This window comes from Lepidochelys olivacea (genome assembly GCF_965140295.1).
Source record: "Lepidochelys olivacea isolate rLepOli2 genome assembly, chromosome: 7".
NCBI lineage: Eukaryota > Metazoa > Chordata > Testudines > Cheloniidae > Lepidochelys > Lepidochelys olivacea.
This window is the reverse complement of record NC_140417.1, coordinates 57,677,513-57,820,885: the sequence shown is the minus strand read 5'-3', so window position 1 is coordinate 57,820,885 and position 143,373 is coordinate 57,677,513. Positions and strand designations below refer to the sequence as shown.

The 143,373-nt window shown below is 45.2% G+C and overlaps 2 protein-coding genes across 8 annotated transcripts; both read left to right on the top strand.

Annotated features, from left to right (window-relative positions):
• Window positions 1-39,213: 39,213 nt before the first annotated feature.
• WASHC2C (WASH complex subunit 2C) lies at window positions 39,214-92,976 on the top strand. Of its 3 annotated transcripts, none has more exons than XM_084635581.1 (30): window positions 39,215-39,373; window positions 41,059-41,223; window positions 44,979-45,044; window positions 46,669-46,842; window positions 47,572-47,665; window positions 48,084-48,142; window positions 49,119-49,166; window positions 49,942-50,043; window positions 50,883-50,970; window positions 52,300-52,368; window positions 52,845-52,960; window positions 56,175-56,247; window positions 57,125-57,181; window positions 58,782-58,946; window positions 59,525-59,649; window positions 60,700-60,792; window positions 61,797-61,904; window positions 64,314-64,430; window positions 66,356-66,522; window positions 69,228-69,339; window positions 70,128-70,307; window positions 72,503-72,691; window positions 75,760-75,888; window positions 76,092-76,187; window positions 78,268-78,393; window positions 81,713-81,775; window positions 82,387-82,599; window positions 85,914-86,519; window positions 87,100-87,268; window positions 92,473-92,976. In XM_084635581.1, the coding sequence occupies exons 1-30, from the start codon at window positions 39,281-39,283 to the stop codon at window positions 92,610-92,612; spliced, it is 4,002 nt and encodes a 1,333-aa protein (XP_084491707.1). In that variant the 5' UTR covers window positions 39,215-39,280; the 3' UTR covers window positions 92,613-92,976. The 3 variants fall into 3 exon arrangements, with proteins under 3 accessions (XP_084491708.1, XP_084491707.1, XP_084491706.1); XM_084635580.1 differs by having other exon boundaries at window positions 49,119-49,172; XM_084635582.1 differs by lacking the exon at window positions 81,713-81,775 and having other exon boundaries at window positions 39,214-39,373; window positions 49,119-49,172.
• A 7,608-nt stretch (window positions 92,977-100,584) lies between these two features.
• On the top strand, window positions 100,585-142,563 carry ZFAND4 (zinc finger AN1-type containing 4). 5 transcript variants are annotated; one of them, XM_084634082.1, is made up of 10 exons: window positions 100,585-100,775; window positions 101,401-101,700; window positions 110,846-110,921; window positions 111,025-111,092; window positions 116,069-116,255; window positions 127,055-127,202; window positions 127,992-129,173; window positions 129,806-129,860; window positions 135,470-135,587; window positions 139,925-142,563. In XM_084634082.1, the coding sequence occupies exons 2-10, from the start codon at window positions 101,517-101,519 to the stop codon at window positions 140,058-140,060; spliced, it is 2,154 nt and encodes a 717-aa protein (XP_084490208.1). In that variant the 5' UTR covers window positions 100,585-100,775; window positions 101,401-101,516; the 3' UTR covers window positions 140,061-142,563. The 5 variants fall into 5 exon arrangements, with proteins under 5 accessions (XP_084490208.1, XP_084490209.1, XP_084490207.1 ...); XM_084634083.1 differs by lacking the exon at window positions 100,585-100,775 and having other exon boundaries at window positions 100,901-101,700; window positions 135,473-135,587; XM_084634081.1 differs by lacking the exon at window positions 100,585-100,775 and having other exon boundaries at window positions 100,901-101,700.
• The last annotated feature ends 810 nt before the right edge of the window (window positions 142,564-143,373 follow it).

Genomic DNA, 143,373 nt, shown 5'->3' with positions numbered 1-143,373 from the left:
TGTGATGGTGTCCCCTGAATAAATATGTGGGCACAGTTGGCAACGGGCTTTGTTGCAAGGATAAGTTCCTGGGTTAGTGGTTCTGTTGTGTGGTATGTGGTTGCTGGTGAGAATTTGCATCAGGTTGGGGGGCTGTCTGTAGGCAAGGACTGGCCTGTCTCCCAAGATTTGTGAGAGTGTTGGGTCGTCTTTCAGGATAGGTTGTAGATCCTTAATAATGCGTTGGAGAGGTTTTAGTTGGGGGCTGCATGTGATGGCTAGTGGCGTTCTGTTATTTTCTTTGTTAGGCCTGTCCTGTAGTAGGAGACTTCTGGGAACTCTTCTGGCTCTATCAATCTGTTTCTTCACTTCCGCAGGTGGGTATTGTAGTTGTAAGAATGCTTGATAGAGATCTTGTAAGTGTTTGTCTCTGTCTGAGGGGTTGAAGCAAATGCAGTTGTATCGCAGAGCTTGGCTGTAGACGATGGATCGTGTGGTGTGGTCAGGTGAAAGCTGGAGGCATGTAGGTAGGAATAGCGGTCAGTAGGTTTCCGGTATAGGGTGGTGTTTATGTGACCATCGTTTATTAGCACTGTAGTGTCCAGGAAGTGGATCTCTTGTGTGGACTGGACCAGGCTGAGGTTGATGGTGGGATGGAAATTGTTGAAATCATGGTGGAATTCCTCAAGGGCTTCTTTGCCATGGGTCCAGATGATGAAGATGTCATCAATATAGTGCAAGTAGAGTGGGGGCGTTAGGGGATGAGAGCTGAGGAAGCGTTGTTTTAAGTCAGCCATAAAAATGTTGGCATACTGTGGGGCCATGCAGGTACCCATAGTAGTGCCGCTGATCTGAAGGTATACATCATCCCCAAATGTAAAATAGTTATGGGTAAGGACAAAGTCACAAAGTTCAGCCACCAGGTTTGCCATGACATTATCGGGGATAGTGTTCTTGACGGCTTGTAGTCCATCTTTGTGTGGAATGTTGTGTAGAGGGCTTCTACATCCATAGTGGCCAGGATGGTGTTATCAGGAAGATCACCGATGGATTGTAGTTTCCTCAGGAAGTCAGTGGTGTCTCGAAGATAGCTAGGAGTGCTGGTAGCGTAGGGCCTGAGGAGGGAGTCTACATAGCCAGACAATCCTGTTGTCAGGGTGCCAATGCCTGAGATGATGGGGCGCCCAGGATTTCCAGGTTTATGGATCTTGGGTAGTAGATATCCCAGGTCGGGATTCCAGGGGTGTGTCTATGCAGATTTGATCTTGTGCTTTTTCAGGGAGTTTCTTGAGCAAATGCTGTAGTTTCTTTTGGTAACTCTCAGTGGGATCAGAGGGTAATGGCTTGTAGAAAGTGGTGTTGGAGAGCTGCCGAGCAGCCTCTTGTTCATATTCCGACCTATTCATGATGACAACAGCACCTCCTTTGTCAGCCTTTTTGATTATGATGTCAGAATTGTTTCTGAGGCTGTGGATGGCATTGTGTTCTGCACGGCTGAGGTTATGGGGCAAGTGATGCTGCTTTTCCACAATTTCAGCCCGTGCACATCGGCGGAAGCACTCTATGTAGAAGTCCAGTCTGCTGTTTCAACCTTCAGGAGGAGTCCACCTAGAATCCTTCTTTTTGTAGTGTTGGTAGGGAGGTCTCTGTGGATTAGTATGTTATTCAGAGGTATGTTGGAAATATTCCTTGAGTCGGAGATGTCGAAAATAGGATTCTAGGTCACCACAGAACTGTATCATGTTTGTGGGGGTGGAGGGGCAGAAGGAGAGGCCCCGAGATAGACAGCTGCTTCTATTTCCTATTTCCCCTTGTTTTTTCCTACCCCCCCCCCCTCGATGTTCTTGTTAAACCCTGGATTTGTGCTGGAAATGGCCCAACTTGATTATCATACACATTGTAAGGAGAGTGGTCGCTTTAGGTAAGCTATTACCAGCAGGAGAGCGGGTTTGTGTGTGTGGTGTGGGGGGGGTGAGAAAATCTGGACTTGTGCTGGAAATGGCCCAACTTGCAGTCAATCAGGTGGTAGCTGTGTGTGAGAGAAGCATGGCCGCACTGGAAACTGAGATGGATGGATCCTTCATTAACATCTATGAACCTGGACAAAGGGCACAGAGGTGGTTCAGGAAATACAGGCTGGTTCTTACTGTTTTCCTGAACTGATTCACCCATTGCTATTAGAAAAACTGCCAAAATCAGTGCACTCTCCTCAAAGGAAGGAGAGGGACCCCATCGTTACTTAGCTCTAATTAAGAAGACACTCAGGGACTTCTGATGCTTCATCTAAGTTTATTTTACTCAGATGATCAAAGCTCAGTTATGTCAATGCAGGGAATAACAGAAACAATATAGAATCAGGTACAGTGCATTCTCAGGTTTCAGAGTAGCAGCCGTGTTAGTCTGTATTCGCAAAAAGAAAAGGAGGATTTGTGGCACCTTAGAGACCAACCAATTTATCTGAGCATAAGCTTTCGTGAGCTACAGCTTACTTCATCGGATGCATTCAGTGGAAAATACAATGGGGAGATTTTCCACTGTATTTTCCACTGAATGCATCCAATGAAGTGAGCTGTAGCTCACAAAAGCTTATACTCATATAAATTTGTTAGTCTCTAAGGTGCCACAAGTACTCCTTTTCTTAGTGCATTCTCACACACTGAACTGCTACTCAACAAGGAGAAGAAAAACCAGCTGTTAGTAGCGATGCTTCAGAGACCATCATGTATCTCTGAAGAAAGACTGATTCCATTGTTTATCATTGGTAGAAGGGGAAGGAGAGGCACTATGCAGAGAAATTCTAAGTGGATTTGTAATTAACCCACCCAACTATGGACGTTGCAGGCTTTCGAGGGGTCAGCCTTCTCCACCACACTGTAGCTGCAAGTGTCCTTGTTGAAAATGCTTTCACATTTTTCTCTGTCATAACCATGAGGTGAATGATAGCTGTCATTGGGAGAGAAAAAAGCAAATATCAGGCTGTGAGAATGGGAAGCAAACAATCTCCAGGGATGACAGCATCCACACTTCCAGCAGGAAGAGACTGTGTTGGAACGCATTAGAGCTGGCTGAGCTGTTTTCTAGCTAATAGTTTGATTAGTTGAGCCCCTTTTGCTGCTCATGAACAAAGTCTGACTTTTGCAGGTTGTTTCATTCTTTGTCGTTCAACAAACAGTCTGCAAACTAATTTCACCTGATGGCTTATTCTCAAAACATGTATGTTTTGTTTGTTTGTTTTTCAGTTTTCATTATCCCATTGTCTGATTGGTCACTTTAGTCACATGGCATTCTTTCTGTTCTCTGACTGGATGAATGTAATGGTAGAAGATGGGAAAACAACAGTCAAGGCACTGGGCCCTTGTTTCTCTCTTGGAGAAAAGGGGAGAGTTAGGAGAACTTAGAACAGCAGCCTTAGGGAGTTTAAGACATTACTTCCAGAGGCAGATTACACATTTGTGGGGCCCTGGGCCAGAGCAAGTGGGGGTCCCTCCCCACCCCTTCCGCCTGCAGTTCCCCCTGGCCCTCACCCCACGCTCCTGCCAGGGAGCAGAGTCAGGGTGCAGGGTCTTCCCCTGCTCCGCAGCAGGGCAAGTCCCCACACCCTGACCCCACTCCCTGGCAGAAGCACTGGGTGGGCGGGCATAGCAGGTCAGGGCACAGGGGTGCCCATTTTTCCAGGGTCCCCCAATTGGCCCAGTGGCTAATCCGCCACTGATTACATTTTCTCCTTTCTAGCCAGTTGAGTCAGGCCTGGCCTGAGACATCACTGCTAGAAAAATGGAAATCGAACTCCAGAAATCTGAGCTGCTCTCCTAAACCTGGAGGCCATATTTTTTAACATGAGCTAAATTTGCAAAGGAAATTTTCCCATTCCTGGTAATATCTCAGGTAGAAGCTTCATATGCTGCTTTCTCTCTCGTGTGGGGAACAGCTTGGAGTATGTAAACAACAAGGTGCAGGACTTCTTAGGGTATTTATCCTCATCATGCTTCTGTGAGGTAGAGCAGTGCCATTATCCCCATTTTACAGATAGGAGACTGAGGCAGAGAGAAATGAAGTGACTTGCCTGAGATTACACATGAAATCTGTGGTAGAGCAGTGAATTTAATGTAGTTCTCCATGTCCCAGCTAAAACCCTAACCACTGGACTATCCTTCCTCTCTGATCATCAGAAATCTTGTGGCATTTTTCATAAAGCTAGGGGTGTTAGTCTCAGTGACCAGACCAAATTTCAGTGAACTTCATTCCCCATACAATTACAGCTGGATTAAGTATTCCTGTCCAGTTCTGTGTGGTGACAGACACTTGTGGCCATATTCTACCACAAGATATAGGCACACTTTCTAAAACACTTGAAGATCCTCTAACTAACGTGGAAAGGGACTGTATTAACGTTTGTTGTATAGCACCAAGTTCAGTATCAGCGCTAAACAAGGGATTTGTGAGTGTCACAAGCAGCTCTAAAGAAAGACGTACAGCCAGGCAACTTGCTATGTTTCCATCAAGGCTGCCTCTAATACTAGTGGGTAGAATGTAAGCTAAGGAGAACGCAGCCATTGACCCAGTGGGTGGAAAAGATCTTTTGGTGGAGCTGTGACTTTAGGAGTGGGTTTATTCAAAGTGTGGCTGGTGAGAGCATCATGTGGTTTTCACGCTGGAAAGATGCTACAGGTTCTGTTGAACTTACATGGAGCAACAACGCATTCCATTCAGGCTGCAGTGACATCTGTTGCAATTTGCAGTCCAAGAGGTACCAAATACATGCAGCTTTCCATCTTGAATACAACCTACAATAGAAAAAAACCCAAACCCTTCCCTTAAACATTGACAGATGACTAACAACTTAAATATCTCTCTGCATCTTGTAAATGAGTGAAGGGCATGTGTTGGTAGGGTTCAGCTGAAATGTAGTTCCCTCCACTCTTGTGTTCACCTGTGTTACATTTCAGCCTCGTTTACTACTTTGAGAGCACGATCTGATTTTCTCTTCATTTTCTGCACTCGTGGGACAAACCTTTTGTGACACTGAGCAGTAAATAACTGGGGCCATATCCTGCCAGAATAACGCATTTAAACCTGCCATCAACTCCAGTGGGAGTCTGCTTAAAAAAAAATGATGATCTCCAAACCCACTAGAAAACCTACACATATGGAATTGCTGTACTGGGGCTTCTCTGTCAGTCGCTTACATAGAGAAAATCTTGGGTCCCTTATTTAGAGTTTGGATTCATGTTATTCTTTGATTCTTTGGAATAGAACAGAAAGGGAAGGAGATCCAGCTAGAATGGACACTGTTGCTACACAGCATCAGAACACACAAGCTACTTGCTTGAATCAAATCCATTGGATGTCTGCCGTCTGTGATGCTTTCTGTGCACGCCTCTTGCCCTCTGCCTCCCACTCTAAATATGTAATTTTGGGGGTCTCCTACATTCCCCTCTTGCTGCCTCTTTCATACCTTTCCTGGCTATTCTCAATGGCGATCAGCTAACATAGACCAATAGAACAACATAGAGTGAGTGTTTGTGGTTCTTACCTTTGGTAGATTTCAATAGGTCATTTTGTTCAAAAAGACAGAACGCATTGCATAGTGTCTCCAAGATGCCAAAGGCAAGAAGGATACCCAGAAAGCACTTCTGAAAGCGGGAGACATGGCAAGAATGAGGTGGCTTTTCAATGGTTATGAGCTGTCAAGGTTCCTTCCCCACTCTGAACTCTAGGGTACAGATGTGGGGATCTGCATGAAAACCTCCTAAGTTTATTTTTACCAGCTTAGGTTAAAACTTCCCCAAGGTACAAACTATTTTCCTTTTTCCCTTGGACTTTATTGCTGCCACCACCAAGCGTCTAACAGATATATAACTGGGAAAGAGCCCGCTTGGAAACATCTTTCCCCCCAAAATCCTCCCCAAACCCTACATCCCCTTTCCTGAGGAAGGTTGGATAAAAATCCTCACCAATTTGCATAGGTGAACACAGACTCAAACCCTTGGACCTTAAGAAAAATGAAAAAGCAATCAGGTTCTTAAAAGAAGAATTTTAATAGAAGAAAAAGTAAAAGAATCACCTCTGTAAAATCAGGATGGTAAATACCTTACAGGGTAATTAGATTCAAAACATAGAGAATCCCTCTAGGCAAAACCTTAAGTTACAAAAAGACACAAAAACAGGAATATACATTCCATTCAGCACAGCTATTTTATCAGCCATTTAAACAAAACAGAATCTAACGCATATCTAGCTAGATTACTTACTAAGTTCTAAGAGTCCATTCCTGTTCTGGTCCCGGCAAAAGCATCACACAGACAGACAGAGCCTTTGTTTCTCCCACCCTCCAGCTTTGGAAGTATCTTGTCTCCTCATTGGTCATTTTGGTCAGGTGCCAGCAAGGTTATCCTAGCTTCTTAACCCTTTACAGGGGAAAGGGTTTTTTCTCCGGCCAGGAGGGATTTTAAATGTGTTTACCCTTCCCTTTATATTTATGACACGAGCTAAAAAACATTCATTTGTACAGAGTCAGACAGAAGAAATCTTGGTATGCATAAAAACAAAAATCAAGAAGAAATAATTCAAAAGAACAACACAAATTTTTCTTAGTCTACGTGACTTATTTCTGAGTAGGAAAACCAAAACAAGAAAAGAAACAACCAGTATAGACCTGTGTGAGGAAGTGCATAGAGTGTTACTATTAGTAGACTGCAGCCATGACCTCTACTTTCCAGCACATATGCAGCAAGACTCATGATGTTTAAAGGTACAATATGAAGAAAACTGATTCATAACATCTCCTCTTCATTTACAAATCTACATACACCACGGAAATGACTACCTATTCTGCAAATCCTGCACTCATCAAAAGACTGTCAAATTTTGCCTTTGGTTACACCTGTAACTATCATGGGGTTGCATGGGTGTAAACCAGAGCAGAGTTTGGTTTCTGTTCTCTTCCCCTCTTTTGAGGGATGCCTAAATGGGGGAATGGCACTATATGTGAAAGAAAATGTAGAATCAAATGAAGTAAAAATCTTAAATTAATCCACATGTTCCATAGAATCTCTATGGATAGTAATTCCATGCTCTAATAAGAATATAACAGTATGGATCTATTATCGACCACCTGACCAGGACAGTGATAGTGACAATGAAATGCTAAGCCCTGGTCTACACTAGGAGTTGAGGTCGAATTTAGCAGTGTTAAATCGATTTAACCCTGCACCCATCCACACGATGAAGCCCTTTTTTTTTTTTACTTAAAGGGCTCTTAAAATTGATTTCCTTAGTCCACCCCGACAAGGGGATTAGCACTGAAATCAGCCTTGCCTGGTTGAATTTGGGGTACCATGGACGCAATTAGACGGTATTGGCTTCCAGGAGCTATCCCAGAGTGCTCTATTGTGACCGTTCTGGACAGCACTCTCAACTCAGATGCACTGGCCAGGAAGACAGGAAAAGGCCCGCAAACTTTTGAATTTCAATTTCCTGTTTGCATGGTCACCTGCAGCTTGCCACACTGGCCAGAGCTCATCAGCAGAGGTGACCATGATGGAGTCTCAGAATCGCAAAAGAGCTCCAGCATGGACTGAACGGGAGATACGGGATCTGATCGCTGTATGGGGAGAGGAATCCGTGCTATCAGAACTCCGTTCCAGTTTTCGAAATGCAAAAACATTTGTCAAAATCTCCCAGGGCATGAAGGGCAGAGGCCATAACAGAGACCCGAAGCAATGCTGCGTGAAACTTAAGGAGCTGAGGCAAGCCTACCAGAAAACCAGAGAGGCGAATGGCCGCTCCGGGTCAGAGCCCCAAACATGCCACTTCTATGATGAGCTGCATGCCATTTTAGGGGGTTCAGCCACCACTACCCCAGCCGTGTTGTTTGACTCCTTCAATGGAGATGGAGGCAACACGGAAGCAGGTTTTGGGGACAAGGAAGATAATGATGATGAAGTTGTAGATAGCTCACAGCAAGCAAGCAGAGAAACCGGTTTTCCCGACAGCCAGGAACTGTTTCTCACCCTGGACCTGGAACCAGTACCCCCCGAACCAACCCAAGGCTGCCTCCCGGACCCGCCAGGTGGAGAAGGGACCTCCGGTGAGTGTACCTTTTAAAATACTATACATGGTTTAAAAGCAAGCATGTTTAATGATTAATTTGCCCTGGCATTTGCGGCTCTCCTGGATGTACTCCCAAAGCCTTTGCAAAAGGTTTCTGGGGAGGGCAGCCTTATTCTGTCCACCAAATGATGGCTTCTGCCAATCATTTAGGGGGAGGGATAGCTCAGTGGTTTGAGCATTGGCCTGCTAAACCCAGGGTTGTGAGTTCAATCCTTGAGGGGGCCATTTAGGGATCTGGGGCAAAAATTGGTCCTGCTTTGAGCAGGGGGTTGGACTAGATGACCTCCTGAGGTCCCTTCCAACCCAAATATTCTATGATTCTAGCATGATTCTAAGTGCAGATGCAGCGTTTCTCAAATGCAGCACTGTGGCCACATGAAGCCACCAATGGATTTTTTTGGTGGGGGGAGAGGGGTAGCTCAGTGGTTTGAGCATTGGCCTGCTAAACTCAGGATTGTGAGATCAATCCTTGAGGGGGCCATTTAGGGATCTGGGGCAAAAATTGGGGATTGGTCCTGCTTTCAGCAGGGGGTTGGACTAGATGACCTCCTGAGATCCCTTCCAACCCTGATATTCTATGATTCTATGACTATGGCAGGACACTTTACCACACCAGGCCAGTAGCACGTACTTGGGAATCATTGTAGAACAAAGCATTGCAGTGTATGTTTGCTGGCATTCAAACAACATCCGTTCTTTATCTCTCTGTGTTATCCTCAGGAGAGTGATATCATTCATGGTCACCTGGTTGAAATAGGGTGCTTTTCTTAAGGGGACATTCAGAGGTGCCTGTTCCTGCTGAGCTGTTTGCTTGTAGCTGAACAGAAATATTTCCCGCTGTTAGCCACGGGGAGAGGGGAGGGATGAGGGGCTAGCCACGCCGAGTGGGGAGGCAAAATGCGACCTTGGAACAAAAGCACACATGCTATGTATGTAATGTTAACAGCAAGATTTACCGTGAAAGAGTGTACCCATTGTTCTATAAAATGTGTAAATACCAGTGTCCCTTTTTTTCTCCACCAGCTGCATGTGTTTCAGGGGTCACAGGATCTTCTCCTTCCCAGAGGCTAGTGAAGATTAGAAGGTACAAAAAACACACTCGCGATGAAATGTTCTCTGAGCTCATGCTGTCCTCCCACACTGACAGAGCACAGACAAATGCGTGGAGGCAGACAATGTCAGAGTGCAGGAAAGCACAAAATGACCGGGAGGAGAGGTGGCGGGCTGAAGAGAGTAAGTGGCGGGCTGAAGAGAAGGCTGAAGCTGAAAGGTGGTGGCAGCATGATGAGAGGAGGCAGGATTCAATGCTGAGGTGGCTGGAGGATCAAACTAATGCACACCAGGGTATGGTTGAGCTGCAGGAAAGGCAGCAGGAGCACAGACCACTGCTACAGCCCCTGTGTAACCAACCACCCTCCTCCCGAAGTTCCATAGCCTCCTCACCCAGACACTCAAGAATGCGGTGGGGGGGCCTCCGGCCAACCAGCCATTCCACCCCGGAGGATTGCCCAAGCAACAAAAGACTGGCATTCAATAAGTTTTAAAGTTTTAAACTTTTAAAGTGCTGTGTGTCCTTGTCCTTCCCTCCTCCACCACCCTTCCCAGTGTTTCTCTCCTCCACCACCCCTCCTGGGCTACCTTGGCAGTTATCCCCTTATTTGTGTGATGAATGAATAAAGAATGCATGAATGTGAAGCAACAATGACTTTATTGCCTCTGCAAGTGGTGATCGAAGGGAGGAGGAGAGGGTGCTTAGCTTACAGGGAAGTAGAGTGAACCAAGGGGTGGGAGGTTTCATCAAGGAGAAACAAACAGAACTTTCACACCGTAGCCTGTCGAGTCATGAAACTGGTCTTCAAAGCTTCCCTGATGCGCACTGCGCCTTCCTGTGCTCTTCTAACCGCCCTGGTGTCTGGCTGTGCGTAACCAGCAGCCAGGCGATTTGCCTTAACCTCCCACCCCGCCATAAACGTCTCCCCCTTCCTCTCACAGATATTGTGGAGCGCACAGCAAGCAGTAATAACCGTGGGAATATTGGTTTCGCTGAGATCTAACCGAGTCAGTAAACTGCGCCAGCGAGCCTTTAAACATCCAAATGCACATTCTACCACCATTCTGCACTTGCTCAGCCTGTAGTTGAACAGCTCCTGACTACTGTTCAGGCTGCCTGTGTATGGCTTCATGAGCCATGGCATTAAGGGGTAGGTTGGGTCCCCAAGGATAACTATAGGCATTTCAACATCCCCAACAGTTATTTTCTGGTCTGGGAATAAAGTCCCTTCCTGCAGCTTTTGAAACAGACCAGAGTTCCTGAAGATGCGAGCATCATGTACCTTTCCCGGCCATCCCATGTTGATGTTGGTGAAACGTCCCTTGTGATCCACCAGTGCTTGCAGCACTATTGAAAAGTACCCCTTGCAGTTTATGTACTCGCCGGCTTGGTGCTCCGGTGCCAAGATAGGGATATGGATTCCGTCTATGGCCCCACCACAGTTAGGGAATCCCATTGCAGCAAAACCATCCACTATGACTTGCACATTTCTGTCATCTGCTACCACTGAGAACAGTCTAGATCCATCTTCTTTGGAAACCCCTTTCAGGTAGTTGAAAACATCTATCAAATCCCCCCTCATTCTTCTCTTCCACAGACTAAACAAGCCCAGTTCCCTCAGCCTCTCCTCATAAGTCATGTGTTCCAGTCCCCTAATCATTTTTGTTGCCCTCCCCTGGATGTTTTCCAATTTTTCCACATCCTTCTTGGAGTGTGGGGCCCAAAACTGGACACAGTACTCCAGATGAGGCCTCACCAATGTCAAATAGAGGGGAACGATCACGTCCCTCGATCTGCTGGCAATGCCCCTACTTATACATCCCAAAATGCCATTGGCCTTCTTGGCAACAAGGGCATACTGTTGACTCATATCCAGCTTCTCGTACACTGTAACCCTAGGTCCTTTTCTGCAGAACTGCTGCCTAGCTATTCGGTCCCTAGTCTGTAGCGGTGCATGGGATTCTTCCGTCCTAAGTGCAGGACTCTGACTTGTCCTTGTTGAACCTCATCAGATTTCTTTTGGCCTAATCCTCTAATTTGTCTAGGGCCCTCTGTATCCTATCCCTACCCTCCAGCATATCTACCTCTCCTCCCCATTTAGTGTCACCTGCAAACTTGCTGAGGGTGCAATCCACACCATCCTCCAGATCATCTGTGAAGATATTGAACAAAACCGGCCCGAGGACCAACCCTTGGGGCACTCTGCTAGATACCGGCTGCCAACTAGACATGGAGCCATTGATCACTACCTTTTGAGCCCGACAATCTAGCCAGCTTTTTACCCACCTTATAGTCCATTAATTCAGCCCATACTTCTTTAACTTGCTGGCAAGAATACTGTGGGAGACTGTGTCAAAAGCTTTGCTAAAGTCAAGGAATAACACATCCACTGCTTTCCCCTCATCCACAGAACCAGTTATCTCGTCATAGAAGGCAATTAGATTAGTCAGGCATGACTTGCCCTTGGTGAATCCATGCTGACTGTTCCTGATCACTTTCCTCTCCTCTGAGTGCTTTAGAATTGATTCCTTGAGGACCTGCTCCATAATTTTTCCAGGGACTTGAGGTGAGGCTGACTGGCCCGTAGTTCCCAGGATCCTCCTTCTTCCCTTTTTTAAAGAATAGGCACTACATTAGCCTTTTCCCGTCGTCCGGGACCTCCCCTGATTGCCATGAGTTTTCCAAGACAATGGCCAATGGCTCTGCAATCACATACGCCAAGTCCTTTAGCAATCTCGGATGCAGCGCATCTGGCCATATGGAGTTGTGTTCGTCCAGCTTCTCTAAATAGTCCTGAACCACTTCTTTCTCCACAGAGGGCTGGTCACATCCTCCCCATGCTGTGCTGCCCAGTGCAGCAGTCTGGGAGCTGACCTTGTTCGTGAAGACAGAGGCAAAAAAAGCATTGAGTACATTAGCTTTTTCCACATCCTCTGTCACTAGGTTGTCTCCCTCATTCAGTAAGGGGCCTACACTTTCCTTGACTTTCTTCGTGTTGCTAACATACCTGAAGAAACCCTTCTTGTTACTCTTAACATCTCTTGCTAGCTGCACCTCCAGGTGTGATTTGGCCTTCCTGATTTCCCTCCTGCATGCCGGAGCAATATTTTTGTACTCTTCCCTGGTTATTTGTCCAATCTTCCACTTCTTGTAAGCTTCTTTTTTGTGTTCAAGATCAGCAAGGATTTCACTGTTAAGCCAAGCTGGTCGCCTGCCATATTTGCTATTCCTTCTACACATCAGGATGGTTTGTCCCTGTAACCTGAATAAGGATTCTTTAAAATACAGCCAGCTCTCCTGGACTCCTTTCCCCCTCATGTTATTCTCCCAGGGGATCCTGCCCATCAGTTCCCTGAGGGAGTCAAAGTCTGTTTTTCTGAAGTCCAGGGTCCATATTCTGCTGCTCTCCTTTCTTGTGTCAGTATCCTGAATTCGACCATCTCAAGGTCACTGCCTCCCAGGTTCCCATCCACTTTTGCTTCCTCTACTAATTCTTCCCGGTTTGTGAGCAGCAGGTCAAGAAGAGCTCTGCCCCTAGTTGGTTCCTCCAGCACTTGCACCAGGGCTATTTAGTTTAGAGGAGAGAAAATGGGATGTGATAGTTATGTAAAATGAGAAATGGTGTAGGGAACTGAAATAAAGTGCTCCTCTTTGCCCTTTCATAATGCAAGAGCTAGGGATCACACGATTAATTAGAAAAGCAACAAATGTAAAACTGATTAAAGAGAATATATTTACACAATGAATAATTACAGGTTTCAGAGTAGCAGCCATGTTAGTCTGTGTCCACAAAAAGAAAAGGAGGACTTGTGGCACCTTAGAGACTAACAAATTTATTTGACCATAAGCTTTCGTGAGCTACAGCTCACTTCATTGGATGCATGCAGTGGAAAATACAGTGGGGAGATTTTATATACACAGAGAACATGAAACAATGGGTGTTATCATACACACTGTAACAAGAGTGATCAGGTAAGGTGAGCTATTACCAGCAGGAGAGAGAAAAAAAAAGACAAAAAACCCCTACCTTTTGTAGTGATAATCAAGGTGGGCCATTTCCAGCAGTTGACAAGAATGTGTGAGGAACAGTAGGCGGGGGGAAATAAACAGGGGGAAATAGTTTTACTTTGTGTAATGACACATCCACTCCCAGTCTAAGTTAATGGTGTCCAGTTTGCAAATTAATCCAATTCAGCAGTCTCTCGTTGGAGTCTGTTTTCAAAGTTTTTTTGTTGAAGGATAGTCACTTTGAGATCAGAAATTGAATGACCAGAGAGATTGAAGTGTTCTCCGACTGGTTTTTGAGTGTTATAATTCTTGACATCTGATTTGTGTCCCTTTATTCTTTTACGTAAAGACTGTCCAGTTTGCCCAATGTACATGGCAGAGGGGCATTGCTGGCACATGATGGCATATATCACATTGGTAGATGTGCAGGTGAACGAGCCTCTGATAGTGTGGCTGATGTTATTAGGCCCTGTGACAGTGTCCCCTGAATAGATATGTGGACACAGTTGGCAATGGGCTTTGTTGCAAGGATAGGTTCCTGGGTTAGTGGTTCTGTTGTGTGGTGTGTGGTTGCTGGTGAGTATTTGCTTCAGGTTGGGGGGCTGTCTGTAAGCAAGGACTGGCTGGTCTCCCAAGATCTGTGAGAGTGATTGGTCACCATTAAGCATAGGCTGTAGATCCTTGATGATGCACTGGAGAGGTTTTAGTTGGGTATTTCCCCATGTTTATTCCCCCCCACACTGTTCCTCACACGTTCTTGTCAACTGCTGGAAATGGCCCACCTTGATTATCACTACAAAAGGTGGGGGGGGTTTTCTTGTTTTTTTTTTTTATCTCCTGCTGGTAATAGCTCGCCTTACCTGATCACTCTCTTTACAGTGTGTATGGTAACACCCATTGTTTCATGTTCTCGGTGTATATAAAATCTCCCCACTGTATTTTGCACAGCATGCATCCGATGAAGTGAACAGTAGCTCACGAAAGCTTATGGTCAAATAAATTTGTTAGTCTCTAAGGTGCCACTTGAATAATTACAGTAGACTTCACTGCCACAAGACCTTGAGGCAAAACATTTAGTCAGATTCTATAAAGGATTAGACCAGGGGTCGGCAACCTATGGCACACGTGCCGAAGGCGGCACACGAGCTGATTTTCAGTGGCACTCACACTGTCCTGGTCCTGGCCACTGGTCCCGGGGGCTCCGCTGCTGGCCTCGGGTACCAGCCGCCGGCCCCGCTTAGCCTGCTGCCAGCCCTGGGTCCCGGCCACTGGTCCCGGGGGCTCCGCTGCCAGCCTGGGGTACCGGCCGCCGGCCCCCTGCCAGCCGGGGTTCTGCCACATGGAACAGCGCATTGCGTTTGACGTTGAGATTAGAATGTACATCCAAGAACTGGAATCAGAATTTTCTAACAGATTTCAAGATTTCCTGCGATTTGGCCCAATGCTTTCTTTTCTAATTAAACCTGAAAAGTTCAATGAAAGTGACTTGGATTTGTCTGTATTTCAGTAGATGGGTGTTGAAGATTTCAAAATGCAGCTCATTCAGTTAAAAAGCTCAGAATTGTGGGCAGTTAAAAAGCTCAGAATTGGAGATCTGCGGAGTGCACTTGAAGCTACAGGGAGAGATCATGGGGCCTCTATTCTGACCTGCTGGATGTCCCTGCCAGTGAAATTTAACTGTTTGAAGAAAATTGCATTTGCAATGCTTTCAGCATTTGAATCCACATACCTGTGTGAACAGGTATTTTCACACATGAAATCTGTCCTCTGTCCCTCCTCCTCAGTTAACAACTGATCACTCAGAAGCCTGTGTGCAGTTTAAAGTATGCAAATATGTGCCAGACATTGGAAACTCAGCAAGCAAAAGCAAGGGCAAGGATCACACTAAATTGATAAGATTTGCATTTTAATTTAATTTTAAATGAAGCTTCTTAAACATTTTAAAAACCTTATTTCCCGTACATACAACAATGGTTTAGTTCTATATTATAGACTTATAGAAAGAGACCTTCTAAAAACATTAAAATGTATTACTGGCACGCGAAACCTTAAATTAGAGTGAATAAATGAAGACTTGGCACACCACTGCTGAAAGGTTGCCAACCCCTGGATTAGACACTCACACAAATAATAAAAATATTCGGAGTTACACTAACGAAGTTAGACATGGATATAGGATATAAGCCATCACGATGTAGGGCATAAGTCAGCCACTAATTAATGAGGTTAAGAAGATGTTTCCCCTATGCGCAGGTTATTCCATAATTATCCATATCTGGGTTTCTTGCACCTTCCTCTGAAGCAGCTAGTACTGGTCACTGTCGGAGACAGGATGTTGGAGTAGATGATCCATTGATCTGATCCAGTCTGGCTATTCCTATGTGCCAGAGTAAAATATGCTCCATTTTGCAATGGACTAAACTCCCAGGAGGCAACTTGAAATCAGCCCTTTTATGTCAATTAGAACAGTGCAATTCTGAATGGCTTTAGAGTCAGAGGTGCTTTTACAATTACCATTTCTCCCACCACCGAAAGAAGAGTTTCAGCCCTGTGAGTAACATATACAAGCACCACCTAGCAAATGTTCATTGGTTTTCTTTCAGTCCCTTTAGGGACCCCTCCAGGTATTCTTTAAAATTTATGTAAATCAGATACATGCATAGTTGGGCAGCTGTCACTAGCCCAAAGAGGAACTAAAATAAAGTAAATAGGAATTGTAACAAAAAGTTCCTCCTCTACCTTGGTGGGTCCTGCACTTATTGGCAGATTTTGCTCACCTCAAAGATTCATGGCAGCCCTCAGTTTGGCCACTTTCATGGCTCAAATCTGCCATTCACTCAGATAACCTCATCACTGGCCAGCATGGGGAAAAAAGAGTAAGAACAATCCCTGCAGTTTCTGTTGATCCACCATGTGGGTCGGGGACCAGCTCAGAGACCTTCACCTCTGGTAGAAGCTCCTGTGTTGGGTCAGGAGTTGGGAGGTTTGGGGGGAAACTGGGCCCACCCTCTACCCCGGGTTTCAGCCCAGGGCCCTGTGGACTGCAGCTGTCTAGAGTGCCTTCTGGAACAGCTGTGCAACAGCTACAATTCCCTGGGCTACTTCCCCTTAGCATCCTCCCAACACCTTCTTTGTCCTCACTACAGGACCTTCCTCTTGATGTCTGTTAATGCTTGTACTCCTCAGTTCTCCAGCAGCTTATCCTCTCACTCCCAGCTCCTTACACAAACACCTCACTAACTAGACTGAGAGCCTTTTAAACCAGGTGTCCTGATTAGCCTTAATTAATTCTAGCAGCTTCCCAATTGGCTACAGGTGTCCTAATTAGCCTGCCTGCCTTAATTAGTTCTAGAAAGTTCCTGAGTGTTCTGGAATAGTCCATGTTATCGTACCCAGGGAAAAGGGATCTGCTAACCCTGGAACTAATGTATCTACCTTCAACCACTCTCTTGTAGCGAGCGGTGGGCGCTGTCCGGGGTTCTCTGCTCGGTGTCCCCGTCCGGTTCCCTTCGTTTGACCCTTTGACCGCACTCCCGTCCCTGTTTTTCATTAGTTGTCCCCCGTAATTAGTTGGTTCTCCAGGCCCTGTGGATCTCCCCCTTAGGCTGGGGGGGGCTCCTTTTGTAGTGGACGAGCTCTGCCCGCCCACGTCCTGGATTCCCAATAGGACCACTCTCTTGTAGCCATCTGGCCTGGCCTGTCACAGAAAACAGACTGCATCCTTTTAAGGTGAGAGATACACACTTGGACTTACCATTGTGAAAGCTTTCCCTCCTGGAAATCACACAGCCTGTGGGCACTTGCGTTTTGGGCAGATTTATAAACCAGAAAAGAACAAGTCTTTTGCAATGCTTAATGCTGAGAACTTTGAATGTATGTAAATAACTCAGAGATTTGCTCAGAAATCACATCAGGGGGTATGATTGAAGTCTAGGTCAGTTGGCAGGGGAAACGTTGACTCTGGTAGATAAGTGAGCCGATCCAAAGTCCATTGAAATCAATGGAAAGATTCCCAGGGACTTCAGCAGTTTTTGGATCAGCCTCTAGGGCAGAGGTGAGCAAATATTTTGCCTGAGGGCCACATCTGGGTGGGGAAATTGCATGCAGGACCATGAATGTAGGGCTGGGGCAGGGGGTTGGGGTGCAGGAGGGAGTGTGGGGTGTGGGAGGGGGTGTGGTGTGCAGGAAGGGGCTCAGGGCAAGGGGGTTGGGTGCAGGAGGGGTTTGGGGTATATGAGGGGGCTCAGGGCAAGGGGTTGAGGTGCAGGAGAGGTGCGGCAGGGGACTCAGGACGGGGGTTGCGGTGCAGGAGGGGTGCGGGGTGCAGCAGGATGTTCAGGGCAGGGGTTTGGGGTATGGGGCACAGGAGGAGTGCAGGCTCCTGCCCTAGGGCCCTGATCCAGTGAAGCTAGGGTGACCAGATAGCAACTGTGAAAAAACGGGACAGGGGGTGGGGAATAATAGGCGCCTATATAAGAAAAAGTCCCCCAAAAAGGTACTGTCCCTTTAAAAATGGGACATCTGGTCACCATAAGTAAAGCCCTGAAGTACAAATTTAGCTTTAAGTATATGAGTAGTTCCGTTGTCTCCATGGAAACTACACCATGTGCTTAAAGTGAAGCACATACTGGAGTGCTTTGCTGGATTAAGGCGTAAATCAATTTAAAACATGAACTGGCAGCCATCTTGGCCCAGTATCTTCCCATGATAAGCATATATCACATGCTTTTTGGCAGGGCTGGCCCACAACATTTTGGCACGTGAGGCCGGGAGCTCAAATGACGCCCCCATACCCCCTCCCTTGGGCAAAAACTTTGAAAGGTCTCAATTCTGCCTTCTTCCTGTTCTACTCCTCTCATGGTACTGCTCTGCTAACTACCCCAATAAAGGAGAGCTAACAACTTAAAATGCCTTGTTCAAAAATTTTAAGTAACACTTAACTTTCAAACGCCTGAACAGCAAATGTAACTTTTCTTGTCTGCATAGGAAACACTGGCATTTTTATCTGTTTGAATAATCAAAGTGTTGTTTTCCGTGCCTTCTTGGTCGCAAGATATGAACTGCTTCCTGAAGGTCCACAGTCTGGGCCAGCTCATGCTCTATTGAGATGATTGCAAGGCCGACCAGCCTCTCCTGTGTCATTGTGGAGCATAAATGTGTTTTTATTAACTTCAGCTTGGAGAAGCTGCGTTCTCCACTGGCAACTGTTACAAAGGAAGTGTTAGAAGTATGCGCAAAGCAACAAAAGCATTTGGAAAGAGGGTGATCATCTGACTGTGTTGCACAATCTAGCACCTGGTTAAAGAATTCAACTTTGAATTGTTTTTTGGGGTCTCTTATGGGATAATAGTGTGCCTTGTAATCAAAATGTCTTCTTCTTCGGTGACTCTTGAATGGGTGGGAAAATAGCTTCAGTGTGAAGTTCCTCTGCCAACTTCTGTACACTCTTCAGAACCTTTTGAAATCCCTCATCTGACCGGTAAGACTGTAGGTATGACTTTGCTTCGTCCAGTTGTTCCATTGCTCCAGATATATCGAGGTCAACGCCTTGGAGTCTCTTGCTTACAACATTTATTTTAAACAGTATGTCATGCCACAACACTAAGCCACACAGAAATTTGAAGTTATGTAGGTTTCTGGTGATTCCATTTCCCTCTGCCACTGTTCTCCCATGAACAGTTTCTGTCATAGCATTATCCTCCATAATGGCAGCTATGGCATCAACTATCTTCCCAATTTGGTGTTTGATAGGCTTTATTGCCTCCACTCGACTTTCCCATCGTGTGGCACTCAGTGGTTTTAGTGTCAGAAGGATGTTCCCAGATGTTGCTTCAAAATTTGCCATCAATGAGTTGATGCAGAGAAAAATACACAGATGCTTTGAATTACATTAAAAAATTCAGCAGCCTCGCTAGAAGCTGATGCTGCATCACTGACCACTGTGACGGGGAAAGGCCAGATGGCTATAGAAAAGTAGTGGGAGACAGATATATTAGCCCCAGGCTAAACAAATCCCTGTTACCAGGATAAGTAAATGGCAGCTGCTCCAGGTCAATTAAGACACCTGGGGTCAATTAAGATCTTTCCAGGAGGCAGGGAAGATAGCTAGGTTGATTGGGACACCTGAAGCCAATTAGGGGCTGGATGAAACTAGTTAAAAGCCTCCCAGTTTAGTCAGCTGGGTGTGTGTGTCAGGAGCTGTAGGAGGAAGCTGTGCTGTTGGAGGAACTAAGCAGTACAAACCATATCAGTGCAAGGAAGGAGGCCCTGAGGCAATGGTGAAGTAGATATTAAGGAAGTGGGGGCTGCTGTGGGGCAGTGGCCCAAGGAATTGTACACATCCTATTTCCAAAAAGTCAGCTACCATAGCTGCTACTATTAGGGTCCCTGGGCTGGAGCCTGGAGTAGAGGGCGGGCCTGGGCTCCCCTTACTCCCCTCCCCAGTCAATCAGTAAGAATGGGAGACAACAGAAACTGTGCGAGGGAAGGTTGCTTCTCCTCACCTCCCTTGATGGCTTATGATGAAAATGGCTCAGTAGGCTGTGACCCTTGCCTCTAGAGAGAGAAGGGCTACGTGGAGGGTCACAGTGAGCCTCTGAGGCTAGCAAAATCCACCAGGAAACGTGGGACCCACTGAGACAAGGACAGAGCTTTGTCACACCACCAAATTCAATGAATGAGAACTGCATGGGACAAAAAAAGCTCGAGGGTTTAACTCTTGGATCCATGTCTGCACTCCTCTGTTCTTTCCTCTCATGTTGGCACCATTATCGTAGCCCTGACCTCTCATGTCAGCTATCGCAATTCCCGTATCTTCCAGCTTTTTAAGAATCACATTTGTCATACCAGCTCCTGCAGTATCATCAATGTCAATAAATTCTAGAAAATGCTCTCTGACAGTCACAATTGCAGGGACATTTTCACTAGTTCTGTTGTTGTTACAAAACACACCATTAAAGTCATTTGTTCCGTATGGCTGATGTCAGGTGTGCAGTCCAGAATAACAGAGTAATATCTTGCTGACTTCAGATCTGCCACAATCTTCTGTTTGACTTTTGTTGCCAGTAACTGTATGATCTCATTTTGAATGTTTTTTTCAAGGTAGTGGTGTGTGTACATTTCTTGGGTGGTGACTCTTCTTAGATGCTCCTTGAGTACAGGATCAAACTCAGCCATCAGCTCCACAATTTTAAGGAAGTTTCCATTGTTTGGCACATACAGCTGGTCTGAAGTGCCACACATTCTCACAATGGCAATGAGCCTTTTCAGAACATTTTGCCAATAAAGAAAAGGAGGACTTGTGGCACCTTAGAGACTAACCAATTTATTTGAGCATGAGCTTTCGTGAGCTACAGCTCACTTCATCGGATGCATGCCGTGGAAACTGCAGCAGACTTTATTTATACACAGAGAATATGAAAAAAATACCTCCTCCCACCACACTGTCCTGCTGGTAATAGCTTATCTAAAGTGATCATCAGGTGGGCCATTTCCAGCACAAATCCAGGTTTTCTCACCCTCCACCCCCCCACACAAATTCACTCTCCTGCTGGTGATAGCCCATCCAAAGTGACAACTCTTTACACAATGTGCGTGATAATAAAGTTGGGCCATTTCCTGCACAAATCCAGGTTCTCTCACCCCCCTCCCAAAATCCACACACACAAACTCACTATCCTGCTGGTAATAGCTCATCCAAAGTGACCATTCTCCCTACAATGGGCATAATTAAGGTGGGTCATTTCCAGCACAAATCCAGGTTTTCTCACATCCCCCCACCCCCATACACACACAAACTCACTCTCCTGCTGGTAATAGCTCATCCAAACTGACCACTCTCCAAGTTTAAATCCAAGTTAAACCAGAACATCTCGGGGGGGGGGGGTAGGAAAAAACAAGAGGAAATAGGCTACCTTGCATAATGACTTAGCCACTCCCAGTCTCTATTTAAGCCTAAATTAATAGTATCCAATTTGCAAATGAATTCCAATTCAGCAGTTTCTCGTTGAAGTCTGGATTTGAAGTTTTTTTGTTGTCAAATAGCGACTTTTATGTCTGTAATCGCGTGACCAGAGAGAGTGAAGTGTTCTCCGACTGGTTTATGAATGTTATAATTCTTGACATCTGATTTGTGTCCATTTATTCTTTTACGTAGAGACTGTCCAGTTTGACCAATGTACATGGCAGAGGGGCATTGCTGGCACATGATGGCATATATCACATTGGTGGATGTGCAGGTATACGAGCCTCTGATAGTGTGGCTGATGTTATTAGGCCCTGTGATGGTGTCCCCTGAATAGATATGTGGGCACAATTGGCAACGGGCTTTGTTGCAAGGATAAGTTCCTGGGTTAGTGGTTCTGTTGTGTGGTATGTGGTTGTTGGTGAGTATTTGCTTCAGGTTGCGGGGCTGTCTGTAGGCAAGGACTGGCCTGTCTCCCAAGATTTGTGAGAGTGTTGGGTCATCCTTTAGGATAGGTTGTAGATCCTTAATAATGCGTTGGAGGGGTTTTAGTTGGGGGCTGAAGGAGACGGCTAGTGGCGTTCTGTTATTTTCTTTGTTAGGCCTGTCCTGTAGTAGGTAACTTCTGGGAACTCTTCTGGCTCTATCAATCTGTTTCTTTACTTCAGGAGGTGGGTATTGTAGTTGTAAGAATGCTTGACAGAGATCTTGTAGGTGTTTGTCTCTGTCTGAGGGGTTGGAGCAAATGCGGTTGTATCGCAGAGCTTGGCTGTAGATGATGGATCGTGTGGTGTGGTCAGGGTGAAAGCTGGAGGCATGCAGGTAGGAATAGCGGTCAGTAGGTTTCCGGTATAGGGTGGTGTTTATGTGACCATTGTTTATTAGCACTGTAGTGTCCAGGAAGTGGATCTCTTGTGTGGACTGGACCAGGCTGAGGTTGGTGGTGGGATGGAAATTGTTGAAATCATGGTGGAATTCCTCAAGGGCTTCTTTTCCATGGGTCCAGATGATGAAGATGTCATCAATATAGCGCAAGTAGAGTAGGGGCTTTAGGGGACGAGAGCTGAGGAAGCGTTGTTCTAAATCAGCCATAAAAATGTTGGCATACTGTGGGGCCATGCGGGTACCCATAGCAGTGCCGCTGATCTGAAGGTATACATTGTCCCCAAATGTGAAGTAGTTATGGGTAAGGACAAAGTCACAAAGTTCAGCCACCAGGTTAGCCGTGACATTATCGGGGATAGTGTTCTTGACGGCTTGTAGTCCATCTTTGTGTGGAATGTTGGTGTAGAGGGCTTCTACATCCATAGTGGCCAGGATGGTGTTATCAGGAAGATCACCGACGGATTGAAGTTTCCTCAGGAAGTCAGTGGTGCCTCGAAGGTAGCTGGGAGTGCTGGTAGCGTAGGGCCTGAGGAGGGAGTCTACATAGCCAGACAATCCTGCTGTCAGGGTGCCAATGCCTGAGATGATGGGGCGCCCAGGATTTCCAGGTTTATGGATCTTGGGTAGTAGATAGAATATCCCAGGTCGGGGTTCCAGGGGTGTGTCTGTGCGGATTTGATCTTGTGCTTTTTCAGGAAGTTTCTTGAGCAAATGCTGTAGTTGCTTTTGGTAACTCTCAGTGGGATCAGAGGGTAATGGCTTGTAGAAACTCGTGTTAGAGAGCTGCCGAGCAGCCTCTTGTTCATATTCCGACCTATTCATGATGACAACAGCACCTCCTTTGTCAACCTTTTTGATTATGATGTCAGAGTTGTTTCTGAGGCTGTGGATGGCATTGTGTTCTGCACGGCTGAGGTTATGGGGCAAGTGATGCTGCTTTTCCACAATTTCAGCCTGTGCACGTCGGCGGGAGCACTCTATGTAGAAGTCCAGTCTGCTGTTTCGACCTTCAGGAGGAGTCCACCTAGAATCCCTCTTTCTGTAGTGTTGGTAGGGAGGTCTCTGTGGATTAGTATGTTGTTCAGAGGTATTTTGGAAATATTCCTTGAGTCGGAGACGTCAAAAATAGGATTCTAGGTCACCACAGAACTGTATCATGTTCGTGGGGGTGGAGGGGCAGAAGGAAAGGCCCGAGATAGAACAGCTGCTTCTGCTGGGCTGAGATTATAGTTGGATAGGTTAACAATATTGCTAGGTGGGTTGAGGGAACCATTGCTGTGGCCCCTTGTAGCATGTAGTAGTTTAGAAAGTTTAGTGTCCTTTTTCTTTTGTAGAGAAGCAAAGTGTGCGTTGTAAATGGCTTGTCTAGTTTTAGTAAAATCCAGCCACGAGGAAGTTTGTGTGGAAGGTTGGTTTTTTATGAGAGTATCCATTTTTGAGAGCTCATTCTTAATCTTTCCCTATTACCAGCAAGATAGTGAGTTTGTGTGTGTGGATTTTGGGAGGGGGGTGAGAGAACCTGGATTTGTGCAGGAAATGGCCCAACTTTATTATCACGCACATTGTGTAAAGAGTTGTCACTTTGGATGGGCTATCACCAGCAGGAGAGTGAATTTGTGTGGGGGGGTGGAGGGTGAGAAAACCTGGATTTGTGCTGGAAATGGCCCACCTGATGATCACTTTAGATAAGCTATTACCAGCAGGACAGTGTGGTGGGAGGAGGTATTTTTTTCATATTCTCTGTGTATAAATAAAGTCTGCTGCAGTTTCCACGGCATGCATCCGATGAAGTGAGCTGTAGCTCACGAAAGCTCATGCTCAAATAAATTGGTTAGTCTCTAAGGTGCCACAAGTCCTCCTTTTCTTTTTGCGAATACAGACTAACACGGCTGTTACTCTGAAACCTGCCAATAAAGAGACTCTGATGCAATCTTCTCTTGATGCTGATCATCTATGGTGGCCTTTAACCTTAGTCTCATCTCAAGCTCTTTCCACCTATGGAATGCTCTCTGGTGATTTGCTGCCTTCTCATGGCATGCCAGATTTCTAGCCAGATTTTTCCAGTCCTTTGTTCCTGTAGAACCCAGTGTGGCTGGAACATTAGACTGGAAGAGTTTGCAACAAAAACAGTATGCAGCATTCTGGGTTTTTGAGTACAAAAGCCATGGCCTCTCCACTTTGTCACCATTGGGGATTTCACGCCAGTAATGTGTTTGATGGAAACTTCTATTTTCATTGTTTTTGGGTGTTGCCGGCACAGAGTGCCCAAGGCAAGCAGCAGCAGGGTTCGTTGCCCGGTGTGCGTCGCCCAATAATTACAACGGGATGGAGAAGCAGAAAAGTTTATTTGAAGCTTTAAGTGGTACAGGGAGACATTAATTTTAAATTTTGCACACTAAGCAGGAAGTTATACAGCCTTCTATAAATTTTTTTTTAGCATAGTTATTTAATAGCAAGCTGCCCTAAGTATTTATATAGCCAGCCAATCCGGTATACCAGCTACTGCCCTTTTTTTTTTTTTGTATTATTTGTTAAACTATATATAGAGTTGTTTTGTTTAGCATTGTTTTGCCTTATCTGCCCTGTCTGGCCTTGTTCAGTTTTAGACAGTTTGCGCTTGCAGCATGTTGTTGCAAAATCCTCAGCATGACTGTTGCGAGTGCCTTTGGGTGTGGGGGCCAAGGTCACTTGGGCCTAGTGCAAGGGGGTTTCATCGACACTTGTGGTCTTCCATCCCCTCGAGTTACCTAGTGGCCATGCCCAGTGTTCCCAACAACTTCCTCCTTTGAGAACACTCAACAGCCTTGGCTCTGAGTTTTCTCAATTAGGCTATTTATTTTTTTATAATAGGACTTTGCATAAGCACTTTATGATAGCCTTGAAGAGAATGACTTATTAAATTTTGCAAAAGAGTTTTAACATATGATACTGCATAGCATAATACTATTAATACAAGCAATATAGGAAAGAGAAATTTTAATAACAGGCTAAATAAATTACCAAGAAAAGACGACAAACACCAGCCTGAAAACAAGGTTTGCAACTAATCACTTTTGGGGGCAGTATAGGCAACCTGTGCTTCGGCTTGGGCATGGGCCTTAGTCTGTACCATTTTTTTGTAGATTTTATAACTGCTATTATTTATATATACATAACATTGGGGCCCGACGAGGGCACAATCCCCCGCCCCCTTGGGATGCCAAGAACTAGTCCAAAGCCAGCCTGTTTTGGAGGGAAAACGTCCTGAGCTGCTGTACCTTTTTATTTAATGTTTTTATTGCTGACCTTAAATTACTAATTGAGTTTTTTAATTTTAAGGTAATTTGTTTAAGTACCATTTGCAGCCTTAAAGTATAGCGGCCTATGCATGCCATGGCTGGCCCGGTAAACAGTGGTGCTATTCCCAGTATAGAGCACCCTACAAGCTTTTCGGTTGTGAGGGGATTCTTTATATTGTTTTTTAATGCCGCAGTTAGTCGCCGCAGGGTCTCTTCTCGTGACTCAACAGAGGTATTTCGGGCATTTCTAATTTTTCCTTTGGGCAGTGTGGTAGTTATTGACAGATGAGGAACTTCATGTGCTATATAACAGCTACCTGTCCAGTTGGCTGGCAGCACCTTGTAAGCCTTTTGGCCACATACGAAATAGTGACCCTGTAGGGCCCAGTAAGGACTGTTTCTTAAGGGGATTTCTGGGATATTTAAGGCTGCTTTTTTAAACAGTTTATATGCCCCTAAGGGGGCTTTCCATCCTCCTGATTGGTTACAAGTGGGGGTGTTTCTAGTTGTGCCATTCAAATTACACTCGCCATAGGGACCACTGCAAACGCACCATTGGCCTGCTGTATCGGAAATATTAACTGAACGGCAATTTATATTTTTAAATTCTTTTTTTGTGGTAAGATTATTCGTAAGAGTTTTTTCAAAAGGGGAGGAACCATTACACCCATACTGCTGACCTCCCCTTTTGGTTTTTATTTAATACCCATTAGCTCACTGTGTAATAACACAGGAGCTCTTTTTTACAGGATGCTCATAGTGAGCAGATTGGTTTTGGGTAAAACAAAAGACTCCCTCAGTGAGTACTGCAATTGAATACTCCTGATCCTGGTAGGTGGCTTGCTGTAAAGAGGTCTTGTTTCAGAATGGCGAGTCCATTCTTTTTTGCTTTTTGGTGGCGGCTAATTCTGCTAGGGTCAAAGGCAGCATGACAAGGGCATTCCTGTTTTGGGTGACAGTGGAGTCGGAGCACACACCCAGCAATCAGTCTGGTTTATTAAAGTAGCAACATGGTGCGCAAGTAAAACAAAGAAGTTATGCTCCCGATATGCACAGTTCGGAAATAACAATACAGAGAATAACAACATTACCCAACTAGTTATTACCGGAGTTTTTTTAGCCCAGGGTCTCCAGTACCTGGGTGGGCCCATTTTGGCATTAAGGTGCCTGCTATTTGTGTCTTTTAAACAGTAGCTTTAGCCCGAGATCATCACTAGATGAGGAGTCAGCAGGTTGGACAGTCCACTGTTCTGCTGACGAGAGGGCGGGTACTGCCTTCAGACGAGAGTGATGGATCCAGTTTTTGTGTCCCTCGACCTTTGCCGCCGTATGGGAGATCAGCAGGACGGTATAGGGTCCTCTCCACTTTTTTTGGAGAGGCTCGTCTTTCCAGGTACGAACAAGCATGGAGTCGCCGGGCTGTAAGGAGTGGACAGGAGAGTCCAAGGGGAGAGGCTGGGAATCCTTAGTATACCTGTGAAGAGACAAGAGAACAGCAGACAGGGAACACATATACTGAGACAAAAAACCATTACCCAACTCCCATTCCCCTGACAGAACCAGTGTGCCATTCATAGGCCATGCCCTTCCAAACGTAATTTCAAAGGGACTAAGCCCTAATTTACCCTTTGGGAGAACGTGGACATGGAGCAGGACGAGGGGCAAAGCATCAGGCCACCGCAGTGAGGCCTCTTGGCACACTTTTGAGAGATGTCGCTTAAGGGTCATAGAATAATAGAATATCAGGGTTGGAAGGGACCTCAGGAGGTCATCTAGTCCAACACCCTGTTCAAACCAGGACCAATCCCCAATTAAATCATCCCAGCCAGGGCTTTGTCAAGCCTGACCTTAAAAACTTCTAAGGAAGGAGATTCTACCACCTCCCAAAGTAACGCATTCCAGTGTTTCACCACCCTCCTAGTGAAAAAGTTTTTCCTAATATCCAACCTAAACCTCCCCCACTGCAACTTGAGACCATTACTCCTTGTCCTGTCCTTTTCTACCACTGAGAATAGTCTAGAACCATCCTCTCTGGAACCACTTCTCAGGTAGTTGAAAGCAGCTATCAAATCCTCCCTCATTCTTCTCTTCTGCAGACTAAACAATCCCAGTTCCCTCAGCCTCTCCTCATAAGTCATGTGTTCCAGACCCCTAATCATTTTTGTTGCCCTTCGCTGGACTCTCTCCAATTTATCCACATCCTTTTTGTAGTGTGGGGCCCAAAACTGGACACAATACTCCAGATGAGGCCTCACCAATGTCGAATAGAGGGGAACGATCACGTCCCTCGATCTGCTCGCTATGCCCCTACTTATACATCCCAAAATGCCATTGGCCTTCTTGGCAACAAGGGCACACTGCGGACTCATATCCAGCTTCTCGTCCACTGTCACCCCTAGGTCCTTTTCCGCAGAACTGCTGCCAAGCCATTCGGTCCCTAGCCTGTAGCTGTGCATTGGGTTCTTCCTTCCTAAGTGCAGGACCTGCACTTATCCTTATTGAACCTCCTCAGATTTCTTTTGGCCCAATCCTCCAATTTGTCTAGGTCCCTCTGTATCCTATCCCTGCCCTCCAGCATATCTACCACTCCTCCTAGTTTAGTATCATCCACAAATTTGCTGAGGGTGCAATTCACACCATCCTCCAGATCATTTATGAAGATATTGAACAAAACCGGCCCCAGGACCGACCCTTGGGGCACTCCACTTGACACCGGCTGCCAACTAGACATGGAGCCATTGATCACTACCCGTTGAGCCCGACAATCTAGCCAACTTTCTACCCACCTTATAGTGCATTCATCCAGCCCATACTTCTTTAACTTGCTGACAAGAATACTGTGGGAGACCATGTCAAAAGCTTGGTAAAGTCAAGAAACAATACATCCACTGCTTTCCCTTCATCCACAGAACCAGTAATCTCATCATAGAAGGCGATTAGATTAGTCAGGCATGACCTTCCCTTGGTGAAGCACTTTCCTCTCATGTAAGTGCTTCAGGATTGATTCTTTGAGGACCTGCTCCATGATTTTTCCGGGGACTGAGGTGAGGCTGACTGGCCTGTAGTTCCTAGGATCCTCCTTCTTCCCTTTTTTAAAGATGGGCACTACATTAGCCTTTTTCCAGTCATCCGGGTCCTCCTCCGATCGCCATGAGTTTTCAAAGATAATGGCCAATGGCTCTGCAATTACATCCGCCAACTCCTTTAGCACTCTCGGATGCAACGCATCCGGCCCCATGGAGTTGTGCACGTCCAGCTTTTCTAAATAGTCCCTAACCACCTCTTTCTCCACAGAGGGCTGGCCATCTACTCCCCATGTTGTGATGCCCAGCGCAGCAGTCTGGGAGCTGACCTTGTTAGTGAAGACAGAGGCAAAAAAAGCATTGAGTACATTAGCTTTTTCCACATCCTCTGTCACTAGGTTGCCTCCCTCATTCAGTAAGGGGCCCACACTTTCCTTGGCTTTCTTCTTGTTGCCAATACACCTGAAGAAACCCTTCTTGTTACTCTTGACATCTCTTGCTAGCTGCAGCTCCAGGTGCGATTTGGCCCTCCTGATTTCATTCCTACATGCCCGAGCAATATTTTTATACTCTTTTCTGGTCATATGTCCAACCTTCCACTTCTTGTAAGCTTCTTTTTTATGTTTTAGATCCGCTAGGATTTCACCGTTAAGCCAAGCTGGTCGCCTGCCATATTTACTATTCTTTCGACTCATCGGGATGGTTTGTCCCTGTAACCTCAACAGGGATTCCTTGAAATACAGCCAGCTGTCCTGGACTCCTTTCCCTGTCATGTTAGTCCCCCAGGGGATCCTACCGATCCATTCCCTGAGGGAGTCGAAGTCTGCTTTCCTGAAGTTCAGGGTCCGTATCCTGCTGCTTACCTTTCTTCCCTGCGTCAGGATCCTGAACTCAACCAACTCATGGTCACTGCCTCCCACATTCCCATCCACTTTTGCTTCCCCCACTAATTCTTCCTGGTTTGTGAGCAGCAGGTCTGATTAGTACGCTCTACTACACCACTGGCTTGCGGTCTTCAGGGCGTATGGAGTTTCCAGGGGATCTGTAAGGCATTTGAGATGCTTTGGATGATTTTTGATGTGAAGTATGTCCTGTTGTCAGATTCCATCCACAGTGGGAGTCCAAAGCGAGGAATGATCTCCTTAACAAACTTGAGGGCCACTGTTCTGGCAGTGCAATTACGGCATGGGAAGGCTTCTGGCCATCCGCTGAACCGATCCACTAAGATGAGGAGATATTTGAACCCTTGGGTCCGGGGAAACTCAATAAAATCTATTTGCCACACCCGTCCGGGGCCCGGAGTGGGTTCTAGGGCAGCTGGTGGCACGGGATGTCCCGGTTGGGGATTATTCTTTTGGCAGACTAAGCAGTCCGCTTGTACCTGGGCAGCCAGGGGTCAGAGTCCGGAAGTGATAAAGTATTTTCCCATTAGTTGGATAAGTGCTTTCCTGCCAGCATGAGTGGTTTGATGTAGTTTCTGCAGCACCGGCCGGATCAGGCCCTTCGGTAGGAGGACCTTCCCTTCCAGGGAATGGAGCCATCCCTCCTTTTCCCGGAGACCGAGTTTGTCGGTTAGCTGTCTCTCCTCCCCAGAGTACTGAGGGGTCGGAAGCTCCCCCACTGATGGGATAAGGGCATGCATATGGGCGTTCTCAGCCTGAGGGGATGTCAGGGTGGCAGCATGCTTAGCCTCTTTATTTCCCCGGGCGTTACCCCTGGCTACATCTTGATCTTCCCTTTGATGGGCTTTACAGTATACCACCGCCACTTCCGAGGGGAGTTGTACGGCTTCTAGGAGCCGGAGGATCTGGGGCCCGTACTTGACTGGGGAGCCTTGGGCTGTCAGCATTCCCCTTTGCTTCCATAGGCCAGCATGAGCATGTAGCACCCCAAAAGCATATTTTGAATTGGTAAAAATGTTGACCCACTTTTCTTCTGACAGTTCGAGTGCACGGTTCAGGGCTACTAGTTCGGCCAGCTGGGCAGAGGTCCCTGCGGACAAACCTTCGGCTTCCACAGTGTCATGGAGGGTCACAACAGCATAACCCACCCTCCTTTGCCCATCTATTACAGTACTGCTACCATCAGTGTACCACTCATAATCTGCATTTGGGAGGGATACATCCTTTAAGTCCGGACGGCTGGAGTACTGGGCATCTACGATCTTTACACAATCATGTTCCTGTTCCTCAGTCTCTGGTAAGAGGGTGGTGGGGTTAAGGGAGGGGCAAGACGGTAAGGTGACTTCAGAGTTCTCTAGAAGTTTGGCCTGATATCTAGCCGTCCGAGCCTGGGTGAGCCAAAGGCCTTCCTTTGCATTCAATGAGGCTCAGGCCATATGAGGGGTATATATTTGTACTTTTTTTTTAAGGTTAGTTTCTCAGCTTCTGCAAGCATCAGGGCTGTGGCTGCAACTGCCCGTAGGCATGCTGGCCATCCCTTTGCCATTTGGTCCAGCTGCTTAGACAAATAGGCCACGGGACGTCTCCATGCTCCTAACAGCTGTGTGAGCAGTCCTCGGGCCACCCCCTTTCGTTCATGTACATACAACTGAAACGGCTTAGAGAGATCCGGCAGGCCCAGAGCCGGGGCTTTTATTAACTTCCTTTTTAAGATTTTAAATGCCCTGTCGGCCTCTGGGGTCCAATAGAAGGGGTCATGATCTGCTCCTTTTACACAGTCGTACAGGGGTTTAGCTCTGGGATTCATATCCTGAAAAAGCCTGCCATACCCAGAAATGCCCTGAGCCATTTATGATTACTTGGGGTAGGAACTTGGCATATAGCTTCCTTCCTTTTGTTTGAAAGCTGGCGCTCCCCTTGCCGTATGTGGAACCTGAGGTACCGTACCTCTGGGAGGGCGATTTGAGCCTTACTCCATGCTACCCGATATCCCCGGAGTCCAACAAAATTCAAGAGGCTCACGCTGGCTTTAAGGCAGGGGGTTAGGCCAACAGTGGCAATTAACAAATCATTTACATACTTTTCCTTGCTCTTACATTGACTTTCTGTGTGACCTTGGGCAAATCCCTCACTTACAATTACAAATCCCTCACTTACAATTACATACCTTTCAGGGGTGTTGTGTGGTTGAATTAAAGATTGAGCTGTGGTAGAAGTGCAATGTATTATTTCCCGAACATACAGTGTTAGTTTCTGTGACAAAGTATTAATCTGATATTCACCTTTACAGATTCTTTTAAAATGTATAACTCTTATTTTACTCTAGATTCAACAGATTCCAGGCCAGGTTTTGTTCCATAAGGCTATGGTTTTACACTGAAGTGGGTACTTTTGATCTAGAGCAGACAGAGCCAACACAGTTTGAAAGTTCAGGAGGCAATGGTGATTCAACAAAGTTGGCATCAGCTGGGTAAGAGTCTTGGTGGTGATGATCGTTTTAAAATCTTCCACTAGAAAGCAGGGCAAGCGGAAGATGTACTCTAGATTTTAGATTCTTTGAGGTCCTTAATAGCCTGGAATGTGTATTAAACATACATAAAAGGAAATAGACTGGTCTGTCAGTTGCCACTGTAAGCTATTTTTCCTGCAATCATCTGGGCATATAAGGAACAGTGATGTGTTTAATGAGTCCTGATACATGGGGACATTTTTAATTGATATTGTCTAATCAAAATCTGCCTGTCTATGACACCTAGGTCAAACTAAAAAAAAACAATTTACCTAATTTTGAATTCCTCTCTGATAAGTATGCTATTAGACCAACAGGTGATAGTTCGTGTTATTGCTTCTTTTTGCATGATGCAACAGACAGCTGTAAAAGAAAACACAGGCTGAAATCAAACAGAAAGAGTCCTTTGTGTTGACTTTCTGAAAGTTCTGTCCACAAATAGGGCAATGGCAGGTAGTGGAAATGTTTCAAAGGCTCTGCTTTTCCCTTCAGAGGGCATGAAGTTGGCCTACTGTGTTAGCAAATTTTTACACTTTGTGCCTTCAGAGTGAACCAGATTGCACAGGGGCAGCAAGTTATATACCCTCATGGTGCCTGGGCTCCAGCAATATTCAGGGCCTGGGGACCTGGCTCCACCAATGTTTGGGGCGGGTCTCTCCCTGGGCCCCGGAGCCGGCAGCTCAGGCTGACTCTGCTCTGCCGGCTCCCCACATCAACTGCTGCCATAGGGTCCTAGTTCCCCCCATTCACTAATGGCAGGGCAGGCTGCCCTTACCCTGCCATTCCACCCCAGCCCTAAGCCTCTCCCACATCCCAAACCCCTCATCCCCAGCCCCAGCCAGAGCCCTCATCCCTCTGCACCCTAATCCTCTGCCCCAGCCCTGAGCCCCCTCCCACACCCCAAACCTCTCATCCTCAGCCCTCACCCCTGCACCCCAACCTATCCCCAAACTCCCTCCCAGAGCCTGCACCCCTCACCCCTTCCTGCATTCCCACGCCCTGCCCCAGCCCGGAGTCTGCACCCAGCACCCAAATTCCATCTACAAACCTGCCACCCCTGAGCGTCAGGTATTTTAAAAAGCATATCCAGGGGAGGGCAGGGCTGATTTCTTCTCCACTGGAAAACAACCAGCAAGGCCCTCAAATCTGAAGCTACTTGGCAAAGGGATGACACTATTGTTCAGGAACAAAGTACATAAATATAGGCCCCAATCCTATACTGAAGTCATAGAGGCTCTTTGCAGGTGCAGCGGTTTACTGACATCGAGCTTATTGGCTCAAGGGCATACTGAATGAGATTGAAGATTAACTGAACTTACCAGAGACAGCCTGCTCCATTACTTAATGTTGGAGAGCATGGAGAGCACTGAAAGCCCATGAAAATTATCTTAAATCAAACACAGCCTGACTAATCTAATTGCCTTCTATGATGAGATACCTGGCTCTGTGGATGAGGGGAAAGCAGTGGACGTGTTGTTCCTTGACTTTAGCAAAGCTTTTGACACAGTCTCTCACAGTTTTCTTGTCAGTAAGTTAGAGAAGTATGGGCTGGATGAATGGACGATAAGGTGGATAGAAAGCTGGCTAGATTGTCAGGCTCAACGGGTAGTGATCAATGGCTCCATGTCTAGTTGGCAGCCGGTATCAAGTGGAGTGCCCCAAGGGTCGTTCCTCAGGCTGGTTTTGTTCAATATCTTCATTAATGATCTGGAGGATGGTGTGGATTGCACCCTCAGCAAGTTTGCAGATGACACTAAACTGGGAGGAGAGGTAGATACGCTGGAGGGGAGGGATAGGATACAGAGGGACCTAGACAAACTAGAGGAATGGGCCAAAAGAAATCTGATGAGGTTCAACAGGGACAAGTGCAGAGCCTGCATTTAGGACAGAAGAATCCCATGCACTGCTACAGACTAGGGACCGAATGGCTAGGCAGCAGTTCTGCAGAAAAGGACCTAGGGGTTACAGTGGACGAGAAGCTGGATATGAGTCCACAGTGTGCCCTTGCTGCCAAGAAGGCCAATGGCATTTTGGGATGTATAAGTAGGGGCATTGCCAGCAGATCGAGGGACGTGATCGTTCCCCTCTATGCGACATTGGTGAGGCCTCATCTGGAGAACTGTGTCCAGTTTTGGGTCCCACACTACAAGAAGGATGTGGAAAAATTGGAAAACATCCAGCGGAGGGCAACAAAAATTGTTATGGACATGGATTATGGAACACATGACTTATGAGGAGAGGCTGAGGGAACTGGGCTTGTTTAGTCTGCAGAAGAGAAGAATGAGGGGGGATTTGATAGCTGCTTTCAACTACCTGAAAGGGGGTTCCAAAGAGGATGGATCTAGACTGTTCTCAGTGGTAGCGGATGACAGAGTGAGGAATAATGGTCTCAAGTTGCAGTGGGGGAGATTTAGGTTGGATATTAGGAAAAACTTTTTCACTAGGAGGGTGCTGAAACACTGGAATGTGTTACCTAGGGAGGTGGTGGAATCTCCTCCCTTAGAAGTTTTTAAGGTCAGGCTTGACAAAGCCCTGGCTGGGATGATTTAGTTGGGGATTGGTCCTGGTTGGAGTAGATGACCTCCTGAGGTCCCTTCCAACCCTGATATTCTATGATTCTATCATTCTGTGATGTGTCTAGCTTTACATTCTTGTTTGCACAAAGCATTATTGTGAAATCAATGGGAGTTTTCCCCGATTAAAGGACTGTGTAAAAGCTGAGCAAGGACTTGAGGATTTGGGCCATTTAATGTATTAGTAATAATATTTATATGGCACTGAACGTCTTCATATCTAGGCACCATGTTCCATTGATGCACAGTGTTGTGCAGCATACCCACCACCATAACTAGCTCATGGACCTTCTCCTGCTGCACTGGAATCTTGTCTCTTGTATGGCATAGGATTTCAAACATGCATTTCAAGGGCCCTGAGTGTTTCCTTGATCATTCTCCCTAGTTATTCAAATGCTTGCTGTCCAGGAACTGCAGGATTGGGTTAATCAAATAGAGGTACAGCACACAGGCTAAGCAGCAAGGCATGTTAAGGAAAAGAGTCAACATCTCTGGAAAAAGATATAGGGTTGCCAGGTGTCCAATTTTTGACTGGAACACCCAGTTAAAAAGGGACCCTGTCTGCTCCGGTCAGCACTGCTGACCGGGCCATTAAAAATCCGGTCAGCGGCGTAGCAGGGCTAAGACAGGCTCCCTGCCAGTGGGAGCTGTGGGGGTGGCGCATACTGACGGGGCAGTGTGCAGAGCTGCCTGGCCGCGCCTCCACATAAGAACCAGAGTGGGGACATGACACTGCTTCTGGGAACCACCTGAGGAAAGCACCGCCCGGAGCCTGCCCCCCTCCCAAACCCCTGCCCCAACCCTGATCTCCCTCTCACCTCTGAACCCCTCAGTCCCAGCCTGGAGCCCCCTGGCCCCATCCTAGAGCCTGCACCCCAAACTGGAGCCCTCACCCCCTCCTGCATCCCAATCCACTGCCTCAATCTGAATCCTTCTCTTGCACCCTGAACTCCTCATTTTTGGCCACACCCTGGAGCCTACACCCCCAGCCGGAGCCCTCACCCCTTCCGCACCCCAACCCCCTGAGCCAGGGTGGGGAGAGTGAGTGACAGAGGGAGGGGGGATGGAGTAAAGGGGGGGCGCTTTGGAGATGGGGTGGGGCCTAAGGGAAGGGGCGGGGTGGCGGAGGAGAGGCGGGACAGAGGGCATTCAGTTTTCTGTGTGTAGAAACTAGGCAACCTTAAACAGACGTGCACCTGTGCAAGGGAGAGTGTGGACACTGCCACTTAGCCAAGTGTGTTTTTTCTCTCCGAGTGCTTGGTCCTGGGGAGGGTTTGTTCTGGGTTGGGAGGGCCATGCTGTGGTAATTGGGCCTACAAATTTACCTTTGTTGTAAGCTCAACTGTAAAAAGTGATTGAAAGTTCATAAGTTGTCACACTGACCAGTTATATAAAATCATTTAAGAAAAGCTGTATGAAGGAGTCAGAAAGACTGAATTAATTTAAACAGAAAGGGTTTTACTGGTATAATTCAAGGACTGTGTTAAGATCATGCCTAGCAAACAAGAATAGCGTGAGACCAGAAGTCAATGAACCAAAATTGGCGTATCAGAAATTAGGCCTAACCGATGGACAAAGTAATCAGGGGATGGCCTAATCTACCTGTCACTCCCTTTGGGGTCTTACAAGAAAGGCTCTGGGGGGCAGGCTGGCTACCATGAGCCTGGCTGACTGAAAGACAAAAGGGGAGGAACTGAGCATCACTTTATGGTTGCCACCCCCACTGTCTCGTGGGACCCTGGACTGTCTTCATCCTGATCGTGAGAGATGTCCTGACCACACTGGGCCAGAGAGAGGGACCCAGGTGACACCATCACCTCCACTAAATCCTGGCTAAATCCTGAACACCAGCAGGGATGTGAGACATTATCTATACACGCATGCTTCCTCCAGTGTGTCCTTTTCCCTTCTGTCTAGTAAGAGTCTGGCTTAGCTGGCCAAGACTGTACACATTGCAACACTGCTGTGAGCCTGTGACCAGAAAGAGGCAACTAAAAGCTATGCCCTAAACAGCCTGCTGCTGGTACAAGTTTGCCAGGTCTTGGAGCGGTGATAAGACGGTGTGCTGTGTCCCACGTTTCTCCAGCAGTGAGAGTCAACACCAGAGTCAGAAGCTGCATTTCTGTCTTTGCTGTTCTTTCCTCTCCCCTTTTGTGTGGGTTCATCTTAAAGGAAGCAGGATCAGACATTAACAACAGCAGCTCCAGTCCCTCTCAACTAACTTCTTCTCAATTCCCATGAAGGACAGTTTTTACCACCTAAAAGACTATCAAATAAGGAAATTTTCTGTATAAAATTTTTCTCCAGCTAAATGGAAAGGGAACAAGGGATGTCGTTAAAACGAAAGCCTTTATGTAGTACTTTATATTCCAAATGCTTTAACTGTTTATCCTTCTTTTCTGTATCTGTAAGAAAAGGTTAAAAAAATTTTTCAAAGTGCATTTGCCATGTATACCAAACCCTGAAACTTGTTTATTTAATGGTGGACAGTTTTGGGTAATGTAAAGACCTTTGATGCTTTGGGCCCCTTTATTCCATCTAAATTAATACAACAGCCAGCACACCTAAGCCAGATTTTCAAAGGAGTTCAGTATGCTGAGCTACTTTACAGATCTGAAAAAGAAAAGGAGTACTTGTGGCACCTTAGAGACTAACCAATTTATTTGAGCATAAGCTTTCGTGAGCTACAGCTCACTTCATCGGATGCATACTGTGGAAAGTGTAGCAGATCTTTTTATATACACACAAAGCATGAAAAAATACCTCCCCCCACCCCACTCTCCTGCTGGTAATAGCTTATCTAAAGTGACCACTCTCCTTACAATGTGTATGATAATCAAGTTGGGCCATTTCCAGCACAAATCCAGGGTTTAACAAGAACGTTGGGGGGGGGGGTGGGTAGGAAAAAACAAGGGGAAATAGGTTACCTTGCATAATGACTTAGCCACTCCCAGTCTCTATTCAAGCCTAAGTTAATTGTATCCAATTTGCAAATGAATTCCAATTCAACAGTTTCTCGCTGGAGTCTGGATTTGAAGTTTTTTTTTTAACCTGTCATTTTACAGATCGGCCATTAATTTTGGTGCCTAAATGGGAGCTGAGTGTTTAGGAACCTCTGGCCCTAATTCTAGTTTAGGTACTGAGCACTTCTACTAGTTGTTTTCTAAATACTTGCAATTCTGTGGCAGGCAAAACAGCCAAGAATCTCCATGCTGAGTCCGCTCAGTCTCTCAGAGCTCAAAGCTGTAAGGAAGCCCAGTAGATTACTAAGTGGCGGGACATGGGTATACTGTTGGCTAATGTAGAAGTGTTGCCAGGCTTGGAGTCCTGGAATGAAATGGGATCACCTTGTTCAATGTGTGTTAAAGATCCCAACCCACTGGCTGGATCATACAGGACATGAGTCTAGTGCAGCTGTCAGCTATTGACTGATGCGAAGGCCATGAGGATCAATGGGAGTCTTTCTTTCCTGTGACTTCAGGGGGTTTGGGGATAGGCCATGCATACTGTATGCTGTAGAGGACCATCCTGGCCTGGGGGTAAGGTGGGGACGACGGACTGCAGGACACCAAACAGACCTGACCTCTAGGATTTTGTGTATTTCCCTGCTAAACAGGGCTCTGGCTCCCCCTGCCATTAACAAACCTCTAGCTGCTGAATCCGCCTGAACACCCACCTGGTGCCTGGCCTCCCTGCGGTCCTTGTGTCCCTCTAGCGGGATGAGAGAGCCCTGGAGGGGCTGTAGGGTGACCAGGTGTCCGGTTTTCAACCGGAAAACCTGGTCGAAAAGGGACCCTAGCGGCTTCGGTCAGCACCGCTGACAGGGCCGTTAAAAGTCCAGTCTGCAGTGCTGCGGCACTAAGGCAGGCTAGTCCCTACCCGTACTGGCTGGCACTGCACTGCACTGCGCCCCAGAAAAGGCCAGCAGGTCGGCTCCTGCGGGGGGGAGGACAGGGCTCTGCACCCTGCCCCTGCCCTGAGCACTGGCTCTGCACGCCTGTTGGCTGGGAACCAGCCAATGGGAGCTGGGGGGCGGGGCCTGCAGGCAACAGTGGCACATGGAGCCTCCTGGCCCCCCTGCCTAGGACCCAGACCTGATGGCTGGTTCTGGGGCACAAGCAGTGCGGTGCTAGGACAGGCAGACAACTTGCCTTAGCCCCCTTGCTGCGCCGCTGACCGGGAGCCACCTGATGTAAGCCCACGCCCCAACGCTGAGCCCCTGCCCCAGACCTGAGCCCCCCCAAACCCAGAGCACCCTCCTGCACCAAACCCCTCATCCCCAGCCCCACCCTAGAGCCTGCACCCGCAGCTGAAGCCCTCATCCCCTCCCGCACCCCAAATGCCTGCCCCAGCCTGGAGCCCCCTCCCACACCCTGAACCTGACATTTCTAGACCCACCCCGGTTAGAGCCCTCACCCCTCCTGCACCCCAACCCCCTGCCCCAGCCCAGTGAAAGGGAGGGAGGGAGAATGCAGTAAGTGGGGGGGTGGAGCCTCAGGGAAGGGGCGGGGCTAGGGTGCTCGGTTTTGTGTGACTAGAAAGTTGGCAACCCTAAGGGGCTGGGATGTGCCAGGTGAAAGAGCCCAGGTGAGTGATCCCAGGTGGGAGGTGAATGCAGGGGGTGGATCAAGCCCGGTAGTCTGCAAGGTGTCAGTAATCCCCGATGTGGGGGGGGAGATGATCCCTTGGCGGGGGAGGGGGAGAATCAGTCCTAGCTGGAGGGTCTGGGGTGGATAAGCCCCTGTGGGAGGGGACGGCAGGATGGCTGCAGTGAGCCCGGCGGGGGCGGGGCCAGTGACGAGGGAGGCGGATCAGTGAGCCCGGCGGGGGAAGGGGCGGGATTAGTGACCCTGGGGGCGGGGCTGAGTTGAAGCGCTTCCGTCCAGTATCCGGACGCAGCGGGGTCCCGTGGCGGGCGGGTCACGTGATCGGGCTCAGCTGACGGCCAGCCGGACGGGCTGACAGGGGCAGGGCGCAGGCGCTGCCCGGGCTCCACCATGGAGCGCGCGGACCCGGTCTGGGAGCGGGCCTGGGCCCTGGACGAGATCCGCAAGGGCAGCCAGAGCTGGTCGCTGGCCGCGGACGCCGGGGTGAGCGTTGGGCGGCGGCGGCGGCGGCTCGGGGCCATGGGCGCGGCTCCCGGGGGGCTGGCGGCGGGGGTTAAGGGAGGTGACTGGTGAGGGGAGGCGGGGGGCTGGTAGGTTGAGGTGAAGCGGGTGGCTGATGAAGGGGGCTATAGGGGAGGTGGGGGCGAAGGGGGTGGCTGGCTAGCGAGAGGTGAAGGGAGCTATGGGAGAAGGTGGGGGGCTGGCAGGGGGTGGCTGGTGAGGGAGAGGTGAAGGGAGCTATGGGAGAAAGTGGGGGGCTGGCAGGGGGTGGCTGGTGAGGGAGAGGTGAAGGGAGCTATGGGGACTGGTGGGGGTCTGGCAGGGGTGGTGAAGGGAGCTATGGGAGGCTGGGAGTGAAGGGATGGCTGGTGAGGGAGAGGGGAAGGGAGCTATGGGAGAGATGGAGGAGATGGTGGGATGGCTGGTGAAGGGGCTGGCAGGGGGAGGTGAAGGGAGCTGGGGGGGTAATGAGAGGTTGTGGGGGAGGTGATTCCCCAGGTGGACTTGCTTTCAGCCTCTGGACCCTCCTTAGCCTCTCCAGGCACCCACTTCCCTCTCCCCATGCTGCAGCTGCACCAGGGGGGCGTTCCCCAGGTGTTTCTCATTGCTCACCGATGGGGGCCAAGCCTGCTTCTTACTGGCCCCCTGTGGGGGCCAGGGTCCTCAGGCAGCCTGTATCCCCCTTTAGCGGGTGCAGTCAAGAGGGTCTTGGCAGTTGGGAGCAGTGGGGTGCTTGTGGTGGGGGCAGGGCCCAAGGGCTGAGCCAGCTGTGTTCCCCAAAGCTAGCTGCAAAAGTAGGGGTAGGCTCATGGATCGGGGGGAAGGGGAGGTCATATGCAAGCTGGCAGTGGGGCTCTTTGGGCAGCTGCCTCTAATGAGGGGTGTGTTTCTCCTGTGCTGTGCGGATTCTTGAATATATGGACCCCCCTCTGCAGTCTGGAAACCCAAACATGGCACTCGGGTGCTAGTTCCCAAGAGCTGGTGAATCCCTCCCCTTTCCAGAAGTACAAACAGAAAATGAAACTGATCTTGCTCTCCACACTGAGGGCCACTTTCCCTGTGAATGGGGGATGGGCAACCCACAGATGTCCTGAGAGCTCTAGAATTTCCCATTTCCCCTCTTTCCTAATCCCCTCTGTGACTTTCTCTCCCTCCTATCTGTTCAGTGCATGTACGAGTAGTAACAGGTTCAGCGTTAATTACCTTCAGAAATTTCTCAGGTTGGCAGCACACCTAGGATGGTGCTGTGGAAAGCTGCCATCCTGGGGTTTGCCCTCACTTTCCCATGTCACATCGAGTCCTCATGGAATCATAGTGTGACTAGGGCCTGGTGGGGATGCTATGGTGAAAAGAGAGGGATGTGATGCCACTTTAAATCCAACCCCTCAGCAAATCAGTGGTGGTTTCTGCTATTTTAATACTCTTATTTTATGAGCTGACCCTGTGTGAACTGCAAAAAATAAACCACAAAAATAATGGGGTGGGGCGGGGGGAAGTCACAAGAACAATTAGAGTATTAGTGACTTGAGTCAGGAGTTCTCCAGTCTAAAATATTTTTTTTGTCACTTTCCTGTTTTTAATTCACTTGAATGAATTGCTGTGGCCTTTTTATTGTGACTAAAGTTATCTGAAATTCAACACCACTCTCTTATGTGTTTTGTAAATAGCTTCTTCATTTTCTGCAAGAGTTTTCCCAGCAGACCATCTCCAGGACGCATGAAATTAAAAAACAAGTAGACGGACTGATTCATGAAACCAAAGCCACAGACTGTCGCCTACATAATGTCTTCAGTGACTTTCTTATGTTGTCCAACACGCAGTTCATTGAAAATGTGAGTGCACCAGGATCTAACAGGCTTAGAAGCAAGTGATATAGTTTGGAGTATGTTAAAATAGAGAGCATTTCTCCTAGATCTCTATTGTTTGATCATTTTTGTTTGGCAACCCTGTAACTATTGGTGGGGTGATGTATTGTTTCTGATGATTTTGTCTGTTCAGAAGTCACTTCTCTAAATTATGCCAGAAATATTAGGCAAGTTTGTGGTTCTGGTTTCTTTACACTGTATTTTCTGTTACGGAATGACACTATTGGTGATCGCAGATGTGAACATCAGTGTTTCAGTACAGTAAGAAGTTGGATGTGAAAAATGTTGGCGTTACACACTTAACTACTAAGTGAGTAATGCTATAACAATGAATCGCTTTAATTTCTTTAGGCATTCTGAAGTGCTCTGCACGCTGGCAGATATTTTGCCTTGATCAACATTGTACTCAGATTGTGCTTGGCTTACATAAAGCAGAAATACTTTTTTACTGTAAGGGCCTTTGTACAGGGACAAAGCAGTGGAGAATCAGGCCCTGGGCATCTTTAGATACTGTGATACCTAGCTGTGTTGTGCTGCATCATAATGCTGCTGTGTAAGACATTTAAAAGATGATATTGTGGGTGCTCAGTGTATTTGAAAATGTGGTCCAAATTGTCTCAAGTTGGTTGCCCAAAAATTGAAGTACTCTGAATCGGGGGCTGCTTCTAAGACCTTTGGCCTAACCTTTTCTGTGCTTCAGTTACTAATCTGCGAACCAGTTTAACGTCTTACCAGATGTTCGTAGCTAGGTTTGGCAAGCTGGTCAATTGACCGTCCCTTATTTGATCATGGTCATGTATTCCAGCAAGTGTCCTGATGTAGGCAGCAGCCTACCTTTTTGATTGCATCATCAGTGCACATGGTGGTTTACAACGCACATTAAATAAGTTAAGACAGTCTTTGCCTGAAGAATTTACAGTCTAAAATGACTACACAAATGTGCAAAAATTAATTCAGAAGAGAGTGGGGGAGGGAGAGGAGGGTTCATAGAATCATAGAATATCGGGGTTGGAAGGGACCCCTAAAGGTCATCTAGTCCAACCCCCTGCTCGAAGCAGGACCAATTCCCAGTTAAATCATCCCAGCCAGGGCTTTGTCAAGCCTGACCTTAAAAACCTCTAAGGAAGGAGATTCTACCACCTCCATAGGTAACGCATTCCAGTGTTTCACCACCCTCTTAGTGAAAAAGTTTTTCCTAATATCCAATCTAAACCTCCCCCACTGCAACTTGAGACCATTACTCCTCGTTCTGTCATCTGCTACCATTGAGAACAGTCTAGATCCATCCTCTTTGGAACCCCCTTTCAGGTAGTTGAAAGCAGCTATCAAATCCCCCCTCATTCTTCTCTTCTGCAGGCTAAACAATCCCAGCTCCCTCAGCCTCTCCTCATAAGTCATATGTTCCAGACCCCTAATCATTTTTGTTGCCCTTCGCTGGACTCTCTCCAATTTATCCACATCCTTCTTGTAGTGTGGGGCCCAAAACTGGACACAGTACTCCAGATGAGGCCTCACCAATGTCGAATAGAGGGGGACGGTCACGTCCCTTGATCTGCTCGCTATGCCCCTGCTTATACATCCCAAAATGCCATTGACCTTCTTGGCAACCAGGGCACGCTGCTGACTCATATCCAGCTTCTTGTCCACTGTCACCCCTAGGTCCTTTTCTGCAGAACTACTGCCTAGCCATTCGGTCCCTAGTCTGTAGCGGTGTATTGGATTCTTCCATCCTAAGTGCAGGACCCTGCACTTATCCTTATTGAACCTCATCAGATTCCTTTTGGCCCAATCCTCCAATTTGTGTAGGTCCTTCTGTATCCTATCCCTCCCCTCCAGCGTATCTACCACTCCTCCCAGTTTAGTATCATCTGCAAATTTGCTGAGAGTGCAATCCACACCATCCTCCAGATCATTTATGAAGATATTGAACAAAACCGGCCCCAGGACCGACCCTTGGGGCACTCCACTTGATACCGGCTGCCAACTAGACATGGAGCCATTGATCGCTACCCGTTGAGCCCGACAATCTAGCCAGCTTTCTACCCACCTTATAGTGCATTCATCCAGCCCATACTTCCTTAACTTGCTGACAAGAATACTGTGGGAGACCGTGTCAAAAGCTTTGCTAAAGTCAAGAAACAATACATCCACTGCTTTCCCTTCATCCACAGAACCAGTAATCTCATCATAAAAGGCGATTAGATTAGTCAGGCATGACCTTCCCTTGGTGAATCCATGCTGGCTGTTCCTGATCACTTTCCTTTCATGCAAGTGCTTCAGGATTGATTCTTTGAGGACCTGCTCCATGATTTTTCCAGGGACTGAAGTGAGGCTGACTGGCCTGTAGTTCCCAGGATCCTCCTTCTTCCCTTTTTTAAAGATTGGCACTACATTAGCCTTTTTCCAGTCATCCGGGACTTCCCCGGTTCGCCACGAGTTTTCAAAGATAATGGCCAATGGCTCTGCAATCACAGCCGCCAATTCCTTCAGCACTCTCGGATGCAACTCGTCCGGCCCCATGGACTTGTGCACGTCCAGCTTTTCTAAATAGTCCCTAACCACCTCTATCTCCACAGAGGGCTGGCCATCTCTTCCCCATGTTGTGATGCCCAGCGCAGCAGTCTGGGAGCTGACCTTGTTAGTGAAGACAGAGGCAAAAAAAGCATTGAGTACATTAGCTTTTTCCACATCCTCTGTCACTAGGTTGCCTCCCTCATTCAGTAAGGGGCCCACACTTTCCTTGGCTTTCTTCTTGTTGCCAACATACCTGAAAAAACCCTTCTTGTTACTCTTGACATCTCTCGCTAGCTGCAGCTCCAGGTGCGATTTGGCCCTCCTGATTTCATTCCTACATGCCCGAGCAATATTTTTATACTCTTCCCTGGTCATATGTCCAACCTTCCACTTCTTGTAAGCTTCTTTTTTATGTTTAAGATCCGCTAGGATTTCACCGTTAAGCCAAGCTGGTCGCCTGCCATATTTACTATTCTTTCGACTCATCGGGATGAGTTCATTAAAATTTCATTAAAATTCCTTTCCTAACACAGAGAGAAGATTTAACTTAATTTTTCTTTTCTTTTTTTGTAATGTTTAGTCTTGAATCAGTTCACATTTAAACGCTAAGCTGACATTGCTTAAAAAAAGGTAATAATGATCATTCCTGTTTTTAGAACTTCACCTTATTGTGTGTTACATTTTTCTGAGTTAAAGTAAATCAGTTAAGTAACTTGTTTTTTTGTAATTAGGCATAAGGCTAAGCCTATTGGAGACCATAAAGTCTTACTCTTTTGTTACTGTTCTAATAAATTAGTGCTTTAAAATATTTGACCATTTGTGATGTTTGATCTGTCAATTTACCAGTTATTTTTGGAACAGCCAAATGCCCAACCCTATTCATAAAATGGTTTTGGAATTCACCTATGAAAGGTGCTACAGGAGTACAAAATATTTTCAACTAAACTGTAGAAAAAATGCCCAGTCTTCTAATCATGCTAAATTAATACATGTGTTTTTTAAATAAATGCATTAGACAGTTCTAAAATAGCATCATGCTGAATCTCTCAGATGTAAATGATCGTGTTTGTCTATTTCCTGGAAAAGTAGTGGGAATAGAGTCTCAATATGTTAATGAATTTTTCTATACCTTGTGGACAGTATCTGATTTTTTCATCATCTGCAGCAGAACGTTATATTAATTTGAATCAATTCTCTTGGATCCATAGAGAGTATATGATGATGAAGTGGAAGAACCTATTCACAAAGCTGAAGTAGGAGACAAAGCAGAACAGGTTAGATGACTTATATTATTACGAGTGATGACACTGTGTTTGGAGCTGTGGAAAACATAGAAGAAGACACAAGTTTGTTTTTTTTTTTTTTTTTTTTTTACTCCCAGGCACTTGCAACTTAGAGGCTGAATCTTGTTTACGTTACTCTTGCCAGTCCACCTGTTGGATGACTTGAGTCTCACAACCCTAAAAACTCAGGAGCACTATTGAGGACTACTGGTGTATCGTGACTTCAAGCCCAGAGTCTTGTGTCCAGTAGCCAAGCTTAAATTCTAGTTTTCTAAGTGCAACACATAATTGTAGCAAAAGAGGCAGGGGGCTAAACACTCTTCACAAATCCTGGAGTTGTGACTAGACACAGGATTGTGTCTGGAATCCTGTAATGGTGCAAAGCCAGGAAGTCCTTTCTTCATTTGGTAATTAAATGCACTTGGAAGCTAAAAGATCTCTTGTATTTTGGGGTTGGTAAAATGGAATTTAATCTGCGATAGAATCGAATACATCTTTTCATCAGTTTTAAGCTTACCAAAGTAGTTTGTCATTTTAACTACAGTGAAACAGCTCTGTTGAGAGACCGCAATTTTCAGTCTCACTGCTATGACATATTTCAGAGTAACAGCCGTGTTAGTCTGTATTCGCAAAAAGAAAAGGAGGACTTGTGGCACCTTAGAGACTAACCAATTTATTAGAGCATAAGCTTTCGTGAGCTACAGCTCACTTCATCAGATGCATATCGTGGAAACTGCAGCAGACTTTATATATACACAGAGAATATGAACCAATACCTCCTCCCACCCCACTGTCCTGCTGGTAATAGCTTATCTAAAGTGATCATCAGGCGGGCCATTTCCAGCACAAATCCAGGTTTTCTCACCCTCCACCCCCCCACACAAATTCACTCTCCTGCTGGTGATAGCCCATCCAAAGTGACAACTCTTTACACAATGTGCATGACAATCAAGTTGGGCTATTTCCTGCACAAATCCAGGTTTTCCTCACATCCCCCCCACCCCCATACACACTGGCTATTACCAGCAGGAGAGTGAGTTTGTGTGTGTATGGGGGTGGGGGGGATGTGAGGAAAACCTGGATTTGTGCAGGAAATAGCCCAACTTGATTGTCATGCACATTGTGTAAAGAGTTGTCACTTTGGATGGGCTATCACCAGCAGGAGAGTGAATTTGTGTGGGGGGGTGGAGGGTGAGAAAACCTGGATTTGTGCTGGAAATGGCCCGCCTGATGATCACTTTAGATAAGCTATTACCAGCAGGACAGTGGGGTGGGAGGAGGTATTGGTTCATATTCTCTGTGTATATATAAAGTCTGCTGCAGTTTCCACGATATGCATCTGATGAAGTGAGCTGTAGCTCACGAAAGCTTATGCTCTAATAAATTGGTTAGTCTCTAAGGTGCCACAAGTCCTCCTTTTCTTTTTGCTATGACATAGTTGAACCCACCATCAGAGGTGGAAACCATACCTCTATGCCACCAAGGGATCTTGAAGGTAGCTGTATTGAGAGTGGGCTCAATGCTGATTTGGAGCTAACCTCCTGCAGTTATGTTTGACAGTGAAAATGACTTTGGCTAAAACTAAACAGAAATACGGTGTTTCTGTTATTTAAAGGAGAAAACCCGGGAGCAAAAAGAAGCAGATTTGATTCCTAAAATCCAGGAAGCCGTGAACTATGGGTTGCAAGTGCTGGACAGTGCTTTTGAGCAGCTGGACATCAAAGCAGGCAATTCAGACTCTGAAGAGGAAGAAACTAATGAAAGGGTAGAACTAATACTGGAGCCAAAGGTAAAGAAACCTGCCTTTGGGGAGCACTGGGCTTGAATCTTATCTCATGTACACCAGTGCAAGCTGGGAGCAATACCAGCCACGTTGGTTATGCTGGTGTAAAACTGATACAAGTTGCATCAGAATTGGGCCCATTGTTTGGGGCTGAAGTGGCGGGCAGCAGCGCCCCTTGCTGAGCTATCTCTGGAATTGTGTAACTAGCTCTTATGTCTTAGAGCCAACCAGATAGTAGTTGTATGTACTTGCAAAGAGTACATAGAAAAAGGCCCTGTGCCCTTTTCTGTGGGTTTTCTGGTGCATGTTGAAATACAAGGGGTAGTTCGTATTGATGGGTTTGGGAGGGGGGCACATTCAGTTTTGTGTGGGGAGGCGGTCTTAATGAATGTGAACTCTCTCTCTTTTTTTTTTATTGAGTCCCTTTATGGGGTTCAAAGACAGTTTAATTGATAGAGACACGATCTCCATTGGACCAGCGAATAACAGCCCTAACCATCAATTCTAGACCCAGGACTCCAACCTAATACTTGTATTCTTCCAGTCTTCACAAGCATTATTCAGCACCTGATTTGGAACTGAAAACTGTTTTGGGACTAATGGTCTGCGTAGTGTTGGGGTCTTTAGAGGGGGGAAAAAAAAAAGTGCGGTATTGTTTTGAAATAGGAACTGTAAAGTGTCTTCTCCATGGCATAGAGATATAAACAAAACCCAACCCTCTTTGTCTCTTTACAGGATCTCTATATTGATAGGCCTTTACCTTATTTAATTGGCTCCCAGCTGTTCATGGAACGTGATGATGTTGGGCTGGGGGATTTCTCTAGCGAAGGTTTGTGCGGGCATTGGCCTTATTTATGTTGGTAACTAGTTCCTGGCTTATTGCTTTGGCTCATGTTGAAGTGAATGGCACGGATTATGTTGTGTGTTGGTGATTTTGGTGACTGATGTACTAAGGGGGGGCGTGCATGCACCATATCAGCTACCTGCTAAGAGCTTAATGTTACAGCGAACTGGCCAAGCTTAATGTGACTGAGTGCTCAGTGCTTACAAGATCTGAGGTTTGTGGGCATGGAATGGAGGGATTATCATAACCTGTGCTTTTCAAACCAATCTCTCCTTTACACAGTGTTTAATTCTCCATTTACGATGCTGTAGGGTAGATGTCTGTGTTCTGAAGGCTGGAAAGCTGCATGTGTCACTGTGCTGTCTGAACTGAGCTCTCTTTTCTGTTTGTCATTTTTGAATAGAAGGGTCAGTAGACAGTGATCGTGGGAGTGTAATTGACAGTGAAGAAAATGATGAAGAGGTAAGAGGGGAAGATAACTGTCTAAGCTCGTTGGGGCAGGGGCTATCTTTGTTCTGTTTGTACAACACCTAGCATAGTGGGGTTCTGGTCCATGACTGGAGCTCCTGGGTGCTATGATGATACAAATAATTTTTTGCATAAACACTTGGGCTTCTTGATTATGTGATTGTATGATGGCCTCATTATTTAGAATGACGTTTTCCACTCCAACATCACTAAAGGGTCAAATCTTTTTTTTTTAAATTGTATGTTTTATCTGTGATGCAAGTATTTTACATTGCTGTTCTTGTGCGATAATTTTTCCTGAAACAAAATCTTTTCAATAGAGCAATAAAGAGACAGTAGTTCTAATTTTGCTGCCTATATTGAGCCATGCATATTTGGCTGAAGTATTTTCAGTCTAATCACTTATTGTTGAAAGGACAGAAAGTTAGATCTTCCCATGGCTTCCCACGAGCTGCAGGTATATGCAATGACCCAGTATGGTGACAAGATGAACAGAAACCCCATTCATTGCTTACTCTGTCAACCTGCTTGTCTCTACTGATTATGGTGAACCATAACTTGTGGTTTTATACATTTACTGTATCACATCTTTTGCATCTGACAAGCTATGTCTGTAATGTGTACATTACAGGCACCAGCTGTGTGCTAATTAGTGGAAGCATACTCTCTGCTCCTGAAAAAGTTTTGCTTTCTGCATTTTATAAGACTGGAGCTTTCCTTCTGAGCCAGACTAAAACTCCTATTAAAATATGTTGAACATTTTTCTGAAACAAAGCCTTAAAAACTCTTGTGCATCAGTCATGGTCTGTAGTGCCTAGTTATTAGACTGCTGGAAAGCAAGCCGAATAGGTGCAATAGGCTGTTTTCGTGGTCAGAACTGCTGCAGGCATGGAATTTTAAAGCGTTCTACCTTAGGCACATAGCATGACTGTGTGCATTGTCTGTTTATCAAATTGCTTTTGCATTCTAGGAATCAGATGATGAATTTGGAAACCCAAGTGAGGACGATCAAAAGCCAGTAAGGGCAAGTACTGTGGAATGGAACAAAAGGCTGTCTGATGTTTAAATCAAGATTGGGTGCTTTTCTGAAAGACCTGCTCTAGGAATTACTTTGGAGAAGTTCTTTGGCCTGCGTTAGAGGCCAGACTAGATAATCACAGTAGTCCCTTCTGGCCTGGGAATCGATGTATCTATGTGCTGTACGCAATGGAGATGCAAGGGAGAGGAGATAGATAGGATTTTGTAGGGACAGCTGGTCAAAGTCTAGGTTAAAACACGAATCGTGTCATCTTTCAGATATCTTGTTTGTGTGCTCAGCATGTTTGGACCCAATGACCCTTGGTTTGGAGGTGGGGTGGGGTGTGGGTGAATGCTTTAAAAATGAAGTAAAGCCCACTTGCAGTTCAAGTCTAAACCTTCAGAAATGCACAATGTCACAGATAAAACAGAAAAGGCAAAGTAGATAGGGGATGAAGCAGAAGGGAAGCTGGAAGGTAGAAACAGAGGTAGGAGGGGTATGTGTAATGGTGAGGATACTGTCCTTATGATCAGATTTTTTTTGTCATCTCTCTTCCCTTTAGTTAATTGGAGGACCTGTCTGTTCGTGCTGGGCCCAGGGATAATATGCAGCATTACTTGGGGCTTAGAACACTTCCTTCCCTGTCATCCCTACCCCCCAAAAATCATACCCTGAAAACTAGTTAAATGTTCTTGTAAGCAAATTCAGTTCAGTCCGCTGGCCCTTCTTTTTCTGGCTGTAACAGATAACAATGACTTGTGTTGTTGCTTTTCAGAGAAGGACATTTGTGAGTGATGAGGAGGATGGGTGTGACCTCTTTGGTGACTCTGAAAAAGAGGAAGAGGAGGAAGAGGACTTAGAAGAAAACACAAGGCCGGTAAGGAATGAGGCATAATTCCCTCTTGCGGGTGTGAAGGAATTGAAATACTATCAGTAATGTGAGTAAATGAGCAAGCACAGTGATGGCTAGGAGGTCTCTGGCACGGGGTGTAGCAGAGACTGTTGAGGCTCCCTTCTAGCATTATTGCCTGTTCATGATACCTCTTGGGATGCCAGAGGCCCAGGTTGGCTCCAGAGCCACCTCTGTAGCTGTGCAAAGTAGCTTATTGTGCTCCTACATGCAAATGTTGTCTGTCTCACTCTGGGGACTGCCCAAAAGCAAGGTGGCGGCTTTAAGAGTTTTGAAGAAAAGTAGGAAATGGCTTGTGTTCTTGCCTCATGACCCATTAAATTACCTGATATTTTAAACTTGCATAATACTTTCTGTCCTGCAGGATTCCAAAGTGCTTCGCAAACCATTGGCATACAGCCCTATTGAAGCAGTGCTGCCTCTGGTGTGGATCATGGCATCCAATAGGGGAAGGGAAGTGATTAGCTCAGAATATTGGGACAAAACCCTTCCTCTTACACACAGTGCTAGGACGTGAGCTCCCTTCCCTAAGGATCTGATCTGAACCCCCTTCCTATCCCATGCGCTAGTGGGGTTGAAACTCTGTGGATTAGCCTCAGATGAAGGAAGGGCTGATTGATTCTGCTGGCATCTGTACCTGTGTGTTTACAGGTATCAAACCTGTTGCTTGCGCTGCTAAACTGTCCCCTTGGGTAATGTTCTTATCTCTGCCAGTAAGGGGTGAGCCAAACACTCATTGAGACATAAAATAGGACTTCACTGAAAGGAATACAATGTTTTCTTCCTTCTCCTTGTTGTACCCTCAGAAAAAGAAAAGACCAACGTCATTTGCAGATGAGCTGGCAGCGCGGATCAAAGGGGATGTGCCTAGCAAACAAGATGAAGAGCAGTCCTGTAAGCTACTCTTTTTAGTACATGTCTGTGGGGAAGTGCTAGGGTCTTGAGGTTGTTTGAGGAGTTCTTTGTAATAGTACAATAGTATTTTCATGTGTGAGTGCGTTTTTCATGAAAGCAAATAGCATGCGTCTGTCCTCTTGCAATCAAGGACAAGTAAATGATACAGACAATGACATTCTAATAACACAGCATTTGACAATGGGGTTCTAAAGGGGTTCTGGCCAGGAGTAGGTATGAATGTCATGTTGGAATTTGTATGGAGAACCAGTAGAGTCCTCCAGTCAGGAATAGGTTAATCCAGCGGTCCCCATCTTTCTTGTGGGAATAGCATAGCCAGAAGACTCTGGCAAGCGCCGGACACCCTGCCGCCGAAATGCCGCTGCTGAAAACCGGCAGCGGGAAGAAGCATTGCCACCAAGAAAACGGCAACGCTTCTCGGCAGCATTTTGGCGGCGGGGTGTCCTGTGGGTGCGCAAAAATGCCCTGGCGGGTGCCATGCCACAGGCCCTGCACTGTGGACCCCTGGGCTAATCACTTCTCCACTTCCCTGCAGATTAGGTCAGGAAGGGGATTCTTGCCTTGTCTGCTCCCCACATGGTGAAAAATTGTGCATTGGTGTATGCGCATTGTTTGACTGTTTCATCTGACTTAGGGGGAGACGCTGGCCACTAGCCTCTTCCCCTTCTGGCTGTTCTAAGAGTGAGAGAAACAAAATATTCTAGTGCTTTAGTATGTTCAGGCTTTTAAATAAGACCTAACCTGTCAATATCACTTGTACTCAGAGAAATCTTCCTTACTGCTGGTGTGTGTTAGTCCCACCATAGACTAAGATTGTGAAAGATTTTTGCATTTTTACTCTCGACCATTTAGACCACCGGTTGTTGTTTTTCTACTTTGCTCAGCTTGAATAGTCAAACTAGATTGGTCCTTTTCATGCTTAATTTGAAAAATGTTCTTGTTTATGAAAATAAATAGAGGCATCTTCCAGATATACCCCCATCAAATACTTTTAAATTAAAATCTTTAATCTGTAAAGTGCCTGACATGTTGGGGCCCTGATATATAAAGTTTAAGTGCTACTGTAATAAAAAATGACAAATTTCTATTCACCTCAAGCTCTGAAAATGTTCACTCAATTGAACAATTGGCATAAAACTAATTTGCAGGGTTGCTTCAGGAAGCTGTGCAATGTAGAAAAATATACAAATGGGCTCTTGTTCTGACTCATGTTTTAAGATGCATTTATAGCAAACTGGCCTCCAGTAATAAATCACAAGAGTAAAGATGAACTCTTTTTAATGACCTCTTCATCTTTTCTTCTTCAAGCTCTGTCAGCAGAAATCAAAACGAAGAAGACTGTGAAAGAAAAGAAGGAAGTTAGAGTTCCATCAGACGGTAGGGCTTCCTCCTCTGCTCTGTAGCTTCTGCTTCTAAATTTGTGGGGGGCGGGGAGGGTCAGATCTTCTGGATAAAGTGATATATTCCAGAAACCCCACTTCTGCACTGTATCAATTAGCATCCTTCAGTTTATACGACTGGCAGTAAAGTAGCCTGTGTTCATGTCTGCACCAAGCAAGAGTAGAAATGGATATAGAGGAAGTTCCTTGCTCACACATGATCTTACTTGGCTTGGTCCAATTGCTACAGATCTCATGCTTAGTTGCTACAGTGATACGTGTAATGTCAGAACTTCTATAGAATAGACAAAGCTGATTTTTTTTCTTGTGCATGTATGTCTGTAAAATCAAAACAGGATTGTTACCATGGAGCATGTAGGTTATTTGGCCCCTTCTCTGTGATGCTTCCTGAGAATGCAGAGGAGTAGGCCCAATTAACAGCTCTCCTGCAGTATGCATGTGCTTTGTTTCTAGATGACGAGGATGACATCTTCAAACCTCCCGAGCTGACTGATGAAGACTTCTCGCCATTTGGTTCGAAGGGTGGCCTTTTCAGTGGTGGGATGGGACTCTTTGACAATGAGGAGGAGGTTAGTTACTGGTGGGGTAGAGGGGCACATGGATTCTTTCACAGATGTCCCCCTGAAAAAGGGATTGATGCTGTTGGAAGGTGAGGAGAGAGGAACTCTCAAACTTACCACAACATAATGCTCGAGTGAGGTTCTGCATTTTGTTCCTCTGTGCATGATGCCCTTTCTCCAATAGTTGATCTTTAAATATTCATGGTAAATAGGCCCGATGAGATGTTAGATGGGGTGGGATCTGAGTTACTACAGAAAATTCTTTCCTGGGTATCTGGCTGGTGAATCTTGCCCATATGCTCAGGGTTTAGCTGATTGCCATATTTGGGGTCAGGAAGGAATTTTCCTCCAGGGCAAATTGGAAGAGGCCCTGGAGGTTTTTCACCTTCTTCTGTAGCATGGGGCGCGGGTCATTTGCTGGAGGATTCTCTGCACCGTGAAGTCTTTAAACCACAATTTGAGAACTTCAATAGCTCAGACATAGGTGAGAGGTTTTTCGCAGGAGTGGGTGGGTGAGATTCTATGGCCTGCATTGTGCAGTAGGTTGGACTAGATGATCATAATGGTCCCTTCTGACCTTAGTATCTATGAATCTATAGTATTAAAAGCAATGAGGGGATGGCTTGGCATTCTGAAAATCACATTGGAAATAGATTCCTTGGATTCACAGGTTCAGCTCACAGCTGGGTTGACTCAGCCCTTCTTTTTGAGGTAGATAAATCAAGGAAAGTGCAGTTAACTGAAAAGACCTGTGCGGAGTAAAGACTTTTAAAGACAGCTCCAAATGGATGCTGAAAATCATGTGCCTCTCTTCAGAAAAGAGCAGATTTGACCCTGGGGTCTTTGGGCAGAATATCCCTCCCACTCCCTCTGCACCATTAGCATTTATGGATTTTGTCAATAACTGCTCTGCCACCACTACCCCAGAGGTGGCCATATTGCAACAGTGCAGTATATACATAACTTGTGGAGTGCTGTGTGATCCTTTGGAATGGAAGGCCAGCTGTATAGACCTAAAACTAATGTTTAATAGCCTCCCTGACCCATCTTAGACTCTTGGTTCACCCCTTGGTCCTGTTAACCTGCGATTGTACAACTCCTGGGTACCTGCACTGCCCAGAAAACTTAATGCGTACATTTGTTTGTGTATGTAAAATTGATTTACAGAGAGATGCAACTAAACTGTCTCTTTTCTCTCTTCTCTCCCGCCCCCACATTTATACATATTTCAGTTCTATGCAGAAAAATGTTGGTATTGTGAAAAGAAACGCTTGTATTTCTAATAAGATTTAAGAGTCAGCAGGTAAACAAGAAAAATAACTACTTGTGTGTTACGAGCTAGAGTCAGCTGATTGACTTAGAGCAGCAACTGTTGGCTTTTGTGGCTACACCCGCACAGCTCCTTAAACAGGCTGTTGAGCTACTAGTCATGACCAATGAGACATAGGATAGAAGCATGACATTAACAGTGCACCCACTGATTCATATGTTCCCTGAGGTCAAAGCTTTGCTATCTAGCGACTTGTAGAGCAGACTTACCCTGGAGTGGGTGTCAGAGATCACAAAGATTGTGACATTTATTGGATACTTTCCAACAGAACGGGGAGCCTCTTTATTACAGATATCTGTCCACCCACTCCAACTCTTCCTTCATCTGTTTTAAAGTACTCAAAATATATTTCCACTCTAAGCAGCAGTAATTGATTTTTCTTTTAATTATAGGATTGTAAGTTTGGTTTTTGACATCAATGCATATTTGGGTAAAATAACTAGGCTCTCATTTATTATTGTAAAAGTTTCCGTCATCATCTTAATTTTTATTAAATGTTTCCTTTTTCAGTATAGACACATCTTCCATAACGCTTAGTAGAAGAATGAGTCTGCGGCAGGATTCCTCAAGAAGCCTGTTTTCAAACAGCTGTACCCAAATCCCTTTTATACACTAGGGCTGGGATATTTTTGGGGGTGCCAGAGACAGTTGGATGCTTAACATCCTCTGAGTTTCAGTGATGCCCAGCTCTTAGGATCCTTGAGTGGTACCTAGGGTGACATTTTCAAAGTGCTCGTTTGAGTGATCAGCATAGGGCAATTGGAACCTGTGTTTACCATTTGAGGAGCACAATTTCAAGTTCTCTTCAGCTTCTGGTAATCTATCTGGAGCTATGTGGATTTGGCATGTCTCTAGCCAAGGGAGCAATGTGTCTATGCAGATGCGGAAGAGATTCCATAGTAGTCAGCTGTTCTTTTGAGTTGTAACATGTACTTTTGGGGAACAGGGGGACTTTAAATGCCAATCTAAATCTGTCACACTGCATACTATGACCAGTGATGTTAACCCTTTCTTTTGTCCTGGTCTGAAACTCGAGAGATTCATGCTATGCCCCTATCCCTCTTATGCCCTGTCTACATGAAAAAGTTGCATTGGGATAACCTAAAGGATTAATTTAAATCAATATACAGTAGAACCGCAGAGTTACAAAGATGAGAGTTACGAACTGACTGGTCAACCACACATCTCATTTGGAACCAGAAGTATGTAATCAGGCAGCAGCAGAGACCACCCCCCCCACCCCAAAAGGCAAATACAGTACTGTTAAACATAAACTACTAATAAAAAGGGAAATTAAAAAAAAAAAGACTTGACAAGGTGAACTGTTTCTGTGCTTGTTTCATTTAAATTAAGATGGTTACATGCAGCATTTTTCTTCTGCAGGGTAAAGTTTCAAAGCTGTATGAAGTCAAAGTTGGGTTGTAAAGTTTTGAAAGAACCGCAACATTTTGTTCAAAATTACAAACACTTCAGATTCACAAACAACCTCCATTCCCAAGGTGTTTGTAATTCTGAGGTTCTACTGTTGTTAAAACCATTGCAAGGCCATGTGGATGCTTACATTGGTGTAGGAGTGGCTCTTTGGTTTAGCATAAATTGGTTGGGACCAGGTTTAATTTAAACTGAATAAAGCTACTCTTTTATACCAAAATAGGTGTCCATAAAAGTTTACACTAGCTTAACTAAATTGATGCAAGTTTGGGTGGCCAAGCCCTTAAACATGAAGTGAAGCAAAGGGGAAGAATGTTTTCTAACCCAGAACAAAAATGGAAATGTGTAGAAATGCACAGATTTCAACTTCTTCTCCACTGGCTGTTGCCCCAAGTCTGTATCTTTGCAGTCAGTTGATCAAGTTCTCACACTCTTCTGTTGTGCGTCTTTGTCTTCAATCAGAGCGATCTTTTTGCTGAAGCACCAAGAGGGGAAGATTTGAAAGAAAAAGAGCTGCGAGCCCCAATAAATGATGGTAAGAACTGATTTGTGCAAGTAGCACACATCTCCAGTTGCACTATAGGTGTCTGGATTCTCTGTGGTTGGTAATCGTCTCTTAAAGGGTGATCTGAACCAAACTAGATAAATAGCAAACTAATAAGCTAGAAAAGAAGTTAGTAGTTAACTCTACTAGACTCTCAACAGAATGCACGGTTTTCTGTTCTCAGTGGGGAAATATTCACATTTTTTTTTATTTTTTTTTAAAAAGCTAGATGTTTCTCCACTAACTTTTTTTTTTATAGTTTATGGCCCCCATCAGGTTGCTGGGTGGGAGATGTTCCCACTAGGGGCTTGATGCAGAGTCAAGTATGGAGTAATTTGCAGCAGGGTGTGTATATGGCCAAATGTTTTTTGAAAATGTTTATGCCTAAATTTAGGCTTCTAAATTCATATATGAGCAGCCTGACTCTGAAAAGTGCTATGTGCTCAGCTGTTCCTGTTGAAGTCATCTAACTCCAAGGGCTAAATTTGCAAATGGACCTTAGGCTCCTAAGTGATAGGCATTGTTTTTGGAGCACAGAGTGGATTTTTAAATGATGTATAACTTGTGGGTGATTTACAAGAGCTTGTCTCCACACAAGAATTCTTTTTATTCCTGACTTTTTAGTTTCATGGGCATGTTTTGCAACACGGAAGGGACATCTGGACTCGCTTTTTGTCTGTTGAGGAAAAACAACCACAGAAATTCAGAAAATGTGTCTAAAGCACATGGATTTGAAGCCATTTGGGCTCCTGAACAAAAACGAGAAAGCTCAGTACAATAGTCATGTTTCTTATACTGCAGTATTTGGGTGTTAGATGCAAACATTTTGTACAATTAAGTTATTGTCTTGTATTTCCCATAATTTCAGAGCCATCAACAAAGGCTTTACGGAAAGTTCCTGCGGGCGCGGTCTCTCTCTTCCCAGGTATGGTTCAATTGATGGTGACCTGCTTCATGCAGGGAATACATCTCTTGCTTTAAAACACACTACAAAAGTTATGTTATCCAGCACTTTACCAACCAGAAAGCTCTATAAAGCCAGAATTGCTTATCTTCATTGAAAGGCCAGTTTTTAGTCTGGTTGGTGCAGCGCCAGCAGGCTCCCTACCTGGCTCTGCGTGGCTCCCTGGAAGTGGCGACATTCCCTGCTTCTCCTGGGTGGAAGTGCAGCTAGGTGGCTCTGTGTGTTGGCTCTGCAGCTCTCATTGGCTGGGAACCATGGCAAATGGGAGTTGCATGGGCAGTGCAAGCGGGTGGGGGCAGCGTGCAGAGTTGCCTAGTCGCAGTCCTGCCTAGGAGCAGCAGGGACATGTTGACGCTTGTGGGGAGCCGCCTGAGGTGAGCGCTGCCCGCATCTGGCACCCCGCACCTTCTCCCGTACCCCAACTCCCTTCCTCGAACACCTCCTGCACCTAAACTCCTTCCCAGAGTCCACACTCCCTCTCTCCTGTGCTCCAGCCCTGAGCCCCCCGCACACCCAAACTCCCTCACTCTTAATTAACTGGAATTTTTCACTTACCAACACCCCACATTTCCCCAATATGCCGGATAACAATGCTTTTACTGTACAATAGTTTTAAAGAAAAAAACTGCCAAAATGCAGCACTGCTGTATTGGATATTCAGCATCAAACCATAGGAACTGTAAACATGCTAGGTCTGAATTTCACTGTGTTGTGTGCACTTGTAAAGATTCTGTGGGAGGCATTCAAGAAAGCGTGAATACCAGTGAAGTTGTTAGTATCATTTCTAAACTAGCATAATCTTGGATACCTTTTTTTTTTTTAAGAATCTATTTGTATCAGTGATTCATATACTGACTGCATAAGGGCTTGGATATTGCATGTCCTATTCCTCTTTCAAGCAGTAGTATGGGCTGCATTTTAAAAGTTGGCTAGATCTTTACAGTATTGTGCCGTTTCTTCATGCTAGCCTGTTAAGTTTCTTTTGAAGGAGGTGGTTAAACTTGTTGTTTTCCCCCATGATCAAAAAGAGAAGAAATAGTTACAGAACTCCCTGTCCCCCTTAGTTTCTCTCAGGGAGCTGATCTGTGTGGGGAAGAGCTTCTGGAAGTATCTTTAGTTTTGAACTAGACAGCATGACGCACATTTTAAGTGTAGTAACAAAAGCAAACTGAGGTAACATGTTTGCACCAAAGTCTTATTTTTATATATTGGATATTCTTCCTATTTCATGCCCTACTGGCTGGTTCTAAGACTGGCTAGATGAGCTCAGAATTCCCTCATACCTTTTCACTAATGCACCAGGGATGGCTTTGGCACAGGGTTAGGTCAGATGCCATCTTGTTCCTCTCGGGCGAGTGCACACTTTTTCAGTATTGGACCTGGCTAGACTGTCTGTTGCAAGCAACTGAGGTGATGAATTTAGTCGTCTCTTCCTTTTCAGGAATTGTGCAAGTAGATTGTGACTTCTATGAATTTAATCACTGTTCAAAAATCGCTGGCTAAATAGCTCTTAAACTTTGTAATCAGTGTTGACTCAATTATTCAATATTCTGACTTGCAGGTGGGAATGATGTGTTTAGTTCTGCCTCTGTTCTCATGGAGAAAGAAAACAAGAAGCCCGTGGAGCAGAGCGCAGACAAAGCCACCAAACAGCCTGGGAAAGTTAGTCTGTTTGATGACGATGATGACTTTTTCGTGGAACCGACTAACAAACATTTAAAATCAGGTGAAGTGTGTTCAGAACACTATTAAAGGTCATAGAAACTAGGGCCAGTGGGAATCTGCAGGTCATGAAATCCCCCCTGCTCTTGGTGGTGTTTCTGCCTCTGCTATTCCACTGTTTCATCTATATCTGATCCCTCTGAACATTACCATCAGTGACGTCTGTGATCCTTCTTGGCAGCTGTTGGCCATTCGCTCTTCTTACGGGTTTTTCTTCTTTTTTCTGGGAAGCTTTTTAGTGTGAGGTGATATCTAGTTTTGGTTCAGACGAGCTGTGTGTGTCTAGATGGGCGTGCCTGTGCAGTGTGTGGGGGAAGGACGGAGAACTGTAGCACCCATTGAAGTTTTGGCTGATGACTGTTGTACCCAACTGACACTTCACCTTGTGAGCTAGCCCAATCCACCGACCCCAATCAAAAAATGGACTTCTGTTGCTCATTGCTGTCATTCTGCTCCCTACAGAAGAGACTATACTCCTAGAATGTCACAACCTCTCTAGTGATCAGTGATAGCTGGTCTCTTCCAACAGAAAACCTTACCCAATATGAACGTGTATTTTCTTTTCTTTTTTTTTAAACAAAGTCAAAGCCACTGCTGATTTCTTTGACAATGATGAAGGCGACTTATTCAAGAAAAAGCCTGAAGTTGTTCCTGCAGCTGTCAGTAAGGTAGCTGAAGGCCATAAAGAATCCATGGGAGGGAAAAAGGTAACGTTAGAAGTGGATTTTTTCCATTGTGCGCAAAGAACTGATCTTAGAGGAATAGTTAAGCCATTCTGGCTCTAACTCTGCTGCAGTCTGTCCCACAGAATAACAGGAATGTGTTTTGTCTCTACGAACGTGATGCTTAGTTTTCAGGTTCCTCCCCAGCCAGCTCTGGGGGTTGCCTGTATGTCTTCCTCAGCTGTTTGACTTTCTGGGCTCCCACCCAGGGGTTTCCTGTGCTGCGGGGTTGGTCTCTGGGAGTCTCACCAAGGCTACAGTTGGTCTCCTCTGTCATGTGACCGTGGTGCCTCTCTTGTTCCTCTTCTTGCTCTGTAGCAGCTGGCAGAAGCTGGCTGTGAAGTAGAACTGGGAGGAATTCCCTGGCCGACTAGTTTATTTGCTGAAAAATGCAGTTTCAGGTTGACCGAAGCAATTCATGAATTCGCGTCAAGCTTGGCTAATACTTTGGCTGACTAAAAATGGGGAAAATAAATTTTCAAAAGTCAAAATGGTTCATTTTGACACTCTTGTTTCTAAACAACATTTTGTTTAGAAACTTAGCTAGATTGAGTTAAATTTTTTTAAAAAGGGTAAACACCCAAACACAAAATCAAGGAAAAAAATCAAAAACAAATTTCACTTCTGGTGAAATGTTTCATACTCGGTACTTATTAACTTAAGGGTATAGTACTCTCACCATTGGCTAGTTCATCTCTGTTGTCTCTACATGGGCTTATCCAGGAAAATATAGCCAAGCAATGCCATGGAATCCTTATAGTGCTTCCTGTTGAAGTCAGTAGGAGTTGTATGCAAAAAAAAAAAAATCTATGGCCATCTCTTGAAATTGTCCTCATGCAGCTGAGGCTCTGCAGAAAGATCTGTCTTCAAAACCATGTGGGTTTTGGATTCTCTGGTGTCTGGATCAGAATTTCTTAGGTTTTAGCCATCCCTTTTCAACAGCTGGGGCACTTAACTGGCCAGCTACCAAAGAGGAATATGAAGTGTGCTGTTTGCATTGATTTAAATGGGTGCTGATGTGTTCTTGTTTTGAAGAGTCAACCATCTTCCACTGAGGACTCCAAACCTTCATCTGATATACTTCCCAAAAACCAAAGAGGCCTATTCTCTGATGAAGAAGATTCTGAAGTAAGTGCAAAATACTCTTACATCTAAATGGAATTATAGGAGGCCTGGACCGCAACATGATTGCATTTCTACTGCCACGTTACCTAAAACCCATTCCTGTTGAGAGATGTCTCAAATCGTTGCTTAGCTCCAAGGAATGGGATCTCTGGTATGTGGTTCCCCCAAAAAACACTCTCTCCAGCAGGAGCAGTGTGTGTCTCCCAGCATTTTCCACCAATTTTAAAAATTCTTTTTTGCGTGCACACAGAGGCATGAGATGGAAGGTTAAATGAAGTAACAAGACAGGAAAGAGCATCTGACCCTTGTATTTGCTTCAGTATGTACAGGGGTCAGGCAAGCTCTTCAGTCCCTTTCTTCTTGCCTCCCAGCTTGGACCTGACCTGGAGCCTTCAGAGCAGACATGCCAATTTTTTCTGTTGAAAAAATGCAGAAATTGGGCTTGTTTTTGGCTCAATCAGCTTGTGAGTTGTTTGCTGGCTAGTTTTTGACTTGTAGCTCGTTGCTGCTTTTTTTTGATCGACTCCTGGCAAGCAGGGGCAAGGGGGGGAGAGAGTCAGGGGTGCACAGCAGGCCCATCATAGTCCCAGACTGCGCTCCGGGGGGATCTAGTCACATTGAGTGTTGGGGTTCTTAGGGATTGGCTTGTTTTGGCCTTGTTTTGAAATGGGATTAGCTTGATTTTTTGGCTTATTTTGAAAGTGCTTATTTACCACCTAAAAGTTGGCAACTGTGCTTCAGAGAGCTCCCAGGAGAAGTTGCATGCACTCAGTATCTCTGAATCGGGCAGAAGATATATTCAGTAGGGCCACCAAATCAGTGACCTTTTTTGTGAAAGTGTGGGCCTCTAGTTTAGGAGTGGTGAGAATCAGCCATCTTACTCCTCTTCAGCAGCACACCAGTCTCTTTTTGAATAAATGCAAAGTGCATATTATTTTCCTAGTTCTTAAACCCTTTTTCTCTCATCTCAAACTGTCTTGCTAAGTGACTGTGTTTGGTTCTATCAGGACTTGTTTTCATCGAGTCTAACAGGGAAGTCAAAGAGCACATCTCTACCGCCTAGCAAGTCAGCCACAAAAACCCCACTCTCCCTCTTTGACGATGAGGATGAAGAGGTAAGTGCCTCCCCAGCACTGGCTGCACTTTCTCTGTAGCCCACTCACTGGGCTCTGTGAGTAAGGTAAATCCGTTAAAAGGGTCACTGTTCACTTGCCAGGGTTTAGTGCCATGCTGGCAAGTTTTACATATCTCCTCCTGTAACAGATTGAGCATAATGGCTGCTTGAGAAGGGGTATGGACAACCGTGATCTTTGATTTACTACTGTGTGCTCTTCTAGTCCCCTTCATCCCTGGAGCTCAAGCAGAGTCTGTATCCTCCTCACTTTGGAGGTGGGGAAGCTGAGGCTGAGGTGATTTGCTCAGGGTTACGTGGTCAGTGGTGGAGCTGGTGCCCTGTTCTCCAGGATATGCTGCCTCTCTAGTGGGTAATAACTATGGACAGGTTCACGGTATTCTTAATTTAGTGTGTCTTGTGATACTACCCCAAAGCCCCCATCCTAGGCACTGTACAAACACACAAGGAAGCATCACCCTCTGCTTTTCAAGAGCTTACAATCCATCTTTGGACACCCAGCCCCCAGAGCAAACTAGCCTGCCCCACAATCATCCCCTGACAGTGATGAGGTGTCAGCAGATTGTGGCAGGCCTGTGGCTTATGCAAATTCCAGAGCCCTCGTCTGAGAACACCCTGCCTCCAGCTCCCATTTTTTCCCATCTGGGACTGTTAGCAGAAACTGCCCATTGCTTAGCAAGCCGTCCTACTGGGCATTCCTGATTTTGGGTTTTTTGCAAAGTTTCTAACCAGGAATCCAAGTTCAACTGGAAAAACTTTTAAGGGATTCTGTTTTTAACCCACTTCATAAGAGTCTTGCACATGGACAAGCGCCAAGTTCACCAGGTGTCTTTTTACATGTACGGTAGGCCACATGACTGTTGCAGATCAGGATCCTGGTCTCTTTCCCAGATGTAGCTGTGCTTTGACTTTGCTTGCCTGTCCTGTTGGAAAGAGTCCCTCCTCCATCCCTATTCTGCAGAGATGGCAGCTGTGTGTAGTGGTCTGCTAGGCTACAGCAGAGCTGCTGAGCAGTGGGTGCAGTAATGAGGTGGTGAACATATGGTGGTATCTCTGTACCCCTGTAGACAGAGAGATTTCTTGTGAGGCCAGGCTCAGAGAGGTGATGGGGGATCAGCTGGTAATGATCAGGATTCTCTCTTTCTCCAAGAATAAACATGAGTACATCTTTTGACTGTCAGAAAAACTTCCCTCCTTGTGAGGCTCTTTGAAATGAATGTACAGTGCATCTCCTAAAGCTCTGCCATAGACAGCCGGTTACAGCGTCTTAATCGGGAAGATGTGCACATGCCTAAACTGAGTATCCATGTGAACTTATTGATTGTAATGCTTGCCATCTTACACCATCTTCTTGCTGTCCTCTTCACTGACCCAGCAAACGTCGTATAGCCATAATTCACCACCACCCAGATCTGCCACTTTTAGCATGACAAGGCTAAGATGAGATGGTGTCTTAAGTGCCTGAGGGCTAATCTACAGTACCATGCTACATCAGTGCAGATGCATTGCTGTAGCGCATTGCTGAAGAGGTGCTATGCCGATGGGAGAGTGCTCTCCCGTCGGCATAATTACTCCACCTCAACGAGAGGCGGAAGCTATGTCGGTGGCAGAGCGTCTCCTGCTGACACAGCATGGTTTAGACACCGCTTTAAATCGATGTAACTCACGTCGCTCAGGTGGGTGGCTTTTCCACATCCTTCAGTGACATAACTTACATCATCTGAAGATGTAGTGTAGACAAGCCCTGAGTCCTGTTGGCGCTTGTGGTGACTTACAGCTACAAAGCTAGCTACTGTAGATGTGAGACAAGGGCTGTGTCCAACATGAGGATAGAAAATAAATGACAATGCAAAATAAACAACAATGGAAAGCGTATGTGCAAGCTGCAGTCAGTAGAGAATCTCTTCCAAAGTGGGGGCGTGGTCTTTAAAATATCCCTTTCAGATCCTAGGGTTAAAAGCCTGGTAGATGACGTTCTTAATCATGTTATAAATTGGAATTCCCCAGCTGAAACAGAAGTTGCAGAATAAAAGCCAAAGCCTGCAATGGGAAATTGACTTTAGGGGGACTGGGTGGGAGTCCTGGCTAGCAGATCCCATTGCAGGACCGGGTTCTTATCCTAGTTTGTCAAGTTGAAAGCGTTAATACTTACAGGCTTTTGGTCTGTAACTTCTCTACTGAACATCTATCTGTGGATGCCATGGCTGAGAACCATTTGCTCCATGGTACCTGAAGCTGTTCTCCTTTTGAAATAGGTTTTGGTGGAAGTATTTATATTTCCTTAACCAGTTGAATGTAGCTCAGCCAAGAAACAGATGTTGCTCGGAACCTGAGTGCCGATGCCCACCAAGTACCAGGCAGAGTTACCTTTCTTGGCTTTAATATTTTTTAGGATCTGTTTGGTACTGCACCTGCTAAGAAGCAACAGTCAAAACCGCCCCAGGAGAAAGCAAAACAATCGGAGTCCCTCAAAAAAGCCTCTGGTTCGTTGTTCAGCAGTGATGAGGAGGTACTGTAGAGCGAGATGCTTTTTAAAGGGGGATAGTGGGCTTACAGCTCTCCACAAGGTGAAATGTTCAATAGAGCATTCACTCCATTGCACTTGAGTGTGGACTGTTAAGTGCCTGGGCTGTGTCTACAATGCTCCTTCCAGCTGTTGCGGTATATCTGTGCGGCTGGTGGAGTTCTTTAGCTGCATGCACAATGGGACTAGCTGGCAGAAGTACCATGGGCTGGGGAAAGTTGCTGGAGGTAGGCTATAAGTGTCTAACAGAAAATTGCACAGCAGCCTCCTGCCAAGAAGGGTGACTTAGAGCTGACCTACAAAAGAGGAAAAAAGAGCATGAGCTCCTTTACTACTAATGTGTATAAAGAGGGCCTGAAAGTTTTGGGGTAATCAGGGTTTATTTAGAAATATGGGGGAATTGGAAAACAAGATTTTACCCATCTCTGTTGGGAGTGCTAGTTGGATAACTCAGGTACGGGGGTTGGGGGCTCTCCCAACCCTTAATTAAAGAGTTGGAGGGTGTTGAATCCTTAATCAGGATTTGTAGCCAGGTACTTGAGTTAATGAAGTGTCAGCATGAGCCACTTAAAAGGAACTTTACTGTGTGAATAAAACTCGCATTCCTGCTTAATTAATCATAAGAACGGTCATACTGGGTCAGACCAAAGGTACTAGCCCAGTATCCTGTCTTCCAACAGTGGCCAATACCAGGTGTCCCAGAGGGAATGAACAGAGCAGGTAATCATCAAGTGATCCGTCCCCTGTCGCTCGTTCCCAGCTTCTGACAAAGAGAGGCTAGGGAGACCATCCCTGCCCATCCTGGCTAATAGCCATTGATGGACCTATCCTCCATGAACTCATCTAGTTCTTTTTTTGAACCTTGTTATATTTCACTGCTGCTTTAGTGTCTGTCATAAAACTACTGGCTTTCCAGGTAACCTACAGTGTGCTTTTTTTAAGGTAGATGAGATATGAATATCAAATGTAAAAATAAAGCAAGGCTGAATTTTTAAAAAAAAGCCTTTGTCATTTTTTTAATACATCATAAGTAGGAAAGGGATGCTGTGGTCTTCCATCTGCAGACCACCTGTAACACAGGGATAGAGACACACTGTAAGCATGAAAACAGAAAATATTTCTGGGATTTGCAGTATTCCGTATTAATGCAAATTCTGACTTCTCACTTAGATAAAATGTCAATATGTAAATAGCCTTGTTGCAGAAAGAGACAGGTTATGCCATTGCTCTGTTAACCTAGCCTTTCAGAAAACTGTCTTCAGCCAACCAGTTTTAACAGCAGAGGCGTACATTTAGCCTTGCTCTTCCCATCTCAGCACATTGACCTCCAATTGAGGCATGAACATAAGTCTAGTTGGGCCATTTAAGAGTTAACACTCTATTTAGTGTGGTCAATTATTTTGTTAACCCAAGAGAAAAAACTGCCTTAATATTACAGTTAGAAGTCAGGAAATGAGGCAGCATTGTTACTAATATTATTTCGGGACACTGCATAGTGTGTATTTCCACACATCTCTAACTGTCTAATCATCAAAGTGTTATGGGCCAAATTCTCAAAGAGCAAGCTTCTTCCTTCTGTGGCTGCATAACATTCACTCACAAAACCAGCTTCAGGGACAGATCTCAGATGCTAATACTCATTTACACCTGCAACTCATTTAGCACCTGCTAAATGGGAGCCAGACCTATGTCCTGAAAGCTTATGCAGTGGGGGTTAATAACATCATCATTTTCTGGCCTGGTGTTGCATTGATGTTTGTATTTAATGCATAGATGTAAGAACAGCCCATGTCTTCAAAGGAACAAGCACTGATTGTAGTATGCTGACTAAGGTAGAAGAGGTGAGGAAATGGCTGAAATGACCTGCAGGAAATAGGCTTGTAAGAAAATAATGCCTATTTTTTTTTTAGGACCACTGGAATGTCAGCAAGCCGGCTAAACCAATTTCCGAAGACATCCGAAAGGGGGAACCTGCAAAACCTGTCAGTGCAGTCGATCCAGCTAACATTGTGAAAAAGACCAGCCTCTTTGAGGAGGATGAAGAGGAGGAGGATTTATTTGCAATCACTAAAGACAGGTGAAAAATCTTGACAGCGGAGCAGCAGGTTTCTCTCCAATTTCTTGGAGCAGGCTTACCTGTTTCAATAGCTTGTCACGGGTATTATGGGATTCCCATCCTGAAATAGCACAATGCCTTCATTTTCCCAGGAGGCTGAGATGCTGTCAAGTAATCTTAAAATCATTGTCTTCTGCTGTGCATTTCTGATATTCCGCTGTTACACTGATGAACCGGTAGGCTGCACTGGCCGAATGTTGATTTCCACGTGGAGATTAAGGTGTTGGTTTAGACCCTGGTTTACCATGACCTTGTGGTGCCGCCATAGCTGGGATCACCGTAGGCAACTAAGCTGGAGGAGCCTCTTTAAAGGGAGAGGGCTGCTGACAGGGCAGTCACATTACTCTTGACTCTGGAGCTCCCCATCCTCTCCTGGGACCAAAATAGCTCAGATCGGTTTGCCTGCAGGGCACATGGCAAAGCTCACCTGTTCTCAGGTTGTCATGGAGTGTTGGATCTGGTAGGACAGGTGGGGAATTCATTTTTGTTTGGTTAGATGGATGGAGATCAATCTTTTTGCTGCTAATTTTTGCAAGGGTTTATTAATTTTGTGTAAATATCTTCACAAACAGAAGTGCAGCCTTGGATGTGCTGTTGCTTCATGGGCGCAGGGTGGTAATTTTGGGGAATATCCAGCTTGCTACCACTTTACTTACGAAAATGTTTGAATTTTGAAAACTTCAGATTTAAGGCTAAAAGTCTAATCATCTGAAAGGATCTAAGAAAAGTGCATTGTTTGAGATGCACGATGAGTAAATAATTCTCCTCCTGTTTAAAACGTTGCAGTCATCCAATCAGGAAGCGGAATTGATATCAAGTGAGTTAGGTGACTGACTTGCACACCAGAAATAGCAGTCAGTGACCTTGATAGTCTATAAACCAGAGGTGGGCAAACTATAGCCCGGGGGCCACATCTGGCCCATGGGACCGTCCTGACTGGCCCCTGAGCTCCTGGTCCGGGAGGCTCACCCCCCAGCCCCTCCCCTACTGTTCCCCCTCTCATGCAGCCATGCCGCCGCCCAGGCAGCGTGCTGGGCTGCCGCTCATGCAGGGCAGCGCGTCTGGCTCCAGCTGGGCTGCGTGGCAGCCAGACATGCCGCTCTGAGCGGCATGGTAAGGGGGCCGGGGGGTTGGATAAGGGGCAGGAAGTCCCAGGGGGAAGTCAGGGTACGGGGCCGGGGGGAGGGGGGTTGAACAAGGGGTGGGGTCCTGGGGGGGGGCGCAGTGGATGGGTCGGGGGTTTTGAGGGGGCGGGAAGTGGGAGGGGGTGGATAGGGGGCAGGGGCCAGGCTATTTGGGGAGGCACAGCCTTCCCTACCCAGCCCTCCATACAGTTTCACACCCCGATGTGGCCCTCAGGCCAAAAAGTTTGCCCACCCCTGCTATAAACTGTGCTGCTGATGCTTAAGAGTGACATATGGATTTGCAGAATCCAGGATGGATTTATGGACAGGACTAAGGTCATACTGAGTTATTAGACTAGCTGTAATGCCCCAGTGGCGAGAACCCCATGTTCTTGTGAGACAATACATAGATTCCAAGGCCAGAAGGGACTGATGCAATCATCTAGTCTGACTTGCTGTGTAGCACTGGTCATAGAACTTCCCCAAAATAATTCCTAGAGCAGATAGTTTAGAAAAACATGCAGCCTTGATTTAAAAATTGTCAGTGATGGAGAATCCACCACAACCTTGGTAAATTGTTTCAATGGTTAATCACTCTCTCAGTTAAAAATTTACACCTTCTTTCCAGTGTGAATTTGTCTAACTTCAACTTCCAGCCGTTGGATTGTGTTAGACCTTTCTCTGCTAGATTGAAGAGCCCATTATTAAATATTTGATCCCCATATAGGTACTTATAGACTGTAACAAGTCACCCCTTAACCTTCTTTTTGTTAAGCTAGATAGACTCAAAGAGCTCAAACACTGTATGACATTGTCTAATCCTTTCATCATTCTTGTGGCTCTTCTCTGAACCCTCTCCAATATTTTGAAGTGCTCTATTCTTTCTGTAAATACAAAAGCAAAGTCCCAGTGATCGTGCTGAATTAAGGTTTTTGGTCAGTGTTTTTCAGCAGTGTATACAGAATTTTATTCCTGGAGTTCACCCTCTACTAAGTAGCATGTTCGGCCTCTTTCCCCACACAGTCCTGCCACAAGGATCCCGACTCAAGTGAGGGGAGCATGTCGTCTTGGAGGCCACAATCCTATCTGAGTTCCACTCCAGTAGTGATGCTGCTTTGCTTGTTCTTTTAATCGCGTTTATTACAGTAGTGCCTAAGGGCCAACCAAAACTGGGGCCCTGTTGTGCTTGGTGCTGTACACTGAATCGTAGACAGCCTCTGCCCCTAAATGCTTACAGGCTAAATAGGCAAGACGGATGCAGGGAGTGGGAAAGGGTGTATGTGTCACCTTCACGTAAAGAGGTGAGACTCTAGTGCTACTGAGGTTAGGAATGGAAGCAACCTATGGACTGAGGATGGAGGCAAGGTTTCCTGCCAGACTGGAGTAGCAGTCCTGGGACTCCGTAGCTTAGAGAAAACCTGGCCCTGATCATACTTTGTTCAGACTTTGTGTTCTTCTATACCATGTCCCTAAAGAGGACAGTCTAAACAATACCATTTGACCAGTTAAACATGTCTCCTGTGCATGGATTTCTCTCTCCAGTCAGAGGAAGCACCAGAAGGCTTCTCTTCTGTTTGAAGAAGATGCTGTTAATGGAGGACCGCTCTTCAGCTCCCAGCCAACACGTCTTCCTTCAGCAGCTAAAGCCACAGCGGTACCTCCTTTTCCTGCTTAACCCCAAAGCAGATGATTTACCAAATGGCACTGTTTGTAGCAAGGCAGGCTTCTCCATAAACACTAACCAGGGCCTTTAGGTTAGATGAGTTCCAACAAATTTATAATAGGTTTAAGGTGATTGGAATTTTGGGCTTAAAACTATTTGGCTTCATTAGGTTAAAACTATACTCTGAAATGGAGTCTGAATTCTGCCTTTGCTGGGGCTGGGCCTGGGCCTGCTCAGACTGTGCTGTGTGAGTATTACTGAAGAGTTTTGAGAACGGTCTTGGAGATGAAATCCTGGTCCTATTGAAATAAATGGCAAAGTTTCCATTGACTTCAGTAGGTGCAGGATTTTCCCCTGTGTCAGACCCACCAAACTCTGATTCTCCACTTGTGGCTATAGTTCTCCCCAGCTCCCCTCCGTAGGGGTTTCTGATATCACCCAGGTTCCTATCATCCCGGCCTGGTGTGCTGATTTTAGTAATAAACACTCTGCCACCATATCTGTAGTGCCAACCTCAAAACACTGCTCTGAATAGCTACCATAGAATCTAGTCTGGCCTGCCACATAACAGCTCCTAAACCTCTCCTTTTCCCAAGCCCACTTGCCATGTGTGGACCACAGGCTTCTCCCATCTGTTGAGCCACTGGGAACAGGGGAAGCCCTGTTTACCTATCTGCTGTCCCCACTCTCTCATGGATACATATAAAAGGCCTGTATCTATGTGTGCGCTTATGTGCCAGATCTCCGTGTGTGAGTAGTAACATCCTTTCATTTCCCAGGAAAAAACAAAATTGCCTCCAGCACCACCTTCGTTATTTGATGAAGAGAAGGAAAAAGAGGATCTGCTTGACACATCAAAGACTAAACTGGTAGAAGAGAAGTCAGGACATTCAGAGGAGCATAGAGCAGTTCCTGTGACTGGAGGAAGAGCGGCTGCAGGGCAGCAGAAAAAGGAAAAGGTAAGAGATACTCTTTTAGTTAGAGATTTGACAAATGTTCCCTTAATCTCTTTAACAGTGCATTTCGTAGAATTCTTTGAACAGCCTCTAGATGTTCTATGCTTAGCAGTAGTGACCCTGTTTCAAAATCAAGGGTGCAACCCCATTGGTTGGCCACCAAAATCATGCTTGGACCAAAATGACAAACTGAATAATTCCTGTTTTTAAAAACATTTCCAGTTGAGTCACACAGAGAAATGCCTCTCAGTATGCAAAACATCAGTCTCACACAGGTGCAGTATTCCTTTCCAACTGTGAACTGGACGAGCTGCCTTACCCTGTGTGCGCACGCACGCTTTCTCTCTCTGCAACAAACTCAGGAACTGTTGTGATGCTACTGAAACATCCTATTTACATGCAACACACTAGTGTGCCCATGGGACTATAGACCTGCTAAAACCATGAGAGTTTCTGCTTTTGGCAGCAATATTTGCTAACTGAAATTGTCTTAAGTGTAATGTTGGAAAGGGTCAGCCAAATGTAGGCTAACTCCCAGGTACTAAATTGCTCAATGAATGTTGTGAGAATTACTGGGCAATGACTTTCTAGGTACTTAGTTTGTTAGCAGCATTATGTGCTTGTAGAATACTACTCTGAGCACATCTAGCAGTCATGTAGTGCTTTCCGCTTCAGAGGAGCCCAAACCGTTTAGCAAACTAGCAGCACAACTATTGACAAGCAGCCATCTCTGGAGTGGAGCAGAAGCAGCCAGGCTAAAAAACCCCAAACAAACCCTGATGCACAACATGCTGAACAACAGGACTAGGGTGCAGGGTACTAATGCAGACCTGTGCACTTCTGCAGGAGGGCCATCAGATCTGTGATACCCTCAAGTCAGGGGTCTGCAACCTATGGCACATGTGCCAAGCACGGCACGCGAGCCAATTTTTAATGGTACGCTGCTGTCTGCCGGACCCGGGCAGACAGCAGCGTGCCACTAAAAATCCTGCCTAGCCCAGCCTGCTCTTTTCCACCTCCCGCCCACCGCGCTCTCCTTGCAGGGCAGGCAAGCTTCCCCCTCCCCCCGCCTCTACCCCCAGCATGCTGGGTTCCTGCCCCTCCTCCCCTCCCTCCCTGCAGCTGACGGCCCTTGCTATGGAGGGGGAGAGGTACAAGCGGAGCCGCAGTGCCTCTCTCTGCGCTGGGGACCTTGGGGAAGGGGAGTGGAATCAGGGCATATCCCCTCCAGCCCCCTGCTGTGAGCCACTCAGGGCAGGGGGCTGGGAGCACTCCCACGACCCCAGCCCACACCCCCAGCCCTCTGCTCTGACCCCTGCACCCCCAGCGCAACCCCAGCCCCCCCACACCCTATGCCCTGACTCTTGCACCCCCCACATCCCCACTCCCACCCTGAGCACCAAACGGGAGCTCCTGCACCCCCCACCCCCGCCATTCCTACCTGCACCCCTCGCACCAAATGGGAGCTGCTTAGGTAAGCACTCCACACCCAAACTTCCTGCCCCAACCCTGAGCCCCCTCCCTCATTCTAGCTCCTGGCAGACCCTGCACCCCAAGCCCTGTTCTCAGCACATTCCCACTCTCATCTCAGTGGAGAGAGAGAAAGAGAATGGCTAGAACCAGGGAGAAGGTAGGTACCCACTCTATGTGGGCAGGCCGGGATCCCAGACCGGCAGCAGGCTGAGCCGCTCAGCCCACTGCCAGTCTGGCGTTCTGGCTGCTGGCCTCTTGCCAGCCAGGGATCCCGGGCACAGGCCCTGCTCAGCCCACTGCTGGCTTATGTGGGCAGGCTGGCAATGGGCTGAGCGGGCCGGTGGCATAGGATCAGCATTTTAATTTAATTTTAAATGAAGCTGCTTAAACATTTTGAAAACCTTGTTTACATACGACAGTAGTTTAGTTATATAATATATAGACTTATAGAGAGAGACCTTCTAAAAACGTTAATGTATTATTGGCATGCGAAACCTTAAATTAAAGTGAATAAATGAAGACTCGGCACACTGCTTCTAAAAGGTTGCTGACCCCTGTCTCCAGTAATGCATATGGCACTCCTGTTTATCTGCCTGGGAAGGATGGGTGCTTTTAGCTGTTTGCCATGTTACTGGATCCCAGAGTTCTGGACACATCAAACATCCAAACCAAGATAATCGAGCAAAACAGCACCTGATTCCAGTCCCTGTTTTTTGTTTTTACAGTTGGAGCCTTTCGCGGCATCGTCTTTGGAGCCGATCAGTAATTTGGATCTGTTCTCGGCCTCTCCACCACCGTCGGAGAAGGAAGCCAAAACCAGGACTAAGAATGTGCTGAGCTTGTTTGAAGAGGAGGAAGAGGAGAAAATGGAAGATCAAGATGTCAGTAAGATTGAGCGGAAAGAAATAAGAAAGGTGAGCAAAGAGCAAACTGGCTCTCTGGCTTGCCTGCAGATCTAGTCTTCCTCTGACCCCCTCTCCTTGCAATGTTCCTGCCCCTTTGTCTCACCTGCTGTCTAGAACAGCTGTTCTGTGTTTCTGCTTCATCAGCTCTTCCCGATCCTGTCTGAAACCAGCTTTACTTGGTTGCCTGTTCCTCTGGATCTCTCTTCTCTGATCAAGCTCTCTGTAACTAGCTCTAACTCTTCAGTGTGTTTCTAGGGGATGCTGTGTTTGTGTGTGTGTCTGATACTACCTGCCTGGGGTTGGCCTGGCACATAAGTCCAGAGCTCAGATCCTGAGCTAGCTCTAATATTGCTGTGGTGGGAGGGGCTGGGAATGCAGAGGTGCTTCTGATACCTCCCTTCACCATTCCCTCCCCTCCTCACATTGGAGCAGGTGGATCTAACAGGAGCCATTTCCCATTATGAAAGGGGAGCTTAGCTCTGAGCCGTCCATATATAAATGGTATTTGAACCCTTAGGGCCCTTTATGCCTCCCCAGGACAAACTAGTGTAACTCTCACCTCTGTGCCAGTGAGCCCGACCTGGTATTTCCACCACTACCCTCTGGCGGGTGTTGCACCAAGGGACAGGAGAGCACAGTGTTCCTTTCTGCCGACGCACTATAGGAGCTCTGCTGAGGCGAGGCTGGCCTGCTGACACCCTGAATCAGCCCACCTCACCACTCCCCCTTTCCAGCAAACGCTGCAGCATTCCTCACATTCCATCGCCAGGCGCTGTGGGGCTGAACCCAGTGCACTGTGTACGCTAATGTTTTTTAATACAGAACTACAATTAGGAGAACTTGTGAACAACTTCATTCATTTGAATGCAGCGGGCCCCCTAAATGCTAATAAGTCTGAGTTCTGTCAGATGGGATGGGCAGCAATTTCTAGAGCTGATGGCTCCTGATTGAAAGAACTCTGCCTCTAGCATCCACCTGTTTGAAACCAGGTGGCTGTTGGCCTGAGCATCTCTGCTGATTGCTGCTATAGGGCATTCCAAGTACACAGGATATATTGCGAGGTACTTGATGCGCTCTCCAGCAGACCGGGGCACATAATAAATTTTTTTCGGTTCACTGGCAGTTTTGAAAAGTTGGATGGAAATTTTGTTTTTGTTTCAACCCCCAAAATGTTGTTTAGGCTTTCAGGCAGCTTGAGAAAAGCAAGCAAAGGATTCAAGAAACAAGGTGTGGTGGCTGGTCTTGGTTATGAGCTATAGCCCAGTGGTTAGGGTAGTGAGCTAGCCTGTGGGAGGTCCAGATTCAGTTCTCCTCTATCTGATGGGGAGAAGGGATTTGAGTTTGGGTCTCTCCCTTGGCAGGAGAATGCTGTAAACTATGGGATATTCTGATGTGGGATCCCGCATCTCTCCTGTAGAAAAGCTTTTATAAATAAATAAACTCAACTGTAAATAAGCCCCGTCGTTTTCAGTTTAAACTGATTTTTACCGAAAAATCCTGGGTTTTACGAAAAATTTTCCCCAACGTTAACCCTACTTTTGTATCATTCAAATAGGTAAAAAATAACTTGTTTTATTAGGAAAATACAATACATTGGATGAGAGAGATGTATTACGATAATACGTTAGTCTGTGTGTGTGTGTATGCAAAGCTATATTAGTCTAGAAGATACAAGAAATGAACAGGTGCACACACAAGCTCTGAAGTGCGTGCTCATCTGAATGTACTAATGAATCCCACGTACACATTTCAAACTGTTAGCAGATAATGGTTTAAAGATCTGACACACTAAAATGGGAAGAAAATGAAAATCTGTTTACATTTCAGAACACAAAGTATTCAAAAGTTTAAAAAAAAAAAACAGGAGAAAAGGAGGAAGTTCAGCATCTGTGCTGCAAATGGTGTGGGCCAATTATTAAATGTAACTATTTATAGGCTAATAGTTCTAAGTCTACAACAGTAAATTGTTTGCCCAAATGAAAAGTTTTATTTGGGGATTAGAGATATATTGTTTTCTTAAACTCAGAGGTGGCATTGTGTTTTGAGTTCTGTTTTAGTTCTGCAGCAAACCACACTGAAATTCCATTCATCAAAGCATTAATCTACTTTTTCCCCATATCCTTCCATCCACTAAAATAAACCCAATATTTACCCAGAAAAATTAATTTTTCACTAATTTTTCACCTGCTTTTGTTGTTGTTGTAAACACCAATAAATTGCTGGAGAAAAATAAATTTAAAATAAAACCAGAAAACAAAGGACCCTAACTATAAATGAATTACTGAATAGTCACTGGAGCGGGGACTTAACCTTGAGTCTCCCATATCATAGGTGAGTGCCCTAACCACTGGGCTATAGAGGAATTCACATTGGGTTTCTGTGCCTCGATGACTGTGGAATTGTAGGGCTGGAAGGAACCTTGCAGAGTCATCAAGTTCAACCCCCTGCGCTGAGCCAGAACCAAGTAAACCTAGACCATCCCGGACAGGTGTTTGTCCAGCCTGTTCTTAACAACTTCCAGTGATGGGGATTCCACAACCTCCTTGGAAGCCTCTTCCAGAGCTTAACTTCCCCTAGAGTTGGACAGTTTTTCTGACTATGAATTGCTCCATGGTTTGCGCTCATAGCATTGATGAAGTAATTTGCAGTGGGTGTGTTCATGTTGGTGTCTGAATCTGCCTTCTGGAGCCTAGCCCCCACCTCTGTTTTACATCAATAAGTGAATGCTGAAATTGACATCTGTTAGACTTCCCATTGCTGAGGGCTTGTCTTAACAGGTGAGTTGCAGTGTTAAACTGGTATTTAAATCAGTTTGATTAAACTAGCACAAACCTCTGTGTGAACGCTTAGATATAAGCCAGGGTTAAATATTTTTATTTCCTTGTGTGCTGCAGGGGGTTTAGTGTTTAGTTGAGTTGATTTGATTAGTTAAAACTGTACAACTGTGCTGTGTGTATAAAGGCCAGCCTGGCTTGTATTGCAAACCCACTTCATTAGTGTACAAGTGTGATACTGTGCACAAACTGTTAGTGGGTTTTGTAACTGTGTGTGGGGGGGTTTTTCTCCCCTTCCCACAGCCCGCTGAGAAAAGCTCTCATTCCAAAAGCACTGGAGTGTTTCAGGACGAGGAACTTCTCTTCAGTCACAAGCTACAGAAAGACAATGATCCTGATGTTGATCTCTTTGCCAGGTCCAAGAAATCAGGGGTGAGTTCAAAGCCGTGTTCTGAACCTGCTGTTTAAAAATAGATTCTTTGAAATGTACTAATTGTAACATTGCTCTGATGTCCCTTACTCGGGTGTTCTGGATAAGGTCGATGACCGCCAGAAATGATAGAGTAAATGTGGGTGCAGTAATCTGCAGCTAGAAATGTGGCTTTGACCTATGTGGCATTCTGTCTTTATTTCAGTCTGCAAAACTCCGTATGAAGCTGTCATCTGCAGGAGGGCTCTTTGGAGATGATGATGAGGATGATCTCTTCAGTATTGCTAAAGCAAAGCCTCCGGTACTTGCCTTTTTATTATAAATGACTTCTTTAAAAGATGTAGAAAAAAGGTGTGTGTGAGGGGTGGGGTAACAGATTTCCAAGTGAAATCAGTTGCGTTTAGAGTAGAAACTTGTTAAAGTGACTCTTCAGTTAGTGGAACCTTGCTCAACAGACCTGTTCCCTGTGTGTATTCAGGTTCACATCATTTGATTTTAATGACAAATGTATCTTTTTATTGCTTGATATTTTTTTTTTGTTTTTTTAACTTCTGCTGAGTCACCAAAGCTACAGGAGAATGAGTTGGACTCTTTCTCCTTGTGCATCACCAATTAAACTGGCTGTTTCAACTGGTCAGAGTTGTGCAAAATCACTGGGGGCAGTAGGGTTGCCCTTGTGTCGCTGAGATCCTGACGTGTTCTGTAGAACCTTTACAAAGGTGATGCTGTGGGAGATGGCAAGAACTCCAGCCTTGCTCTCTGATTCCCGGGCAGGTTTGCACAGATGACCGTTCACAAGGGGGTTTAATAAGCTGAGCCCACTTGATATGGAAAGTAGAGTTAATAAATATGGACGCCCACAATGCTGCCACTTAGTCGCCTTTTATCCTAGAACTGCACTTGCCATAAAACAGCCTATGCACTATTTTGAATTACCGTGCTATGGTTAGAATTTATTTTTTCCTAGAGCCACTGACTTTGGTTGGGGAAACTAATCAAAATCTGGAACTGACTAGACTTCTTTGATAGTCTAGAAATTCAGCAGAAGGAGGATGAGCAGGGGGTTGGACTAGATGACCTCCTGAGGTCCCTTCCAACCCTGATAGTCTAGGATTCTAATCCCTCCCTTCCCATCTTCCTCACAGTTAATTATTGTGTATTTTAAAATACTAACCCTCTTTTTCTACAGGGGTGTGTGTGTGTACACAGAGAATCTGTAGTTATATGAAACATGCACAAGGAGATGTTACGGTTGAGCTAACAATCTTTACATTAAGATGACTTTGTGGGGGAGGAAGGGGATGAGTTATATGAGCTCTTCCAGCCCTACAGTTCCATGATCAACCGTCACACTCTCTGACTTCTGTATATTTGACTGGCAAATTAGTTGAGTTCCATTCCCCTTGCTCTGAAGAATTCACACTGTATAGAGCTCATATTTACCTGATGTTTGGTTTATCGACAACTCCATTAACAACTGTCAATCATAAACCTTTCCCAAGCTTCCTCTGCAAGCATGACTCTGCCTCGGCTTTTCCCTGTAGGACTTCTCTGTCCCAGACCTTAGTTTTTTTAGTCCAGAGATCCAATTCTTGTTACCTGCTTGGACCTAAGAGATTCATTTGCTAGGATAATTTGCTAGTAGTTATCTTTGTGCATGACTCAGAAGAACCCTCCTCCCCCGCAATAATGTCCTTGGAAAGCTTTTGCAGCTTGGCTTAATGTAAGGCCTTAGGTTGGTTTCAATGACAAACTCCAGGCACGTCATTTAGGGACCAATCAGGGATGGCATGGTCTACAGCATAAGCAGCAGCAGACAAGCAGGGTTCAGGATGGCCTCTGTTAAACTCTGAGCAGTTCAGAATGCATTTGCTAACTTTAAGTATTCTTAGGCTTTAAAATATACTGAACCCGTTTTTCTTTCTTTAATCTTATTTTACATCTCAGTCCATGAAACGAGCTAAGCTGTAAAATCAGTAAGAACATTCCCAACTTTCAAGTGATATAAAGTTGGCAAACTTATTTGGAAAAGGGTGCGCTGAACTAATAATCACACCTAGGGTCGTGTTTACCAAAATTATGAGCATTTGGCACTTTATCAACTCTTTTTGAAACCAAGCAAAGAGCCAGTCCTCGGAGAGGGTGTGCGTATTTAAAGCCCCAAACCTCAGCCCTTCTTCCTGCTGCCTTATATGTGAGGGATTTATGTTATGTTAGGAGTTAGCTTTTCGTCAAGCTAGAAAAACTTGACTGGAATTTAGAAGGTGCGGGAAGGGATAGACAGCATGCGGAAAACTATAGTTTTTTACCTGACCATAAAAGAAAATGATGATATAAAATATTTTTGCAGACTCATTTTAAAAAAAAAATTCTAATTTCAGAAAGTAGCAGAAAAGAAAACAGTAGTGAAAAAGGACAGCTCTGGCCCTTCTACGGAGAGCAGTAAGGGTCTGCAGAATATGCTGAGTGCCAAACAAGATGAGGGACCTAAACCAGAAACCACTGAGGTAAGCATCTAAGATCAATGGTTCAAACAAAGCAAGCAGAAGAGGGTTTGTTGGTTTTGTTGTTAGTGTAAACTGATAAGGGAGACTGACTGTTTGCCTCGTCTGTGGCATAGCAGCATGATCTGCTGTAACTCATAAAGATTACATTTAATACTGTACTTGGGAAAACTAGAGCAGCAGTTCCCTTTCCTAAAAGGTTGAGGCATTCTCTGTCATTGGGTTTAAAATGCTGTTGAATCAGAACAGTAGTGTATTACACCTGCTTAGCCCTGGGCTACATGAATACGCCAGGTGCAGGGCAATGGAGAATTGGGCCCATTGACTTAATGATTTAGTGAAAAATGAAGATTTATTGACCCTTCCTCTCCCGCTTGCATTTTCTTTAAATAAATAAATCTCAGTTTCTCTCATGGACGTGAGCTTTAAAGTGTGGTTAGGGTAAGAAGAGACTCTTGCCCAATGACACTTGCATCCTTCCCCTGTGTTCAGCACCCTGTCTTGAATTTTATTGTCCGCTAATAAGACTCCTACTCTTGTTGGTCCTGCAGAGCCAACGCAGCTCAGAGAGGCAGCTGGATTGTGTTCTGGCTTGTGCCGCAACAGAATTATCAATTAGATTCCAGCCGTAGCATCTTATAACTAGAGGGAGGAGCCCCAGGTGAGTTTGCAGGGCTGGCAGTTAGCGCATCTCTTTACTTGTAATTGGAACACCCCTGATGTGGAGATGCTGAGGCCTGGTCTATGCTACAGAGTTAGGCCAATGCAAGGCATCTTATGTCAACCTAATTATGTCAGTGTCTAGACTACAATACTGCTTCCGCCAAAGTAAGTCCCCTGCTATACATCATAACTCCCCCTCCCATGAGAGGCGTACTGCTTTTTGTTGGTGTAGTGCAGGCAATGCAGTGTCCATGTAGACACTGAGTTATTTACATCGCCTATTGGCTGTCAGCCCCAAGTGGGGCTGACAGTTGGAGCCCTATCCCAGCTGCCCCGGTGCTAACCGCCTGAGCTGTCAGCCGGGCGCTGGGCTCACAGCTGGCCCCCCCTCGACTGCAGCGCTGACAGCTGAATCTGTCAACATCAGGGCGGCTGGGCTTCAGCTGTCAGTGCCCCACTTCAATCACTGGAAGCGCTACTGGTAAGAACGCACACTCTTGACAGCAGGCGTAAGCGTGGATGTGAATCACTGCTTTAATTACTGCAGTGACTGTATGTCAACGTACGTCGATTTTAATTTTGTAGTGTAGACAAGCCCTGAGAAGCACACATTTTTCTGGCCTCTGTAAACTGGCCCAGCCTGAGGAGACCTAACTGCTGGATCCCAGATGCTTCTAAGCCCCACTGGGTCTGGGCAGTGACTGGTCGCTGTTTTCTAGCGCTGGGTCTCTCGGGAACACTCCAGGGGCATTTCTGACTCCCTTCTTGGGCAGCAGCACCTCACAGTCTGGCTCCCTTTAGACCCCAAAACCAGTGCCTTGGCCCTCCTGAGCCACCAGTTACTTAAACATGTCCCCTTCTCCCTTCCCAAGAGTCCCCCTAACTGTGGCAGCTCTAGTTGCCCAATTACCCCTTCAGGGGCCACGTTGTGGTAAAGCAAGGCTCATGGGCTTAACAAAGGGATTTCTTCACTCTTACAAAAGCCAACAAGTGTTAGGGATCTATAGAAAGCAACACACTCCTGAGGGGAATTGCCTTCAGTCTGATGTCACCGCTCTTGTGAGTCTTGGGTTTGGGCCAAGTCCTTGGGCCAGGAAGCTCTTCTTGGTGGTCTTGCTTCTGCTCCTGTCTGGCCTCCCTTACATAGAGAAAGCACCCCTTTTTTTTTAAATCTGTCCCCTGTTTCTCAATGTGCTGCAAGCTGGGTGTAGGTCCAGGCCCTAGTCCCTCCGTCAGGCTTCTTCAAATAAAGTTGTTAAGTCTTTGGCCCTGCTGGAGAAAACCCATTGTTCTAGTGAGCAAGAGCCATTCTGTGTTGATGGCCCTTAATTGCTCTCTCACAGCTGCTCCAACACAGTCTGTCCACTGAGCATCAAGGCCCATGGTCCCCCATTTGCAATGGAGGTTACAGTCACAAACGGCGTATACAATTGGAATTCACAATTTGACATGGACAGATCTATCCCCAAGCTGTATGTAGTATTATTGTAGCCATGCTGATCCAAAGATATCACCAAGCTGTCAACTCACTTTTGAGTTGAAGTAAATGGAACAAGAAAACAGCCTGAACTGCAGTGTTGTGTCCCTTTTAGCTCTGTTGTTTTTCAGCTTGAATATTAGTGATCTAGACTAGAGTTTCCTTGTGCCTCCTGGTGGCCCAGCTTGCTGGCGATGACAAAGTTGGGTACACTGATATATTGTGACTTCACTTGTTTAAAGAGCCGCCTGCCTGCAAGGGGGATGGCGTAGGAAATGGATGGATTTGAGCATGAGCTAGCGTAAAGTGGGATCTAAAAATTATAAAGCAGCCTTTGCATTGTTGGGCAAAACTGGAGTGTTGTGAGGATGAAGAAGGACTTGCGGCTCTGACAGCAGCAATGTAACGATGGAAATGCAATGAGGAAAGCCAATGGGGTCTTTTTCAGGCACCTCGAATTGTGCTAGGTTCCTTGTAATCAAACACATGGCCCCTGCGCTCGAGAGCAATCAACTTGACAGTACACGAGTGGGTTATCAACAGATGTGGGGAGGAGGAACAGGGTGGTGCCAAAAAGTTGGTGCAGTTATATGTAGGGCATGTACATACCCTGATGGCCTGGCTCTTTTTAATTGGGTACTTATCCTTCCCTTCGCTGCTTCTAGGCTGCTTGGCAGCAGTGAGTTTTGGGGAGGGAATTGAATGAGGAGAGGGAAACCTAGACTGTCATACTTGAAGAATGTGTTCCATACATACTGGGCAGTGGGGAAAGAGATGTCCACTTGCCTCAAAGAGAAGATGAGGGCAGTAATGTAGCTGGCAGCATTGGTGTGACAAGATGCTGTGTGGGAGGAGGTGAAGGGAGATCAGGTCAGGTATGTAGGCAGGAGCTATATGCTGTTGGCCTTCGGGGACCAGGACAAGACGAGGCAATAGCTTCTTGCCTAGGGGGCCATAGGGAGATGAAGTTAAGGGTTAATTGTGTGGGTTTTGGGAATGAAAAGCACTATGGTGAGAACCAAGTGTTCGTTGCAAGGTCACCTCTCCAGTTCTTGCTGAGTAGTCGGGGGGACCAGAACTAGCTTCTTTCCTCTAGACATATTAAAATGCAGGCTCCAATTGGAGTGAAGATTTCAATCTCCTTTATCCAGAAGATTTTTAATCAAGTGTAATTTTGTGCAGAAATCCACAGGTCCTGCTCCCATTAAAACCAAAGAGCCCTCATCTCGGATTGGAAAACTACAAGTAATTATTTTACTGGCATTTTGACTTTTTCTCTCTCTCTCAAAAAAAAAATAACTTCCCCGCCTCACTAATGGTGCTTTATTTTTCAAAAACTCCTTTTTACTGCCTCATCTTCCAGGCCTCTCTCCAGACGCAGTTGATTTTCAGTTGTTGCTTTCTATATACTGCATGTTTAATGCTTTTATCTTGTGCTCACTGTGGAGGCTGATTCTGGGCAGCGGTATCTGTAATTCTTCATCTGATTTGGGGGGGGGACTGTTCCCTAACTTACTGTATCTTTCTTCAGCACTGCATTTCTCAAGCATGTACAGAAACTTGTTGAACAATCGGCCATGGATTGCTCATAATTCGGTATTACAGTAGCCTCCCATCAGAGCCCCATTTGCTAACCACTCTATAAACCTAGTGAGACAGGTAAAGGATAAATGAAGGGCGGGGGAAGGAAGGCACAGAAAGGTGAAGTGACTTGGACAAGGTCAGTGGCGGAGCTAGAATAGAACTCAGAAATCCTGTGTCTTAGCCCAGTGCCCTACCCACTAGACCATGCTGTCTCTTTGGTGCTTGGCTGTGTCTATGGAAACACTAATGCAATTTTGTTCGTGGTTTTTTAGGCTAATTTAGCTATTAACCCAGCAGCTTTACTACCCAGTGAAGTTCCTAAGATCTCCAGTGTGAAGCCTGCTTTGCCAAATTTGGAGACTCCCTTGCATGAGCCGGATGGTGTACAAAGTGCTGAAACCTTTTCTGCTGTAGGAAACCGTGAGGAGGCTGGTGTGAGCTTTGATCATCCCATGCAAGTGGATACCTTGCACAGTGCTAATAAGGTAATCTCTGTGCCTAGGTACTAAGGTGCTTACAGAGAGAATGAGTCAAATTGATATCAAAGTTCAGTAGAGAACTGTGTGTTTGAGCAGTGGTTATGTGAGCTTAAAAATTAGTGGGTTTTATGGCCCGTGCCTTAAGTACTTTGCTGCATGTAGGGGTGGTTTGCTCAGTCGGGCTCTACAGAAGTAGGGGATTTTCCTCCTCTAGTGACACAACACTGTTTAGCCCACGGAAGGATAGCAGCTGTACTACAGCATAACTCTCTGCCAGATCTAGCTGGGAGACAACTCCATTCTACTACTGAGAGCAGCATCCCTCCGTGAAACACTGTAAGGGCTACAGAAGAAGCCGGTGATGCTACTTTCAGTGCTGTCCCTGTTCTGTGGATAAAGAACATTGTTTTCCAGGGCATTCGCTCTTGCTTCCTGCCTGAGCAATAAATTAACTCTGCTGTGGGAGGAGGAAGTTGCTGCTCTGAAGTGACTGCTCTTTCTCTCTTGAGTAGTTGGTTTTCCATTCATGCCGTTATTTTATTGACTGTAAATACCATATTGTACTTAAGGGTTTAATGGGTCTTTAAATGGAATTGAACCGAGCAACTAGAATTTCAATGTGGGGGTTTATGGATCCACAAATCTCTTGTTTTCAACAGAAATGACTTGAACAAGATAACTAAGGGTCTTAATACTGATTTTTTTCTATCATAACTAGACTGATCATTACTAGACAAGAAGCAGAAGAAAGCCACAAGGATTTAAAAGGATGCAGCAGATGTTGCTATAATAATAATGGATGATATGACTCCTTATTACTGATGGGGTTGCAGCGCTTACACATTAGCACTAATCCATTGCCTTGCAGGAATCCTTATTTCCAGTGCCACGTGCACTGACCTGTGAAAACCCTTCTCTAATGCTATAAGCAGCGTGATCTGTAAAGGGGGGAGGTTGTAGCACCTGAGTCTAGCCACAGAGGATGGGCTGCCCAACCTCAGACTTCTCTTTAGGATGGGGAACCTCCACTCTCATTTCTTCCCACACCGATCTGAGATAGATGTATGAGAGAGAGCACACTGAAATATTTTTCATTGATCCCTTTGTGCTATTTTACCTGGTATTGTTGCTTCTTGGAGCTTTTATAGGTTAATCTTAAACTCCCTAAGATACAAAACAGTCCTAAAGTAATACACCCCCTGTTCTTTGCCCCCAAAGGCTGAATCAAAGCAACTGTCCCAGCATTCTCCCTCCCCTTTCAAACTACCCACTTGTACAGGGATCAGTCTTAAAGCGCGTCTCCCATCCATGTAGGATTGCTACTCTCCAAACACGCCCTTGTTAATACACAGACCCACATCCCATGGTAGGCCGACGTATAACTACTATGTTCCTCTCACAAATACAGACCCCCCCCCCCCCCCCCCGGCCCCAAGACACAGCAAACCTGTCCGGCTCGGCTTTCTGCTCCAGGGTAGCGCTCAGTAACATGGAGAATGTCGGTGCCTGCCCTTACCTTCCTCCTGGCTCTGCAAAATCTCCCTTCCTATATACGGTACTACAGGGCTAGAATAAAGCCTTCAGGTTTTTGCAGCAGTGTGAACTGCAGGAGGCTGTGCTTCAAATAAATGAAATTCAAAAGATCAGCTAAAATGGAAAAATCTGTGTTCTGGTGTTGGATCATATGACTAAAAATCTGAAATAAGCAGGAGGGACTGGACAACAAAATGGCAGATGAAATTCAATGCTGATAAATGCAAAGTAATGCACAATGGAAAACATAATCCCAACTATACATATAAAATGATAGGGTCTAAATTAGCTGTTACCACTCAAGAAAGAGATCTTGGAGTCATTGTGGATAGTTCTCTGAAAACATTTGTTCTATGCGTGGCAGCAGTCAAAAAAAACTAACAATGTTGGGAATCGTTAGGAAAAGGATAGATAAAAAGACAGAAAATATCACATTGCCTCTATATATAAATCTTGAATACTGTGTGCAGATGTGGTCGCCCCATCTCAAAAAAGATATTTTGTAATTGGAAAAGGTTCAGAAAAGGGCAACAAAAATGATTAGGAGTCTGGAACAGCTTCTGTGTAAGGAGAAATTAATAAGACTGGGACTTTTCAGCTTGGAAAAGAGACAACTAAGGGGAGATATGATAAAGGTCTATAAAATCATGACAGATGTGGAGAAAGTAAGTAAGGAAGTGTTGTTTACTTCTTCTCATAACACAAGCACTAGGGGTCACCAAATGAAATTAATAGGCAGCAGGCTTAAAACAAACGAAGTATTTCTTCACACAACGCACAGTCAACCTGTGGAACTCCTTGCCAGAGTATGTTGTGAAGGCCAAGACTATAGCAGAGTTCAAAAAGAACCAGATAAATTCATGGAGGATAGGTCCATCAATGGCTATTAACCAGGATCGGCAGGGATTGTGTCCCTAGCCTCTGTTTACCAGAAGCTAGGAATGGATGACAGGGAATGGATCACTTGATAATTCCTGTTCTGTTCATTCTCTCTGGGGCACCTAGCATTAGCCACTGTTGGAAGACAGGACACTGGTCTAGATGCGCATTTTGTCTGATCCAGTATGGCCATTATGTTCTTTTAAAAAAAAAAGAGAGAAAAAATTTAAAAAAATTAAATACAGTATTCTGTCAAAATCCTACTGCAAGACTGCTGCAGGATTGTGATCCAAGACAATAAAGAACCATCATACCAACACTTCACTCATGTTAATTTTGCTTGTGTAATGTGACTAATGCTAATTAAGCAATAACTGCCAAGCAAAGCTCTCTGCACTGAACTAAGTAACCTGGTGCAAAGAGTTGATAGTTTGAACAGTAGCCAATGGACTCAAGTTGGTCATTGACCTCGATACAGTGTGTTTCCTGGCGATGGTTAATACTGTTATGGGATGGTCTTGTGTTATGGCACAAGGTTGAGGGCCAGAAGCCCTGAGTTTTATTCTGTATTCTGCCACTGACTCGCTCTGTGACCTGAGCACTCTGCTTTGTCTGCCTGCCTCGTTTTTCTTGTGCTGCCGATCTACCTCACAGTGGGGGCTGAGGCAATATGAAAGTTTGCAGAGTGTGGTAGCTCTAATATTAAATTTACCTTAGTGTTCATTAAATGTTCATGTAACAAATTACAAAATCTTCTCAGAGCTGGGATTAGATTTTGGGGGGTATCGGGTCCCCATCATGTGCTAGAATAAAACGTGGGAAGATAGAACGTGAGGAGAGCAGGGTCTCTGTCAAGTGCATGCCTCCCTTCAAGCCCTTAACACAACCTGATCTCCCTCTTCTCACAGAGCAGGATCAAGGTGATGAACAAACGAAGGCTTCCCTCCAGGACAGCCCGGAGGCTAGCTGCTCAAGAGTCCAGTGAGAACGAGGAGCTGAACAGCACAGAGGAGCCGCAGCTGCTGCTCCCCAAGCAGAGCTCTGCATTAGTGGATGCAAAGGAGCTGTGCACTGCTGAACCAGATGCTAAGAGAAGCACGGAAAACATTATGGCAGCTAAGCTGCCATCGCCAACAGATGGCGGTAGCCTGTCACCTGGAATGGCTGGAAGCCCTTCTAGTAAAGGCACAGGCCAAGAGGATGACTTGTTTGGGTCCGACTATCTTTTTGTGAAAAATTCAGTGTCGAAGCCAGCAGCCAAAGCTAAAACCTCAGAGATCTTGGCCAGCAAGCCCCTTAAAGGTGGTGAGAAGAAGCCTGCTCTGACAGTGCTGGACAATCAGGGCAGCAATGATTTATTCCAGCCCATAACGCAGAAAGTGTCCAAGAAAAGCAGCCCCATCTCTTTCCTGGAGGATGAAGATCTCTTCACTAGTCAGAAAACTGCGAGGAAGAAGGAGTTGAAACCCACCACCCAGCAAGACCTTGACCCGAAAGTTCAAGATATCTTTGAGGTAATGGCTGATTTATTCTTTTTTTCTAAATAGAAAGGGAGGAAATGTATCACTAGGGCCTTGGGCAAAATCATTCTGCCTTCAGGACAGAGGGGAATGGGGCCTGTGTGGGTCAAGTAAGGCTAAGCATGAGGCCTGGTCTGTAGAAAATGCTGTCCTCTAAATCTCACTCTTTCTTACCAGAGCATGGGGTAAAAGGGATGGCGTGTGGGCAGACAGCAGGTGCGTTTGAGGAGACCTGGCTCTCTCCCTGCTAAGGGAATGCTTAGCTCCCGCTCTGACCTGACTGCTGCTACTGAGCTACACAACAGCACTGATGGTAATGCAGGAATGAGGCCCCCATCCTGGGCCTGTCTGTTCCCCTTAACCTTGCTCTCTCATATCCTGCACTTGGCCTGTGCAGTATCAGCAATGACTAGATCTCTGCCCATGCCAAATTGGAGACCTGAGCCTAACCTGATAGAGTTACGATGCCCAGGGTAGTTACAGGACTTCCAACTCTCTACTGCTGGGTGTAGCTGAACCCGAACACTCAGTTATGTCCTGTACTGATGCTGTACAATTTATGCTTTGCTCCAAGGATGATATATTCGCAACAGAAGCCATTAAACCTCTGAACAGAACAAAAGAGAGTGTGTTGGATTCTAACCTGTTTGATGATAACACTGACATTTTTGCGGCTCTCACCATAAAACCAAAAGAAAAGAAGACCAAGAAAAAGGTGGAATCCATATTTGATGATGATATGGGTAAGGGCCTTCTTGGTATTACTTGATTGTCTTCGTCTTGATTCAGCCGTGTGTTAAATCCCCCAGTGACAAAGAATGGGTTTTAGAACTGTAGAGGGGGTGGGGAATGAAAAGGGACTTGAAAAGACTTTTAGTACCATCCGCCTCTAACCTCTGGGCACGAAACTCCAAGTGATTATAGAGTTTAAACAGTTAGGAGAATGTATTTTGGGGTTAAATATTAATCTGCTCTAAAGAGAGATGGGAATGGAGACTGAATGTTGGAATGGAGCAGATGGCTGCATCTTACACTGTGACAACTCCTCTTCTCCCCCCCACCCCCCAATTCCCTCTCTGTGTTGGATATACATAGCAGAGATATCTGTCTTTATCAGTGTCTGTCTGCTCAGCAGTCTAAAATATTTTACACTAGAGGCCAGTTTGTGTTGGCCTTTCTCTCACAGAAGAGTACCTCACTTGACAAATAGTTCCCATTTATTTTAATGGGGAATTGTTCTTCTGTGTACGGTACTATTCAATGAGTGAGGACAGCATAAACTGCTTTGAAAGTCCCACTCCAATTACTTGCAGCCAATCACCCCTGACGCCCATTTCTTCCCATTGATGTCAATGGTAAAACTCCCATTGCCTCCAAAGAGAGTGGAGATAGCTCAGTGCTGAGTGCTTCTCAAAATCCAGCCTTAATTTGTAGCTACTGAGCATGGTTTCACAAGAGCTTTTCATAAAATGTATTCATAGAAATTCGGACAGAATGAATCTGAAAGCACCTGATAAAGAAAACTACTTTCATTCCAAACTATGGGACGTCTTGACAATTTCAAAACTGTTTCCAAACAGAAAATTGTCAGAATCGAGCGTTCTCCAGTCAACAGTCTCAGTTTGGATGAATTTACAATTTCTGACTCAAAGCCATTTTGTCTAAAAATTCGCACCCAGCTCTAGTTATCCTGCAGTCTCCAGCACTATAGCTCACTGTTTGCAGTGGCATTTCTGGCACTGAGGCACCTGGAGCACAAGTCAGAAATGTCCATGTAAATGAATGTACCTTCACCCTGATCTTACATCTTTTTCGTTCTCAGTTGGTTTAAGGGCACAGCACCTCCAAATGAAGGATCATGCAGGGGCAGCTGCTCAGTGCTCCAGACTAGGTAGTGCTGCCTTCAATGCACCAGCAGGACTTCAGGGAAGACACTTGAATTTCTTTGATCAGCCTGGCAGCCCCAGAACAGGACTGGCATAGCATCTTCCATTGCTGTTTAGCTAAGGGCTGGTAGCAATGCCCACCGTGGCATTTTACCAGAGGCTGTCACTGCCTGTTGAGCCTTTCCTGCTGGGAATGCTGTCTTTTGAACTGCACCCAATCACTCCTAGTTTCTGATGTATTTGTAAACTAATTATGTTCCCCTGCCCCACAACCACTTTCACTCATTGCTTAGCCTAGAGGCACCTATTTAGTTCCTTTAATCTCTCCCCATAAACCCTGTGATGTTTTAGGGATTACCCAGACCAGTAAGGGCTTCTGTCACCACCAGCCTTCAGAGTAACAGCCGTGTTAGTCTGTATTCGCAAAAAGAAAAGGAGTACTTGTGGCACCTTAGAGACTAACCAATTTATTTGAGCATGAGCTTTCCTGAGCTACAGCTCACTTCATTGGATGCATATCGTGGAAACTGCAGCAGACATTATATACACACAGAGAATATGAAACAATACCTCCTCCCACCCCACTCTCCTGCTGGTAATAGCTTATCTAAAGTGATCATCAAGTTGGGCCATTTCCAGCACAAATCCAGGTTTTCTCACCCCCCCACCCCCATACACACACAAACTCACTCTCCTGCTCACATTTACCAGCAGGAGAGTGAGTTTGTGTGTGTATGGAGGTTGGGGGGTGAGAGAACCTGGATTTGTGCTGGAAATGGCCCACCTTGATTATCATGCACATTGTAGGGAGAGTGGTCACTTTGGATGGGCTATTACCAGCAGGAGAGTGAGTTTGTGTGTGGGGGGGTGGAGGGTGAGAAAACCTGGATTTGTGCTGGAAATGGCCCAACTTGCTGATCACTTTAGATAAGCTATTACCAGCAGGACAGTGGGGTGGGAGGAGGTATTGTTTCATGATCTCGGTGTGTATATAAAGTCTGCTGCAGTTTCCACGGTATGCATCCGATGAAGTGAGCTGTAGCTCAGGAAAGCTCATGCTCAAATAAATTGGTTAGTCTCTAAGGTGCCACAAGTACTCCTTTTCTTTTTACCACCAGCCTTATAACTTTGGCTGCTTTCATGCTAGGCTGCTATGGCTCAGAGCCCTGACACCAGTCGCCAGCCTACAGGCATAATCGTCTCACCCTGTCTCCCAACAGCGTATACTCCTTGGCAGGGTGACCACAATAACCTGTCTGGTCCCAAGGCTTCCCAGATCTGCCCCCCAAGTTCTTAACTACCAACCACTCAGACTTTTCCTTTCTAATTTGTCACCACTCCAAAGGAGTGAAACTTGCCCCCAGTTATCGGTCCACTTGAGGCCACACAGTTTGCACAACAGAGAACTGCTTGGGGCTCAAAATAAACAAAAAAGCTCATTTAATAGGTGGACTAGTCAGATAAAGCAACGCAGACAAGTTACACAGACAATGAACATAACGATACCACCTCACGCTTTACCTTCTGCATTACATGGAGAGTCTTCACTTCAAACCCCTTCCCTTCTGACAGGGTTTGCAGCGGGGGGTTTCTTTCTACCTGGCAGGGGAAACACCCTCCTTCCTTAGTTTTCCAAGACTGAGGTTGTCTTTTCCATTCCAATGGCTTTCCATTACTTTCATGGTCTGCCCTTGTCTGTCCCTGGGTTGTACAATGCTGGGAGTTAGTTTTGTGTAAGCCACTGGCCTGGGAGGTACCCCTGCCTGCCTGACTGTTTCCTGACAGCTGCAAGGTTGGGGGAGTTAGACCTTTGTTACAATGACCATGCTCTACACACATATACCCACTTACATTCAGAACCATAACCTGTATACGCTCTTCCCAATGACCACCAAGCTCAGCATTTTACATGTTTTACTTGACCTATATTTACACACAATAGCATTATATACAACCAGTTGATTCAATTCCTTATTCTTTGGAGTGCAGACCCCCATCTTCCCCTGTGGGTGTCGGGACCCTGACTGTGTTAAAGCCATCCTTCTGATCCTTATAGTGCCTCTCTTCCAACACTGATTGGTATTCCAGCTGCCGAAAAACCTCTGGACATTGTCTCCGCCTGTGCTTAGGATGCTGCCTCCTGGGGAACTGAGCATTCCTCTGCAAGTAGTGCTGCTTTCCCTGCTACAGAGAGCAGGCTCCCTCCTCCTCCTCCCCTTCTTTTAGTCCCTGTGTTGTAAGCTAGGGATGTAACTTCACTCCTTATAGCACCCACTATACTTCCCATGGAAGCCGGGAGGACCCTAAATGGCTGTGAAGCTAATCTCTTGGATGGCTTATTTTGGAGGGCTGCCAACTGGGATTTACTCCATACTGCTGCCTTTCTAGACTGCTCTCCTTTGCTGAAATTCTATCCTGGATTAAAGCTGCATATTCCTATGATTACAGCAGTGGCTATGTGCAGCGGAGGGGGAGGGCAGCGAGAATAGACTTCTCGCACAGGCAGAGTGGCACGTAGTGGCAGTCCACCCCTGATCTCTGGCCCATGTGTCCCTAACCTTCAGCATTCAGAGCCCAGATGAGGGGCTTGGTCATGTGGTTCCACAGATGCTCTGTGTGCACCTGGGTTAATATGGACTCACTGAGTTGGTGCCAGACTTGTAAACAGATGCTAGCTTACCACACCAATGCATAGGAGAGTGGAGAGGATGCAGCAAACGTCCATCAAACAATAGAAACTTCCCAAGCCCTAGCTGTGTGTAACCTTTTATTAACCTGTAATTGATCTTTCAGGCCCACCATCGTTCAGTGGTCTCTCTTTCCAGCTGCTTCTCAGCATTTCTTCTCCTCTTCCTTCCCTCCCTCCAAACGCATTTGGGCCAAGTCCATCCCATATGTTCAATACAGCCCCACAATCAGCAACCACCTGTGGTGAACCCTACTGAGCTTTGAAGTTATCTATGTTGCCGCTGCCCAGATGGGACACCCCACCCTGCGGTGGGTGAGGGGGAGAGAGCTGGCTCTGGCCTATTGTCTAGGGTCACTCCAACAGCAACAGAAGAAACTAATAAACTCCATACTAAAGTATTAATGGCCCCATGAGTTTCACTGCCTCGCATGTGAATGAGCACAACAGCATCTGTGAAAGAGACTGGGCTTGTTAAACCTCCATCTCCTCTAACCCTGAGAATGTTTCTAAACGCTTTCCCATTGTGCCTGTGATCCATATGTGCCACTAAATGCATTTCTAAATCCATCCTTGTTCTGATCCCAGGTGAACCATGTTCTCCACTTCACAGTACTGCTTTAAGGTACCTGATTTGCAGAGCCAGAGGTGCCAGTGACAGTAGTAAAAGTTCCTCCCCAAGTGTGAGTCTTTTCCAGCTCCCTTGGGTAACAATGCTGGCAACTTTTGCCGTTTGTTTTAGCAAAAAGTCTCTTAATTCTTTGAACCTGGGTATTCCCAGACTGCCAGCCGCAGGAATGCTTTAGTGGGCCAGGGGAATGTGAATGTTTTTACAACACTTAGGAGATGAAAAGTGTTAATCAGTAGAACCCATATGTGTGAATGCATGAATAATACATTCTCCAAAGGGCAAATCTGTAGGCAGGAAGTATGACTTAATGGTTCTAAAGCACAGGACTGGATGAGTCTCTTAAGTTGTCTCCCAGTTCTGCCACTGGCTTCCTGTATGGTGCTGGGTGAGCTGCAGAGAAGTTAAGTGACTTAGTCATCTCTGAAATGGATGTAATGCCTAACTCAGCATTGTGATGCTTCACTTAGTGCTTGTTCAGTGCTTTGAGATCTCTGGCAGGCATAAATGCCAAGTATCAGGATTTCTTTTGTTCCTTCTCATTGACTATACCTGGTAAAAACAGACAGCTAAAAGCTCCCCCATATGCCCTCACAAATACATTTTCATGTCAGAAGCAGCAGGAAAGCATTTATCAGCAAAGTATCCTTGGCAGTAACTGCTACGTGCTGGGGATTTTTCTGTGTAACGTCTTACGTCTGGCAGCAGCTTCTCTCCTTTTCAATCACTGTTTTTCTCTTTCTCTAGATGATATCTTCTCCTCTAGCAGCCAAGCCAAGGCGTCCACCCCCAAAGGCCGATCCTCACAGACAGCCTCTGAATCAAAATCTGAAAGCAAGGCATCTAGTACATTTGATGACCCACTGAATGCCTTTGGAGGCCAATAAACAATGGTGGGCATTGCAGAGAGAGGGCCCTCTCTGCGAGGTTATCCAGTCCAGTACTAGTACTCTTATGTCAGCTCTCTTTGAGTTGAGAATCGGATAACCATGGACATTCATATGACTGGCTCCCCACTTTACATGGTTAGTATCTCTTCCCTGCACTGGGTCTAATCACGCCTAACACTGTAAAAAGATTCTCCAATCATAACTTTCTGCAGTCCTGTTTCAGTGCTGCCCAGATGACATAGCTTGTGCAATACCTGTGATAATGTAATCTATTATACAAAGTATAAGTTCTTTTATTGAACAGATCTATAGAAAAAATCACTGATATTGTGAAATAGTAAATGGTGTCTGCTGAACCAGGTCCAGCTGTGCTTGTTTTGCTTTCTGCTCTGCTGTTTGCTAGCAGACTCTGCCTCCAGATCCAAAAATGGGGAAAACCAACGCCACATCTCTCATTAGGTCAGCAGTCTGTCTGCTGGGAGCATCCTGTAAGTTCATGTCAGTTCCTCCCATCAGGGAGCAGCTTTACCTCTTGTCTCTTACAGATTGGAGCATGTTGTCAGTGCTTAATAGATAAATCCTCCTGGAGGACAGGGTGCCAAGTAAGAACTAGAAGAATGGAGAACAGATTTTTGCCCATGACGTTATGCAAGCTGCTGAAAAATATTGGACTGAGGCAAAGTTTCCATTGGTACTAGTGGGAGGAGGAACAAGATCCTTTGGTGCTGTGGCACTGTGCAGTTGAGGGACTGTTTTGCAGTCATCTTCCCTCCCTTCCCCCCCCCCCCCCGTTAAAGCTCATTTACAGTTAACGAAGAATGAAAGTAATTGGAGAGCCCAGAAATTATTCAGGAACCTGAGAGATGTTGAGCACTTGCTGTTCTCACTGAAGTTAGGATTCTGAGCACCTCTCATGGGTCAGGCCCTAAATGTGTTACCTGATAACTCTGTTTTATTGTATGTCACTGGGCACACCTAGTCAATGGTATAAACTGTGTCCCATCTACAGGGCATAATGTTTGGAATCACTGAGAATCTCTAGGACCTCTGGTAGGGTGACCCGGTGTCTGGTTTTCAACCAGAAGACCAGATCAAAAAGGGACACTGGCGGCTCCAGTCAGCACCGCCAGTCGGTGATGCTACGGTGCTAAGGCAGCTTAGTCCCTACCTGTCCTGGCACCACACTGTACCCTGGAAGGTCCAGCTCCTAGGCGGGTGCAGGGGGGGAGCACAGGTCTTCGCGTGCTGCCCCCGTCCCGAACACTGGCTCTGCAATCTGATTGGCTGGTTCCTGGCCAATGAGAGCTGGGGGGTGCTGCCTGTGGCAGGCGAGAGCAGTGTGGGGAGCGTCCATGCCCCCCCCCCGCCTACTACCGACAGACCTGCTGGCCACTTCCGGGGTGTGTGCAGCGCAGTGTCAGGACAGGCAGCCTGTCTTAGGCCCTTGCTGCTCCACTGACCAGGAGCTGCCAAAGGTGAGACCCCCCCAAACCTGGAGCCCCCTTCTGCACCCCAAACATCTCATCCCTGGCCTCACCCCCTCCTGCACCCCAAGCCCCTGCCCCAGCCCAGTGAAAGTGAGTGAGGGTGGGGGAGAGCGAGCCACTGAGGGAGGGGGAATATAGTGAGCGGATGGGGGCCTTAGGGAAGGGGCGGGGCTAGGATGTTCAGATTTGTGCCATTAGAAAGTTGAGCTCTGGGCTTGGAAGCAGGGGCTGGAATTTTGGCAGGGGAGCTGCCCTGGTGTCAGATGTGCTTTTTACCCTCCCTGGGGCAAGTCTCCCTGAATTTGGCCCAGTTATAAGCCTCTAACAAGTATCTACTGAGCATATGCAAACTAGATTCTATCTGCATTCAGCGTGCTCTGTCCCCTTTTCATCTCCTATATGTGACTGGACTGGCTATGCGCCATCGTCACGGTGACTGAGCATGCTCCATCTCCAGGCTGCAGGGAATGAGCTGGACTTTCCCTACAATTGTTCCTCCTGGCTGGTGGGGTTGCCAGGGTGCTGGGCACCACAACTGAGAACAGGAAGAGTGTCTCCTTGAGTCATCTGCTGATGCCTGGGCAATGTGGAGAAGAGAGAGGTGTTAATTCCATTATCTATCTCCTAACTTTCAGGTGCTTGACTTTGCCACTGTAGTGTTCTTTTAATGTAGTGCTTTTTGATGCAATAGCTATACAACCGTTGAAAACCTTCCAGTAGAGGTAATGTCTGAGCATTCCTCCCCTAAATGTCTCTGCATCTGCTGTGCTTTAAGAACAAGGGCCCAGGTGTGTAACCATATAATCCTGAGTGACTCAACGCCTATCTGTTAGGCAGCCCCATGGCAATGAGTCAGTAACTGAGTCTCCATCACAATCCTAGAGTCTGCACTCCACAAGGGTGTAAAAATCCACTTCTGTCAGCAAGATAGCTGGATGTTTTTAAAAAAAAAAAGATCCAGTGTGAACTTCAGTTAGATCTGAAGCTGGAAAGGTAGGTCACCAGTTAACTCTCTCGTTATCCTGTGAGAATTGATACTAAACTCGTGTGAATTTTGCATTTCTCACCAAACTTGACATTCTAAAGCGTCTTCTGAATTTTTGTCAATTTGTAAGTGATCTGGTCTAGAGCGCAGCCTCTTTCAGCATGTGGACTCAAAGAACACTCTAAATCTGAAATAGCTGCCACCTCAAAACTTTGCATGATCACAACTTGCTTATGTCAGAGTTCAGCTGACTTCCTTGAGCAGGGATATGATAACTTCTCTGCCTTATCCTTTCCAGTATCACTAAAGATCAGGGTAGCAGGGGGAGGGAAAGGGGTTTTTGTCCAGCTGGTGCCCATGATCTCAGTCTGGCTGGAGTTTTTATGCTTAAATGATCAGCAATGAAATAGTTGGCAGTATTCATGGTAAACTTGGATGCTTAATGACAATCTAACATCCATTAAAATTTCAGAACTCCTGAATGCAGACACCGGTTGTTGTGTCCTATATACAGCTCCATAGTTATTCAGGGCACTCTAAATAATAATGCCTGGGTCATTTTGCATCTGAGCTCTTGTGGCAGTATGCAGCTACAGGCTCAGCCTATCTTGGTTCATCGAGAAGTGGTGGAATGGCATTCTGCTGCATGCCGTTCATGCTTCATTGCCGTGCAGCCCTTCGTGCTGAGCTGGCACAGCATCACAATGCTGTCGTGTTTCTACCAACACCCAGGCAAATAGAACCTAGGGAGCGCTACAGCTAACTAGAAAGTAGGATTGTACGACAGGAGTTGGCATAAAAACAGTCCCATGAATAAAATAGTAAATCAGTGCTCTAGCCTTGCTAGGCTAGTCTGGGGACCTTCATAATCTGTAATGCTGAGCAAGGGTGAAATGATCCCTTTATCTCTGAGGCACCAGGGATGTGCGTCCAGATGTAACTAAAGTTTTCCGTGGTCACTGGCATGACTTGAAATAGGTGAATTTTTTTGCTTTCGAAGGATCATTCACATTCTTGCTCTGCCCTGGATTTCTTATTTGACTTATGATCCAAAAACTGGAACTCAATGGAAAAACTCCCATTGATGTAAGTGAGCTGTGGGTGAGGCCCTTACTCTCTCTGTCTCAGTTCCCACTCTGTAATACTCCCATAACTCACGGAGGTGTTGACCGCGAATCCATTAATGTTAATGGACACTCCTGCACTATAGGAGTGGGTGCCATAGAACTACCTAGACAGATAGTGAAATGACTGGTCATTTTCACTTACAAGTTCTCCTGCCTCAGCACAATACTGGTGTATCTGGGTTTCCAAGCCTGCAGAAAAACAGTTAAAAAGCTGTAATCACCTTAGGTTTGTAAAATAATTCCCCTGCTTTCTGAACCAATGCTTTTGGACCTAAACTAGTTGATAGTGCCCCTAGAAAGGAAGCAAATAGATCTATATGTCCAGTAGTGCAGCGCAATATAGTGTATTCCGCTTTGACAACAGAACCTAAGCACTGGTGCAGAGGTGGGCAAACTATGGTCTGTGGGCCAGATTTGGCCCACGGGACCATCCTGCCCGGCCCTTGAGCTCCCGGCTGGAGAGGCTAGCCCCTGGCCCCTCCTCTACTGTCCCCTGAAGTTATGACACCGCTTGCACCCGCACACCTCCTAGGCTTTCCAATAAGCCAGTCCTGCCGCTCTGAGCGGCATGGTAAGTAGGTGGGGAGCACGGGAGGGGGGGTTAGATAAGGGGCAGGAGGTTCTGGCGGGGCAGTCAGGGGACAGGGAGCGGGGTGGCTGGATAGGGCAGAGGTTCCGGGGGGTGGGGAGTTGGATAGGTGTGAGTGTCCCAGAGGGCCTGTCAGGGGGCAGGGGTGTGGATAGGGGTCGGGGCAGGGAGCAGGGTGGGTTGGATGGGGGTAGGGTCCGGGGGGGGGGGCGAGGTTAGGGGCAGGGGGTCCCGGGAGGGGGCAGTCAGGGGACAAGGAGCAGGAAGGGGTGAATGGGTCAGGGGTTCTGATGGGGGCAGTCAGGGTGGGAAGTGGGAGGGGATGGGGGCCAGGCTGTTTGGGGAAGCACAGCCTTTCCTACTGGCCCTCCAGACAGTTTTGCAACCCCAATGTGGCCCTCGACCCAAAAAGCTTGCCCACCCGTGCACTAGTGTGTCCTAGAAGAGCAAGGTAGGGGTGTGTGTGTGTGTCTATATTATGTGGAAGGTTTCATTTGTGAGCTGGGTGAGTGTCAAATCCTGCCTACAGCCCATTAGTGAAGACCTGCTTTTGTTCTCTTATTGTGAAAGGTGCTTTCTGATCTGCATCAATTTCAGAATCAAAATACTACTTCTGCCTTAGCTGTCAGCGTAGGAAGAAACGCTCTGAGCAGTCGCTCAGTAAACACTCCTGCAAGAGTGATTCTTGTGACGGATGCTCAGCTTTCCTGTACCTTCTAACTTGGACAGTGGCTGTCACTAATTTCGGGATAGCTGCTTTCTATCCCGCCCAGCCCTTGAATTGGCATGACTGATAGTAACATTCAGAATGTGGCTAGAGGTCAGGAGTCAGCAACAGCAGGATCTGGCGGAGGGGGAAGCTCCAGTGCAAACCTTGAAGAGTTGTGCTTGTTACCTTGACAACCACTCCATTAACATTAACAGGCATAATAGTGACAGTTTGAAATGTGTAGAGAGGAGAACGTGGGCGTCCTCATTGAGCAGGTTTTAAAACGGAGCTAGCACTGTCTCCCTGGTCTGTGTCATAATCCAGTGTGAATGGCTCGGTGGCACATGTCATCACCGGGTTTATGGGAATGCCCATATCTGACCTGCAGAAAGAGAGATGTGACAATGTTGGAGTTCCACCTTCATTCCCTTCCCTTGCATTATAAAGGCTTTAAAGGGGTTTCAAGAAATCAAATGGGTTTTTTTTCCTCCTCCTCTCAGTTATTCATATCGGAATCTTTTGGTATTGCTGAGAAAGTGTTTATGTATCGCAGTAGCGCAAGTCATGGGCCAGGGCCCCACTGTGCTAGGTGTTGTACAAGCACCGCACAGACATCCCTGCCCCAAAGAGCTTATTCTTACAATGCAAGTGAAGGACTGGTAGCCCTAGAGATGAAAGGTCTCGCTTGCTCCATGGGGCAGGGGCAGTTTCCACCTCACTTCTTTGCCAGTCTGCCTTGCCCCTGGATGTGTGGTGCTGTTTTAACTTTAATTACTATAATTGTGGAGTGGCTTGAATAGCATTTACAGACTTTTGTCCCAGCTCTGGTTTGCCCTTGGGCTCAGCCTAGGTTGACCCCACAACATTAACCTTGCATTTGTAATACCATTAACTGGTGGTCAGTTAATGCCTGCTAAAACAGGTCCACAAACTATCCTGGAAGGATAGTGTCCAGGGTCCATGGCATATTTAAAGCCTCAGTTTACAGCCTTCCAAATAGGGTATAAGAGGATATGTCGTTCTATGCTGGTGAGAAATCGTGTGTAATTCAGGCATGTATATTAACTGGTCATGAAGCCAGAGAGCTACAGTGATTCTGACTTGTGCATAATTTAAAAGGTAAACTAATCACCTTTTAAAAAAGTGAAGCAGTTAGTTTATTAACAGGTGCTAACTACACCTGCCTTGTTCTTTTGGTGAACTGTGCTGCCAAGAAACCAATCTTTGTTTCTGGGCTCTTCTGGGTGAAGTGAGCTGTTTACTATCTTATTGAAAATGGACTTGGTTCAGCAGTGCCAGGCTTAGGGCACTATACCAGGAGCCTCAGAGTTATAGCTGACCTTGCATGAATTTATTTTAAGGCTGTTAATTTCCAGTTCCAAAATGTCTGGTTTTGACAGACATTATAAGCTAGATCCACCTTCTCTGAATAGCTTGCTAAGAGTTTGTGATTTGTGGGTGAATATTTTGTAAAACATAAGCACAATGTGTAGTGTGGTATATTTATATGGTCATATATGTTAACATATGCTATGTAAAACATCAAGAGACAGCACCTATGTCACACTTTGGGGACCCAATTCTCCTCTTGCTTATACTAGTATTTATTCCCCTGGGGGTGTGAGCAGCTGTGACTCCTGTTAGAGAACCATGTTGCTTGGGGATTTTTCATTCTTCCTACATGGGTAAGAGCCCCATGAGTGGGTATTTGTCTGCTTCTCCAAACAAACAATGGGGGACTAAATAAGGGTATCTCCCTCTGTTCTGAGAGAGATGGAGATAAGACAAACCCCTGATGTGATGTAGGGGCCACCCACATCCACAAGAGCCCAGACCGGGGTTCCTTCTCTAAATGCATCTCCTATTTGCCTCTCAGTTTCCTATATACCAAATATATAATGGAGCCCCCTTACCTATTTCTTCCAAAAAGAAAAGGAGTACTTGTGGCACCTTAGAGACTAACCAATTTATTTGAGCATAAGCTTTCGTGAGCTACAGCTCACTTCATCGGATGCATACTGTGGAAAGTGTAGAAGATCTTTTTATATACACACAAAGCATGAAAAAAATACTAGGGCTAAGTCATTATGCAAGGTAACCTATTTCCCCTTGTTTTTTCCTACCCCCCCCCCCGACGTTCTTGTTAAACCCTGGATTTGTGCTGGCAATAGCCCAACTTGATGATCACTTTAGATAAGCTATTACCAGCAGGACAGTGGGGTGGGAGGAGGTATTGTTTCATGATCTCTGTGTGTATATAATGTCTGCTGCAGTTTCCACGATATGCATCCGATGAAGTGAGCTGTAGCTCAGGAAAGCTCATGCTCAAATAAATTGGTTAGTCTCTAAGGTGCCACAAGTACTCCTTTTCTTTTTGCGAATACAGACTAACACGGCTGCTACTCTGAAACCTGAAATAAAACAACCCCCAACACCCAACATTTCAGTCCTTCATGGCAGTGAAGAAGAGCTTGAACCTCAGCAGAGCCAAACTTTTTTTTTGTAAATCACATGCTGAGTTTTGTTTGAAGAGGTGGTAAGGGTGAGAGTGCTTGTCTCTAAAGGTTCAGCGCCTTAGAGCAGCATGGTTATATCTGGTACCTATTCCCCTATGAAGCAGGGGCTGATGACATAGGAGCAAAGAGCTCTGCCCGAACTGCTGCCTATGGGCATTGCTTAATTATGGCGGGCAGAAGCGGTGTGTGGGGGTGGGGAGAGGTGGAAGTGGTCGATTTCCTATATAACTGCCCGCTCTACCGAGCCTGGCACCATTGAAACTACGTTTCCCATCAGCCCCTGAGGCAACAAAGTTAGAACGGCGTCACGTGACTACTGCTAGCGAGGGAGAGGCTGCATCCGGGTCCTCCTCCTCCTCCTTTCCCCTCCCCTCCCCTCCCCTCGTAACGACCACAACAAGCAGAAAGCAGGAAGCGCTAAGGCCTGGCGGACACCCGCCCCTGCTGGTTACAGAAGCACCGCCCCTGTGGCGACGTTATTGGGCAGCGGTTGTAAGAACGGCCGCCTCATTGGTCAGTGGGAGGGAGGGGATGTCACAAAGGATAGGTAGGCGCGGTGGTGGCTTAGGGAGCTAGCGGCGGCGCAGGCGGAGGGGGTGGCTCCCCCTCCCTGTCTGTCCCCTTCTCCCGGCGGCAGCTCCTCCATGAGGGCGCCCAGGGCCGGCGGCGGGTTCCCGTGAGGAGCGGTGGGCGGGGCCTGGCGCTCATCTCCCGCTACCCCGCGCGCGGGCCTGGCGGCTGCGGCAGGTGAGACCCCGAGCCCCCCTCCCCCACCGGGGCCCGCCCCGCCCGCCTGCCCCGCCCCCGGGGCCGCTCTCCTGGCGGGGCGGGGAGTTGCGCAGGGCTTGGGGCCGCCCGGCAGGGATCGCAGTCTCCTTTGTTTGCAGGCGCCTCTCTCGGCCCGGCCCGGCCCGGCCCAGCCCAGCCCGCGGGGCCCCGCAGCCCCCACGGAGCTGGGCGGCGCGGGGCCCAGGAGCCGATCTGCCCGGGCGCCCTTCAAGGCAGGGATCTCGCCCTGCTGTCAGGAGCCAGCCCGGGGCTCTGCGTGCGCGGAGCGAGCACCGCCCTCCTCGGCTGGGGCCGGGGTCAACACTGGCACCAGGGGGATGGGCGCTTCCTAGGCACGTGCTAGGCACACCTCGTGGAGGGGCTGTTGTGACCCCGTCCCTCTCCCGGAGCTAGAGCTTTATCTCCGGTGGTGTTGCTAACCTAGCACTGTTACGCTTCTCTCTCACCGCCCGGCTGCCTGCCTTGTGGGTTTTAACCGCCAGTTTATTCAATGATTGCTTGGGTTTAAAAGTCAGCAGCGAGCGATTTGTTTGCCAAAGAGCGCATCTTGCCATTGCTGAAACTGCCCTTGTGTTCTCCTTAGGTGCAACATTTGAAACATGAACAGCAGTACGCGTTACCAGTTTTCAAAGCTGGAACACAGTTGTCTGCGACGTTTCCAAACTAATCTTTCCACAAGGAATTTGTAAATCCTTTGTAATGGCCAACAAGAAAGAACCTCCTTTTTTCAATGATGATAACGTGGGACCGTTTCACTACAAACTTCCTTTTTATGAAACTATGGAGCTCTTTATTGAGACGCTTACAGGAACGTGCTTTGAGCTGCGAGTGGCTCCCTTTGAAACCGTGATTTCCGTGAAAGCTAAAATTCAAAGATTGGAAGGTACTTGTCTCTCTCCTTTATAAAGTCAGCACATTGTATATCATTTTAAAGGAAAAGTCAATTTGCAAATGACCCTTAATTATAATTGTGCTGAAGATCAAGATAGGGAATTAATTGGGTGATGCTGTACATAAATGGTTTAGTAACCTCTGGTTTAAAGAGACTTCTGACATTTCTTGTAATTTACTCCTCTTTGTTTTTGTACATCCTGCTAAGGTATTATAAGGGCACAGTTTATCACTAGTAAAACTGTAACAATTTCTCCTTCTTTGGAACTATTATTCACTGTGTCAGAGGATTATTTTAGGCACAACTTTTTGGTTCACATACTAAAGTTTTAAAGCATTGGAGTTTTAATGTGAAGAAGCTGCTGATTTGTCTTGCCTGTAGTTCACTAACTGTTTCTAGGTACAGTCAGGAGTTGGACTCTGCTTTTTCTTAAAGTGACAAATTTGCTGCATGTGTTGAAGTTAAAACACCTTTTATGCTGATCTTATTCTCCAGTATGTAAAGACTTTATTCAGTGGATGGGGACTTATTGTTAATTATTAAATCTAACGCATCGTGTGAAGTACGGCCTCACTCCCAGGAGGCCTAACTCTAAGGATTAAATCTACCTCCATGAAAATTTGCACTGGTGCAACTAAATTAGTGGCTTTGCACCAGTGTAACTACTAACGTAGACTGTGCAACACCGGTATACAGAGGGATTTGCACTGGTACCAGAGTCAACTGTGCTGTTGTAAGCCCCATTTTGTGCCAGTTTAGCATGTCTACATTAGGAGTTTTTACCAGTGTAACTACACCGATGTAGCTATACAGATGTGAATTTCCTTCATGTAGATAAGGCCTTAAGTAGACTTCATAAGTTCTTAAACCTCTTGTGGAGGATGTGGGGATATGGGTTGTATGACTAGTGGAGGAAGAGGTTTGGGTATGTGTGGTTTTTTGTTTTTGTTTTTTGTTGTTCTCATCTTTGCCAAGTGTGGTGGTGGAGAGTAAATATGTGTGGCAGAATGCTAGCCAAATCAAGTGAGTTAAGGGATTTGGGGGAAGGGAGTCCAGTTACTCCCATTCCATTCGCTGTTTCACTGTTGTCTATACAGACCATCTCTGGTTCCATGTCTTTATTGGCTACAGTGAATTGACCATAAATAAGATCTCCCACCTCCACATTTGGTCTTTCTTTTGGTTGCACCTTCAAATGCCAAGTAGGACAAAGAAGCTTGCTCACTTCCACCAACATCCACTTTGAATATGTTACCTGCATTGATAGTCACTATGCTTATCACATGATCTCCCTTGACTGAGACGTACTGCTTCTGCTGGGAGTCCAGTTGCTTAATGCACAGGAGCAGGAGAGCTGCTCCAAGAAGAGGAGGAAAAGGGGAGGCAGTATGTAAGGAAAAGTTCTGGAGCTGTAAGTGGAAGAAGGAAATAGCATATTAAGGTGAGCAGAGCTGGTGGTGCATAGGGAGAAAGAAGAGTAAGGAAAATGGAAATCTGTAGAAGTCCTTGAAGGTGGTGAGGAAAAGGAGCTTGAATTTCCTGCAGAAAAAATCTGGAGGCTAGGGAATAGGCATATTGCGCTAGGCATGTCTAACTTGTGGGAGGATCACAATGAGAATTTGACTGTCACTAAAGGTTGTGTTATCGTTAAAAATAGTACCACTTACTTGAACTTTATGATTTACAAGTTGCGCTTCTCAGAGTGGGAAAGTGGTAAACTACTTGACGTTCCTGAATAATGGATCTGATTGTATAGGCTTTAAATTACGGATAAATACACTCCACAAAAATGTGGAAGACACAGAAGTCCACCAGTGCTCATCTCTGAAAATCACTTGTATGGGGTGGGGCTAAAAGACCCCAAGTTCCTCCCCAATGTGCTGTGTAGGGGCAGATAGGCAATTTTTCCTGACTTGCAGTTGATCAGCTTGTACATGAAAATAGAATGCCATGGTGAAACATCCCATCTTACACTGTAAGTGTAAGTTTTGCATGTAAGTTACAGGCAAGTAATTACCCCATGCTATTGTGTAGGTCAGGATCTCTGAGAAGGAAATACAGAATCTGTGGGATTTCTGTGAGGGAAATACAGAATCATGTTAACAATTTCCGTGCAAGGTCTGCACTCAACAATGGTCAACTATAACAAATGCTGCTGGCAGAATTAAAAACTAGCAAAGAAAACTGTTCTTTTGTCCATTGCTGTATTATCAGGAGACACCAGTGCATTGTCTACACTGTAACCAGGCCTGAAAACAGGCAGATGGGGACCAAGTAAATATGAATATTTCAAATGCTGCCAAAGCCACTTTCCTGCTCCCTATTTCATAATCTGACCTTCTTGGGCAGGTTTAGGGACGTGGAAATAGTTGATGTCTGCTTTAAGAAAGCTGGATATCTCACCAAGAACAGCCCCAACACCTCTCTGCTGATTTTACCAGGTATGAAGAGCACAGGTAAACTTTGATAACAGGTAAGAGCCCCAAAGTTCCTCTAGCACATCTAAACCTTCTGTGCGTGTGAAACTGCTTGAAGCTCAACCAGAGCTGATGTGGTGGTCATGCCTTTTAGCCACAGATCTGTTCCCACACATGCAGTCTGGCCCATGCACATCACAGCAAACTTATATGCAAAGATTCAAACTTGTCCTAGCAAAACCCACTTGATTATCTTCAAGGCAGTGGTAACCTGGATTCTTGCTTCACCCAGAACTGTTCCATTTAATGAGACTTTGCAGATGCTGTAGTGAAAAAGAGAGCCTCATTTGTCTGTGATAGCAATGGCATAAGAATTTAAATGCTCTCATAGTCAGTCTTCCTCAGAATAGGACTACCATCAGCAGGAACCTGCACCACATCAGTTTCACTTCCTGCAGAAATTGTATATTAAGATAGCATGCTAGGGTTTTTAAGAAACAGCATATTGATTGATTATCATGGACATGACAATAAATCACTCTGTAGATGTAGATCAAGACTTAACACAAGCAAAGTGATCATAAAGTGGTAAGATTTTGGACTGCAATACAATGAAATCGTAAATATGAATTCTTTTACTGAAAACATACTGCGGAGACTGGAATGATCGGTTATCTCTTCTGTTGCTGTTGGACTGAAAGTGATCCCTACCCAACTCCCTCTAATGTCCCCGCAAGTGAACCTTTTACATTTGTAAAGTCACCCCTCAGCCCATAGTTGTCTTTCCTTAAGTCAAAATACACAACAATTTTTCCTGTTTTTACCTGCCAGTATTTGAGATCACGATTCTCTTTTTTGGATCTACCTTTTATAAATGTTCTTTTTAGAAATATGTTTCCTCCAGTTCTCTTCATATTCTGTATCACAAGTGCATTACATATAAACAGCATCAGTCTTGTTCCTTACCACTTAAAATCGTGATCAACGGGTGGTTACTTTTACAGCAGCCTATTGTGATGTCACAGAATTGATTTCAGTTGAAAAGCAAGCAGTGGGAGTGGATTGAACTCTGCAGCTTTCTCTGGTTTCTTGCAGAGGCAAGCTCCACCACTGCAAATTGTGGTACTGCCTGTGCTGGGGTTTATATCTGCTGTAGAAAGTAGTTCTGGCTGCTGGAATCTTGTTTACGCCTCTTGCTGTAAGAGGGTTTAAAACTGGCTTGCATTTTTAGAAAAATTTCCCCAGTGTAGGATCTACTAGGCAAAGCAAAGAATGCTTTGCCAACTCAACATCTTTGGTCAGGGACAGTAAATGTTAAAAAGTCAATTAATATTCTACAAGGACTTCTTCCAGCAGATAGTCCTACCTGGAGGAGGGTTTTGCAAATATGTGTTGAAAGTTCCAGTTGTATAGATTGACCTTCAGAGGAATATTTGGGGTAATAAAATGCAAGGTAGAATAATAATAAAAAAGGGAACAGACTATTTAGTTACAGCACTAAATACAAATCTGTTTCCTGATCAACATATTGTGGGGTGGAGGAGATGTTTCTGGCATGTTAAAGCAGGTACACTAAGGAAACCTGGAAGATGTAGTGAGACAGAATGGGATTGAACTTCAGGGGCTGTCTCTGACAGGCTGGCCCCAAGAGGGGAGAAAAGGATAGTGTGCTGTATAGAAATGTAAATTATGCCCTCTGCTTTTGAGGGCAGAGAGGCGGGGAGAGGACCTGGATTGCTTCCCTGGCTCTTGCAGAGCAGGTTGTCATTTGGAGCGGCAGTAGATGTTTGGAGAGAGGCAAAACCTGAATTTGCTTTCATCCCCTCCCCTGAGTTCCAATTGACCAGCTGAGCTGATGCAATCTTGAGACATAGCTGAGCCCTACTTGTTCAGTACTGATTAGAACTGCCCAGTAGCAGGGCCACATGCTTCATAGGAGGAGGTGGCTCTGTGATCCTCATGATCATTGTCAGTTTTATATTCTGAGTCTGTATGCAGATTTGTCTCCTCATAGAAGATAAACTACAATCCTACACCTAATTCAGCTTTCCTTGTATATGAACCTACAGAAATGGATACTATTTTATTTGCATTTTAAATGTAGGATTTATAGGAAACAGCATAAAAATGAGTGTCTGTGCGTCCGTTATTGCAAAGAGTAAAATTATTTTCTTTTCAGCATCCCCCACCAAAAAAAGTACTGTCATCTTAAGAAGAATGAAAAATATTTCTGACTCTGTAGGAGTCAAGTTAGATCATTTGTTGGAAAAGAACATTTTGTAACAAATGATCTATCAGTTTATCAAAGTAATTGGAAATCACCCCCTGAAGGCAGACAAAACCATGACAAATTCAGACAATAAAGACTGTGTAATCAGAAATGTTAAGCTGAAAACTGTTTTACTGCAGAAGGACTCACTGGTTTTTGCCAGCTTGTTTTTGTGTTTGCTTTTGCTCATGCTGCAGACTTTAAATGTGACCAATTATTAAATAGCCAGCTGAAGAAAAGGGATTTGTTGCTCTATCATGTGAACGTGTCTCCTTCATAGGTGACTTTGACAGATTTCAAATGGGCACTGCGCTAATGTCATTTCATGCCTTTTTTTCTGGCTGACGTACAAATTTGTTGGCAGCTTCTAATGTTGAAGGGATAGAAGCAACTCCTCCCATAACCTGATGGGGACATTACTTGTAGTTCATAGTTTATTTTTTAAAAAATTGTGACAGTTGCTCCAAAATGTGAGCTCTGCTTCAGAACTGTGCACTAGGCCCTGTGGCAACAGCAAACATACCGACTGGCTCTTTTGTGACCTGTTCATGCCCTGTTGTGTTCTCAACTCTTGCTAGGTGTGTTGACTGCAGTGTTATGATATTAAGAGCTTGATTCTATTCTCATATGTGCATCAGACATAATTGTTGACTAAATTCCAGTTTGAGGGTCAAAGTCTTTCCTCAGATACACTTGTGCAGTCTCAGTGTGCACGGGTTGTAAATCTATGGGCCAAATTCTGCCCTCGCAGTCTATCTTGGTGATGCAGAAATCAGAAGTCAGCTTGACTTTCAGTTTGCTGGGTGAGTTTACAGGGATGGCAGCTAGGAAAACCCATATTGTCGATATCTAGAGTCATTGAGATATGTCATTTTATCACTTTTTTTAGTGAATAACTGCTCACGAAAGTGTGACATCTCTGCTCAACCCAGTTTTACTGGTATTTGTGTCTTTACTGTTCCAAACCATTCTGCTGTATCATAATATTTTGCAGCTTATATTTTTCAAAATATTAGGCAGATCTTACAAGACATTTGATTAATGTTGATAACCATTCTTCCTGCTCTTAAACAATGTAGTATTAAAATTACGCACACCTGGGCAAGATCACTTTAAAAACTAAATTATGGAAGTTGTATCTTGCTGCAGTTTATCACAGACATTGTGCAGTGTTCCATAACAAGAGCTCTGTGGAGGTGGTGAGTTTGGGGTCCTATAGTGTCATAACTGGATATCATGAATAGTTGATGTCAGGTGTATCCTCCTCGGTCACTTACTGTCTCTTCCAATTGACTTAGTGTACTCTAGGTTATCAAGCAAACATTACTAAGAACTCCTATTGTATTACACTATTCTATACCCTCACTTTTAAGTATTATAATATACAAGTAAATGGAGTATTGAGCATACAGACATTAGAATTACCAGGTGTAATTTTGATGTATTTCGTATCTGTTATTTTACTGAAACTGCGAAGAAATGGCTCTTATGAATTATAAAATATTTGAGGCTTTTATCACCAAAAAAGGAAAATTTCTCTTCACTGTTACATGCAGGTGTTGTATTTTTCTGTTATCCTTTATACAAAGGTCAATAGAAACTACTTATGATCTGCTTCAAATATTTGAAGTGTTAGGATTAAGCAAATTAAGAACAAATGTTATGTAAACTACAACATAATATAAAGTTTTTTGTTTGGTGATATTATTGTAGGCCAAAAATGTATAGTAAGGAAAAGATCCATTTCTTACAAATTGCCTGTAGCTGGCAAACTTGCTACTTTTTGTCAGCTTAAGATCATTGTGCTTCTATCTGTTTAAATTGCAAAATACTCTCTCTCTCTCTCTCTCTCTCTCTCTCTCTCTCTCTCTCTAAAAAAGCTAATCATTAGGAAGTTCATGTGGAGCTCTAATTACTAGTCACTTAGTAACTTCTCATCCATCAAGATCTACAAAGATTGAGAATGCTTATGCACACTAACCCTCTGTTGTTCCTCTTTGTGGCCATAGTGAGTCTTACACACATTGTGCCAAAATTTGCCTTCATTTACGAACATGCACACTTATCGTGTACTCATGGCTGAAACTGAGGGCTGAATTTGACTATGAAGCAGGATGATTTAAAATCATCATTTAAAAAAATAATTTTTACTCATTTCCATGCTGCTAGTTCTTTATTTCCTGTTCTGTAGTCTTAAATTGCTAAAGTGAATGTTTTGTAGCTTCCTAATTGCAAGTAGAATTTCAGATTTTACTACTTTTTCCTATTAAAAAGTTTCACACTCAAAGTGTTGCTGTATGCAGACAGAGACTAAGTCCGTGGCTTCATTAACAGCCTGACCATCATAAACTTAGACACCAAATTGATAAGCAAATAGACGATGCTGTATTGCTAATCAGTATCACCTTCCTATACAGTATATTGAACTTCCTCAGGTGAAGAAAGCTGAAATGTTTCAGCAGCCGATAGTCTTCCTTCAGGATTTGCAGTTTGAAGTTCATGGCCCTTGTGTTCCTACGTCTCTTAGATGTTTTTGAAAATTGCACCCATAGGCCCCTGTTTTTGCAAACTTTGGCCTGTGTGCAAAAAAAAAAAAAGAAACAATAATTGTTAATGTATTGAAAGTCTAAGTAACATTACATTGTTAGCACAAAACAAAATGGAATAAGAGATTTTATGTCATAAAGAGAAGAATATTTTATTAAATACAGTTTTAGCCCCTGATGCGCCAAATACTCATGTTCATGCTTAACTTATAGTGGTCCCACTGACCATGGGACTAAAATTAGTAAGTACCTGCGTAAGTGTTTTCAGGATAAGGGTCTCAACTTTTAGTGTTTTGTGGTTTGCTTATAGCAGTTCTGTAAAATTTAAAAAAGACTCTCCCAATAGTAGAATTTTAAAACAGTGTTTATAATTTATAATGAATTTAAATTATAATCTAAAGTTGCAGTATCGCATATTTTCAAACAGAGCCTCAGCCCGATTTTAAATCGGATTTAAATCACTTGATCCTGCCAAGGAGTAATTGCACCTCTCTTTACTCTATCAGTTGTATACAAGAACAGCATCCTCTTCCATATTTCTTCTGTCAGAGCACAACTCAATTTTCAGTGTCTTAGTGGATGAAGGGAAGTGTACATACTATAATGTAATTTTAGTGTTCGGCTATGAAGAGCCATTTGGATAAACATAATTCATTCATAAGGCCAAGTAACTCTTTCTCAGTGTGTTAATTGTCCTCTGAAGGAATCTTACTAGTGCCAGCAGGAGCGCAAACCATACAATGGGTATGATTTTTCCGTTTCCACCTTACTAGGCCACTAAGAAAGGAATATGTATAGGAGCAACAGAGATGCAAAAGCTAAGGATTCTCCACTGCTGTGTTTTGGGAGGTATTTGCGTGCATTAGGGAGTGCTAGCTTTTTGCGTCCAGTGCAATGACCCTTGTACCTCAACACGAAGGTTAGTGTTTACACCTCTCCTGCAGGCAGGCAGTCTGTGACTTCCATATAGTTTCATTCTACTTACATTATTTGTAGAAAGTTTTTAATGAAGTCTTAAAATGTATTGTACTTTGTGTGAGTCATTTGGACAGAATTGCTTCCACCTGACACTTTGTTAATTTTCAAAGGCCCAGCAGACAGACCAACACCCTAACTGTGATTTGTGCCTTTGACCTCTCAGTCTTAAATAACTTGCCGATTAAAAATATTTTTCCTTTCAAACCTGAGTCTGGTTGTGAGTCTACCCAAGAAATCAAGACTAGAAATTGTCACCCTCCTTTTAGGAGGGTATAAAGGGTCATTACTGAGCTCTGCACAGTTTGCTTTAAATGAGTGCCAATGAGTAAGTGAGTTGTCCATATGCGTGGAGGGAAAACAAAGTTAGCCATGAAGTGAAACACATGACTTCCTGTAATTTCCAGTGCAAAACACAGACCTCATCTACACTGCTGCTCTTCAGCATTTCAACCCTGTTTCCTTCAAATAATATGCTGTCATGTCAAATTTATCCTAAAATGTTGGTGTGGTTTAATAACGAGCTTTACCAGACATAAGACTAGTAAAGTGTTTCTGTAGTTTAAAATACAGACCTTTGAGTGTTTGAAGTGCAAATTTTGCACAGCCGTGGATACTGCACCAGAATCTGAAAGTTAAGATTTTACAGACACAGAAGTAAAAATACTGCAAACTGGTGGAGCCTGGTCTAATTGTATGGGTGTGCTTCCCTGAGTTGCAATACACCTCAACTTGCTGTATAGACAAACCCTAACTATGGGTGGTAGCTCTTTAGACTAAAGTTGTAGCCCTCGCAATGTATTTAAATGCGTGGATAATGTCTGGCAAGTGGTGTGGCTGGAAAAGTCAACCATTTTTTAGTCTCTCTGAAGAAGATTCTACAGTAATGTTATACTAATTGACTGATTTTTAATGTTGTCTTTTTGAAGGTATTCCTGTCTCTCAGCAGCACTTAATTTGGAATAATGTGGAGTTGGAGGATGACTATTGCTTGAATGATTACAAGTGAGTGTAAGATAAAACTAAAACAAACTGTTCCAAATATAACTATTACTATTGGGAACTGAGAGTACTACAAAACTTCACCTTTTTTGTTGACTATTCGCAGCATTTCAGAAGGTTGCACTTTGAAGCTGGTACTGGCTATGCGAGGTGGGCCTATTAACACTAGAAGAGGTAGGTGCAAGTTTTGTGTTGGTTTCATGTGAAGCATCAAGACAGTCTAATAAAGACTCTTACACAAGTACTCGTAACTCTAGACCATTGTACTTTAGCCAAGCTTTTTGGCTGAATGGACTTTGATTGTAAAGGAATTGGAAGATCTTTGAGGAATATGTAAGGGTCTGTTCACCCATCTTTCGTTTGTCATATTTTTGTGGTTTTAAGAGCCATTAGCCCAAAACCATTAGCCTAAAGGAAACTCTTGATGTGAAGTTGGATTAGATGTTGAAAAGTGAATATTGTTATAAAACTATTGACATGGCTGCCTTACATATCTTGAACTGCAGTATAAATTTAATGATACAATAAAGTACTAATCTATAAATTTAATTAGAAATATTGGAATAGATATGTACCCGTGATGGTGGGATTTCCAAAGGAGACTTATGGAGTTGGATGCCCATTGAAATCCCCAAATTCCTAACTAACATTGAAAAATCTCAGCTAGCATGGCTAAGTTACCATTCTGTTGGAATGTCTAAATTCTGCATATCCTAATTGTGTAATGTGAAAATATATTATCCGTTGGTGAAGGGACACATCTTAAAAATCATGCTTGCCTAAAAATGTATTTTCTGGTGTTTATAACACTAAGATTATTATTAGTAAAGTTATTAGAATATAATTACCGTATATACTCGTTCATAAGTTGAATTTTTTTAGTAAAAAAGGGAAGCACCAGAGAAGGGGGTCGGCTTATGAACGGGTATAGAGCGGGAGAGGTGGGACACAGCCCCTCCCCCCAACAGAGGGACCGAGGAGAGGCAGCTCAGCCAGCAGAGCCAGAAGGGAAGAGGCAGGGCCAGTCTCTCTCTGCTTCTGACCATGCTGCTCTCCCCCCAGCCTTCGAAGCAGCTGCATCTCCAGCTGCAGCTGTGCCACTCGGCCCCGGCCCCCAGAGCAGGCTGTGGCCGTGCCACCCGGTCCAGCCTGCTGGACCGCGCTGCGGCTGCACTGCCCAGCCTGTCGGGGCAGCTCCAGCCAGGCCAGAGACATCCTCCCCGGCCCTCCCCAGATAAGGTGGGAAGGGATGGGATGGGGAGAGTGTGGGAGTCCTGGGCTTGGGGTGGGGTCATGTGGGGGGTGGTCATGGGGGTTACTCCCCTGGCCCGCAGCTTCTTCTCCCCCCCCCCCCCCAAAAAAAAAAAAATTCCCCACCAGCTGCTGTCCCGGCCTGTCAGGGTAAGCAGCTGGTGTGCCGGGACACTTTGTTAACTTAGGTTTACCTCTGTGCCTGCGGACGCTCGAGGTAAACAAACCATTTCGACCTGCCAGCGGCTTATCCTGATGGCCTTGGAGCCAAAGTTTGGTGACCCTTGAATTATAGGGTCGGCTTATGAATGGGTCATAAAAATTTTCCATTTTTATTTATCCATCGAGGGGGGACTTATAAACAAACCAGCTTATTATCGAGTATTTACGGACTTTAACTTTTGTCATTTAGCACACTTGTGTATAGTCTGTCAAACTTGGGGACATGGGTGCTACATGTTACTAACTCATTTTATAAAACTGGCTATATTTCAAGTCGGTAACCCTTTTTTTTTTTTTTTAAAAGGGGGCGGGGGGACAGGATGGGACGAGAAGATAGTATCATGAGTCCAGAGCTATTTGGTGCGTACAGATTATGGGAGCCTTTGCTTCAATACATGTCATGCTTTGAGATCACATTAGCTTCCCTCTGAAGAGGTTTGTTTTTTCTTTCCTTCCAAATTAGTCAGAGCCCTGAGATTTGATTGTTTCTATTATCTTCATTGCTTACTTCAGTGGCAGTTCTTCCTCAACCTAACATAAGTTAACCCTTTGTTTTATTATCCACTTTTCAGGGTGAGATACATTGCGCAGAACTTTAGAGGAGTCATCCTAATAAAGTCCATCCTTGGCTAATAATATGAAGTTCTGTAGTGCATCCCTAGTCATGAAGGAAGAGTAGAGCAGTAATTTTGGCAACACATGGCCTTGCCAGCTTCTGCATTTCACATGACCCAACACATCATCTATTTGCTCGTAAACTGTTCTCAATTTTTAATAGTCTAGTGAAAAGGGAAGCAAAAAAGGAGGATATTAAATTTAATTGGTGAGAATGGGTTTTGAAGAGGGCAGCAAAGTGGAGCTACCGATTTCAAATAGTTTCATGAATGGACTGCACTTTGAATGCTGATGAAAATACGTGTACAGGACTGCCTCTATACTGATTCTGAACTAGAAATGTGATAGATTGATTCAGGGGTCGGCACCACCATGTTGTGTGACGGACACTTGACAAATTACCGTACTTAGCGACGGACTTTGTGGGGGCTTATGTCATTCAGTCATTCAATTTTTTGAAAATTTACCAGAAATCTCAACATTTTTGTCACAGACATGTTGCTGACCCGTGGACTGATTTGTTTTTGCTTTTTAATTTTCAAACTTTTTGAACCTTGCAATTTTTAGGTGACTCTTATCCAATGAAATGACAGCTGGGGTTCAAGGTGGGAAAACAGTTCATGCTTGCAAAGCATATATACTAGGACACCCAGATCTTTTTGCACACTCCCCCTTCAGCAATATTCTGAAATAGCTTTGAGGTTGAAGAGCAACGTAGTTTGAGCATGAGAATTAATGCACCAAACATCATCTTATGACTTCAGAATCTCTATGCCCCTTGAAAGCAGCTCTAAAACTGCAGCAGTGGTTACCTAAGCATGTCATCCTGATGCCTGTTTTGCTTATTACTACATACAGATGGGGCAGCAGCCTCGCCTGGGATAGGTAAAGCATTGTTCTGTGATAAAACCCACAGAGGCATGAAAGCTGAAAGTGAGGAAATCCCTTTGCTATTTTCACTTGTAAAGCACACTGTAGAAGAGAACTTCTACACTTACTGTAGGGGATTCACATCTAATCAGGCTTATATGAGTTCAACTTTCAAAGGCAATTAAAAATAATCTGCCTGACACTTAGAGCTTTCATATAATGAAACTTTAATTGCAATGTCACTGTAAGTACAATCTACCATACATAACTGTAAAAATGCCTTGTTTTACAAAACTCTGCTCTAGTCTTGTCACTGAGTGCTTGTAGGTTGAGTTATTTTCATAGAATTACATTAGTTTTTATTTCCAAAGGTGCTCCTTGCTCTAATCATACTCTGGCAAAACTGAAGGTAGAATGGTTCCCGTCCTTCTAAATAAACTGTAAAGCAGTTTGTTGTAAACATCAGTCACTTCACAGGCTTCTGCTAGAATTCCCCCCAAACTAATCTCTTTGCCAGAAAAAATATTCGGCTCAATATACTTAAAACACAGTGAGCTCTGCTGGGATTATTTTCTCTAATTCAGACTCGAGTAATCAAATCTAACCTCACTCTTTTTTTCCTCATTTTAGAATGGGAAAATTAATCAAGGTTTAAAACACGAAAGTGGGTCTAACTTCATTGATCTTTGTATCTCTGCTCACTTTTAAATGAGATTTAAATATTTTAGGAAAAAAGAACAGGAGTACTTGTGGCACCTTAGAGACTAACAAATTTATTTGAGCATAAGCTTTCGTGAGCTACAGCTCACTTCATCGGATGCTCACAAAAGCTTATGCTCAAATAAATTTGTTAGTCTCTAAGGTGCCACAAGTACTCCTGTTCTTTTTGTGATTACAGACTAACACGGCTGCTACTCTGAAATATTTTAGGGGGAACTTTATATTTAAGGTTTTCCTATCAGTTTCTCTAGGTGGTGGTGCTAGTTTAATTTATTTTACTTATAAATCTAGTTAGTAGAATTCTCCACCCTTAACCAGCTAACTTTGTTTCTCCTCTGTCTTTCTATCCCATCCTTGGACATCTGATGGCCCCTCTGTGTGTGGTCTGCCTTTTCCTTTTGTGTCCTGCTCCCCATCTATGCATGTACTGCAGTGTTGGGGAAGAGGTGTGCTTTCTGTCCTAAGACACCAGTGTGTACGGAACTTCTCTCTTCTGCTGTTGTAGGCTGATAGGGAGAGGAAAGGTCTGATGCCAAATCTTCAATAACTAAGCAGGGTCCCATGGTCTGCTCATTTATCTCATTCCACATCTCTTTCCCATATGTGAAACTCTGCTTGGAGCTGGTGGTGTGGGGGTCTGCTTCAATAAAAGGAGTCAACAAAGGGAGAGGGCTAGTAATGGAAAGGGCGGAGAACCAGACAGATGAATAGGGGATAATAACAAACACCTTTATTTTTAGGCTGTGCTTTTTACCATTCCAGTCAACTGTTTCTGGCACCTGAGCTTTAAAAATAACCCTACCTCTAAGCTGTCTCCAAATACACACAATGATGTAGTCAAAGCATTCGTGCCATAGCTTTCCTAAACGTTGTAGCAGGTGCTACTGGACTTCTTGTGACTATAATTCCCTTTAAAAAGAGCAGTGAGTGAGGCATTGAGTGACTGCAAAGTGTCTGTGATGTGGATTTTAATGTCTCTGACAGGAGGAATGGAGGTGCTTGTGAAGCTGGGTGATAAAACCCTGTCTCAGATAGCTAGAGGCTCATAGCTGTCATTTAGACTGGTCAAGTCAGGGAGGCTCCATTGGCTCCTCTGGGCTAACCGTCACCAGTCACTGAAGCCCCCTGAGATATAAACATAGGAGAACTTGAGGGAACTTGAGCCAGGTACTAGAGTGCTTCAGACTCTTGAATGCACTCCCACGAATGACTTGGAACCACTGGGACTACATCTATACAGGTGTTTTATGTTTGAGTGCTGTCTGAAAAAACTAATTTTAGGTTCAACACTTCAAGTTGTACAGATTACTGTTTTTCTTCCTGAAGACTGTTCCATCAGTGACATTTTCAGACCATCACTGTAGATTTCCTTAAACACAGTATGCAGGCTGAGGTATTCTAGCTCAGCCTCTTTGAGGGATTAGACTTCAAAGTTGAAATAGACTGTTTTTCATTCTGTTTTCTCCTTATAGTTCCTGTGGAAGACCCTATTAGGGAAATGGCTGAATACATGGACCCCAGTCGAGATGAGGTCTGGGAGAAGGGGCCATCCAACAAACAAGTTACCTTCTTGGTGTACCGGGAAGGAGATCAGTTGAATTTCTTCCGTGTTGTAGACAGGGGGGATGGTACTTTAACACCATTATCTGAATCTTTAAGGTAAAAAGTGGGTTTTGATTTCGATGCCTGGTTTCAGAGGGGGGAAAGCTGTACAACTTTTCAGCTGTTATTCCTTAACTTGTGTCCAAAGAATATTTAGACTGTCACAAGCATTACTATTACTGACCAGATTTGCAGATGACATAAAAGCTGGGAGATGGGGGCGTTGCAAACGCTTTGGAGGATAGAGCTAAAATTCAAAGGGATCTTGATAAATCGGAGAACTGAGCTGTAGACAACAAATTAAAATTAAACAAAGACAAGGTGCTATGCTTTGGGAATTAAAACCAAATGCACAGACACTGAATAGAGGATAACTGGCTTGGCAGCAGCACTGCTGAGAAGGATCTGGGAGTTGTGGTGGATCACATGAGTCAGCAATGTGATGCTGTGACAAAAAAAGCAAATGCAGTTTTGGGATTCATTAACTGTGGCATAGCTTGCAAGTCACAGGAGGTGATAGTACCGCTCTACTCGGCGCTGGTTAGGCTTCAGCTGGAGTACTGTGTCCAGTTTTGGTCACCAGTGTATAGAAAGGATGTAGAGAAACTGGAAAGGATCCAGAGGCAAGCAACAAAGATGATCAAAGGGATGGAATGCAAGCCATGTGAGCAAAGATTGAAGGAACTGGGTATGTTTAGTTTGGAAAAGAGGAGACTAAGGGGGGGACATAATAGCAGTCTTCAGATATTTGAAAGGATGCCATAAAAAGATGGAGAAAAGTTGGTTTTTGTTGTCACAGAGGGCAGGACTAGAGGCAATGGGTCCTAACTACAGCACAGCAGATATAGGTTGAATCTCAGGAAAAGCTTCCTAACTAAGAACAGTAGGACAATGGAACAGACTGCCTAGGGGAGTCGTTGAAGCTCCTTCACTGGAGGTTTTTGAAAGGATGTTGGATAGCTGTCTGTCTTGGATTGTTTAGACAGGATAAATCCTGCATCTTGGCTAGACTGATAACCCTTGTGGTCCCTTCTAACTCCATGGTTCTACGATTAGTATTTAAATATATAAAATAGTGTTTAAGTAGAAAGACTACAGAGGATGTAAGTAATGCTGACTAATATTCTCTCTGTTTCTCAATACAAAGTGAAACAAAGCTGACTTGGCCTCTGAGAGCAATCCAGAATTTCCATCTCTGATGAGAGCAAACTTGGAAACAGATACAAAAGAAATGTTGCTTCAGTACTTTTTGCCATCCATATAAAGTTGCATGTGTAGTTTTATAAACATTCACTCCCCTCACAGCCCAAACTTTTCTTCCTTACCTATTCTGCAGTGAAGTCATAGTCACGTGTAGAAGTCAGATTGGCAGCTGGAAGTGGTAGGATCCTATCCAAGTTTTGCCTTCGATACCCAAGCAGCTGGATTTTTTGCTGAAATGATCAGTATTGAAATAGTGCTGTTGACAGCTACAGTGATAAGTTTTGTTTAGATGAACGCTGTTGAGGCATCAGGTCCATCACAGGTGGCCAGCTGTGCTAGAACTTAGAGACCATCAGCACCAAAGCTACAAGTCTCTATCACCTTAACTGGAAAATTAACTTTACTAGCTGACATTCAGTAGTAGGCTGCTACCAGTGCGGAGGCCAGCACCTTGAGACATGATGACATGCACTACATCAGTGTAATACATAATGACAAAATCTTAACTTTTGTTCAAGCTTAATAGTATCACAGAATTTAGGAATCTGTTAATAAAACATTCTCAATTCTTTAAAATCTTCTGGTAGCTGAGTTAAAAGTTCAGCTGTCTGTTCTGCTTCCATTTGTGATTGCATGTCAGTTGGCAAAATCAAGGGTGGTTCTTCGAGAGCTTGCTCATGACCATTCCGTTGTAGGTGTGTGTGCTCGCCATGTGCACTGGTGCCAGAAGTTTTTCCTTCACTGGTATCCGTAGGTGCCTGACTCTGGCACCCTCTGGACTGGCGTGCATACGCGCCGGTATAAGGGATGCCACCGGCTCTCCCCTCCCTCAGTTCCTTCCTACCGCCAGTGATGGTGCTTTGGCAAGCTTTCCTAATTTGTTGTGTATAGATGTTTAAAGTTGTATAGTTAATAGTTCTCTTAGTGTTAAATTAGAAATAGTTAATTAGTCCCGTACGGGACTCAGCCTAGGGATGGGGCATGCCCCGGTCCCTGGGCTTCAAATCTTGTGACTGTTGCAAAAAACCCATGCCAGTCAATGATTCCCATAGAAGCTGCCTGAAATGTTTAGGGGAAACCCACGCGAGCGACAGTTGTTGCATTTGCAAGAGCTTTAGGCCACGGACCAAAAAGGAGCAGAACATTCGTCTCCAAGTGCTCCTTATGGAGTCGGCCCTCACACTGGCCTCGGAGCCGACGAGATCGGATTCTGCTCCAAGTGCTGTAGCTTCAGTGCGGCGTGCACCGCCGGCAGCAACTGGCACTGATCCCCATCCCCGGTACTGGCTAAAAAGCAAAGAAAGGCCAGGAGGGGGCTTTCTCCTACATCCTATGAAGGGAAGGAGAGAGTCAGAGGAGAGCAAAGACCCATGCTGGGTAACTCTTCCTCTCTGGATGGTGGCCAGGCTTTGACTCCTGCTGAGCTGTTGAGCCCGCTTCAGGACCCGCCAACCACCCCGAAGGCCTTTCAGACCGCGAAGGACATATTGTCTCTTCTTGTGCCACCTGCGCTGGCTGCTGAGATGCTCTGTTCAAAGAGTAAGCCTGCCTTAGGACCTTTCCAGTGGTCTCCATCAGTGTGGCACCACTCTTTGCTGCAGGGGGTGCCCCGTCAGCACTTTCCTGAACAGTGCCACCAGCTCCCGGACGCAGGTTGGCTTACCTGCCAGAGTTCCTGGCGTTAGTCCATGGACTCTAGGCAGCGTTCCGCAGGTTCTAGGCACTGATCACCAGCGGTCTCCCAGCTCATGGCACCATTCCGGAGGGTTGAGACTCCAGTCCTCGGAGCCCCATCACCGATCACCAGTACGGTTCACCATGGGCACGTCGACGGTCTCCGACAAATTGGTTTTCTCACTCCCGATTTACAGCGTGGCACCGCTCTCTGAACGTGAGGCGTCAGTTGCCAGGGTATCATTGCCAATCCACCAAACGCTGCTGCCGGGGACGCAACACCGAGAGCTATCACCCCTGTACAGGTCCTCAGTGGAGGTCTGCTGCCAGAGCTGATGGGATTAGGGTGGGTAGGCTGCCTCTATACTGTCCTGGGCCCCCAGACAAGTCTCTTCCTCTTTGGGCCTCTGACAGCAAGGAGGAGACCCTGTTCATAAGCCAGGGCCACACACTGGAGGCATTGGCATTCCCCGCTGAGCCACCAGTGGCAGCATGGCCCTAGGGCCAGTGGCCCGAACCCTGGCATCTATAGAACCCCTGGGGGTTTCCCCACCCGTCGCAGGGGCGTAGGTCATTCTTGGGGGCATCTGAAAGATGGTCAGCGACAGTCTCCTGCCTGCCCGCTGACTCTGACGCAGAGTCAGAACAGGCTCTCTAGGGCTAGCCGGCCTCGGCCGAGGATCCCCTAGCAGAAGTGGCAGAGTTGGCAAACCTGCCTCCTCCTCATCTTTGCCTAATGAAATGATAGCGGGGCCTACCAGGAGCTTTTGAAGAGGGTTGCGTCAAACGTGGGGCTGGAAGTTGAGGAACTGGCAGAACCCTTGGCCTCCCTGTTGGATGTGCTAAGGGCAGCAGCTCCCTCCAAGGTGGCATTGCTGGTGAACGAGGGAGTGGTGAAAATTACTAAGGCCTTGTGGCAGACACCCTCCTCCCTGTCCCCCATCTCCAAGTGGGTGGAAAGAAAATACTACATCCCCATTAAGTGGTATGAATATCTTTATACCCACCCTGCCCCAAGCTCACTGGTTGTGTTGGCAGCCCATGAGCGCGCTAGACAAGGCCAACTGGGATTGCCACCTAACAACAAGGAGGCAAAGAGGCTCGATCTCTTCGGTAGAAAAATTTATTCTACATCCAGCCTCCAGCTGAGAGTGGTCAACCATCAGGTCTTACTTGGCCATTATGATTTTAATATTGGGCAGTCCATGCCCAAGTTTATGGATTCACTGCCAGAGGAACCCAGGAAGGAATTCATGGCTATCCTCAATGAGGGCAAAGCTGTGGCCAGGGCAGCCCTCCAAGCAGCGTCAGTTGTGGCAGACTCTGTAGCCCAGAACATGGCTTTGGCCATTTCTATGAGGTGGGCGTCCTGGTTGCAGTCATCAGGTCTATCAGTGGAGGTTCAACAATCCATCCAGGACTTCCCATTCGATGGCCTGGCACTGTTTTCGGAACAAAGTAAATTACATGGCCTGAAAAACTTCAGGGCTACCTTGCGCTCCCTGGGCCTTCACACGCCGGGCTGGTGAGGAAGCAGTTTAAGCCGCAACAGCCCCACAGGTTCGGGAGCCGACCTTAATCAGAGCACTTCCGCAAGAAGGGCAAAGGCTATAAGCGCAGGCAAGGCCGTCAGCCGGCATCCTCTGCTCACTCAAGCTCCACCCGTAACCAGCTGGGTAACAAGCAGGCATTTTGAGAGTACGCTTGAGGGCGATGTTCCAGCCTGTGTCCTGGATCCCGCTCCCCTGTTGTTTTCCAACTGTTTGTCCCCTTTCCTCCCTGCCTAGGTCTCTATAACATCGGACCATGGGTCCTCAGCACAGTAAAGGGGAATATACCCTCCAGTTTATTTTTATTCCACCCTTCCTCCCCGTCCCTCTTCAGGGAACCTTCTCATGAGCATCTGCTCACTCAGGAGGTGCAGGGCCTTCTGCAGGTGGGAGCCATGGAGGAAGTCCCTCTGCACTTGAGAGGGAAAGAGTTTTACTCTTTTTTTTTTTTTTTTTTTTATCCTAAAAGCCAAGGTGAGTCTACACTCTATCCTCGACCTGTAGAGCCTCAACCAGTATCTCAAGAAGTTGAAGTTCTGCATGGTCTCCTTGGCCTCCATCATTCCTTCCCTGGATCCGGGAGACTGGTACACTGCCCTCAATCTGAAAGACACTTACTTTCACATCGATATTTCATGGACACACACAGTTACTACGTTTCGTAGTTGGGACTGCCCACTACCAATTCGCAGTGCTCCTTTTTGGCCTAACTACGGTGCCATGGGTGTTTAAGAAATGCATTTCGGTGGTGACAGCCTACTTCAGATGTTAGGGTATCCATATCTATCCATAAATCAACGACTGGCTCATCAAGGGCTGCTCCAGGGTCCAGGTCCAGTGCAACGTCGAGACATTGCAAGCCACTTGTCAAGCTCTGTTGATAAACGAACAAAAATTAATGTTGATCCCGGTCAAATGGATAGAGTTTATTGGCATGGTGCTCGACTCTACCTGAGCCAGAGCGTTCCTGCCAGAGGCCAGGTTCAGGGCAATGTCAGATCTGATTACCAGTGTTAGAGAGCTTATTCCTTCACTCTCCCACTTCCCTGGTCCTTCTCGCATGAACAGAGAGCAACAATGTCCGAAGGTGCAAACAATTCGATGTTTATTGGGGTGAACTTCCAGCAAGCTTAAATCCAAGTTCCTTTTTCCTTATTTTTGAATTCCAACTTACTTCCTGTTTGCCCCTAATTTATATAGTAATATTCTTAGCTATACCTTAACCAATCCTTCTGAAATTTACCTAACCAATCCTAACGTATTGTAACACGATTAGCTAACTAATTATATCCCCCCACCTTAGTTTACACCCAGCAAAATTAATTATACAGCAGACAGAAACAATCACAGAACTAGACAGAGACCATGCAAATAAACAAAAGTGCTACAGGAGTTCGCGGATGTGATTGCAGAGCCATTGGCCATTTTCTTTGAAAACTCATGGCGATCGGGGGAAGTCCTGGACGACTGGAAAAAGGCTAATGTAGTGCCCATCTTTTAAAAAGGGAAGAAGGAGGATACTGGAAACTACAGGCCAGTCAGCCTCACCTTAGTCCCTGGAAAAATCATGGAACAGGTCCTCAAGGAATCAATTCTGAAGCACTTGGAGGAGAGGAAAGTGATCAGGAACAGTCAGCATGGATTCACCAAGGGCAAGTCATGCCTGACTAATCTAATTGCCTTCTGTGACGAGATAACTGGTTCTGTGGATGAAGGGAAAGCAGTGGACGTGGTGTTCCTTGATTTTAGCAAAGCTTTTGACACTGTCTCCCACAGTATTCTTGCCAGCAAGTTAAAGAAGTATGGGCTGGATGAGTGGACTATAAGGTGGATAGAAAGCTGGCTAGATTGTCGGGCTCAACGGGTAGTGATCAATGGCTCCATGTCTGTTGGCAGCCGGTATCAAGTGGAGTGCCCGAAGGGTCGGTCCTGGGGCCGGTTTTGTTCAATATCTTCATAAATGATCTAGAGGATGGTGTGGATTGCACCTTCAGCAAGTTTGCAGATGACACTAAACTGGGAGGAGAGGTAGGATACAGAGGGACCTAGACAAATTGGAGGATTGGGCCCAAAGAATTCTGATGAGGTTCAACAAGGACAAGTGCAGAGTCCTGCACTTAGGACAGAAGAATCCCATGCACCGCTACAGACTAGGGACCGAATGGCTCGGCAGCAGTTCTGCAGAAAAGGACCTCGGGGTTACAGTGGACGAGAAGCTGGATATGAGTCAACAGTGTGCCCTTCTTGCCAAGAAGGCCAATGGCATTTTGGGCTGTATAAGTAGGGGCATTGCCAGCAGATCGAGGGACGTGATCGTTCCCCTCTATTCGACATTGGTGAGGCCTCATCTGGAGTACTCTGTCCAGTTTTGGGCCCCACACTGCAAGAAGGATGTGGAAAAATTGGAGAGAGTCCAGTGGAGGGCAACAAAAATGACTTTCTGGCCGGGTGGTGCAGGGGTTGACGGGCAACACTGCCTCCATGTTCTATGTCAACAGGCAGAGGGAAGCTTGATTGTCAGCTCTGTGCCAGAAGGCCCTCCATCTGTGGGACTTCCGCATCTGGCATGCGATCCACTTGGAAGCCTTGTACCTCCCCGGCGTCAGGAAAATACTGGTGGATTGCCTCAGCAGGTCCTTCTCTCATCACAAGTGGTCCCTTCACTTGGAGGTTTTCAGAGTGCTCTTCTAGAAGTGGGGAGTTCCCTGAGTGGACTTGTTCATCACCAGACAGAACAGAGCGTCATCAGTTTTGTTCTCTCCAAGGCCTCAGCAGAGGCTCACTTATCTGATGCCTTTCTCCTGTCATGGGCAGGAGACCTGATGTATGTCTCCCCGCCAGTTCCGCTCATCAGCAAAGTCCTCCTAAAGATCAAGAGGGACAAGGCATGGTCATTATGATCACCCCAGCATGGCCTCCCCAGCATTGGTTCGGCATGCTCAATCACTTGGCCGTAGCAGCCCCGTGGCCACTTCCTAGCTGCCCGGACCTCCTCTTACAGGATCATGGTCGACTCCTGCACCTGAACTGAACCTCTCCAACTCACCGCTTGGATGCTGTGTGGCTGAATCCAGAGGAACAAGCCTACTGTAGTCAAGTACTGCAGGCGGTCTTGGAGAGCAGAAAGCCCTCCTCTGGAGCAACTTGCCTGGCAAAGTGGAAGCGTTTCTCCTGCGGGGCGTCGGGGCGGAATATCTCCCCAATCCAGTTGTCTCTGCAGTCCATCCTGGATTACCTGCTTCACTTGAAGCCCCAAGGTCTCACCTTCTCTTTAATCAAGGTGCACCTGACTGCCATATCGGCCTTGCATCCAGGGTAGATTGGTGTTCTTGCATGAGATGTTGATCAGGTTTCTGAAAGGCCTTAAAAGACACTTTCCACTGGTCCGGGACCCAGTTCCCCAGTGGGACCTCAACCTGGTCCTCTCTTGGCTCACAGGTCCGCCCTTTGAGCCTATGGCTTCTTGTTCCCTTTCCCACTCGTTGTGGAAGGTTGAATTCCTTGTAGCTATTACCTTGGCGAGACGTGTCTCCAAAATTAAAGCCTTCATTTTGGAGCCCCCATACATGATATTCTACAAGGACCACGTCCAACTGTGGCCCCATCCAGCCTTCCTGCCAAAAGTGGTGTCACGCTTCCATGTCAACCAGGATATCTTCCTCCTGGTGTTCCATTCAAAGCCTCCCGTGACCAATGAGGAGAGGCGGCTGCACACTCTAGATGTCAGGCGTGCCCTGGCGTTGTACCTGGAGTGCACCAAGCCCTTCCGCAGATTGACCCAGCTCTTTATTGCGATAGCTGATAGGATGAAGGGTCTTCCGGTGTCCTCTCAGAGGATTTTGAATTGGATCACCGCCTGCATCCGTATTTGTTACAAGTTGGCGCAGGTTGTGCCTTCACTGATAGTGAGGGCTCACTTGACTAGGGCTCGGGCGTCCCTATCCAGGACAACTGCAGGCCAATGTGGTCTTCAGTACTCACATTCATGGTGCATTACGCTATCACCCAGCAAGCCAGAGATGATGCTGGATTTGGCAGAGCTGTACTGCAATCGACACGTCCATGAACTCTGAACCCCCCTTCGATGATACTGCTTGGGAGTCAATGGAATGGACATGAGCAACACATCTCGAAGAACAACAGTTCTGAAAGGTAAACATCTTTTTCTAAATGAGTTTAAACTTTTTTGGGGGGAGGGGGCAATCTATCAGCCTCCATTGATTCAGCCAACAGTTAGAAGTGGAATCACTACATGCCCAGCCAGAGCTTTCACCCCCCACCGCACCCTCAACCCTCTATCCTAGCCCTGAGCCCCTCCAACACCACAAACCCCTCATCTCCAGTCCCAGCCAGAGCCCTCATCCTCCAGCACTCCAACCCTCTGCCTTATCCCTGAGCTGCTCCAACACCCCAAACCCCCCATTCCCAGCCCCAGACAGAGCCCTCACCTCCTACACCCCTAATCTTGCCCTGAGCCCCTCCCACACCCCAAACCCCTCATCTCCAGACAGACCCTAACTGTCTGCCCCAACCCTGAGCCCCCTCCCACACCCCAAACCTCTCCTCCCCAGAGCAATTGATGCTGCCTGGGGCTGGTTTGGATTATGTGGCCTGTCCTTCTGGACCATTTTATCCCACCCTTACATTAAAGGTAAAAGTTAGCACCTGCTAAACAGTAAACAAATAATGTAATTACATTATCTTTATGTTGAAGAGGAAGGTTGCTAAAGTCTTGGTGTAGCCCTCATTCACCACGCCTGGGGCCCGTGGGATTGGGGGCTTATTCAAACCCTACTTCAGGTAAGGATGAATTTTACAGCATGGAACTCATGAAGACTGATACTTAAAAGGACCCAGTCCGCTTGAAATCCATTAATTCAGACAAATTACTTAGAGGTAGTTTCAGGTACTTTCTCTCCCCAAATTCCCATCACAATTTGTGGTTTTCCAGACACTTTCCTCTTTTTAAAAAATGCCCCCACCCACCCCCGCTCCCAGTGGCTGGTGTGAGACCTGTTCCAACAGGAAAACCTACTACAGGAAAAGCAGTGAAAGAGACATGCTGTCAATTGCACAATGTAAAAAGCGGGGGAGGGTGGGGAGAGCTCTCAATTCTTTTGTTGTAGTTCTCGTAGGCCTTGCTTAGAACAGTTGTAGGTGAACAACAGGCAGACAGAAGTGACTTTTTTTAGTTATTTGCAAGGTTGAGAGGCTGGAAGGGTTCTTTAATGCATAACCTTTACTAGTAAAGGTATCAAATGTTTGTGGTTTCTCTCTACACACAGCTGTTCAGTTTCTAGTGCAGAAATACATGACTGTTACTCATATTCTAATTTAGGATTTGCCTTCCTATTCTTCCAAGAACTGTCCTTGATCTGTGCCTAGAGAGTCAACACAAATACTGGTTCTTCATTTAAGTGGAGCAGACTGACTCTGTAAACCATGGAAGATGACCGCTTTAATTTGTGATCATATGATTTAGACATATCTGGCTCGCGCAAATATAAAATTTGGCATGCTTTGTTATAATTATACCTGTTGGACCAGCGATAACTACTTCCTGGCTGTTATTCTTTCCATCTCTCTCTTGGAGAGAAAATACTTCCATTAAACTTGATAAGACACTTGTATGAATCAAAACCTATAAGCTTTTTAGTGTTCCCAGTGTATCACAGTTAAATGTTAGATGTATATTAATAGAATAATGCTTGCTAGAGGGAAAACAATCAGGTATAAGATTTAAAACAGATTGAGGTCCATATTCTACTTCCATTCTGTGTATTTGAGAAGATGGTGTGATGTTACATTATTTCCAGTGATCAGTCACATTGATTGGCAGGCTGTGTTAGACATATTTTGTCTTGTTAGGTTGAGTGGTATTAGTGTTTCCTTTTTCCAAATGAGATTCTTTAGAACCCTAACTGATCCTATTTGTTTTTCATTTTAAAAAACAGACATATATTGTCAAATCCACGTGGGTGACCCCTCCATTTCCATTTTTTGTGAAAGCACCCCTTGGGGTGGGTAGAAATTTGGACTTCCCTCCATGACAGTGTCTGGTTAATGGGAAAACTGATCAGCCTGTTGTCTGAGTCACACAATTTAACAGCTTTGGCCATGCCAGCAGGAGACGCTAATGGAACTGGATGTTGACTTTTAGGGGAAAATATATAGTGCGGTGCAAAACAACTGCATACAGTACAACAATTTCCCAGTAGCTTGCCTATATTCTAATCTCATTATCATTTCATGGTGTGAACATCCCATTTAAGGAATTCTTGTTTTCACCTAAGAAAATTACTTTTGAAATATTCTTTCATACAGTTCATATAATGCTTTGACAAACAGCTGGACTACTGGCTTTGACTTTCTAGTTGTGTGTGTGTGTGTACTCTACATTGATAGTTTTTGTTTTCTTTCTCTTTTCAGTGGTGGTTCAGTTTATAACTTATATGCAGATGATGACGAAGAATCAGAGGCATCTCCTTCTGGCCAACAGATTATTGAGAACTCGATTACTATGAATAAAATGAAGCTGCTGAAGGCAAAGATGGAGAACATGAATCTCAGTAAAAAGGTGAGGCTGTGATCTTAATACCCCCACGATAAAATGGTTCATGCCGTCCCAGTGCAGGTCTTTCTAGAGTGCTGATTAAATACATTCTGGTTGTGCTCTTGAATAATGTAGACATAAAGGGCATGTCTTTTATGCAAATAATAGTTTAATGTGGACCCACTGTCTCCGCGTTCAAAGAATTCAATGCTGTATCATGGATTGTATCACCTTTCAGTGCTTCACTGACATAAGGCTATTTAATACTTAAGTCTGCTGTTTTGTAGTAATGCTATAGTGTTTATAAGTACAGTCAATAAGCAAGTGGTGTCAGTCCCAGGATATGCAACACACAAGGTGGGTGAGGTAATATCTTTTATTGTACCAGCTTCCGTTGGTGGATTGGACAAGCTTTTGAGCTACACATGTGTAGCTTGAAAACTTGTCCTTCCACCAACAGAAAAGTTGATCCAATAAAAGATATTACCTCACCCACTTTTCTTCATCAGTAAGCAAGATAATTAGCTGCTGGAAAGTATTCATGCCTTTTTAATTAGCAAGAGTATGAACAAGAGACTGAGGCACTAGGCTGGGTTCAGTTCCCGCCTCTGCAGTAGAACTTAGGTAAGTCACTTTAGTCTCTGTGCATCAGTCTCCTGTCTGTAAAACAGGAATGAGAGTACTTTATCTTCTGTGCAGGATCAATCTCTTGCTATGTGTACGTACAGCCCCTAGTACAATGGGGACCTAGTCTAAGTTGGATTCTCTAGATGCTACTGTAACACAATTAATGTCTTTTTTCCTTTGAAATAGCCTAAGAAGACTGTCAAGGTGAAACCTCGTCCACCTATGACTCCTCGACCGTCTAGCAGTTCAGCAGCAGCTGCTCGTCACCGGTTTTTAAGAGTACTCCCCCACATTGGACAGTCCTGCCTACCTCCTCCTGGGAATTCGTATCCCTCGGAGTCTTCCCAGAATGCACTTTCAGCTTTGGCTACTTTGGCCACTGCTGGTAGAACAATGCCATCCATTACTAGTGACTTTCTTAAGGAAGATGACAATTGGGAGAGCACCTCCCGGTCTCAGTCAGTTAATAGCATTCGACTACCACCGAAAATATCTCGTGTCGAACTAGAAAATGCAAAACTTTCTACAAATAACTTCCTTCCCCCTGTCCCATCGCTACCTACAAATTCCAAAAAAGCTTTAGAAAATGTGACATCCACAAATGAGAACGATCCTGTCTTGAATCCACATCTAACAAACGTAGAACTGTGTGCAACAGAAGACAAGCTTCTACCTGAAACAGATGCTTTTGCTTTGTTAGCAGAAGCAAACACTGCTGAACAGTATAGTGAGTTATATGGAATAGGGAAGCTAAACCCTGAGCTTGGACTGTCTGAGGGGGGTGAGGAATCTAAGGCTGTAGAACAGCATAGCAAACCCATTACAAACCTCTTGAGCGCTACAACAATGGAGGCTGGGCTTCTCAACACTCGTGAACTAAGTCCTCCGAAGAACACACTCTTGTCACCTCTTCGATATTCAGCCCAAATGGCACATCACAGTTCTCTGAAACCACAGACACAACCCAAATGCTTTGAGGTCAGTAACTTGAGACCTGCTGCCTCCCCAAATCTGCTCCGATCTTTGGAGGTCCGTAATTTGGCAGACTCCTCTTTTCCAAGGACTACAAGATTTCGTGGTGTGAAGGTAGACTCGCCTGGCAAAAGACCTGATATCATTTCTAAAATAGAGGCTAGGGACATCACAGAGGTGGCAAACAAGGCATCCAAAGAACCTGTGGGTTCTGTAAATAACTTAGAATTTCTAGCTTCGCTGGCCCGAAGCACAAGCAGGGAAAGTTTACAGAATTCCTGCGGGACAGGCAGGTTTCGGACTTCTGGTATTGCACTACCTACGAACCTCCAGCGTTTTCAGGAAGAAAGCTTTAGGAAAGCCTCTCCCCCAGATGAAGCTGCTGAATACTTCCTAGTAAGTACCAGTATTGCCTGAACAATTGGGGTTTTCCTGTACAGTAGTCTCTAGTAAAGACTGCCAAAAAATGCCTATTTTTCAAGCTGGGGAACTATAAATCTCATCTCACGCCATCAATAGTTCAAACAGACGGTTTTTTAGATTTCTTTGGCACCTTGATTGTATGTTTAGCTAATGGGTTTCTAGAGGCAATTTCCCCACAGATGTACAGTAATGTTAAAGTACTTTTGGTTCAGAATGTAAACTCCTTTACTACTTGTAACTCTGTTGGCTAAATACTGTGTGTGTAGAAATGTCATTTGGCTCCTCCAGCTATTCATTAATTGTGAGCCATTTTAAAGGCTACCTTATAACTGCCACTGTACGTGCCTAACCACAGACCCTTAATATGCTGTACCACATTTCTAATATGCTGTATAAAGTATGGAAAGACCATTAAAATCAGTCATTTTTAAACAAGGTTTGTTCCAGTTAACTTGAACTTCATATACAAAATACTTCTCATAGCTCTCTTCATACGTATATTGACTGATACAACATGAGCTTCAGACAAGCTGATATGAAATTGCTTAATCTTTTATTTGTCTACCATCTGTCAGTAATTCCACTTAAAATATTCTTGTTTTTAGTCTGCCCATGGGCTTGGAATGAATGGAAATGTTGCAGCTTCAGGGAAAAGAGTAGGTAAGTAATGTGAATTTGTTTAAAGAGCTGAAGTTGACTGTTTAAGTCTCTTCCCAGTTATCAAACACAGAGCAAGAATTATACCTTTGTGTAGGGCATAAAGCTTTGAAACACTTTCTCTGTACTGGATTTTTACAGAATGGATTAAACCTGAATGTTTTGAGTTGTGCTTTCATACATGGATCTCATTCTGACCTTGGGTAGAATTTGGGACCCAGGAGAGTATTGCTGGCTCTGTCACTGCCCTGTTGGATGACCTTGGGCAAGCCACTTCCCTCTCCGTGCCTCAGTTTCCCCATCAGTAAAATGGGGGTAATGATACTGCCCTTCTTTTTAAAGCACTTTCCATCAGCGCTATATAAGAGCGTGGACGTGGTGGTGTAGCTGTGTTTTAGCTGCATTATTTTTGTTCACTGAGAGCCCAAGAGTGTTCTTCATCATTCACAAAAATACACACGTTCTCTACACTGAGGTTTATAATGTAAAGGGGATGATCCTGCAAACAATTATTTACCTATTAAAGTCAGTGGGACTACTCACATAGTGAAGAGTTTCAGAGTAGCAGCCGTTTTAGTCTGTATCTGTAAAATGAAAAGGAGTACTCGTGGCACCTTAGAGACTAACAAATTTATTAGAGCATAAGCTTTCGTGAGCTACAGCTCACTTCATCGGTTGCATCCACTGTAGCTCACGAAAGCTATGCTCTAATAAATTTGTTAGTCTCTAAGGTGCCACGAGTACTCCTTTTCTTTTCACATAGTGAAGTTACTCTTACGTGTGCAGGACTGGGTCCTGAAAGACCTTGCAATAGGAAACATGGAGCAGGTGAGGGCAGGGTGGGAGTTGAGGGTTACAGGTAAGGTCCTGAGTTTGGTTTATTATTAGAGCACACTACTTGTGTTAGTGGGGAGTTGTGAATGTGCAATATCTACTAAAAATCAAGTCACATGTTTAATGCCTAGATGTGGATTTAGGTGCCCGACTTTGGGGATCCAAGCTCAAATCTTGATCTATATTCTAATTTAATAAAATAAGCTCTTACCTGTTGCTGCCATCTTGTTCCTGTACGCTTCCTAATGCCTAGCTGCCATATTTTCCTTGTCAATACACCCTTTTCTTAGGGCAGGTCTACAGTTAAAATGCTGCAGCGGTGCCACTAAAGCATTTCAGTGAAGACGCTACTAGGCTGACAGGAGAGCTTCTCCCGTTGACATAATTCGTCCACCTTCCCAAGAGGTGGTAGCCATGTTGACGGGAGAAGTATAATGCTGACTACACCGGGGGTTAGGTTGGTATAACTACGTTGCTCGGGGGTATGGCTCTTTCACACCCCGAGCGACATGGTTAAACCAATGTAAGTTTGTAGTGTAGACCTGGTCTTAAAAAAATTGCCTGTTTGCTTTGTTTCATCCCACTTTTTTTTTGTTTTTACAAAACTCTTACCATTGTTGATTAAGATTTGTTTATTGCAGTATTTTGTATTTCAGTTGTAGCCTGCTTTCTACTTAACACTGCCAATAATTTATATAATGTGTTTGCCTAAAGATAGTTTTAACATTAATAGCTTAGTTGATGCACACTTCATTTAGAGTTATATACTCTTAAGAATTTCAAGTGAGCAGGACAGATTTTAATGCACTGTACTTGTAAATGATTCAGACCTTTTAGATAGGTATACTGTCTTTTACATGCATGTACAGTTGTAGGTATTGTGGTAAGATCTTAGTATTCAGAATATCATTGTAACTTGCAAGTGTTTTATATTTGGATATCCAACAATTAGATATCCTTTAAGGGGAGTATTTATCTCTGGACAAGTTCTCATGAATAACATACTTATTTTTGGTTCCATTTTGAATATTAGTATGTTTTGATAATCTGACTGTTAAACGGTCATTGGTGTGTGATTAAAACTCAGTTGTATGTAAGCAGATGTTTCTCTGAACAATTTTTGTAGTTCCATTGTTAGAGAACAAGAACAGTATGCACCTAGCCTAGTTCAGTGTATGGAAGTAGCTCTGCCATATGAAACAAGTCTAGCTATTTGTTAGGGACAGAGGTAGAAGGATACTGCTACTAGCTACTGTTGCTTTAAGCAATGATTGCTCCAGCACGTGGCCTGATAAGACCTCACCAGATCTTTTGTCTCTGTGAACCTTTTTCCTTAAAGAGTCAGTTATGCATCTCAGGGAGTGTGTTGCAGAGTAAGCCCTGTAATGATGAGTACCATTCTTTCTCACAGTCCTGGTGATAAGCTTCTTGGTTATATTTAATTCCTTATTCAAGGAAAGTATCAATGTGTTCATTTTGTCTTCAGATTAACTTCAATAGTTATTTTTGTGTTGGCTCAGTAAACTCAAGGGTTTTTTCATCTTTTTAAAGCTCTTAAACCTTTCTCACTAGCAGGTGCCTGGGAAGGCCTCGACTGGCTTCAAGCCTTGCATAGCTTTCTAGTGCAGGCAAGACCTCTTAGGTAGTTAGGACTGTTGCTTTGGGGTTGGATAGAATATCTCTAGTTTTTCTAACTTTCAGAGCCTGCAGGCAATCCCTAAACCTGCAGGCAAATCCAAGGAACTCGCTCACAATAGCAGTGACTCCTTTTACTTAGGAGTTAAGAAATCAGTTGAGCATGATTGACTGTTTTTTCCTTCTTTGCTTCACACCCTTCACAGTTGTCCTACGGTCTTTTCCTCCACCTAGCATGACTTTGGAAAAAGTGATGAGCAATAAGATCTAAAATATATTTGTGATGAATCAACTAGATCTTGTTCCTCACAAGGGAATCCTTTTACTTTCATGGTGACAACTGCAGAAGACCAATGGGCAGAGGCAGTGGACTCTGTCTTCTTTCCACTGCTGGTATCATTGTTGGTTAATCCAAAGCTACATTAATGTCAGTCTGTGTCCTTAGCACCAATCTCCAGTCTAAAGGGAGTACGTGTGCGCTATAGTGGTACTCACCAGGGTCAAGGAAGCTATTGCTTATGTAGTCCACTCCAAAAAGTGAGTTGGGAGTGAATGTTTTGTAGGACTTGGTACTATTTTCTTTCCTTCTCCTCTGCGATCGTGTACAGCCGATAAGGGTAAGTGGGATATTAAGGTTTCTCCTCCTTCTGGACTTACTACATGGCTGTATATACATGCTTGCCATAGCGCTTGCATTGTCAAAACTTGTTTGTTATTTTTTGTTGCTCCACTCTTGGTGCTGTTATCTGTGCGGAACAATGTATTTGACTGGAAGGGCCTTACAAATAAAATCTATCAGGTTTTCTTTAGTTGGGGGAGGGGTATATGGTAGACTTTGTACATGTAGGTCATATAACTTTGTGAGAACATTAGCTGACTCTGTTACTCTTGGAACATCCATCGTATGAGATATGTATACTGTATTGTAATCTCCAGCTATTATTGGTTGCCAAGTAGCTTGACTTCTGGTATGTTTGTCTTTTTAACTCTGCAAACAATCTTGTTTGCAAACTGCTTGGGTATATTTAATAGGCTCTTACACAGTGTTCTCCTTCATCTGCTTTGAAGCATTTTGAGTGGTTCAAAGTGGCAGCATTTGAATAATCAGATGAAATGCAATTGAATGCACTTGGAAGATCAGATCTAAGCAGTCTTAACAGAGACTGGCAGGGTCAAATTTATTACCAGGCATTTATTTTTCAAGCATCTGTGGCAAAGCATGGTGAACCAGATTCTCAGGAGGTATAAACTAGCAACACGGTCTTAAATAGAGCTATGCCAATTTACACCAGCAGAGGGTCTAGCCTGGTGCACGATATGCCAGTGGTTTTCAGCCTGTGGTCTGTGGACCCCTGCGGGTTTGCAGACACACTCAGATTTCCAAAGGGGTCCGCACCTCCATTTGAAATTTTGTAGAGGTCTGCAAATGAAAAAAGGTTGAAAACCACTGTTATGCCAACAAACAGCATGTCTTGCAAACAGTTCCAGACATCTGAGAAGAAGAGAGGCTGGTGTTGCACTGTGCAGAGCCTTGGGAGATTTCCTAGGAAACGAATTGCTAATGGTCTCCTGCAGTGTGCTGAAAACTTCACTCTTCAGTGGCTGATGTTACAGTAAATTTGTCAGCCTGGTGAATCGCCTTGGAAAGAGCAAGACAGTATTGAAAACAGCAGTTCCCAAACTGTACTCTGCAAATCACTAGTGGTCTGTGGAGGGCTGGCTAGTCACATGGTGTTGGCTTCTCTTATTTCCAGCTCCCATAACACATTAAAGACAGCTAACAATGAGCTAAAACCTAATATTATTTCTCCACGTAAGCAATTGCTGTACGAGCAGCAAAGATATTATTTGATTGCAGATGGAAGGGCATTTGTCCATGAGGCAGTCTCTTTTTTGGGGAGTTATATTGGGGCAGTTCTCTGGCCTGTGCTATAGAGGAGGTCAGACTAGATGATCACAGTGGCCCTTCTGGCCTTGGGATCTATGAATTTGTGTGGTCCACAGTAGGAAAAATACTTTTAAACCCACCCTGTTGTATAAACCCTTAATATTATATACTGCTCTCAACACCATTCCCAAACTGGGCTAACTGAAACCCCCTGGTAAGTGTCTGGGGACAAAACCGGCTCCCCAAAATGGCTCCAGTAAATTGAGCACAGTTTTAGAGGATGAAACTGATGGTGTGAACTAGCTAGATCTAGAAATAAGTCTTCCATGCCAAGCAGCCGTAGCTTCAGTGGGGACAAACTCAGCCCTTGTGTAAGCAGGTTACAACTCCCAGTCACGCCCTGGGAGCTGTCAGTTTAGCTTAGGGCTGAATTTGGTCTGCTGCCAGTTACATCTGTACAGGACTGGCTATTGGAAACTAAGATGTGCCGTACATAAAGTACTTGTGTACTGATGGCTTGTGCTGTGAGCATCCAAATACTGTGGTGATCAGTGCAGTAGAAATGCATTTATAATCCGCTGTATAGGTTGGTATTTTCCTCTCCTGATTGCTAACCATCACTTGCCACATAGCATCATACAGTAGGTGTGCATGGACAAGGTGACTGACTAAAGTGTTCAAATCTCTGGTGAAGGGGAAAATGAGTGTCTTGTTGTTTCATGCCTTCTTTTTCCTGTTCACTTGCAATATGCCTGAAAAACTTTAAAATGTTCACTTAACATAGCCAGATACCTGTTATACTGTGACATTTAAAGGGCAAACATCTCTGAGTTTGCTTGCTGCTGCATATGCTCTATACTGGGTACATCCCAACAGTCCACTGATTCCACTGGAAAGTCACCAGTGGTCAAGGCATTCTGTTCCAATCACAAAATAAAAACACACACAGTGCAGCAGGGAGACAGGCTTGGAGCTGCACTGCTTGGTTCTGCCCTTCATTAAGGTAAACTTTAGACCAGTCGCATAACTCCTCTTGTATGTCAGGACCCACCGCCTACTTCCACTTTCCTAAGATGCTGTGAGGCTTAACTGATGCTTGTAAAATAGGCTGGGAGCCCCCTTTGAAAGGTGCTAGGTAAAGGCAAAAATATGTTCTCTGGCTGTGGGAGTAGTTGAATATCCTCTCTTGAAATACAAGCGTTTAACAGCAAATGTAACTATACAATATGTTCATTACGTGTTTTACCTTTGAAAGCAGGTGAAGCAACCCATCTCCCACCTGTGAATGGTTCAATGCAAACCAAAAAGAGAACTACAAAGCACTGCTTTCTCTGCGGCAAGAAAACCGGATTGGCAACCAGCTATGAATGCAGGTAGGCTGAGTATATAACAAATGGTTAAAAGGTATGGCTGTGATCAGACAAAAGGGTGGGGGGTGTGGGTGGGTGTGTTCTGGAAGGTACAGTAATTCTAAAGGTTGGTAAACCACAAGGCAACTGGTGTTCAGAACAAGTTGAGAGAATTGTTCATGACTTTAACTTTTCCTCAACTGTGAGAAATGAGGTTCAAATAGAGAATGTATTCTCTGTTCTCGGGGGTATCCATCCTGTGCCCTTGCAGTCAAGAGGTCTGGGCTCACAGGAGACTTTGGCTCGCTAGGTGTAGCCAAGAGAGCATGATGGTGGGGAGAATACAAACTAGTGTGGGAAGAACGCGTCTAAGATTCCATCATCCGTGAGAGAAACTTAAGAACATACATTTGTAGCAACTTGGAGAATACGCTGCTTTGGTTGGTACTTCTGTGTAAATCTGCCATTGACTTCAAAGTTGTATGCAGTAGTGTTGTAACTGTGTCAGTCCCAGGATTTCCAGAGACGAGTTGGGGAGGTGATATCTTTTATTGGTGTTTATCCCGTTGGTGACAGGAACAAGCTTTTGAGCTTACACAGAACTCTTCTTCCGTTCGCTTGAAGAGCTCAAGAAGACCTCTGTGTAAGCTCAAAAGCTTCATTCTCTCACCATCAGAAGTTGGTCCAATAAAAGATATTACCTCCCCAACTTGTGTGTCTGATTGACTTCTAGGGTTACATTCGACCCTGGGGTAAGCCAAAACGACTAGCTAGCAACACCTCTTTATTACTTTGTATTCAGCAACGTACTGTTTTTAAATGTGGTCTATTTTGTGTAAAACGGCGGTCGCTGCTGAACACTCTTCGATTTATCCTGTTTTTAATTAGCTTTCATAAAGTCAGACAATCTAAAGGTGGGGAAAGATAAACCACTAAAGTTTAAAATGGTTGATGGGAATCTTTGTTTGTTTTGTGCGATCTAAACATACTGAGGAAAAAAGAAAAATGTGTTAAACTATTCCCTCTCAAAGCAAATAAATTTTACCATTAACCCCACGTGCTAAATCAAAGCAAATCGATATGGTCAAGGTGATAATGGTGCATTTCCCAAAAAAAGAAAGGGGGCAATTAGCAGAAGAAAATGTCAGAAAGTCAGTACTAGAACTAACGATGTTAGTTTCTGAGGCAACTTCCTCATAATGTAAAAATCAGGGCGTGCCAAAAGAGCATTGGTGTAATCCAAATCATAAAAATAAGCTACCTTATCTATGAGCCATTATTTGACTGGGTTTCTCTGCGTTGTTTCCATTCCAAGTAAGAAAGATTGGAAGGCAAATGAGCCTGGGTGGCCTTAGCCACGTCAGTAAAGAGATGGATGTTTGTCTTCAGATAAAATTTTACTACTTTTCATCCACGTATCTTGCATTCAGTTGCGCTCTGTCAAATCAGGTTTCATATTAAACAGTTAAAGCATCCAGAGAATTTAAGAAATTGACAGTAAATCCAAATAAACCTTCACTGTGTGTCAAGGGAGAAATACTGGCATATAGATCTTGAGTCATTTTCACAAGGTGTGATCCCCCCCGTATTAGAGTTGTCCTGTATTAGGTCTTCTAAAAGAATTTTAACTTTGAGAACCACTGTTTTCGGTAGTTAAACTTTTTTTTTTGCAGACCACTTGAAAATTGCTGAGGGTCTCAGCAGACCACTTAATGATCTTTCCAAATGTTGTTTGTACCAATAGCTAACTATTGTAAAGCGCTTTGGATAAAAGCGCTATATATTTTAAAAAAAAACCCTTAATAATAATTTTTTTTGTTCTACAAATAGAAGCACACAACTCGTATTTTAATGTCAGTAGTCTTACCTTTCTAATGTGATGGATGTGCCTGCTCTTCCCCGCTGTGGCAGCCCCCGAGCTGGAGCTGGGAAGGAGAGGGGTCTCTCCCCCGCCACAGAGCTGAGGCTGGGAAGCTGGGCCATCTCTCCCTGGCAGCCACAGCCCGGGAGCTGGGGAAAGTCGCCTCATTCTCTGGTCGCCACAGCCCTGCGCGTCCCAAATTTCCCCCACGCTCTCTTCTCACCCCACTGCCCCCTCCACACTATTTCCCACAAGGCCACCACCTCACCTTACATGTGCATCTTCTCCAGGGTCCAGGCACCTAATTAGCGGAGCCGCGCCTGCACAGCTCCGCTAATTAGGTGGGTGGCCTTCATTTTGTTGTGTGTGGCCGCCCAGGTGCACACTTTAGAGGGAACTATCCGGATTACCTGAATCAAACTCGCGGACCACAGTTTGAGAACCTCTGCCCTAATACAATGATAGCATCTCAATTTTTGGCTTCCCCACCTCCATTCTGTCTTCCCTTTAAGAAGTTCTGTTAGCCAAAATATCAAAAATGGGTCCAGGAGAATCTGTTCTTTAGATTTTAGTTCCTGAGTAGCGTTGAGTTATCTTAAGAGAAACCTTAGGAAACACCTGAACCAGATTGGGCTAAAGTAAGGGTATGTCTACACCACAGAGACTATGCCAGCATAGCTGGAGTGCCATAGGTATGCCATTATAATCCCATAGTGTAGCTGCAGCCTGCCCTGACAAAAGGGTTTTTTCCATCAGTGTAGGAACACCAGCTCCCTGCACAACAGTAGTGAGGTCCATGGAAGCATGTTTCTGTCAGCATAGCTGTGCCTACAGTGGGGATTGGGTCAGCAAAGCTAGATCCGTCAGGGGTGTGGATTTTTCACTTAACTTTTGTCAATGAGGCAGACAGTCTCCGTTGCAGCTGCTGGCACTGGGGATTGACGGAAGGATGAGGCACTGCCTCCTGACTGATTCTCTAAAGCCTGTTGGTTTTGTAAAGATTTTAGAAGTTATACATTTCTGTATTGAGGGAATATCTTGAGATTCCCGTGGAATTAGATTAAGTGGTCTGCTTGAGCCTGAAAATGTAATAGGGTTTGCCACTCCTGAGACCCTAAAAAGATCCAGATGTTCCTCTATTAGAACAGAATGACAACCAGGTAAGGAATGTAATTGTACAAGAGAACTTCCAGTTATAGACCTTGGGAATTGACCTAAAAATCAGTATAAAATTCTACAGGAACATGGGACAAAGAACCCAGAAAACTAAATAGAGTAGGCATATAGCCTAATCAGGTCTTAAAGCTGAACACATTACTATCAGACGCAAACTCAGAAACCTCCTGAAATAAGTACTTATGACTTGACATTCGTTTTGACAGTCTGTTACACTCCCACTGCCTTGGCAAAGGGCCACAAGCTGTGGCTGGGGAGAGCTTATGTCAGGGTGTGTCTTTCTTGCAATAGTTAGCTTGAGTTAGCACACTCAAATTACTGCACTTGAGCTAGACTAATTTGAGTGAGAGGGATCATGCCTCAACTATACCTGAGCTGCACAGAGTGATTTGACTGGCTGCTGCTGAGTTGTAATTCATGGTGTTGCTTCCTCACTGCATTGCTAGCTCAAGCATCAGCATCACTTGAGCTTCAACCCACCCACCCCTGACGGGCTAGTTACAGCATGCTGACTTTACTCAAACTAGAGATTTGTGTGTGTGGCTGGGAGTCAAGTGAAGGTAATGCTCACGTTCCAACCCAAGCTAACTGCCATGGAGACAGACCCTTAGTCCTTTTCCCCAAGCAGCAGACTGCAGTGTGCCCTTTTTCCTTTTGTCATGCTAGGAATTTTAGCTAGTCAAGCTGTCAAATTCTAAGGCAAAACCATTCCCTTCTCTTAACTTGTATCTGCTGCTGCTATCCGGGGAGAGGCAAAGTTCATCTCGTGTAGCAGAATTGTAGTTGTGCCTCCATGTTCATCCCAGCCTGGGATGGAGTAATATTTGTGGCTGGATTTTAAGAGGTAAATAATGGTCGGTTGATTTCCCTGCCCCTGGCTCATGGAGTACCTGTCTAGTGATCTGGGTTCACTGAAAGAAAGGGGCACTGTGTCAAAGCAGAAACTAGCACTGTTGGGCTGAGCCTGTGTCCAGTCTTCAGAGAAGAACACAGTGAAGCCCTGTGTTGGCTGAAGGCATTTGATAAGATGATCGAATTCCTGCATTTCACCTGCGCACATTCTGGGATGGTTCTATAAAGCTGGAATGATTGGAGTTAAGTGCCAGAGCAATGCTGGGTACCTTTCTGCCAGCTCATACCCAAAGCAGTCTTTTCCTTCTCTCCCCATGGAAGAGAGCTGCAGTGGTGACCCAGTAACAGGGGTTGGGGGGAGCAGTAACTCCAGAAAGGAAGGAAGGGCAAGGCAAAGGGCATCTTCTGAGTGTCACAGAGAAACAGGCTCTTGGAAGGTGAGTCCTAACGTTTCATGTTCTTCATTCTTCAGATGTGGAAACAACTTCTGTGCAACTCATCGCTATGCAGAGACTCACACCTGCACCTACGATTACAAGAGTGCGGGGCGGAGGTACTTGCAGGAAACTAATCCCGTCGTTAGTGCACCAAAGCTTCCCAAAATCTAACCATGGTTGTGCTGCATGTGGCTGTGCTGCCGTGGCGGAATTGTATTACATTGAGAGAAGCAGCATTTGCTTCGACTGCATTTATTTTGCCCTGCTCCATATCTAAAGATTTGCCAAGTAACAAAAGCACATGAGGATGCATCTGGTTGAAGAATAATGTGAACACTACTGTAGCTGACACCTTTATTCTTTAGTGAATCAAAAGTTTAAAAAGTAGTTTTTAAAAACGTACACTATGATTTTAACTGTTCTTGCACGTCTTGTGTTAAGTGTTTTATATCTGAAAATGCTATTTCACTAGACAAGTCTTTAAAAGATGCACTTTACTAAGTTTCATATTTACTGTATAACCAGACTTGAGGGGGTGCTGTAATGAGGGTGTCATGTAATGTCTCTGTACTCTACCTTGTGTTTTGTCCATTGTGTGGTATCTTAAGTTATTTCACTAGGAAGTCTCCCCCTTACTTCGAACCACCTGTCCAGAGCTTCAAAGAGTGTGGTACTTTCTGCACTTCTGTTCCGTTCAGATTGGCATTCATATACTGTGTATCCATTCTGCAAATAACATATCATGGTAATCACACTATTTCTTAAAATACTACTCTTTATATGGCAGTTTTTTTAATAGAAAATTCCCTTTGTTGCCATTAAATACAAGGAACAACTTATTTTAACTTTTTTTGTAATCCTAGATTTTTTTAAAACTTCACAACTTGGTTTGTTAAGATGTTGAGTGCTGTTACCAGAAGAAATTCTAATAAATATTAAATTTTATTCTGGTTTGCATGCGCTTATCATAAGCTCAGTACTAACTTTTAATATTTTACAGGGTGCTGGAAGTGAAGGGAGCGTTCTCAGAAGCTTACAGCATTGCCCTAACTCTGTTCTCATTGAAATCAGTGGTAAAACTCCCCTTTAGTGGGAATAGCTAGGCCAAAATTGAGCATCTTGAAAGTCTCTCTGTCTTGCAAACAAGCCAGTCAAACCAAGCAAATCTAGGTGCTACCAGACTTCAGCAGATGTTTAACACGCCAGGCAATATTGTTGGCAGCCTTTACCACCTTGTACCAACATCGCACTGGGCGGTTGGGTACCTGTAGGGGAGACCTCCAAGGAACACAGAGGTGCTGCAGAAAGTAGTGTTAGAGCACCACCTACTGAAACCATTTCTCCTTCTACTCATTAAGTATTAAAACATCCCGGTCTGGTACTGGGGCACTATGCTATTAGAGGAGCCTTATTATGAATATGTTTTAAAACTGCACTCCCAGTCATGTCTGGCCATTACAATGTCATGGCACTTCTGAAGACGTAGGGTGTTCAACAGACATGCAGTCAAGTTCTGACTTGGATAACTTGTCCACTCTCTTGTCTTCTAAATTCCCTCACTGACTAATTGGGTATGGTATCCTTCACTTCCTAAACGGTTGTGTACTGTTACTGCTGAGAGTGGTATTTCAATGGTGACTAAAACTGAATCCACGCAAAACAGTGTGTTCCTGGTAGGAAGAGGGAAACAGTTGAAGAGCTCGCTTTCTCTGTAACATTCCCCTTTATTGAGGGCACTTGCAGCCTCCAGGTCCTTTAGGATACCTAAATAGCAATGGCTATTTAAAAAGAAAAAAGCGCTCAATCCTATTTATGGTTGTTCAGAAGGCCACAGTTGGGGTGACGGCGCAGATCTGGCCATAGGACCCATGCATTTGACACCTCAAGGCTCAGTTATGGCCACACTCAGGTAAAAGCTCCAACTAGTATGAAAGACAGCTGCCCCCTTCATAGCAACACTAGTCACTGTGAACACATCACCTTGATGCTCTGCCCTTTCCATTAAATACAGACGCCAAGGTCTGCCCTAATATTAAAAACTCTTTAATATTTCAGTACACATCAACATGGCATGGAAGGCTTCTGCTAGGGATTGTGCTCTTGGTCTTTTGAACTTTAAATTTTCTACTGAAAGGCATTGTAATCAAAATAATAAAATCCAGGAAAAAGCTAAGTGATCACATCAGGAAATGCCCACATTAAGTTTGCATCTGCAACTGTCGCTCTTCCCCTTTGTGCCTGTGCATCATGCTAGTCTTAATTGCATGATCTCACTGTTTAGCAAATATAGTACAACATTTTCCTGATTTACATACTTCTAGTAATTTTTTCCATTCTTGTATCTTTATTGATGTTTCTTGTACAATAAGTTTTAAGTTCTCCTTATTGTGAGCACTCTTCTGTATACACCCTTTTCAACCAGCAGCATAGCCTTAAGTGCAATTAGCAGATAAAACAGTTAATTACAAAACTAATTTTCCATATTCCTCCTGTGTTAGAATGTATGATGGAGTGTTTACCATGTAAACTTTCATATAAGTGACTTGCACTTTACTACACAGAGTAGTAGACAGTGCTCCACAATGCTACACATCTGTTGTAGAGAAATGTTTAGCTTTTGTATTTGAGTCTATTTGATCATGTAATTAGATTGTACTATAAAGCATTTACACAATGGCAGTTTCAAGGTGACCTTGGTTTGTGCCCCTCCCCCTCTATTTTTTTATTTTTGCCTGCTTTAGTTTTTACCTAAGAACTATGAGGAATGCCAACGCTGCTCTCTTGCTGGAGGTGGCCGTGGTAAAAACTAGTCTATCCCTATCTCACTTTCTATCCCTTGGGATGGAATTGCTCTGTCTCCTGCCGCCACAGGCTTCCATAGTAGACAAGACTTGAATTGTTAATGTAAAACACACACACACACACACAAACCTTTCCAACCTCCTTTATCCACGGTGAAGAATCAAAGGGTTTGTTTCCTTACCTGGCATTCTCAACCCTCAGAACGGAGAGTGCTGACTGCTGTGGACGTGACTTAGACCTGCTTGTGCCATGACGAGTGAGGCAGTTTAGATGCTTGCTGGGCCGTCTTACACCGACATTGATTGAGCTCATTCTGAATTGTGCTAAAGTTTGAAGGGAAAATTGTAGGGAAGCAGAGGAGACTCGGCTGATCAGAGGAGGAGGTTTTTCTGGCTGAGGGAGCTGATTGCATGCACTGGCACAGATGAGTGAGCCTGCACCAACTTGGATTACTGCAGTTCAGTTTCAGGGTGAGTTATGCGAATTGTTGCCTCCAATAATTGCATGAAGCCCTTGTGTATGGATGTAAGGTGCTCTTTCACTGGCTGGAATGTGGGCAGCAGGGACACAAGGAATGCAACTTCTCTAGTGTTGTCAAAGGGCTAATTTAAAGACAGTCACAGAAACCAAAAACGTGACAGAAGTCAGTGTAACCTGTTTCACAAAGAGGCGAACTTAGGCA

Bases quoted from the DNA above. Each gene is read 5' to 3' on its own strand.
- WASHC2C (XM_084635580.1), top strand. From the start codon at position 39,281: ATGGAGCGCGCGGACCCGGTCTGGGAGCGGGCCTGGGCCCTGGACGAG. The intron at 48,143-49,118 runs GTAAGAGGGGAA...TTTGCATTCTAG, and splicing joins GTGAAGAAAATGATGAAGAG to GAATCAGATGATGAATTTGG. The intron at 70,308-72,502 runs GTAAGAGATACT...TTGTTTTTACAG, and splicing joins GGCAGCAGAAAAAGGAAAAG to TTGGAGCCTTTCGCGGCATC.
- ZFAND4 (XM_084634082.1), top strand. From the start codon at position 101,517: ATGGCCAACAAGAAAGAACCTCCTTTTTTCAATGATGATAACGTGGGA. The intron at 127,203-127,991 runs GTGAGGCTGTGA...CCTTTGAAATAG, and splicing joins ACATGAATCTCAGTAAAAAG to CCTAAGAAGACTGTCAAGGT. The intron at 135,588-139,924 runs GTAGGCTGAGTA...TTCATTCTTCAG, and splicing joins GCAACCAGCTATGAATGCAG to ATGTGGAAACAACTTCTGTG.